This window comes from Macrobrachium nipponense, chromosome 10, assembly GCF_015104395.2.
Source record: "Macrobrachium nipponense isolate FS-2020 chromosome 10, ASM1510439v2, whole genome shotgun sequence".
NCBI lineage: Eukaryota > Metazoa > Arthropoda > Malacostraca > Decapoda > Palaemonidae > Macrobrachium > Macrobrachium nipponense.
This window is the reverse complement of record NC_087204.1, coordinates 104527576-104671754: the sequence shown is the minus strand read 5'-3', so window position 1 is coordinate 104671754 and position 144179 is coordinate 104527576. Positions and strand designations below refer to the sequence as shown.

At 40.5% G+C, this 144179-nt stretch overlaps 1 protein-coding gene and 4 pseudogenes across 1 annotated transcript; 3 read left to right on the top strand and 2 right to left on the bottom strand.

Annotated features, from left to right (window-relative positions):
- The first annotated feature begins 43959 nt into the window (after positions 1 to 43959).
- Positions 43960 to 47242, top strand: LOC135224073 (protein LSM14 homolog A-like; annotated as a pseudogene).
- A 4192-nt stretch (positions 47243 to 51434) lies between these two features.
- Positions 51435 to 64472, bottom strand: LOC135223863 (alpha-mannosidase 2C1-like; annotated as a pseudogene).
- Positions 64473 to 66903: 2431 nt separating this feature from the next.
- On the top strand, positions 66904 to 75262 carry LOC135224072 (cytochrome P450 3A31-like; annotated as a pseudogene).
- An 11699-nt stretch (positions 75263 to 86961) lies between these two features.
- On the top strand, positions 86962 to 93601 carry LOC135224071 (uncharacterized). Its single transcript, XM_064262984.1, has 4 exons — positions 86962 to 87061; positions 88151 to 88257; positions 92964 to 93174; positions 93566 to 93601. The coding sequence occupies exons 1-4, from the start codon at positions 87029 to 87031 to the stop codon at positions 93599 to 93601; spliced, it is 387 nt and encodes a 128-aa protein (XP_064119054.1). The 5' UTR covers positions 86962 to 87028.
- Positions 93602 to 111596: 17995 nt separating this feature from the next.
- LOC135224070 (NADH dehydrogenase [ubiquinone] flavoprotein 2, mitochondrial-like) lies at positions 111597 to 135885 on the bottom strand (annotated as a pseudogene).
- Between the last annotated feature and the right edge of the window lie 8294 nt (positions 135886 to 144179).

Sequence of the window (144179 nt, the reverse complement as noted above, 5' to 3'; positions counted from 1 at the left end):
GCGCCCAAAATGTCTTTGATTGCCATATTCTTGTGAAAAGCCCCCGAAGTAGCAATAGCCCTCAACTTGTGGGCCCTTTCACTTTTAGAAGCTTCATATCACTTTCACTACACTTTTCATGAGCTTCCTTAACCGTACTTCTTAAGAAGAACGCCAGTGCGTTCTTTGACATCGGAAGATCCGGTTTTTTTTTTCACCGAGCACCACAAGTTCTCAGAAGAGCCTCTGCTGCTCTGGTTTTCTGCAAATATAATTTGAGAGCCCTGACAGGACACAGGACACTCTCAGGTTCAGGTCCCACTAGTTTCCGACAACCCTTTGATCTCAAACGTCCTCGGCCAAGGGTTGGAAGGGTTCTCGTTCTTTGCTAAGAACGTAGGACTTAGGGAACAAACCGCACTATGATCCTTGAACCCAATGTGCTTGCTTATAACCTGGATTTTGCTAACCCTCTTCGCCGTCGCCAGAGCAGTTAGGAAAATGGTCTTCTTGGTCAGATTCCTAAGCGAAGCTGAATGGAGCGGTTCAATTGACTCGACATGAAAGAAACTTAAGTACCACGTCTAAATTCCACGATGGTACTTTCGGTTGGAGAGCTTTCGTAGTCTCAAAGGATCTAATGAGATCATGAAGGTCTCTGTCATTTGCTAAGTCGAGTCCTCTATGTCTGAAGACTACAGAAAGCACGCTTCTGTAGCCTTAATCGGGGGAACGGCTAATTTTGCTTCTTTCCTGAGATGAAGAAGGAAATCTGCTATCTGGCTCACAGAGGTTGAGGTGGAGGAAATGCCCTTCTTTCTGCACCAGGCTCTGAAGACAGCCCACTTCGATTGGTATACTGCGATGAAGAGGGCCTCCTTGCGGTGGCAATCGCCTTAGCCACAGGTCTTGAGAGCGGGAGGTTTTTGTGGTACCTCTTGAAGTGGGGCTGTCTTGAGTAGATCTTTCCTTGGGGGCAGAGTCCTCGGAAAGTCTAACCAGAAGGACATCACCTCCGTGAACCAGTTGGCCGCTGGCCAGAAGGGGGCGATGAGGGTCATCCTCGCTCCCTCTGATGCCGCGAACTTCCTCATTACTTCCCCAAGGATCTTGAATGGGGTAAAGGGGAAAAGGCGTAAATGTCTAGTCCCGACCAATTCCAAAGTAGGGCGTCTACTGCGACTGCTCCCTGGTCCAGAACTGGGGAGCAATACAACGGAAAGTCTCTTCGTCCAAGGAAAGTTGCGGGAAAACAAGTCCACATGGAGGACTCCCCACAGCTTCCATAACGACTGGCATACCTCCTGATGAAGGGTCCATTCCATCGGCAGAAGCTGTCCTTGCCAACTGAGAAGGTCCGCTAGCACGTTCTCCACACCTGACACGAATCTTGTCAGGATCGTGACGTCTTGCAACTTCGCCCATATTAGGACATCCTTCGCTATGGCGAACAGAGAAGGAGAATGAGTTTCCCCCTTGTTTCCTGAGGTAGCCAGGGCTGTGGTGTTGTCTGAATTGATCTGACCACTTTGTTGAAGACTTCCTCTGAAAGAACTTAAGCGCAAGGTAAATCGCTGAAAGTTCTTTGAGATTTATGTGCCAGGACAAAAAAAAAAAACCTGTTTCCCCTCTCCAGGTGCCTGACAACTACTTCTCTCCCTCCTAGTGTTGCTCCCCAACCCGTGGAAGACGCGTCGGAGAACAACACTAGGTCGGGGTTCCGAAGCTTGAGCGAAAGACCTTCCGCAAGCTACTTTGAATCCGACCACCATTTTAGGTGTTCTTTCACTTCTTCTGTCAACAACAAGATTGCTTCTAGATCTTGTTTGCGCGTACAATTGCTGGAGAGGAAGAACTGAAGTGGTCAAAGGTGCAACCTTCCCAGAGAAACAAACTTCTCCAGTGAGGAAATGGTCCCCAGCAGGACTCATCCATTCCCTCACCGAGCATGTTTCCTTCCCTAGAAAGGCTGACACTTGTCTAGGCATTGAAGTTGTCGCCCCTGGGACGGAAAAGCCCGAAAAGCCACTGAGTCCCATCTGAATCCCCAGATAGGGACTAAAGGAGGATTGAGAAGGGGAGGTCAGATGCGACTTTTTTCGAGGTTCACCAGAAGTCCCAGGGACCTCGCTAACGACAAAGTCGTGTGAAGGTCCTCCAGACACCGGTCTTGCGATGAGGCTCGAATAAGCCAGTCGTCTAGGTAGAGAGAGATCCTTATCTTCGCAAGATGGAGCCACCTCGCAACGTTCTTCATAAGAACAGTGAACACCATCAGCGCCGTGCTTAGACCGAAGCAGAGTGCCCTGAAACTGGAATACTTTCCCTTTCAGGACAAAACGCAGGATATTTCCTTGATCGGGGATGGATCGGGGACGTGAAAGCCCATATGCGTCCTGAAGGTCTAGTGAGACCATCCAATCCCCCGGTCTTAAGGCTGCTAGCACAGATTGAGGTGTCTCCATCTTGAACTTCTGCGGTTGGTAACGAAGCGGTTTAGGCTGCCGACATCCAGACGGGACGACCACCCCCCTTGACTGCTTCGGCACTAGGAACAGACGGTTGGTAAAAACCTGGAGAACTCAGGTCGAAGACCTGTTCTACGCCTGCTTCTCGATCATTTGATCTAGTAGACGTGAAGCACTTTCCGTTTTTCTCCCTGATATGAAGGAGACAAATCCTTTGGTGTCGAAGACAGAGGGGGGGGGGTAACTTCAGGAATGGAATTCTGTACCCCTTTTTCACGATGTCCAGAGACCAAAGCGTCGGCACCTCTCTCTTCCACCAGGCTCTCGCGAAATGAAGAAGTCTGGCTCCTACCGGTGGCTGAAGGACTTCCATCTCACTTCTTGTTCTTTGAAGGAGCGGGGGTCTTGCCTCTAAAAGAGCCTCTTCCTCGAGGGGCTGGCTTCGAGGATGATCCAGATCGAAAGGGCTTCGATTTGTTCTTACAGCGAGGTCCCAGAAGACGATGTAGCTGTTGGTTTCCCTTGATGACTGAGCCAGAAGGTCTTGGGTTGCTTTCTCCTGGAGACTGGTGGCTATGTCCTTTACCATAGCTGGGGGAAGAGATGGTCTGAGAAAGGAGCGAAAAGCAGATCCGCCTTTTGTGCTGGCGAGACCAATTTAGCGGTAAAATTACAAAAAGAGTGCTCTCTTCTTAAGCATCCCATGCTGAAATGAGCAGCCAACTCCTCAGAACCATCTCTGACGGCCTTGTCCATGCAAGACAATACACTGGACAGCTCCCCAGACTAATAGAATCAGGACTTCTGGACCTGGCATCCAAAACTCCTAGGCACCAGTCAAGAAAATTAAAGACCTCTAGAGTCCTGAAGAGGCCATTTAAGGTGGAAAATCTAGCGCACTATGTGTCCAAGATACTTGACGAAGGACGACAGAAAAGATCTCTGGCGGCATCCACCATATCTTCGAAAATCTCCTTGGAGCCGAGGCTGGAAGTTTTTAACTCAGACGTTTTCCCCGTCTCGTACCCATACACGCTTTGCCACAGTCTTGAAGGTGGTTAGAGGCAAAAGAAGTCTTGCCCTGAAGCTTTCCTCCTTTCCATCCAATCAAGGACCTTGCAAAATCTTGCATCATAGAGAAAGCGGACTTCTCATTTTCACAAAGCCCGAGATCTTAGAAGCTTTGGATGACGAAAAACTGAGAGGGAGGAGTTCGCGGAGCTTCAGGCTGAAAAGTGTCTGCAAACACTGATTGGAGAAGGACGAGTTAAAACCTTGTAGTCCGTCGAGACGTGAGGCCAACTGCTGTTCCTTCGCCACACTTCGACAGAAACGCGACTAACCTTCCTCTTCAGATACTTGGAGACAGAAGTCGGAGGAAGTAAAGAAGAATCCCAAGCTTTCTCAAACGAGAAAGAGCGGCGAACAGGAAGCGTTCGCTTCCACCTGCGCTTGCTCGGTGGTGGGAAACTGGCGTCCATAGGTGCGTGCTTGAGCGGTCCGATGCCGCTCTTTGGCGTACGGTGGAGCGTGCTCGACAGCCCACAGGTCACACCTGGAGTCCATTGGCAGCGCGCTGAGAGTCACTGGTGGCGCTTAACTTGTACGAACGCTCGCTCGGCGTCCACTGACGCGCGCGTGGACTTTCACCTGAAAACGCACTCAGCGTCTAAAGAAACGCGCTTCTATCAACAGGTTTCGTACTAGCAGATACAAACGACTTCTCGAGAGCGAGAAGAGGTTCTCACCTCCTCTAGAGTAGCGCTGGGTGAGCAGAACGGAAACTCTAGAGGGAGGACTACAAACGGAGGAGAGAGACGGAAGAGAGGAGAAGGAGAGGAGAACGCCTCGACCTCTTCACAGGAAGACTGTCATCCTTCCTACGGCGACGTGGGAAAGTCTCTCTAGAAGAAATCACATCTTGAAGTGCTGATGCAGGCGAATGGAGAAATCTTGCTTGTAGGTGAAGCCTCTTTTCTGGGGAGGGGTCTGATCCGATGAGGAGGCGAGTGGGAGGGGACGGCCTTCTTCCTACTCCCGGAACCCGCCCCACTTCAACACCACCTTAGAGCGACTGACAGGCGCTCGAAGTCATATAGTAAAGGACTCCACATCCGAAGAATCCTTACGCTTTTCTGCGGTGGAAAAGCAGCAAACGCACTATCGGCGAAGAGCAAAGTTCTGGGAGAACAACTTGACGTGAAGCGTCCCGCAACACGAGCCGTCCTTTTCAGCGGACGTGATGCAGCATGAGAGCTCAAACCCCTTTGCGCGGGGAGGAAGATTATGAAGAGAAAAGCACTCCTTGAGGAGACGTGCAAGTGAACGCTCCTTGGCAGTCTTGGGTAGGTTCATCAGAAGCTGCCAAGGCACGTCACGATCGGTGGGGTTCCCCGTAACCCTCCTGCGGCTTTTCGACATCCGCTATCACCGTAACCTGGGAGTCAAGCAGAGGTCTAGGCCTAGCCACCAGAGGCGGAATGAGCCGATCTGAGCACCCTTCCACTACACAAGGGGCATTGCACTGCACTTTAATAACTTCACTGTTGCTCTCCAGAGCCATCACTTTCGATATCCAAGTTACGGAATCGGACCTAAAGAATTTAAAGATTAAAAGTATGACCTTTACAGACACGCTTTTCCGGGCCGGAGGCAACACTACAGGGTAGGTAGCATAAAACTACAGAAGGAGGGGTAGCAGCGGAGAATCATTAAAAGCTTGCCTACCCGAAACATCCTGGAGTAAGACCTCCTTAACCTATCTCGCTCCAGTTTCGTAAGATAGGTTTCAGACGCCTTCCACTCAGAATCTGTAAGCCTTTCAACTCCTTACAACTGGCTTCAAACGCACTATTCATGCCCCCTGCAAACCTTACATACAGTATGTGGGGTCTATGAAGCTTTCAGTAGCTACCTCTAAAATTCAGACTTAGAACAAAATCTAGCGCTAGGTGAACTAGAACCCTGAATCTTGATCAAAGAAAAGTCAAACCAAAATCAAAACAATCCACAATCAACGTTGTGCCTAGCCACCGATCACAATTAGATACCCAAAAAAACCAAAATGGATACGTTCAAGCAGCCATAAGTTTTCCAAAATTGGACGGATGGTTGCTGCAAACGGATGTTCAACACCTGGCGACAGAAAAATATGAATAGAAAATGGAATGCAGTTCCTGAATACCCGCCTCCAGCGGAGGGAATGGGGTACTAACCACCTGATCCCAATGCTTGTGTCATAGTTTTAAAAATGATATTGTTAGAATACAATAAAGTTTTGCACATACTTCACCCGGCAGATATTATACTTTAGTTATGTCTCGACGTCCGACAGAAATTCGACATTTCGCGGCACACGCGCAGGTAGGTCAGGTGATTACCCCCCCTGCCGCTGGGTGGCAGGAATAGCGAACCATTCCCGTTCTAGAACCAGATTTTCTTCTTCCACCTGTTCTCCTGAGGGGAGGCTGGGTGGGCCATTCATGTATATATCTTGCCGGGTAAGTATGAATACAAAACCTTTGTATTAACAATATCATTTTTGTACATGCACCTTCCCCGGCAGAATAGTATACTAGCTGATTGACACCTTTGGTGGTTGGGGAAGAGACAACTATTTACTGAATAGGACAGGGAAACAACTACGTTGTATGGTATAAATAAATCAAACCTTGTTCCACTTGTTCAGGCAGAAGATTCCATGGCTAATGCCTAGGAATCTGCTTGCCTCAAGGAGCATCAGCGACGGAAGGAGGACCTATGGCTAAAGTTCTTGCTGGGTCTGTCGATGGGGTCCTTACTATCCCCACTTTACTTCGACAGAGCCTCTACATGGACAATTGCCTATGCCTAGTGCAAATTAAGAGCACAACACCGATCCCGATCACCTTGATTCCTAACACGAGGGTTAGTGATTAAGTGAAAAGAAGTTATCCCCAAAATCCTTTCAAAAAACCCAAAGAAAAAAAAAAGACGTTAAATAACATTTAACTCACTAGTTAAGGATCAGTCTCGGCTCCCTATCACAGCAATGTATCCGCAGACACGTATCAACCCAGAGAGAAGGATCTCTCGTAGGTTTAATTGAATCCTTCGGATATGGGAAGTCAACACAGAGTTGGCATCTCCGTATGTGACAGCTATATGTCCTTAGACAATTGTTAAGGAAAGAACAAGAATTCGGAAAAGCTCGCACGTAATGCGCTTTTATATTCCCAGCTGTGTAAGGAAATAATCAATTGCACTTGTCCCAGTGCTTAGGAGATCACATTTCTCAAAGAAGGCCAGGGGAATTCTTGATATAGATCTCTCTGGGTGAAGCCTGGAGCCTGGCTAGCGTCGTGCTTGGCGGCGCCTAGCGCCTGGCTGGAGCCTTGCGCCGAATGGGCCTAGAGCCTGGCTGTTCACATTTCATTACAAGGATTATCAAAGGTACAGTTCCCTTCCCATCTACACTTCAAAAACCATACTGTGTGAGGGTCTACCGCAGCTTCAGTAGCCTCACCTTACACTCAGTCATACTTAAACATAGCAGTTTTCTTAGTATTCAACATCAGACATCATGAAATCCAAAGAAAATCCAAAGAAAAGGTCAAAAAACGGTCCACAAATCGCGAAATGCAAGGGCAAAAGATCGGTACTTCAACCAAAAGTCCGTAGAAACAATCCAGGGCGAGGAAAACGAAGAAAAGAATACAACTGTCAAGAGGTACCGACAATAGGTGTGGTCGAAACGACGACAGAAAAAATCTGGCAAGAAAGGTACGTGGTTCTTTAACACCAGATTCCCCAGCGGCGGGTAAGGTAGTCACCTGAACTACCTGTCGCGTTTGCCTGCGAGTTTTGAATTCTGTTGTGACGTCAGAGACGTAAGTAAGATATGTCTGAAGGAAAGTTTCAGGTACAATAATTAGATATACGTATATGTAATGTTTATTAATCTTACTCAAGATTGCGGTTATAATCAGCACAATAAAACAACATTTTGTGGCCTAATTAGTGAAAAGTATGAAACCTTCTATTCCAGGGGTCATCGGTTGAACTGAAATTCAGTTTTTACCTTTTAATGGTGGTTTGTATCCTTTAATGCCATCCCAACAAAACTCCACAGTCTTACTTGATTGTAATTATACACACCCAAATGTTTTTTTGGTCTAATTCACTCCAAATTGCATTGGAACTACGTTGATTTCCTGGTCATGAGCGCTCACTCCAAAACAGTTGTAGCAGCACATGACTACACTGTTTATGAGGTAACAAAGCTTTATTCCCTTAAATTGTTTCGAACTGCATATTGGTAGGCAGCTGTACCCTGATCGCGGAAGATATTGGTTATGGCAGTAAGTGAATTGGCATGCGCGAACCCTGTTACAGCCTAAGCATATCAGTGACAGCAAGAAAAATGTGACGGAAAACAACATGAACAGGGGAATAATACATTAGTTTTCGCCAAAAAAACATGTTTTAAGGCTTTAACGAAACGATAACCTTGAATTTTGGTTTTTTTTGTTTTTGTGATTTTTTTTGTTTTTTTTTTGTTTCTTGTTTTTTTTGTTTTATTTTTTCAATGTTTTGAAAAAAAAGCCATAGACATCTATGAAGACTCAAACACTTTCAAAATTGTATACTATATGTAGATCACGAAACGATCGAATCGGCCCTGAAAAGAAACTTCACTCTTCCGACAGAGGAGATTCAAGAGGATATATTATAAAAATATATACACTACAATCGTTACCTTGGGGACTTTTCGGCACTTTATCTACCCCGACATCGGCAGTTTGCAAAGGGCCACCTTTATACACTTTAAAATATTCTTTTAATTCACTTCATTGGGTAGTGCAGCTGTTGGAGAAGACAATAGAAATTTACCAGATAGTGAAATGGCAAAATTAAACAACATTTCGCACTATTTCATTAACATTGGGATACGGTACTTAGTTTTGTTTTTGCAGCACAAAAAAGCAGGACAAAAATTCCACAAAAAGCAAACAAAGAGGGGGGGGGGGGGGGGGGGGACATTTTGCTAACTAAAAATGGGGGACAAGATGTTCAAAAAAACGGAGACGGTCCTGCCTAAAAGCCGAAATATGGTCACATAAATGTATAGTATGATAGCAAACTGGTAAACGGATACAGCTAACTGCCGTACCTACAGCAAGTCGTGAGCGCAATTACGGCACCACTGACAGAATTGCCGTACTCCCACCACACTATGTTCTTTGTACGGCAAGAAGTCTAAATTGACGAAAGTGCAATTCACTTGCTGTACAATATTTACCGCGATCGGGATGACCGGGCTGCCGTACAATATCCTGTGCCAAATGTTACCTTACTCATTATTTCGTTTAAACATACTTTGTTACTTCAAATGTTATACTTTTAATTCATGTTATATCCCTCTTTTGCAAGCAAACACTAACCCAGAAAAACTACAGACCATTTCTAAAGTAGATACGAGCAGGGACGACAGCAAAATTTCACATTGCCAAATTTAGTGGAGCCTCACACATACGCCAAGCATTTACAAAAATTTTCCATGAATTCCTAGTCGTTGTCATAGTAATGCAATAATGATTATATGCTCTAATACAAATATATAATACAAAATAGATACACTAAAGTCACTATTTTCACTTGGTTTGTGTAAGTCGTATACCCAGTTGGTAGGTAAGCCCACCAATTGGCAAACTGATAAACAATTACAAGAGCCACGAACAACGCCGTAGGTACTGTTGATATTTCAGTCTGGAAAGTTAGTTACTTTTTCAAACAAACAATTTTCTCCCAGCTGGTTCCATTTTTATATGGGGTTGCCGTTTTATATGAGCCGTTTCCATCTTATTTCTATCCTGCGATTCTGCATCATCAATCCTTCTCATGTAGTACTCCTCTCACACAGCCTTCCATCTCTTTCTTGGTGCTCCATCTTCTCTTCTTCTTGACCTCCATCCCCAGAGTGATGTCTCCCAGCGTGGTCCCAATCTCTCCTCAATGGTGTCCCTACCAATTCCGCCTCCTCCTGCACTTTCTTTGATACTTCCCCAACATGGTTCGGACCCCCTTATGTAGTCATTTCTGATCCAGTCCTCTATTGTCACACCCAGACATCTCCACCTACGCATTGTCATTCGCCACATTCCATCTTCTGCCTCTGTTTTTCTCATGCTGCTGTTCAACAAAGGAATATTTTCCAATTTAATAATCATGAATATATTAAAGAAGTATGCAATCATGACCTTATACTGCGGGTCATATTTATTTAATAATTATTAGTGTCACACTTTCTTCTTCTTTATACCAACTATGTAGTTTCCTTGGATATGGCCAGGGGGGTTGGGTCATAGTCATGATTGCCTGTGAAAGGAAAGTGCCCCAGTGTCTCTGGGTTAAAAGTGGTGATGTGGATTTAGCACATGGAAATGGAATAAGGTTATGGGACAAGCAATCGCAAACATTGTGATGGCGTCAATCGTCTACATTTTTGGTGTTTTAAGTAAAAAATTGAAAGAGTATGGAGGTATCTTTGCACTGTGCCATGGCTAGACATTCATGAACCTCTGTTTAATCTTAAAATATGACCTTAATTTCTAAACTTCGAGAAAAATACGTACCATAGAAAGGCAAGAAGGTCCCTTGAGCATGTTGATTTCACCAGATGACTCGTGACTAGGGTGAAATAGGAATATCACGGACAGGCCAACCATCATTCACGGTGGACGGGTCTTATCAACTCGATAGTTAACTGTAAACATGAATACAAATGCAACTCTAAGCATACCATTTAAAAAGACGGAAAGTTTGGTCAACATAATGTGATATATGACAAGCCCCATACGAACTAAATAAGCATGTGAGCTCTTCGTTTAAATGATATTATGATCTAACAAAGTTTCAGGTATATACTTACCTGGCAGGTATATAATAGCTATATTCTCTGTCGCATGCAGAATTTTCAAAAATCGGCGGCAACCGCTAGATCACTGGTAGTTCAGGTGATCGCCCACCCCGTTCCGTGGCGCTGGTGCTCGGAATCATTCCCATTTTCGTCAGATTTTTTCTCTGAACCCTGTCTCCTGAGGGGGGTGGCGTGGGAATTTAATTATATCATCCTACATGACCAGGTAAGTATACATGAAACTTTGTTATATTCCATAATAACATGCAATTTCAGTACTGACACTACCTGGCAGGTATATATAAGCTGATTGACACATTGGAGGTGGGTCAAAGACAGCAACATTGTAAGAGTTTTAAAATTTAAAATAAATCCCAAATACTCTTAGATCCTTACCTTAAGGTGCCTGACTTCATAAATCCTGCTCTTAGCCGTAAACCTTAGTAGTTAGCTCCAATAGGACAGACCTAATAGTGATGAAGCTAAATACAAGGGTCTGACAACTGGGGACGGGACCAATTCGTTGAAAGGCAACCCTAGCCCTATACCAGGGCTTCTGCTAGCGATAAGTGAGACCACCCTGAAACCACACACAAAGCTAAAAATTAACACACACACTTCACCAGACTGAAGAGGACAATAACCCTTCAGACAACCATAAAAACAACACCAACTTAATTAAAATTACATAGCATGGTAGTAAGTTATGGGTTTGTGGAAAAAAACTCCCTGCCCAATATGCTCCTGAGATCATAAGGCCCAACGTTGACAGTTGTCAAATGTTGTTTTGACACTTCTAAGGTAATGACACGGCAACACTGAAAATCTAGTCCTCCCAAAACGTCGTTTCAATGATATTTTCGAGGGCCATATTTCCTTTTAAATGCAAGGACGTAGCTATGCTCTCACTTCGGCGGCCTTCTTAACCTTAAGGATGCCAAAATTTTCTCTTGGAATATAACAATGTGATTCTTTAATCAGTTCCTGAGGACAAAGGCAATAGCATTTTTGGTCATGGCTCTGCTAGGTCCTCACAGAGCACCACAGTGATTCCTGAAGTTCCTCTAATATTATTTGTTGTCTCTAATAATAGGCAAAAGCCCTTACGGGACAGAGAACTCTCTCTTGTTCCCTGTTTCCTACCAATCTTGAAAGACCCATAATCTCAAAAGACCTGGCCAGGGAGAGCTGGTTCTCGTTTCTTGGGCCAAGAAAAACCTCCGAAACGACGCAAACTGCCTTGTCATCTTCCAGCCACCATGGTTTGCTAATTGCTTGCAGCTCACTAACCCTTTTAGCTGTGGCCAAGGCCACCAAAAAGATGGTTGATCTTTTTCGAGATATCTCTAAACGAAGCTGATCCATCGGTTCGAACTATTTAGTCCTAAGAAAATTTCAGGACCACAGCGAGATCCCAGGAAGGTGTTCTATACGGTGTTCACTGCCTTGTTCCACAAGGACCTTATGACGGTCTCTCAGATCGAGGTTATTGGTAATATTCTAAACCTCCCTTCCTTGTTCCAAGGACCTTAGAGGTCTCCAGATCGGATCATTGGTAATATCTAAACCTGTGTCTTAAATACTGAGGCCAACATACTACGAAATCCCTTTAATTGTCCTGAGTTGACACAAACCAGACCACTTCCTTCTTAAATATAAAAGGAATTCGGCACAATTTGCGGTCACAGAGGTATGGATGAAGAAAAACAAAAAATCTTCCGACTCTGCACCACTTACGAACGGATTCCCACTTCGCCTGTACACCTTAATAGTAGAGCTCTTCGTCCCAGGCCACAGCATCTGGCCGCCTCTCTACGCAAAACCCCCTCGCATCTGACAAGTCTTCGAATAGTCTGAAAGCAGTCAGTACCCAGAGCGAGGGATGTTCTTGTGTAGGTACCTGTTGAAATGAGGCTGTTTGAGTAGATCTACTCTGCTGGAAGGGTCTTGGTACATCCTTACTGTGCATTCCAGTACCTCTGCTGAACCAATCTCGGGCCGGGGCCAGTAGGGAGCTAAGAGAGTCATTCTCGTCCTTGACTCCCCTGAATTTCTTCAAAACCTTTCCTAATATCTTGAAACGGGGGAAAGGCCCGGTAAACGTCTAGCCCCGTCCAATCTAGAAGAAAAGCGTCTACTTGACTGCGTGACGGTCTGGGGACTGGAGAGCAATACGTAGTCAATCTCTTTGTCAATTTGCGGTCGCAAACAAGTCCACCACTGGGACGACCCCATAATTTCCACAGAGACTCTGGCATACTTCATGATGAAGAGTCCATTCTGTGACAGAAGGCTTGACCCTTCCCCTGCTCAAAATTGCAGGGTCCGCTCTCCACATTCTTATCCACTTGAATGTGAACCTGGTGAGAAGGTACGTTTTATTCTCTGCCATAGAAGGAATCTCCTCGCCAAACTTGCAAAGAGAGACTGAATGCGTTCCCCCTTGCTTGCGGATGTACGGCCAGAGCTGTGGTATTGTCCGCGTTGACCTGCACCGGCCTGGTTGCGGCTCACCGAGTTGAACTCTTTTCAAAGCCAAGAAATCGCCATCAGTTCCTTCCTGTTTATATAGCCAAGACGTGCGTCCTCCTTTTTTCTCCAGCGACCTGACATTCTTGAGGCCAGAGTCGACTCCCCAGCCTGACTGCGACGATCTGAAAACAATACAAGGTCTGGGTTATTCTGCTGGAGCGGACGCTCCCTCCGCCTAACTTCCCCGGAGATTAGCCACCAAAGTAATTCCCTCTTTGATCTTGCGAGGGAATTAGAAACAGGAAGGAATCGGTTGCGATTTTTCGTGCCAGACTTTGTTAAAAATATTTGCAAGGGTCTCATGTGAAGCCTTCCTAGAGAAACGAAACCGTTCCAGTGACGAGAAGAGTCCCCAGTAGGCTCATCCACTCTCATGCAGAACATCGTGTCTTTCTCTAAAAGGCTTGACTTCCGGATCACTGAGCTTGCCTGTCGGGCGGAGATGGAAAAGCCCGAAAAGTTCGCTGATGGGAAATCAGAATCCCCAAAAAACTGCTCTGATTGGGGATCAGAGTCGAGACTGTTATCAAGTTCACCATCAGCCCTAATTCGTTCGTAAATGCCAACGTCATTCTAAGTCCTCCAACATTGTCTCTGATTGGGCTCTTATGAGCCCAATCGTCTAGGTATAGAGACACTCTTATCCCTAAATATGTAGCCACTTCGCCACGTTTGACATCACTCTTGTAAAACTTGTGGCGGGCTGTGACAGTCCGAAGCAGAGGGCTTTGAACTGAAAAAGACCCTTTCTGGATCACCAAATATTAAGTATTCCTGGATCCTGATGAATTGGGATATGAAAATATGCGTTCTGAGGTCCAGGGGAACCATCCAGTACCTGGACGTACCGCTGCCAGTACTGAATCGGTGTTCCATAGTTAAAAATTTTGTCTTCTCCACAAATAAGTTGAGTTGGACTTGCGTTCAGTAGGTCTCCATACCCCACGAGGATTTTGCTACTAAGAAAAGCCGGGATTGTAAAATTCACGGGGATAAAGTGATCCAGAACAGGTCTATTGGCTCCATTTCCTGAGCAATAAGAAGGTACTTGCTCTTGTAGTGCTTCTTGTTCCAGGGATAGCAGTAGTGAGCTCCAAAGCTCTCTTGGCGATGTCGAAGAGGTGGTTTCACTCAGAAAAGGGATCTTGTAACCTTCCTTGTACCGTGGACGACCCACGGATCTGCCCCTTTTTTGCAATCTCCCATAAAACATCTGGAGTCTGGGCCCAACTGATGTCTGAAGGACTGATCTTCACTGTTTATTACTGGGTTTCGAACCCCGTCTTGGAAGGAGCTCCTCTACCTCTGAAGAGGCCGAGGAAAAAGGACTTGCTCGAAAGGCTGACTAGCCATGTCCTTGACTCCTTAAGGCGTCTCCTTAACCACTTTGTGGGGGTAAAAATTTCCTTACCGAAGACGTTAAAAGGTCCTGCGTTCGCCTTCTGAGTCAGGAAAAAGGGAAATAATCCTTGATAAGATCGAAGAATAGTGAATGATTCCGAGAGGGGGAAAAATTAAAACCAATTCGGATTTCTCGAGCGTTAGAAAGCCCTTGCAGCAAAAGAGCACAGGAGTGACCTCGATCTGTAAAAACTCTGCGGTCGAAAAGCCGAAGTAAATCATTAGCCCCATCCCTTAGGGCTTGATCATGCATGGACCATAACACTGCTGGGAAGTGCGAAGCAGTTGATTCCTTATCTTCAACGGTTCGTCCAGAGCCCCCAAGGACCAATCAAGAAAATTGAAAACCTCGAATGTACCGGAAATACCTTTAAAGAGATGATCTAACTCTGATGACGTCCACCAAACTTAGCCGAATTTCAAAGCCATTGTCTGCGGGAACTGTCAACAATGTTGGAAAAATCCCCCTGGGGGAGGCAGGAACTCCAGGCAGAGGACTTTCCCCCGTAGCATACCAGATCCGGACTTCGATGCCAATTTTGGGGCGAGGGAAGGAGAAAGAAGTTCTTGCCCGCTTCCCTCTTTTGCTTTCAACCCAAGATCGATCCTTTGAAGAGCCTGCTTAGCTGTAATTGAAAGCTTCATATTCAAAAACGATGGACTTCTTCGGTGTTTTATTCTTGGAGAAATTGCGGGAAAGGGGGGTATGACATCGGAGATGAGGCTGAAAATTCACCTTCAAAAAAACTGACAGAAAGGCAATCGTTAACTTCTTTTTAGCCTGAAGAAGGTGCTTCACCATCTTTCTCTTCTCAGAAGCTAAGTCTCCAAATCTCCTCTTCTGCCGAAGAAAACATCTTGTAAATCCAAGGTGCTTGTGCTGAACATTCTTCTCTAACCTCTCGGGAAGAAGAAGGCTCCCTGCCGCCTGAAGTCCTTCTGAGATACGTCTTTGACCCCCAAAAAAAAACGTGAATCCCGTCAGAGATTTTCGTACTGCGTTCCTGCTCCCCGTAACTTGCGTCCGACACGAGAAATCCGAAGTGCGATGAGGAGGAGGCAAACACAAATCATGCGTTCACTGTGGAGGCTTGACGGGGAGAGGACGGCGTCTTACCATCTCGTAGGCATGGAATGTTTCGTTGCTTCCCACGATTAACATAGATCGGCTAAACCTTCCCTTGCATCTCTTTAAGAAAGTCCTTAGTCTTCTGTTTCCTGACGTGACTCGTGCAGCCACCGGCAGGGAACGAAGACGGAAGCTCCGAACTGAGGTTACGAGAAGGAGAAGATACAGGAGAAACGCCCAGGATGCAGGAAGGAGGGCTCCTTCTCAGGGCGAACCGCCGTCTAAATGAGTCTTGCGTCCTGCCTTGGAAGAAAAGTTCTCCTCCTTTTCGGCGGAACAACGTCTTATCGTCACTGGATGAGAAAATCTCAGGGCTTACTACCCGCTTCTTGAGCGTCAAGTTCATTCCGAGACGACGTAGTCTATGCGTCCTCTTCAAGCGGACGCGATTCTTCCGCATACGTGCGATACCTGCCTGACGGCAGAAACTACGGTTAGTAGAAGAAAACACTTCCCAGTGTCCCTCTTTTCTATGGCGCACTGCTGCAGCCTGGGACGCAAACAGGGTACTGCCTGAAGGGACGAATGATCGGAAGGGAAACCCCCCTCTCGCCTCCCTTCGACTGTCGACATGCCTTTCCCTTGCGTCTGGGGAGTCTTGGCAGGGCCCTAGGGTCTAGGAGCACGAGGAGAGACGAATCAGCCGCCCCCTCCACTACACGACACTCTCAAAAGTATCCCACTTTGTCTGTAAGACGCTGAATCTGAGTCGCCCATTGACGCAAGGCGGCAAAACATTTATCATAATTAGGATCCTCAGAAAAACAGCAGCCGACGCAGGAGAAATCCTGATGAGAAGGATCTTGACAACGTCGACTTGGGGAAGAAAGGGGGAGAATATACAGAAGATTCAAGGCCTTACTAGAAGAGCCGACTCCACTCGAGATACCGATCCTCCGTCCGGTCGTACGCTATCCTGTCTAGTCTCTCAACATATTAGTGAAAGCTTCCATTCCTTCTCATTTAAACTGTCACACGTCATTACACCTATTATCCCAAGTACACCACACCCTCTTACACTTCTCAACATTACTGTGTGAGGGTCTCTACCGAGGCTTCGGCAGTCTCACCTTGCACCCTCTTTCACAACACCACTCTAAATACTAAACCAGAATAGACATATAAGAAATTCCAAACGCGATTGCCCAATCCAACTTTCCAAATACGATACCAATAATCCATCAAAGTACAGCGAAAGTCAGCTAACGAGTTCGAAATTTCTAGCAGGGAACCCACAACGATGTTGCCGGTTCGGCTGGCAGAAAAATATGACGAAAATGGGAATGATTACGAGCACCAGCGCCACGGGAAAGAAACGGGGTGGGCGATCACCTAACTACCAGTGATCTAGCGGTGCCGGCGTTTGAAAATTCTGCCAGTGCGAACAGAGAATATAGCATATATATAACCTGCCAGGTAAGTGTCATACATGAAAATATGTTTTCAAGGCAGTTTTGAAATCAATAATATGGCGGCTACGTTTTGCATGGACGGTTCTTCATCAGTGACGGCCACCATCTTCCCCAGCCTTCCCAGCATCATTTGACAATGTTAGCGATACGTATGTAAAGTGTATGATCTTACTCAAGAGTGCAGTGTAATCAGCACAATAAAATGATATTGTCATGTTACAATAAAGTTTTATACATACCTACCTGACAGAGATATACAGCTATAGGACTCGGTCTCCGACAGAATTTCAAATTTCGCGGCACACGCTACAGGTAGGTCAGGTGATTCTAACGTCCTGCCCTGGGTGGGCAGGAATAGGAACATCCCAGTCTTTCTAATCAGAATTCTTCTCTGCAAATCTGTCTCCTGCGGGGGAGGCGGGTGGGCCATTAATTCGTATTATCTGTCAGGTATAAGTATGTATAAAACTTTATTGTAACATGACAATATCATTTTTATACACTTCAACTTCCCGCCAGTATATACTAGCGATTAGCACCCATTGTTGGTGGGTAAGAGACAGCTAACAAACTGAAATAGACAGGGTAAACAACATACTGTTGTAGGTCTTATAAACTTGGTCTACCTTATTAGGCTGAAGACTTCGCGGGCATACTGCCTGGAGTCTGCTTAGCCAAGAGCCTAGCGAGTATTGATATATGGCTAAGAGTTCTTGTGGGATCTGCCAAAGGGGGTCTTATCCAATTACTCGGCCAGAGCCTAAAGGGCCTTTGTCATTGGGTGCTATTCCACTAACATGACCAAATACACCTTGTTCAAGGCGCACAAAAACCGATCCCGATCAACCTGATACTAACATCCATGTTAGTTCTAAGATTGTAAACTTTCTTTTTAGTATCCCCGAAACTCCTTACAAACAACCAAAAACTCGAAACATAATTACACTTTCATTACAAAAAGATACAAAAAAAATTTTGTACTCCCCTACTAGTCATACATTACCCTTGATCCCCTACCAGCAATGACACTCCGCTCCCGTGCGACAGTAGTGAGCTTGCTAATAGAAAACCAAGCAAATATATGGGACAGAGGGTTTAGTACGATAAAAAAACCCAAAATTAAGGATCAGGCTTTGCTCCAAGAACCAGTAATGTATCTGTGATACAAAAGGACCTAGCGAGAAGCACTTCTCTCAGTCACTCTCAAATCCTTAGATAATGAGATGCAAAACACTGAATTGCACCCTCAATATATGTAGCTCAATGATATTCTTTAGAGACATATTTCTTTTGGAAACGACAAAGACGGTTGCTACTGCCCTCACTTCATGAGGTCTTGACCTTAGAAGACCGAAGAAGGATCTCCTCCGAGCAGTTTGTGAGCGTCCGTAATAACGCTTCTCACAAAGAAAGCCAGGCGTCTTGGAATGAGTCTTTTGGGGTTTCACCGCACACCAAAGACCTTGTTGACAAAGCCCCATCTGGTCTCGTCCTCTCTAAATAATATTTAAGAGTCTCACTGGACAGAGAGATCTCTCTACCCTCTGCCTACAAGGTTAGATAGGCCTTTTACCTCAAACTCTGGGCCCGGTTTTGAGGGGTTTCGTTCTTTGCCAGAAACAGTGTTGGAAAGAAAGGATGCAGCATCTCCTTGAACCCCACCGTGGAATCCAGAGCGTTGTAATTCGCCGTCCTCTGGATTTAGCGAGATCCACCAGGAACAAGCATTTCCTAGTGACGTCGCGGAAGGACGCCAGATGTTAAAGGCTCGATTTATCCGATGAAAGGAAATTTCAGGGACCACATCTAGATTCCAACTAGGTGTTCTAGGGAGATAGCTCTTTCGAAGTCTAAAAAGATCTAATTAGATCGTGTAGATCTTTGTTGGTTAGCAATGCCCAGGGCCTCTATTCCTGACTACTGAAGACAGCAGCTTCTGTATCCTTTTTTTATGTCGAGACAGATAGTGTGATCCTCTCTCAGAAAAGAGGAGGAAACGGCAAATATTCCACTATAAGGTCCTGGAGGCGGCAGCTTCTGACCCTTACAAAACCTCCTAAAGACTTCCCACTTGGAATTCTGGTATACTCTTCTATTCGAAGCTCTGAGGGCTCTAGCAATAGATCCCGCAGCCCTTACGAGAAAAGCCTCTCGCTCTGACAGTCTTTCGTAGTCGAAGGCAGGGTCAGAGCGAGACATTGGGAGGTTGTGAAGAAACCTCTCGAAGTGGGGCTGTCTGAGTAGATCGTGTCTGTTGGAATCGATCTGGGGGAAGTCCACTATCACTCCAGTACCTCCGTGAACCATTCCGGGCTGGCCCAAAATGGGGTCATGTAGTGTCAACTTCGTGGCTCGAAGCTACGAACTTCCTGTAAGAACCATCCCCAGGATTTGAACGGGGAGGAAAGGCGTATGCGTCCACACCCGACCAATCATGAGAAACGCGTCTATGCAAAGGCTCTCGAATCTTACACTAGGAGAGCAAAAGATCTCTAGTCTTTTGGAGTAGGAACGTCGCCAAACAGGTCTATGTGAGGCTCTCCCACCACAGGGACCAAAGGACTCGACACATTTTCTTCGTTGTGTGTAGAGTCCATTCTGTGGGAAGGGACCCCTAATTTCTTCCTGCTCAGTCTGTCCGCTCTCTCACATTCTTATCCTTGAACAAACCTTTGTGAGGGAGAGTTAGGCATCTTCTACGTCCAGGTTAACAGGTGGTCTTGTTAACTGATATGAGGGAGAAAGAGGGTGCGTGCCTCCTTGCTTGCGTATGTAAGCACGAGCCGTGGTGCTTGTCCGAGGGGTTTTTAGCGTTATCACCCCGTCTCTGACTATCTCTTCGAAGAACTTTAAGGCTAGGGTGTATGGCCACAAGTTCCTTGCAATTGAGGGCCAGGGAACACCTGTCCTTTGCCAGGGTGCCTGACACCTCCCTTGCTCATAGGCGTCGCTCCCATCCCGACTCCGAAGCGGTCTTTTGTAAAATAACACTGGGTCCTGGGTTCTGCAGAGCAAGCGATACGGCCTCGTTCTTTTGAAGCGGGTAGGGATCCACCATCATTTCAGAGATTCTCTTACTTCTGCGGAAGTGGAAAGAGTCCCGAGAGTTGACCCTTCTTCCAAAATCCACCACGCCTCTTTGAGGGAAATAAAACTGAAGGAGGCGAGAAGGTTGAAGTCTCCTAGCAGAAGAACTTTTTCAGTGAGGACAGTGGTCCCTAAAAGGGCTCAGGTAATCCTCGCTGAGCTGTTCTTTCTCTCTATAGAAAGCCGGATTACTTGACAAACCTCGAGCGATTCTTTCTCGCGAAGGATATACCGAAAAACCCCGAGAATCCATCTGAATCCCCAGATAGACCAATTTCTGGCTGGGGATCAGTTGTGACTTCTCGAGGGTTGACGAGGCACCCAGAGAATCTATCAGTCCTTTTACTTCTAAGTCTTCCCAAGCAATGAAATCTTAGGACTTGCCAGATCAGCCAGTCGACCAAGTAGAGGGAGATGTTTATCCCCCTCTAGGTGATAAAGCTATCTTGCTACATTCGCCATCGGTTGGTGAATACTTGTGGAGCTGTAGACAGACCGAAGCACAGAGGCCCCATGAAACTGAAAGAATCTTGTCTCCTATTACACAAGCGAAGATATTCTTTGAAAAATGGTTGCATATAGGGAACTCGCGAAATAGCGTCTTGCAGGTCAAGAGAGACCATCCAAATTCCTGGACGAAGAGAGCCGACATTACAGAGGCGGACTGTTTCCATGCGAAAATGATTATTGGTCATGTTACAATAAAGTTTATAAAATACTTACCTGACAAGATATATACTTAAGCTATAGACTCCGTCGTCTCCGACAGAATTTCCAAAATTTCGCGGCACACGCTACAGGTAGGTCAGGTTGATCTACCGCCTGCCCTGGGTGGCAGGGGACTAGGAACATCCCCGTTTCTAATCAGAATTCTTCTCTTCACCTGTCTCCTGCGGGGAGGCTGGTGGGCCATTAACGTATATATCTGTCAGGTAAGTATGTATAAAACTTTATTGTAACATACCAATATCATTTTTATACATTCAAACTTCCCTGCCAGATATATACTTAGGCTGATTAGCACCCATTTGTGGTTGGGAGAGGACAGCTAACAAACTGAAATAGACAGGTAAAAAAAGAAAACATATGTTGTAGGTATTTAATAAACCTTGGTTCATACCTCATATAGGCTGAAGACTACGCGGCTCGCTTGGAGTCTGCTTAGCCTCAGAGCCCAGCGAGATATTGACTCTAGGGCTAAGAGTTCTTGTGGGTCTGCCAATGGGGTCTTATCCACGTACTCGGCAGAGCTAAAGGGCCGTTGTCATTGGGTGCTATTCACTAAACATGACAATAAACCTTTGTGCAAGGAAGCACAAAAAAACGATCACGATCACTGATCAACATCCAGTTAGTCTAAGAGTGTAAGGAGTTATCCCGAACTCCTTTACAAACAACCAAAAACTCGAAACATAAGAACACGTTTCATTACAAAATATACAAAAAAAAATTTTTGTACTCCTACTAGTCAACATACCCTTGATCCTACCAGCAATGGGACCACTATGCTCCGTGGGACAAGTACGTGACGCTTGCTAATAGAAAACCAAGCACATATCTGACACAAAGAGGGTTTATGTACGATATCTAATAAACACAAAATGAAGGACAGTCTTTGCTCCACGACCCAAGTACTGTATCTGCTGATACAAAAAGGAACCTAGCGAAGAAGCACTTCTATAGGTCACTCTCACCATCCTGAGTTAATGAGATGCAAACACTGAATTGCACCTCAAATATGTAGTCTCAATGATATTCTTTAGAGACATACTCTTTTGGACACCGCCAAAGACGTTGCTACTGCACTCACTCATTGAGTCTTGCCTTTAGAAGACCGAAGGGATTCCTCCGAGCAGTTCTTAGTGAGCTCCGTAATAACGCTTCCTCACAACAGAAAGCCAAGGCGTTCCGTTCTTGGAAGATGAAGTTTTTTGGGGTTCTTCAACGAACACCAAAGACCCTTGATTGACAAGCTACCCATCTGTCTCTTCCTCTCTAAATAGTATTACGAGCTCTCACTGACAGATGGATCTCTCTATCTCTCTGCTACAAGGTTTTAGATAGGCCTTTTACCTCAAAACTTCTGGGCCACGGTTTTTTTTGACGGCGTATTCGTTCTTTGCCAGGAAACATTGGTCTGGAAAGAACAGATGGCACATCTCACTTTGAACCCCCACCGTGGGAATCAGAGCGTTGTATTCGCTCTTCTCTTGGCTGTAGCTGAGAGCCACCAGGAACAAGCATTTTCCTAGTGACGTCGCTGTAAGGACGCCAGATGTAAAGGCCGAAATATATCGATGAAAAAGGAATCAGGACCAAGTCTAGATCCAACTAGGTGTTCTAGGAGAGCTGCTTTCGAAAGTCTCAAAAGGAATGTAATTAGATGTTGTAGATCTTTGTTGTTAGCAATGGTCCAGGCCTCGATTTCCTGAATACTGAAGATAGAATATCTCATGAAAGAGGAGGAAATCGGCAATATTCACTATAGAGGTATGGAGGAGGACAGCTTCTGACCCTTACACCACCTCCTAAAAGAATTCCCACTATTGAGGTATACTATTCTCGTCGGAAGCTCTGCGGGATCTAGCGGATAGAGCCCGCAGCCTTGCCGAGAAAAGCCTCTCGCTCTGACAAGTCTTTCGATAGTCGAAAGGCGTCAGAGCGGAGACATGGGCGGTTTGTGATGAAACCTTCCGAAGTGGGTTGTTGAGTAGATGTGTCTGTTTGGAAGTATCTGGGAAGTCCACTATCCAACTCAAGAGTATCCTCCGTGAAACCATTCCTGGGTGGCAAAAAAATGGGGCCATGAGTGTCAACTTCGTGCTCTTCGAAGCTACGAACTTCCTGAGCACTTCCCCCAGGATTTGAACGGGCGGAACGGCGTTATGACGTCCACACCCGACCAATCATGAGAAACGCGTACCCCATATATGCGAAAGGACGAATTTCCTTCCGCAGCGACTCTATCCCCACCTCAGACCCGCACGCACAAATTAACCCTCGAGGTCCTTATTATTCCTTTGGAGAGGAATCCACCCCAGGTGTCCCACGCAAACAGTGCATACCTAGTAGTTGTAAGAATTGCCACCGAGTTCTCCCCCCACAGACCAAAGATCTTCGAACACACTTCTTCGTCGTAGAGTTCCATTCTGTGGGGAAGGACTGATTCTCTGCCAGTTCTGTCCGCTCTCAACATTGTCTTGGAATCCCTTGACAAACCTTATGTGAGGAGAGTTATCCTCTTCGTCCGTCAAGGTTAACAGGGTCTTGTTAACTGATAGAGGGGAGAAAGAAGAAAGAGTGCGCGCCTCCTTGCTTGCGTATGTAAGCCAGAGCCGTGGGTTGTTGTCGAGTTTATCTGTATCACCCCGTCCTAGATATCGCGTCGAAGAACTTTAAGGATAGGGTTTATTGGCCACAAGTTCCTTGCAAATTGATGTGCAGGACACCTGTTCCTTTGTACAGGTGGCCCCTGAACCTCCATTGATCCTAGCGTCGCGCCCCATCCGACTCCGAAGCGTCGGAAATAACACTTGGTGCTGGGTTGCAGAGCAAGCGATACGCCCTCGTTCTTTGAAGCGGAGGGATCATCCACTTCAGATGATCTTGTACTTCTTGTGGAAGTTTGGAAGATGGTCGAGAAGTTGAACCGTCTTCCAACGCACACCTCTTGAGGAAAAAACTGAATGAGGGCGAAGGTGAAGTATCCCCTCAGCGAGAAGAACTTTTCCTCAGTGAGTACAGGGTCCCTAAAAGGGTCAGGTAATCCCTCGCTGAAGCTGTTCTTTCTCCTAAGAAGCTCGAGATTCCGACAAACCTCGAGCGCATTCTTTCTCGCGAAGGATATAACCCGAAAACCCGGAGAATCCATCTGAATCCCCAGATAGACCAAGTTCATGGCTGGGGGATCAGTTGTGACTCTCGAGGTTGACGAAGCAACCTAGCGAAATCTATCATGTTCCTTGTTTACTTCTAAGTACGCCAAGCACTGAATATCTGCGGACTTGGCCCTGATCAGGCCAGTGTCGTCCAAGTAGAGGGAGATGTTTATCCCCTCTAGGTGAAGCCATCTTGCTACATTCGCCATCAGGTTGGTGAATACTTGTGGGGCTGTAGACAGACCGAAGCCACACGTCCTCACAACCATACCAGAGTCAGACATTATTAAAGAAAATTCCAAAATCAAGTCCACAAAACAGTCCACAAAAGCGTATGCCAATCCAACAATCCAGATACGTCACCCCAAATCGGTCAAGAAGATCAATTGCCGGTGAAAAAGAAAAAACCAATCGAGAGGAAACAACAACAATGTTGATGGTCCGGGCGACAGAAGAATTCTGATTAGAAAACGGGGATGGTTCCTAGTCCTGCCACCCAGGGCAGGGCGGTAGATCACCTGACCTACCTGTAGCGTGTGCCGCGAAATTTGAAATTCTGTCGGAGACGACGGAGTCTATAGCTAAGTATATATCTGGCAGGGAAGTTGAATGTATAAAACTTCTTTTTCTGTACGAAGCGATCAGAGCGCTTACGTCCAGAACTGGCCTCCACCCCCCCGCCCCCCATGCCTTTGGTACTAGAAAAAGGCGATTGTAAAATCCCGGGGAGTGTGGATCCTGCACAAGTTCGATGGCCTCTTTTCCCACATTTGCTCCACCATTTGAAGGAGTCTCTTTCTCATTAACGGGTCTCTGTACCTCGCTGACAGTTCCCGAGGCGTAGATGTTAGGGGAGGGACTGTCGTCGAAGGGGATTACATATCCCTTCTTCAGGATCCGACACTGACCAAGGGTCGGCTCCCTTTTTTGCCCATACTCCTGCAAAGTTCAGGAGTCTGGCGCCCACTGGTGCTTGGAGGAGCAACAAGTCACTTTGATTTCTTGAAGGGCCTAAACATGAAGACCTTCCTCTCTTTTCAGAGCTCTTCTTTCTGGCAGGGGGACGAGCCGCTGCACCTCTACGAAAGGGCTGCTGAGGAGGACGAGAGTCCTTCTTAACCGTCGACCCTACAGGGCGTCCTTTCTTGGACGTTTGCGTTAGTAGGTCTTGTGTCGCCTTCTCAGTTAGCGAGCGAGATATATCCTTCACTAACTGAGAAGGAAACAGATGATCCGATAGAGGGGCGAACAGTAAGGCAGTCCTCTGGCTCGGAGAAAACCCCACTTTCGATAATAGGGATCCATAAAACTGATCTCTTTTCAGGAGACCAGCACCAAAAAAGGGAAAAAGGGAAGCCACTTCACCCAGAACCGTCCTGTACTGCCTTGTCCATCAGGACAGGACGCTATGGAGAATTTCTGGGTTTTTCAGAAACTCCGGATCCTTAGATTTGTTGGCCAGAACTCCGAGTGACCAATCCAGAAAATTGAACACCTCTAAAGTGACAAAAAGTCCCTTAGAAAGTGGTTCACTCTGAAGTGCTCCACGTCGCTCTGACCGATCCTAAGGAGTAGGGACGTTCTATAGGGCCTCCACTAAATTGGAAAAGTTCGGCATCTGCAGGAGGCAGGTTAGAGAAAGACCATAGTCTCCCTCGTCCTACCAAATACCTCTCTTTCCGTGCAATCTGGAAGGAGGCATGCAAGAATAACCGTCTTTCCTAACTCCTTCTTCTTGTCATCCAAGAATCTAAAGAATGGAGTGCACCTTCTTCATAGATATCGCAGGCTTCATTTTTAAAAACGGCCGAAAGATTTTGCCGTTAGCCGAGCTCGAAAAGAGCGAACGAGGAGAAGGAGGAGCCGCCGGACTAAGAGAATCTCCAAACTCTTGAAGTAATAATGAGGCTAAGACTTTATAACTAGAAAGTCCCTCATTAGCAGGAGTTCGTCATCAGACAACTCGTCTAACCCACTCGATCAGACGAAGGTAGAAAGTTCACGTTTGGAGGGAGAGTCCTTCCAAGACCTCCTATGTTCTGAAGGAGAGGAGCTCCTATTTGGAGAAGAGTCATAACCTCCAGGAACGAGTCCCCGACTCTGCCTCCTGGCTCTTGACTCTTGCCTCCTGGACTCCTGCCTCCTGGCTCCTGACTCCTGACTCCTGACTCCTGCCTCCTGACGTCCTACTCCTGACTCCTGCCTCCGGACTCCGGGACTCCGGACTCCGGACTCCATGGCTCCTGGCTCCTGCCTCCTGACTCCTGCCTCTTGGCTCCTGGCTCCTGCCTCTTGGCTCCTGCCTCTTGCCTCCTGGCTCTTGCCTCCTGGCTCCTGCCTCTTGCCTGGATGCCTCTACACTCCTGGCTCTGGGCTCCTGCCTCCTGGTTGACTCCTCACTCCTGGCTCTTGGCTCCTGCCTCCTGGGTGACTCCTCACTCCTGGCCGGTGCCAGACGTCTGATCGGTTCATCCAGGTTCGTACCGGAAACCTCACCTCGAGTAGGAGTATCGATCCCTGGCAGCATACCTCCATACGTCTGGAGGATCTTTTAATAGGAAGGGAAGTGTCTTTCCTTCTAGGAGGCTCCTTTGACAGGACTCCTACAAACGACGAAATCTGTTCCTGCATCGCCATCATGAACCTGTAGCCTCCTCTTTATCCTCTTCGAGAGGAGGGGAAGGAGGAGGGGAGGAGTCCATAGCCTCCACCTCCTGCCTCCTTCTCACTCTGGTTGAAAAGAATGGCTCTTCTTGCCTTCTTCACTCCCGATGGAGACTCCTCAGGGAAGTTTTCAGGCTCGAGTCAATATTCGGAGCCTTCCAAACCTCCTCTTGAGAGGCCGAGATCGATCTGAATCTCCTCCAATCACGTCTCGGTGATGAAGATCCCGACGACGAAAAACACTCACGTAGGACGCTTTTACAATAGCGGTCCTTGGCAGTCTGGGGTGTCACAGAAACCGCCGAAGGGACACCTGATCGGTGGGGATTCTCCACAACCTCCTTTCGGCTTTCGACATTCCTTCTCCTCTGGGCATGTGAGCTTGGAAGAGGTCTAGACCTAGGAGCGTTGCTGAGCCGACCAGCCATGCCCCCTCCACTACACTGGGGACACTCCATATCATGTCCACTGGAAAAATCACTAGCCTTACCTTGTATGGCAGCCCATTTTGTTTTCCATCAACTTGAAGGCTGCTTTTAGATCCGCAAGTTCTTTTGCTGGATCTACAGGTTCTGCAATAGGAGAAGGGGCTGCAATGGAAGGAGAAGTAGCAATACTTACCCTTGGGGAAGATCCCAAGCTTGGAATTAGTTCAGATCTAGAACTACTTAAACTTCTATGAGAAGCCTTCCTCACTCTTTCTCTTTCTAACTTTTTTAAATAATTAGTTAGATTCTTCCATTCGTTCTCACTCAAGTTCTCACATTCCTTACAAGTATTAGTAAAAGAACATTTCAATACTCCTGCACCTCTTGCATACCGTGTGAGGGTCTACCGAAGCTTTCGGCAACCTCACCTTACAGCCTACATTCACACAACGTCTCACAACCATACCAGAGTCAGATTATTAAAGAAAAATCCAAAATCAAGTCCACAAAACAGTCCACAAAAGCGTATGCCAATCCAACAATCCAGATACGTCACCAAAAGTCGGTCAAGAAGATCAATTGCCGGTGAAAAAAGAAAAACCAATCGAGAGGAACCAACAACAATGTTGATGGTCCGGGCGACAGAAGAATTCTGATTAGAAAACGGGGATGGTTCCTAGTCCTGCCACCCAGGGCAGGGCGGTAGATCACCTGACCTACCTGTAGCGTGTGCCGCGAAATTTGAAATTCTGTCGGAGACGACGGAGTCTATAGCTAAGTATATATCTGGCAGGGAAGTTGAATGTATAAAACTTCTTTTTCTGTACGAAGCGATTCAGAGCGCTTACGTCCAGAACTGGCCTCCACCCCCCCGATGCCTTTGGTACTAGAAAAAGGCGATTGTAAAATCCCGGGGAGTGTGGATCCTGCACAAGTTCGATGGCCTCTTTTTCCCACATTTGCTCCACCATTTGAAGGAGAGTCTTTCTCATTAACGGGTCTCTGTACCTCGCTGACAGTTCCCGAGGCGTAGATGTTAGGGGAGGGCTGTCGTCGAAGGGGATTACATATCCCTTCTTCAGGACCGACACTGACCAAAGGTCGGCTCCCCTTTTTGCCCATATTCCTGCAAAAGTTCAGGAGTCTGCGCCCACTGGTGCTTGGAGGAGCAACAAGTCACTTTGATTTCTTGAAGGACCTAAATGAAGACCTTCCTCTCTTTTCAGCCATCTCTTCTTTCTGGCAGGGGGACGAGCCGCTGCACCTCTACGAAAGGGCTGCTGAGGAGGACGATAGTCCCTTCTTAAACCGTCGACCACTACAAGGGCGTCCTTTCCTTTGGACGTTTGCGTTAGTAGGTCTTGTGTCGCCTTCTCAGTAGCGAGCGAGATATATCCTTCACTAACTGAGAAGGAAACAGATGATCCGATAGAGGGGCGAACAGTAAGGCAGTCCTCTGGCTCGGAGAAACCCCTTTCGATAATAGGGATCCATAAACTGATCCTCTTTTTCAGACCAGCACCAAAAGGGTAAGCCACTTCACCCGAAACCGTCCCTGTACTGCCTTGTCCATGCAGGACAGGACCTTTATGGGGGAGGGGGGGAAAAATTTTTTTTTTTCTGGGTTTTTCAGGAAAACTCCGGATCCTTAGATTTGTTGGCCAGAACTCCGAGTGACCAATCCAGAAAATTGAACACCTCTAAAGTGACAAAAAGTCCCTTTAGAAAGTGGTTCAAACTCTGAAGTGCTCCACGTCGCTCTGACCGATCCTAAGGAGTGACGTCTAGAGGCCTCCACTAAATTGGAAAAGTCGGCATCTGCAGAGGCAGGTAGAGAAAGACCCATAGTCTCTCCTGTCCCATACCAAATACCTCTCTTTCCGTGCAATCTGGAAGGAGCAAGCAGAATACCGTTCTTTCCTAACTCCTCCTCCTTGTCCAATCCAAGGAATCTAAAGAATGGAGTGGCCTTCTTCATAGATATCGCAGGCTTCATTTTTAAAAAGGCCGAAGATTTTGCCGTAGCCGAGCTCGAAAGAGCGAACGAGGAGAAGGAGGAGCCGCCGGACTAAGAGAATCTCCAAATTCTTGAAGTAATAATGAGGCTAAGACTTTATAACTAGAAAGTCCCTCATTAGCAGGAGGTTCGTCATCAGACAACTCGTCTAACCCTCGATCAGACGAAGGAGAAAGTTCACGTTTGGAGGGAGAGTCCTTCCAAGACCATCCTATGTTCTGAAGGAGAGGAGCTCCTATTTGGAGAAGAGTCATAACTCCAGGAACGAGTCCCCGACTCTTTGCCTCCTGCCTCCGGCCTCCGGCCTCCGGCCTCCGGCCGGTCCGGACTCCGGACTCCGGACTCCGGACTCCGGACTCCGGACTCCGGACTCCGGACTCCGGACTCCGGACTCCTGCCTCCTGACTCCTGCCTCTTGGCTCCTGGCTCCTGCCTCTTGGCTCCTGCCTCCTGCCTCTTGCCTCCTGGCTCCTGCCTCTTGCCTGGATGCCTCTACACTCCTGGCTCTGGGCTCCTGCCTCCTGGTTGACTCCTCACTCCTGGCTCTTGGCTCCTGCCTCCTGGGTGACTCCTCACTCCTGGCCGGTGCCAGACGTCTGATCGGTTCATCCAGGTTCGTACCGAAACCTCACCTCGAGTAGGAGTATCGATCCTGGAGGCAGATACCTCCATACGTCTGGAGGATCTTTTATAGGAAGGGAAGTGTCTTTCCTTCTAGGAGGCTCCTTTGACAGGACTCCTACAAACGACGAAATCTGTTCCTGCATCGCCATCATGAACCTCTTTGTAGCCTCCTCTTTATCCTCTTCGGGAGGAGGGGAAGGAGGAGGGGAGGAGTCCATAGCCTCCACCTCCTGCCTCCTTCTCACTCTGGTTGAAAGAATGGCTCTTCTTGCCTTCTTCACTCCCGATGGAGACTCCTCAGGGAAGTTTTCAGGGCTCGAGTCAATATTCGGAGCCTTCCAACTCTCTTTGAGAGGCCGAGATCGATCTGAATCTCTCCAATCACGTTCTCGGTGATGAAGATCCCGACGACGAAAAACACTCACGTAGGACGCTTTTTACAATAGCGGTCCTTGGCAGTTCTGGGGTGTCACAGAAACCGCCGAAGGGACTGATCAGTGGGGATTCTCCACAACCTCCTTTCGGCTTTCGACATTCCTTCTCCTCTGGGCATGTGAGCTTGGAAGAGGTCTAGACCTAGGAGCGTTGCTGAGACCCCGACCAGATGCCCCCTCCACTTACACTGGGGACACTCATATCACTGTCCACTGAAAAAATCACTAGCCTTACCTTTGTATGGCAGCCATTTTGTTTTTCCATCAACTTGAAGGCTGCTTTTAGATCCGCAAGTCTTTTGCTGGATCTACAGGTTCTGCAATAGGAGAAGGGGCTGCAATGGAAGGAGAAGTAGCAATACTTTACCCTTGGGAAGATCCCAAGCTTGGAATTAGTTCAGATCTAGAACTACTTAAACTTCTATGAGAAGCCTTCCTCACTCTTTCTCTTCTAACTTTTTTAAATAATTAGTTAGATTCTTCCATTCGTTCTCACTCAAGTTCTCACATTCCTACAAGTACTAGTAAAAAAGAACAGTTCATACCCCTCCCTGACCTCTGCATACCGTGTGAGGGTCTACCGAAGCTTTTTCGGCAACCTTACCTTACAGCCTACATTCACACAAGTCTCACAACCATACCAGAGTCCAGAGCATTATTTAAAGAAAATTCCAAATCAAGTCCACAAAACAGTCCACAAAAAGCGTATGCCAATCCAACAATCCAGATACGTCACCAAAAGTCGGTCAAGAAGATCAATTGCCGGTGAAAAAAGAAACCAATCGAGAGGCCCAACAACAATGTTGATGGTCCGGGCGACAGAAGAATTCTGATTAGAAAACGGGGATGGTTTCCTAGCCTGCCACCCAGGGCAGGGCGGTAGATCACCTGACCTACCTGTAGCGTGTGCCGCGAAATTTGAAATTCTGTCGGAGACGACGGAGTCTATAGCTAAGTATATATCTGGCAGGGAAGTTGAATGTATAAAAACAACATTTTGTTGCCTATATTAGTGAAAGTATGAAACTTGTTATTCCCGGGGTTATGGTTGGAACTGAATTCATTCTTACCTTGTAATCAGTGGTATTATCCTTACTGCCATCACAACTGAAACTCCACAGCGCTTATTTGATTGTTAATTATACACATTTTGGTCTTAATTCACTCCACAGTGCACTCGAACCACATTGCTGTTCGTGTTTCCTAAGCACTCACTCCGTAAACAAAGTTACGAGCAGCAGACGACAACACTGATTATGAGATGCAAAGCTTTATTCCTTAATTGTTTACTTTACTCAATATTTAGTTTAACTCTACTTCAAAATGTTTATTTAATTCATGTCCATTATCCCTTTTTTGCAACCAAATTAACCCCAAAAATTACAAATGTTTCGGATGTATACTTACGAGCAGACGACGTGAGGAAAAAATGGCTCATCGTTGCCAATCTAGTGGAGCGTCACATACGCCGATGCATTTACAAACTGTTTCGATGAATTCTAGTTGTCATAGTAATGCAGTATGATAAAATTGCTCAATATGTATATATACTACAAATAGATACGATAATTTCAACTATTTCCCCGGTTTTGTGTAAGTCTTATACCTAGTTTGAGGGTAAACACATACCAATTGACAACACTGATAAACAATTGAAGAGCGCAAAACGCCGCAAAGAATGCCGTAGTCCCCTTGAATAAGTACGAATAAGTGCTGGTAAGAGGTGGGTTTACGATTGTTGTGATGAAAGTGCCCCAGCGTCTATGGGTACAAGTGGTGTGCAGATTTAGCACATGAAATGGGAAGTTTGTTGACAACAAAAAAAAAAAAAAAAAGCGACTCCGTAAACATCAAGATAGCGTCAATCTTCGAAAACATTTTTAGTTGTAAGTAAAATTTCTAAAGCGTTTGGTGAGATTTCCACTGCCGTAGCACCCAGTTTTCAGTAACCCTCTGTTTAAATCTTAAAATTTCGGCCTTAATTTCTAACTTTGGAGAAAATACTTACTTCGAAAGGAGAGTAGAGGTCTTTAGCTCCGTTTTTACACACAACAAAGAAGTCGCGACTGATGCCCATCTCCCGGTGTCAGGACGAGTTATAATGTACTTTTTCGGAGGGTGGCTAGCGTTGATTGTAGGTGGCCTGCTGTGATATTTTACCCTAGTGCCCATCTCCGGTGTCAGGAACGTGTCAAAGTACTTTTTAGGAGGTGGATCCACACGCGGCCAAAACTGGATCAAGCTAGTCCAGTCAGTTGATTCCCCAACTAAAATACTGTATGCTTCAAATATAGCTATATCTTCAAGCACTTTAAGTTGTCCTCAATAAAGTTGTACAGAAAGCCAGGCCAGTTGTCCAACAGAAACCTCTTAGCTGTGATGAAATGTAGAACACTGGACCCAAAGTCTTATAAATCAAACGCTATATATCTACTAGGGTAGAATACCACGGCAGGCCAACCTCATCACGGTGGACGGGTCTTATTCACTCGATATTTAATTGGTGTGGAAACAAGAATACAATTGCAACTCTAAGCATACCATTTAAAAGACTGAAGTTTCGTCAACATGTGATATATGAAAGCCCCATACGAACTAAAATAAGCATGTGAGCTCTTCGTAAAATATGTTTTCAAGGCAGTTTTGAAATCCAATATGGCGGCTACGTTTTGCATGGACGGTTCTCATCAGTGACGGCCACCATCTTTCCCCAGCCTTCCCAGCACTCATTTGAACAATGTTAGCGTATATGTAACGTTTATTGATCTTACTCAAGATTGCAGTTGTAATCAGCACAATAAAACAACATTTTGTTGCCTATATTAGTGAAAGTATGAAACTTGTTATTCCCGGGGTTTATGGTTGGAACTGAAATTCATTCTTACCTTGTAATCGGTGGTTTTATCCTTACTGCCATCACAACTGAAACTCCACAGTGCTTATTTGATTGTAATTATACACATTTTGGTCTTAATTCACTCCACAGTGCACTTGAACCACGCTGTGGTTTCCTGGTTCCTAAGCACTCACTCCGCAAACACAGTACGAGCAGCAGACGACAACACTTGATTATGAGATGCAAAGCTTTATTCCCTTAATTGTTTACTTTACTCAATATTTAGTTTAACTTTACTTCAAAATGTTTATTTAATTCATGTCTATTATCCCTTTTTTGCAACCAAATTAACCCCCCAAAATTACAAATGTTTTCTTCGGATGATACTTTACGAGCAGACGACGTGAGGAAAAATGACTCATCGTTGCCAATCTAGTGGAGCGTCACACATACGCCGATGCATTTACAAACCGTTTCGATAAATTCTAGTTGTCTGTAATGCAGTAATGATAAAATTGCTGTAATATGTACGTATATATAATACAAATAGATACGCTAATTTCACTTATTTCCCCGGTTTTGTGTAAGTCTTATACCTAGTTTGGAGGGTGTAAACACACCAATTGACAACACTGATAAACAATTGAAGAGCGCAAAATGCCGCAAAGAATGCCGTAGTCCCCTTGAATAAGTGCTGGTAAGAGGGTTGGTTTACGATTGTTGTGATGAAAGTGCCCAGCGTCTATGGGTACAAGTGGTGTGCAGATTTAGCACAGGAAATGGGAAGTTTGTTGGACACAAGCGACTCCGTAAACATCAAGATGGCGTCAATCTTCGAAACATTTTCAGTTGTAAGTATAATTTCTAAGCGTTTTGGTGAGATTTCCACTTGCCGTAGCCACCCTTTTCACTACCCTCTGTTTAAATCTTAAAATTTGGCCTTAATTTCTAACTTTGGAGAAAATACTACTTCAATTAAAAGGAGAGTAGAGGTCTTTAGCTCCGTTTCTCACCAACAAGTCGCGACTGATGCCCATCTCCGGTGTCAGGACGCGTTATAATGTACTTTTTCAGAGGGTGGCAAGCGTTGATTGTAGGTGGCCTGTTTGGCCTGCTGTGATGTTTTACCCTATGTTAGTAGAAAAGTTAGGGTTTGGTAGGGAATGCATAGGTTAGAAGTTTAGGTTGCAACTAAGCTCAAGTCCGAATATTCAAATGGGTACTTGGGTACTAGGTAGTACTCATCGACCTACATTCACCTCACATAAGGACAAGGTCCAAAATACTATTTCTCATGTGGTTTTAAATGCACCCACAAAATAACTACTAGGTAATGAAAAGGTACATTAGGTAGCACAGTTACATTTTCAAGAACTTTTCGCAGACCCAAATCCTGTCGCAACGTCCTCCAGATATCCTAGCTACCCCAAACATCCCTCCTCAACTGTCATTTTATTCTTTTGCTAAAGGTACGCAATGACAGGTACTTACCAAAATTCTTAAGACAGCATAGTGGCACAAAAAAAAAAAAAAAAAAAAAAAAAAAGTAAAATTCTTGTGTAGAGGGGGTTATGACCTATGGTAGGTTGAACAACCCTTCCAAGTTCTAAGAAGATGACACCTCAGTCTCTGATTGTGAATATGACAGACATCAAGTAAATTAGAGCTGCATTCCCATCTTTATCCATATAACTCGAGCACCATTTCTTAAACCCTTAACCCGGTCTGGAGTACTATGTTAACCAATGGTAAGGTGGTAGCCTAATTACGAAAGTTAACAGTAAAAAAATATAATTCTAACTTGCCTGATGACCCGTTTCATAATTAAATGAAGCTCTTGTCTTAATATATAAGCAATGACGAAGACTTTTTAACTTATATAGGTAAATAAATTAGGTTACTGCAGTATTACGTACCCTATGCAATTAGGCTAGGTAGGTAGCCTGCAACCGAAGTTAGGTAACCAGTCACCTAAAGGAGTTTGTAACCTTAATAAACGCCTGGTATAAATTGGCTTATATAAACACAAAATACGTTACAAGTATAATTAATTCCTAAGCTGCCTTAGCCCCATTTTAGTATAAAAATGACTTAGAAAATAATAAAGTATTATCGAGTCCAACCCAAAACTACCTGATAGGACTGTACCTTAGCGGCCGGGTTAACGAAACCGTCTCTTTTTCCTTCCCCTTCGCACCAAAACTTCCCCAAAGATTTTAACGCACGGAGCGGACAAACCACAAATCAGCACAAAATCGACCGAATTACTCACCTGGACATTAATCCCAGAGGCTGGAAGCTTTAAAAGTCCAGATCGAGCTATTCGGGTTGCCGTCGCTGCCATCCCTCTCAATGAGCAATACGCAATCGTCGTAGGGCAAAAGTAATCGTCCCCGTCAGTTATGGAGATGATTGCCAGTGCACAAAGTACTCATATTTCATGACGTACGACGCCCATGGACTTGATGTTTTTAAACTATGAACACCCTCGTGTTCTGCATGGTATTTTCCAAGGGAATAAATGGACCTCTGGCGTTAAATATACGCTGAAAATGGGTGAAAGTATAATTTTTTCGATTACTCTTGTCATGTGTATCGAGAAAAATGTCAGCTGTTTCGTTGAAAATCTTAAGAAGGATTTCTTCAGATGACATGAAGCAGTTTATTTTCGTATATATATAATTCCATAACAACTAAATTATTTGAAAATTCATTCCGATGTATCTTAAAAAGTGTTTGTTGCTTACAATGGAAATTTTGTCAAGAAAGTTAATTAGAAATTAGTAATCCTTCCTATTATCGTCATGAATTTTATCGAGTGAATACTGTATATTTTCCTGACAACAGAAATGGAAAAATTATACGAAAATATTTCACATATTCATCAACTTTCTAAAAAAGAGGAAAAATATTGGAACTTCAGGGATGACTGTGGTGGATGTTGAAGTGCATAGAAGACTTTGCAAAGCACGCGGCGGTGCAATTCCTTCATTTCCGTTGCTGGAGAAGCGAATTAGATCTTAAATACGTGAAATATATTTTGACTGAGTTAAATTTTCGCGGTCAAAATCGAAAATATCGTCAAAATATTCCGCTCCTCCGGTGCTTGACCCGTGACGTCACAGACCGGTAACCTTCGTCGGTACACAATGACTGGAGATCTGTTCAAATCGTAGCAAATATCGTTGAGACATCGACGCTTGTTTGTGCTATCCGAGTGCCGCCACCATGAGTGGGCGGGATCCCGTTCTGGGCAGTAAAACAAAAAATTTAGCCTCATCTCGAAAATCGGAAAAAAATCCCGTATGAAGGGATTTTATACACGATCGACGCTCAAGAGTCGATTATCGCTTTGGCCAAGGGTGAGTTTTGTTTGTTTACAAGACGCTGCTTGGGCTTAGCCAGCCAAGTGTCAAAGGGTCGGGCGAAAAGCCAAAGCCTTTCCTTCCTACTCCTGCCTCCCCCTCCTTGCAATTTTATGATTTTATTTTCGATTTTATGGATGACCGCTTCCTTAATTATTCCTATTTTTTTAATCGTTTTCGTCGCTCGTTTTTATTTTTGGGCTTTTTGCTGATGTAGGAGGTAGCCTCTCACACTCACTCCCTCTCCGTCCCCCTCTTTCTCTCTCTCGGTTTTTCCGAATGACGTCGAAAACATCGTCGAAATTCGTCAGACGTAGATTATTCACGTCCCTCCCTCTTTCCTGCATTTTTCAGTCGAAGACCGCCATTTAATAACGAAGAGAAATTGGAATTAAACGCTAATTTTTCTATTTTCTTTGTCATTCCGATAGGCATACGCTACGCTAAACCCGCTTAGCGGAGATAGGCCTAACTGAAGTCTTTGGACCATTCTACCAGTAAAAAAACTATGGCCGACCGTAATTTATATTAAATTCGATCAAGGATATTTGTTTTACGCAATCATAAAGCCAGGCTATAAAAATTTTATTTTATCAGGTCTAAGTTTAGGCCTACTACTACCTATTCGGGAAATGGACCTAGGCCTTGTTACGCCCCCCTCCCTAGCCTTAGGCCAACTGTCAAGTTTTATTATTATAGGCCTAGGCTTTGATTTTTGGGGGAGTAGGGGATACAAAGTAATTATCAACAGAGGTCATTGGGTCCTGACCCTGACCATGGGCTTTCCTCTTAAGCAGTTTTTTAGCAAAGTCCTAATAAAAAGCATAGGCCTACTTTGAAGTTAATTTGAGTAATTCGCAGTAATGCAGGGCGTCGACACCAGTTCCTGCCTGTCCTGCATGATTTTTAATGCCCCGAATAATTGTTTGTCATTTCCTTAGTCTTCTAGTTATTTTTGTTACCCTAAGGCTAATCAGTGTACAAATCAATGGGCCTAGCTACCAATTTTGTTTTATAGATGTGGTTTGGAAGTCGCGTAAAGCCACTGGTCCCGTTGCTGAATAACCACTGCATATCGTGCCAACAAAAACCAATTTTATAGTCTTGAGACGATCTAGCCTAGTCGTAACGAGTATTTGTAATGGTTACATTGAGCATATACTCTACATATTGTGATACATTATTCACTTATAGTGATCATTTAGTTTAATTAGGGTATTATATTCAAGAACAGTAAGGTATTAGCATTTACCGCATTGGCTTATGGTACCTTTTTAGAGAACAGTTATAATAAGCTTAAATTTACTTATGGTACCATTTTGCAAGAACAGCTAGGTATAAAGGCCTGTCAAGTTTACTTTAGGTGCCATATTTATTCATTTGTGATGAGCATAAGTTTACTTACGCCATGGTACCGTATTTAAAAAGAACATTTATTAGTATTTACTTTATGGTAAACATAATTCAGGAACAGTTATAATAAGAACAAGTTTATTTATGGTATACTATATATTCAAGAATAATTAGTAGCATCTACTTACCATATTGTTATATAGGCTGTGACTATGAATATATAATTAGTATTTTACTTTTGGTAATATCCTAGTATTGTTCTAATAAGCACAAGTTACTTAAAGGTAATGTATAAAAACTTTGCATTAGCATCTACTTATGGTACAGTATTCAAGAACGATTGTTAGTGACTTATGGTACCGTACTCGGGAACAATTATTAGCTTCTATTTATGGTACTATATTTCATGAAACAGATAAGCTACCTTATGGTAGCATATTTGGGAGGGAATGTACCATAGGGCAAGTTGATAGACTAAGTGAGGGCCAAAGCCATGAGTGTCTGAGCAGAAAACTAGTAATGGAAGATTTTCTGAATTTTAAATAAAAACTGGTTAAACAGTCCCCATCATCTAACGTTTATATAAAAACACTGGTTAAACTGCCATCATCAGAGTTAAATTTTCTGCTGTAGTCTAGGCTAACGTGATGCTTGTGGGAAGATGCTTGTGACACCACAACCCCCCGCATATAGTTAAAATCGCAAATATATGACGCCCCTAAAAATGTTTATAGAAGCCTATTTTGATTGTTAAAACCCCAAAAATTCCTCTAAAAATGCTTGTACTTGACTAATTTAATAGTTTTATTGTGTAATGTTTATTAACTTGTGAAAATACAGAAAATGTTGATTATTTTCTTGATGAAAATTCTATGAATACTGTGGATATATATTCAAAGTAAAAATCTGCGAATAGGTGAAGTCGCAAATTCAGAACCGCATATAGGCATGGGTCAACTAGACGTTATGCAGTATGGAGATGATACTGAGAGATCTATAGTCCCATGTTCATTCAAGGGGCTGGTAGTAGGCTATATATATATGGCAAAGCAATTTGGGGTATGCACCTTGTTTAGTGCCAACCCCTCAGGAAAGGGGGGGGGTTTTGGGGGGGGGGGATTAAGTTTCCTGTTATCTCTGTTAATTTATCTAATCTTATCTGTCTGAAAAATATCAATAAACTGTCTTTTGCATTTTTATCAGCACAGCAACATGCTCTGGCTAAGTTTAACTGAACGAATAAAATATATTAGTGACCTACAAAGAAGTTAAACTCAACACTTATCATAATTAAAAATTAATGCCAGGTACCACAGGAGATCATTATGGAGGTAGTAGTCTAGGTAAAGGGTTGGGAGATTGAAGTTTTCCAAGTCCTATTTGGCATAAATGTTTCATCTGCAGAAACCCCTAGGGTTTTAAGTAATCTCATGCTAGGTTTTCTATGGGCTTTATTACTAATATAGTCCATCTTTGGTTAGGCTATTAGGTCTAGGCATAGTTTCAGGCGATGTATTACCCAGCTGTGTGTCGAGGATACTAAAGTAATAATTTAGTTAGCCTACGTGTAGTTGGTGGCAGTAGGCATTTAAATTCTATGCAAAATATAATGTATGCAAATATTGTAACGTAAATCGGTTGCTTAACTTTTTCTTCTGGGGAATGTTCCCACAAAAGACCATCAGAGTCTTTGGATGTGTGAAATGCCTGCAATAGTTTAAAATGTTGAATTAAAACTTCTTGCAAGAACAACTATCATTCCATTGGGTGTTCTGAGCTCCTCCAAAGGTGACAGATCTTGTTTAATTTTTTTTTCTTTTTTACACCACAGAAAATTGTGTATATATATGGAAAATTTATGTACTGCTTAAAATTGCACCACCCTGTTGCAAGATTGTTTGTAGGTATAGTTCTAGTAAAATATATTGCCCTATTGCACCACCCTGTTACAATAATGGTTGAGGAATAGTTGTAGTACTAAAATATGGAAGTACCCTATTATGTCTTGTAAATGGATAGTCATTTACATATGCTGGATAGTTATTTACATATGCTGGTGCTAGAAGGGACTGATATCCAGTGTTAGGTAAATGTACAGTGATGTACAGTTTAATATTAGAGTACAGGACTATATAGGTAGATTGCATGGATGTTAAGTCGCTCGTAAAGTGTGTAGGTTTCCCTATCAGAAAGAGAATTCCTCATTTATGAATGTAATCCATTACAGTATACTGGTGTGAAGTTGTTGGTTACTTAAGTCTGAATGTGTTCAAAATGGTTAAAAGATATACTTTTGTAATAAACTGCAACACGACATAGAGCTTGGTTTTTCTCTTGGTCAAGTTAAATTAACATTTATGGTATGAGGATATAGGGATGTAATCATACAATACACATGCCCTGAAACTTCCTGAACTGTTTTCATATAACTGACCTTTGTTTAAGACTTGGAACTGATGGCGAATTAAATTACATACTGCATTAAATAAGTTCTTGCATATTTGAGAGTAAATCCAGGTGAATGTGGTTTAAGCCCATAAATTAAACTTGGCGGGTTAGCTAAGTCATAGGCACAGTTACCCAACCAGGTGTTACGATACTTGCCTGAGCATAGGAATTGATGTCTTGGAGAATTATCCTTTAAACAATAAAAAGCTACAGGAGATTTTGCCATTATTGAACCAATGAATTGTCAAATAGTTTACAGCTAATTCATTTACGTACATTTAGTTCTTGAATAAATGAGACTTACGGTTAGGATTGAAAAAGCAATTAAGCTTGCGCGTATGCCTCAATGAAGCTGGCTTGTCCCAGACTGCAGAAATAATCTATAACTAATGTATAACTTTTCTTGACGTTTTGTATTTTTAGGTTTACTCTTCTAAGTTTTGCCATTAATAATTCCTAAATTGACTTTTTTATTTTATTCTTTATTAGATATACTATTATCACAAAAAGTTGACTTCATCCTTAGATTGTAACATTATCCGAGATGCTATTTTCAGACTAATACTGTACAATATATATAAATTTTATTCTTTAGTCCCCTTTAGATGATGTGCTGTATTGCAATACCTTTTGCTTAGTTATTCATCTCTCCAGAGACCCCCAGTATGCAACCCAAATTGTGCTATTACTGTAACTGTACTGTCTTTCTGATATAATTATTTAATTTTATAATGAATGTAAAAATAAGAGAAAAACTTTACTCTTGCTTTTCATTTTGTATCTGCCCAGGAGCATTATTTTAGTATATTTTTGATAGGTTTCCTTCAATAATGCCTTTTGAAAGTAAGTGTTTTTAACCAGATACTTCAAATACATTTTTTAACATTCTAGGTTTTCAATTTTTTCAGGTACTAAAGAACATTACTTTTTTTTTTTCCATTTTCAGTCCGATCGTTTGGTACGGAGGATCGGCCAACAGAGATGCCAGTCCCAGCTCGGGAGAAGTCTATGAATACATTATCTTCAGAGGGGGGGGGGGGTACAGACATAAAAAAGATTGAAGTATGTGATACTCCAAAGCAGCCAACACTTCCAGGTGGCCTACACAATGATCCAGCAATTGTTCAAGTAAGAGGGACAAGTGAACAAGAATTAATGTTAACAAATTTAGCTTCTAAGTAATGGGATTTGGTAATTTTTTAATTGTTTAATATATAAATGTCTTGTAGGTTCTTGAAAGTTCTTGTTTATTTATATATAATTCCACATGGTTTTTCTCATTCAATAGCACTGTAAAGCTAGATATTGTTAATTTCTTTCTAAAAAAAAAATTCATTTACCACATTATTGATGTAAGAAATGTTTTTAAAGATTAAGGATAAGTAGAGTTCTGTATATTCCAGCACTCTGCTCCAAACCGTTTCCATCGTCCCTTCCAAGCAGCTTCTTCCCTCCCGTCAGTCTCTTGGGGGGGGGCCCCATTGGAGGTTGGGGTTGGGGTGGGGGCATTTTCATACGGGTGCCTACGGACAGTCAATGACCCAGCCAGGATTACCTGGAACGGTGGGGTTTTTCCAGATGGGGCCTCTTACATCACAGCCCAGTGAGTTAAATAACTGGTCTGGTGGTAGTGGGGTGGGTAACCTCGATCAGCAGTCTAACACAGCCCCAGGGGGGGCCAGTGCCTGCTCCAATAGGTGCCCCACCCCCAGTCAGGTACTACTGCACTCCAGTCTGGTACTCCTGCACGCCATCAGGGCAGGTAGGCAACAAGTGCCATTTATGCATTCAAGCTTAGCTCTGACGAGGGGCTGCTGCTGTACTGGCTGCTTTTGATAGTTGCATCATGCCAGCTTAAAATATGAACTCAACGTGTGCGACCTCATTTGGCATTTGTTCCTAGTAGTTCACTAGGTGACCAGTAGTAACGTTATGGTTAATAGTCAACACAATCCACATTGAGCCTGTTAAGACAGGCTGCTGGTGATTACTCCAGTTTTTAAAGGGAGCGACGGTTTATTTTGGTAGAAAATACTAGTAATATTAGCTACTAGTAGTACAAGATAGTGGCATGCATAGTAATTTTGAAAATAGTTCAGGATTTTACTGACGTAGTTTTGAGTAGAGCAGTAATTTGATTTGTACATCTTGAGATTTTGTGTAGTGATTTTTGCATAGCAGAAAAACTAACTATTTAGCATTCAGGTTACCCCAAATATTTTAGCATAGTATGATTAGTTATTAAACTCTAATTTCTCAAGATTAGAATATGGTAAGTTAGATCAATTTTTGAGTTTAAATTTTCCATTTCCAAGGAAATTATTGGTATCGCATGAAGTAGTACATATCTATTTGGGGGAAAAATCCGTAATCCTTTTGAAGGTCCAAAGTTGTTTAAAATACGTTACAGTATTTTGCATACAGTTTTATTTTCATGAGTTAGGTGAAGGCATTGTTGATAGTGCTGTCATTTTACAGGTTACTGTACTCTCCTTGAAAGTGATCACCTTTAAGGTTCAAGGCATTGTGGTGTTAAGATACTGTGAAGACCATTTGCTTGGGTTTTGACAGTGGGAAAGACATTAATTAATTTGAAGAAGAAAAAACCAAAATTCAATTTTTGTAGATCAGTCCACCAACTTACAGGTGAAAGCTGCTGCCATCTGGTCAGTCTTTGTTAAGCTTAAGGGCTGATGCAAAGCAGACTCTTAACCTCAGTCATGGTGAAACTTGGTCCTGTCCACAACCTTGGTAAATTATAAGAATGGAATCATTTGTTTTGGTGATAGAAATATGTACGTAGTTTGATGTGCTGACAGTCTGATATTCTTAAGAGTTTGGGGAACCAACATTAGTTAACATGTCAATGCCTCGTATAGTCTTTTGATAGAGCTTCGTAATAATGCGTGGCCACCCACATCAGCAATTCCCTGATTTCAAAGTCATTGAAATCTATATCTATGCGGTGTGTAGTTTATTTGAACTTCCCACGGCAATTTGTCTATGTGATTTTTTAAAAATAATTATAGTTTGTATACATTCCTGATTTTCAGTCTTTGAAGAGTCTATACTTGGCCTCTCGACTCGCTGCCAACGTTTATTCTATTTCTGAAGGACCTCATGGTTGCTGATAATTTCTATCTAGGAGGACATGACCTGCAAGTCATGTTGGCTTGCTATCTTTAATGAGAGTAGATTTATTGCCTTGAACGTTTTATTTATTCTGCGTTTGGAATGGGACTCTTATTAATCTTGGAAGATCTCGAGCCACGATTTTTTCTTATGGCTAAGTTAATGTAATATGATGTTTGTTGTTGTTGTGAGGGTTTTAATTTTTCTGTTCCATAAAACCATTTTACAATAAACTTATTCTTTTTTTTAAGGAAATGTGTTCTTAAAAATTTGTCTGGTCTCCTCCTCAACCATAGCCTGATAGTTTTATCGAAACAGAAATATTGAACTACTTTTTTTTTTTCTCTTTCTTTTTTTTCTTTCTTTAAAGACTTACAGCCTAATTATTCTTATTTTCTTTATGAAACATAACCTAATCAGAATGTCAATTGAAATGTCGCTCTCTGTTTCAGCCTAAGTATCTTATTTTCTTTTGAAAACGCACCTAATCAGAATGTCGATTGAATGTAGCTCTCTAGTCCGAGTTTTATCTTTTATATAGCTAAATAGGTTTTGAAGATGCAAAAGGGTAAATAATGTTTAGGTTCTATAACTTGCGTAGTATAGCTCCCAAAAAATCGTTGTTAGCTCCCAAAAAGATTTTTAGACTTTTTGCTACAGCTTATATTTGTGTATCGGTCTTTGATCATAACTTCGTAACTTCAAAAAAAAAATGGGTTCAATTAAGCTTTTGTTGTGAACAAAATATTTTTTTGCAAATTTTAACCGGTTGTACTGTAGAAAGATAATAACTAGTATAGCAATTTATTTCAACACTTTTACTAATTTTCACACTTCTAATCATCTCGGACAAATTAATTATATTCACCAAAAGTATGCGGAGGAAGTTAGGTTTTGGTGGAATGGTAAAGGCTGAAAGAAGTGATTCTGGGGGAATGTAGGGTTGTAGAAAGTGCCATAACTGAAATAACTAGTTCCTAGTTGTGGTAATAAATGAAGGGGCAATGGAGTGTGTTAGACTATTATTACATATATTGTAGAAGTAATGTCAAAAATCAAGGCTCAGGCTTATTGAAAGTGTGTTTTTTCATGATCAAAATAAATGAGAGAGCTAAGTTATAGATAACTAGGGTGGGGGAGGGGGTGGGGGAAGAGACCAGAAAAACGGCAGCACGGCTGATATGTACCTGAAAAAGTGGAATCCTACAGTGCAACGCAAGACACTTACCACCTACAGTGTGTGCTGCACAAGTCACAGTATGCAAGTTAAATGGTTGTGATCCCACTTGATGTTCTTTAAATGGTGAAGTATTGTAATCTTAGGGGCTTACTGATGAAATGGAAAGCCCATGGATGAATCTGTAATTTATGTAAAATGGGTGGAAGCTGACGATATTGCTTAAATCTGTTTGTAAAACTGAATTCCTACATTTTGTGTATACATATTAGTTGAAGTTCGAAATTGTTAGAAATCCAGAACCACTCAACGTTATCTATAAGTAGTTTGGTTTGGCCTTTTATTACATAAATCTTAATGTAGCTAGTTGTGTAAGGCAGTATTTAGTGTTTGAATGTAGATAAATAGATCACAAAAGATAGTGAAAGACCAGCCAATGTAGGGGACCATAGTAGTTACTGCTAAAGGTTGAAAAGTGTCATTTAATGTTTTTAAATTTCAGAAAATTATTGTTGGGTCACGTTCTTCTACCCCCAACTGCCCGAAAGTCTCCTGTATCTGATGCGGGTGTCCAGGCCCAGGGTTTCTCCGCCTCCAAGAGATGACAAAAAGAAATCGCCACAAGGGCAAAGACCAATGCAGCAGGAAGGGTGGGTTTGGACAGTGGACTAGTTGATTGAAAGTACTATTTAGCAGCTTTAAACAGAATGTATTTGGTGCCAGGCTTCTTGGTAGTTTCTAAACATTAGTATTTTCTAAGATGTGTTAATTATGAAAAATATTAAATTTTAATAACATTGTTTGGACATGTTGGAATCTGTTGAAAACATTTTACTGCAAATAAACTTAGTGGTTCTTTTCAGTATTTATGGTAATAATTATACATAACATATGGTTATAAAATTTTTATTATGGAAAATAGCCTAAAAATCAATTGTACACTTTTAAATTAGGAAACTCCCAAAAGTAGTTCTGTTTGTTCTTCATGAGGAGACATTTGGTTGAGGGTATTTTAACTTGAGCACTGAGCTGAGTTGATGAAATGCAAACAAAAAAGAAGTTATTGTTGCAGTTACATCCTGTAAATGCTTATATAATTTTAATTTTTTTTGTAGTGGTCAGAGAAGCAGCAACCAGGTAGGATCCAACAGAAAGAATAGCCAGCCCCACCAACAACAGTCGCAGCCAGTGCAGCATAATGCCAGCCAAAATCAGTATCACACCATTATCCGTATCAGCATCATCCCATGCAGTACCAAGGCAGAGGTGGTGGGATGGGTCGTGGTCGTGGGACAAGAAGACCAACAGGTGCTAGAGGAAGGGTCAAGGTTTCAACCAAGCAAACAGACAGAGACAGTTCCAGGATCAGCAGATCTTTGAACAAGAATATGATTTTGAAACAGGCCAATGAGGAGTTTGAAGAATGAGGAATCAGTTGTCCAAGACCAAGATAGTTGAGAATGGGGAGAAGAAAGATGATTCTGGCCATGAAACTGGCACTGGAGATGAATCCACTGAAGATCATGCAACTTTTTATGACAAGAGCAAATCTTTCTTTGACAGCATCTCCTGTGAAGCTATTGAACGAAGTAAAGGGTAAGTCATTGGGTTTTTTTTTTTGTTTTATGGGAACTTTTATGGGTTAGTATTCATTGGGATGTGCTTGAGGGTTCAGTATGTGATACTTACAATCTCGTAAATTAGTTAATAGCCCTTGGAGTCTGCATGAGGCTACAAAGTATGAAATTTTTGAAGTTGGATATTTTCAGTTTTAATTTGGATTGTCAGGATGTATGTTCAGGGACAGACAAGATGCTTTTAGAGGGAAAAAATGTTTTGCCCTGTTTTTACTTGTACATTCAGGGCCATCATTGTTTTCTCACATATCCCTTTAGAATTAAAATTAAATTAATGTTGATTTAAGCATGAAGAGAAAGAATGGGTTATTTGGTTATTAGTTATTTTCTTGAGCTGTTAATACAATAAACTGGTTAATCTGAGTAGTCCCAAGTTCAAATACCACCCAAGTATCTATCCAGTATCTTTGTGGAACTTTGACCACAATATACATAGGTGGTTTAATTTGGGCCAGGATGGACCTAAGTTCATGGTTGATTGCAGGAAAAGTCAACGTCCAGATTGGAGGCTCGAAAGAAAGATTAATGTAGAGACATTTGGTGTGAGCTCGGCAAGAAGAGGCTACTTTCCAAGAGGAAGAGGGGGCTATTATCGTGGTGGATATCGTAATTATAACTACAACCAAGGATATTACAGGTTAGTCATTTGTCAGAAATAAATATTTTTTTTTTTTTTTTTAGAATTTCCTTTTGAAGTGTAATGGTAAAGAGGTTGTTTGATAGTGTTTTTTTTTTTTTGTGTGGGAAGTGGCAGTTTTATGCAATAGTTTTAATATTTAATGTTTATTTTAGGGGGGGTGGTGGAGGCAGTGGCAGTACTGGTTACCGTGGAGGAAGAGGTGCATCCAGAGGAGGTGTAAATGGAGTGTCACAACGAGGAGGGGTAGTCAGGAATTCGACCCCAACGAAGTAGTTGTAAATAGAAAGCTGCACCAAAACTTAATCTAAATTAATTTTTTATTTTTAGTTTTTAAGGATTCATTGAAAGAAAAGATTAATTTGCTTCTTTAAAAGGATCTAATCAAAGCTTCAATGATAATAGCAATTGGACATTTCTTAAGGGAATTTGTGGTAACTACTTAGTACATTTAATGCAGCAGTGGTAACAGGTGCAGTATTATTGATGAGGTCAAAAGTTCTAAACTGTTAGAATTATGCAAGTAAGCTCTTTCTGTTGTAAAGGAACCTCTATAATTTTTTTTTATTTTCTTTGGAAGAGAAAATACAAATTGAGATTTTATTTATGGATGTTGTGTAACAAGATGTGGATATGGTATCTGGAGTCAGATATTGTACAGTTTGATCAAAGAATTTAAATGGAAACTTGTCCTCGTTTCAATTTGGAAAAAGAATAGTGACTGTAATGGAGGGTTAGGATTGATAATGGAAACGGAATATGTTGGCATATAACAAGGGGTGTGGACCAGATAGAGGTTGGAAATGGGAAAGAGATATGTATATATTGGAGGCAGTGAACAGGAATGTTTCAATTTTTTTTTTTTAATAGAGCAATGAGCACTTTCAATTATATATTATTGAGGTACAAGAACCTTCATCAGTCCATCCAAGGGCTGTGGAGAGTAGAGGAAGCCCATCAGATTACATTGTTTTCCTTTTTATTTTTTTTGTATGGAATATGGTTTGTAAAAACATAAAATGTACAAATACTTGTAACCTGGTGTATGGAAAACTGATAGTGCTTCATGAAAGCTCTGCAGCTGCCACCAAGTTAATGGAATGTTGTAAACAGTATTTATGTCAGGGGGTGGGAAGATTAACAGTATTTTATTCATGCTACACTTTGATAAAAATGACTGCAGGGCGTTTTAACAATAAACCCCTTCTTTTGATATGGGCAGGCAGCGATTGCTCCAGGATGAGATGAAATTGAATTATTCGTTATGTGGTTAAGAATTGAGTGTAGCTAATTTCAAGGCTTTAAATTCATTGTGGTTTGCAGTTTCTGTGAACAGTTACTGTCCCTGGTTTTCATTGGTCAAGCATCCGGCAGCATTGGATTAATTACACAGGGGAATAGATAATGGACATCCCACCTAAGTCAAAGGTTTTGTGGTTATCACCTTCCACAGAAAAAGAAGTGCTTTGAACATCTATTTTTACAATAAACAGGAAAGCACCAGACCTGGGTTTTTTTGCCTCTAAGGTATGAAGAAACTTTACTTGTATTAAAGGAGTGTTGGTTGGTATAGTAGCACAAAAAATATTGCTATAAAAGTTAAAGGTACCTGTCACAAGATTACGTAGTTGGATAATATGGCAGAAAAAAATGCTGATTTTATTGTATCTGATTAAAACCATTGAATTTAAACCCTTATTTTTGAAGAGTAGCCCATAAAATTTTTACAAAAGTTGAAAATCTCAAGTGCTGGGCTGAACAATTTAGTAAGGCTTATATCCTTACTTCGAAAAAGTTCGAGTGTCAGACCCGTTTATAGGTCTTCATCAGTGAGAAATTTTAAATTAATAAGCTATGTCAATTGAAAGTGCCCATGATTAATGCAGAACATGTTGGAGTGTTAGGCCTGTCAATTCTAGCAAGCACTCTGTTCCATAACCCATTCCAAAATATACTGACCAACAAGCTTTGAACCAGAATGGTGCAATTGTCTGGTAAAACTGCTTCAGAAGCAAGAGAAATACATCTAAAAGTGTCCGCTAGTGTGGACAGGACTGGTTTAGAGAGTGAATTTGTTATAAGTTGCCATTAAGGAAAGTTATGCCACCATTTGTTCTCTTGAAGTTTTGGAATGGGAAAAAAGATTCTAGATGAACGAAGGGTTAGGTAAGTAACAAATGAATTGCAAGATTTACAAAGCTTGCTCGATAATGCATTGAGGGAAAATGAGTTGTAAATGTAAGGAAAAACAGACTAGGCAAAGTATGTGTATCTGTGTATGGTGTAGAACAAGTAAATGAGTTCTTATATTAATTGAGTGGGAGATTAGAATGTGCTTGGCAAATGTTCAGACCACTCAGGGTAATGTGATAGGAAGAACATGCAGCTGGTTGGTGCCTTGTGAGTGGATGACTGACCTATTTTGATGAGAACTAGGACACTGAAGAATCGTGAAAGTAAGCTCCGGTAAGATGGCGCCAAAACTTCAGAGACCCTCCATTGTGCCAGCATAAGTGATTCAAAAGTACCGTATGTTGGCGGATAAAAGGCATTGTAAAAATAGCTCTTTTGGTATACTTTTGTTGTGATCTTTCTTCACATGTAATTTTGGGGTTAGTTTGAAATGTAATGAATTTGAAATCTAGGCTAGTTTTGAGCAGGTCACTAATGGTGTCTGGTTGGTTGTCACATCTTGCAGCCTCATAACTGATCCAGCTGGATCTACCCAGCCTCAAGTATGGACACTCGTTGGCACTGTGAATTGCAGATCGGCATGAATCAGCTATTTCTTCTCTTTTGGGAGGCGCCTTACTGGGTGGAGCTCATGTTCCTGTTGGCTCGAAAATGGGAGTGGTGCTGTCGGTGCACTTACGTGGTGAATTGTAGCCTTTACCAAATGTTTGCAGCAGCATTTGTTGACCCTTAACTTTGCACGCTTTATAACTTAATGGTTTGGCCATGGAAAGCTGGGGTGGTAACATCCAAAGTTTTGTCCTTTGTCACAACCCTTCATTGATTCAATGCTTGAACCTTAGTGTCGGACAAAAGGTTGTATTTCCAATTTCCCATTGGTTGCTCTGGCTGGATGGTGGAGGAGTTCTAAACGGTAAAAACTAATTGGGTCAACCTCATTGTATGTACACTAAGTTCCTTAGTCAGAGTTAAGCATTGAGAGGGAAAATTGGGCTATTAACATTCCAGTTTTACAGCCATTCCCCAAGATGAAGGCATTTGTTAGGATAATGAGGTGGTCACTTGAGGTGATCAAGGATGTACTTGACTGACTGCAGTTGCATGATAAAGAATGAAAATTTTTTCAGAAGGCCAGGATTCCCCAAAATTTTTATTGAAGTTTCTTGGCTTCCTTGTACAATTTGAGGATGCATTAAAAATTGCCTATAGTTTGATATTGACATTTTCAGGAGGGGCTAATATATGGAGGAATATGACCCTTGGGAGAAAATTTTATCTTGCCACCTCGCATCTGCATCCCTACAATGACTTGCCCTCAACATTGTTAAGAGTTGCTCAAGTCTATGGACGTCGGCGCTGCTGCTGCTGCTTTCTCGTTCTACTTGCGTTTCACCCAACAGACTAATAGCTTTCATCCAACTCCCAAGGTGCTGGAAACGTGATTAAAATGAATAGCCACATCACATACCGAGTAGGCAAATTGTATACAAGAGAGATTTGACAGATTTTTGGTGAATATAGTAAACGGTATACATACTATTCTGCTTGCGGGAATATCCCAATTTGTTACAGACAGTGTTGATTAACCTCGTTGGTCCCAGTACATGACCTTTTACCTAAACTTCGTCCATTCCCTGACTTAGGGTTTGCCTCATTATCAGTTTATGATTGCCTTATCTGACCACTTGTTCATGACACATACTCGCCCTTCCCTTCTTATTTGAATGTGTTCTAGTCGTTAGTCCTTCCATCCGTCATTCCCACATTTGCTGCACCTAATTTGGGTGAATCTCCATGCAAACAGGTTGTGCTGCTTGGTAAGTGTATAAGGTATTTTGTCGCTTGCTTTTTAATTGCAGCTGACCTTAAAAAATTTAGAGTACATTTTCCTTATATGATCTCAAGTTTTCTTGGCCAGTGGAGCTTGTCCTCGAGCTTCTCTTTTCCAGCAAACCCAGACATGTATAGGAGAGCAAGTGTGTGTGTAAGCTTGTGTATTGATTTTACAAATTTAAAGAACTACTACTGTATTAGACACGTTACAACATAAAATTCATGTGTCTTGGTTACTGATGTTCATTGTACACTCCAAGACAAATAAGGACCAGCTAAATAATTTAGAATTCTGAAATTTTTATTATTGGGTTTTACCAGAAGTTGTAATAATTTTTCATGAAATTTATAGTAAACATTCAACAGCTAATGGACATCTACCAAATATGTAAGAAGTAATTTGTTAATTACCAGTGATGTTATGAGAGAGAAACCAACTCTGGTCTATACATACTCTATTTTTCAGACCATAATTACATACTACTTGGTTGTCCCAAGCATCTTTAATCCTATTTTAAACTAAACTGCTTCCATAAATTTTCAATAAAATTATGACTCATTAGCAGGAGTTTCAAAAACAGTGGTTGGAGATTTTGCTGATACATTGTTTAATAAACTAATGCAGAAAAAAGGTGAAAGGTACTCGCTCCACAGTACGTAAAGTCTGGAACTGGAGAAACATATCTAGTATGTATGGGTACATATTTTTTTAAGATTCTACAGAGCTTTCAAGAATTTGTCAATTCCCCTTTTCAATTGAACAGATTCCCAAAAGCGCTCTTAGGAATTTATCTTGAAAATATAACTGTGGATAGTATTAGTAGATCTTCATTTTCACTGAAGCACACTGGTAGCTGTGCCAGGTGCTAACCTCAGGGCTTTAATGGAAAATGGTGTAAAGCTAAGAGGAATAAGCGTTATCCCTCCTTCTTCAGAGAAAGGAACATCAACTCCTGAAGCTTCCATTCCATTGCTTTCTTTGACAGAGGCTAGTGCAATTGACAGCTTCACACTGAAATTGATTCACATTTTAATTAGAAGAACAGGCTAATAATTTCAAAAATTATTTTTAATAGAAGCAAGAAAGGTTGCTTATTGAAAGGAAAAGCCTACAAAAATAACAAATCACTATCCAAATTCATATACGTTATAATCTGGTACTGTATGAAGATTCAAAGCAAATGCAAACTAGTAAAATAAAATAAAATAAATGCTGTGCCATTTTACTATTAAAGGGTTTAAACCGGACAACTATTGCAAATTCTTCAGTCTCTTGCTTTTACGAAATAGTTTTTGCAGGTATATTTAAAGACAACTTACGTTATTTTTGATTTACAGCCATGGCTCTCAAACATGCGAATGATGATGTCTCCTGAGCCATCATCAGCAGGTTTGATTGTATGGAGGACTGCCCATCTCCCTCTACACTCACCCAGGAATCTTCAAAAGTCCTATAATAATAAAGAATAATAATCAACCATTTAACATTAATTGAAGAACATACAAAATATCTACAGTGGTGTAAATTACCTAAAATTCTTAGATCCAACACTCCAGTTGTACTATACTATTTCTAAAACTAATAAACCTTCACAAAGGTGCATCTCGAATAGCTTGCCCTATTTATGAATGAAAACTTAAGAGGTGCTCCTTTGCTATTTTCTTACAGAAGTAAAAGGCTTAAGATATTTTGATGATTAACAGGCTTCTTTTTCAGAAAAACTTAGAAATTAAAAATCTGAACCTGACAGTTGCAACCATTCAGGTTTTAAGCTTCTGATGAAAGGAACTTATAGTCATGGGTGCCCACACCAAGGGCCCTTGCCTTTCACTAAAATCCTGCCAAAAATTTATTTACTATATAGCTTTATTCATTAGAGAGATGTAGGCACTGATTTACTGTTTATGGAATTAACCTGTTAGTTCAAGGGGATCAAAAGTGTTTGTCGCTTGATATCGGAAACTATCCATGTTTGAATTAAGATTTGCCTGCCCCTTTGGAAAAATTGCTGCAGGTGCCCCTGCTTACAGTAATTGTAGCACAGTATGTACTCACACATCCAATGGCAAATCAAATTTCAAGAGAGGATTGTTGAACTCGTACGCCCGTCGCACTACTTGTGCTTCCTGTAGGGTACCTGAAAGTAATAGGAGTAAGACCTTTGATCCATAAGTGTAATTCTAGCATAAGAGAAAGACCTTTGATCCACAAGTGTAATTCTAGCAAATACATTAATCTGCAAAATGAACTCAAGACGTGGTTCGGAAGTCACGTAAAGCCGTTTGTCCCGTTGCTGAATAACCACTGGTTCCATGCAACTTAAAAACACCATACAAACAAACAAAATCTCGCCATAAAAAAAATAAAATAAAATCTAGGGACGGACAGCATTTTGCCACAAAAGAAAATCTTAAGTTCTAGCCCCTAATATTAGGAAGAGTGCTGTTTCCCCTACAACCAATGCTTGCTTATTCAGGAGGGCAAGCCCCTCTGCAAACGTCCATTTCCATAGGCAACATGTAAAAATCTCTTGGTGAAAGGAAGACTGGCACATCCTTCATGACCTTTGTTACAAAGGAGGGGTGATGGGCCTGGGAACACCATCCTTGAATCTTTTGCAACACTTATTTCCAGGTCAGGCAAATTAAAACTTATGAGACTTCACTAGACAGACAGCTATAACTCTTGCCCTCCCCTTGCTGTGCTGTGGCAGAAAGTAATCTCAGGTAAACATGGAAAGATGAGGTAAATCAAGAAATAGACAATGTAAGGTTAGGCAGACATTCATAACAGGAGAAGAGAGAGCTTGTTTTACATCTCATTCCTATAAAGTGAAAAGCTGACATTACCTTCACGGTGATGCATGGAAAGTTCTTGGGTTAATAGCCTTGTTGGGGTCTTCAGCTAACGACTTAATTAAAGAAAAGAAAGACCCAACTAGAAAACGCAACATTTCCAATGAAATAAAAGACTCACTTCTTGTACCCCAAAAATGTAAATTTATACTTTTAATACCATTAATAACACTTGCTAGAACTTGTCATCACTCTTATGAGGAGAGTTATGTATTAGAAAAATTATAATGAAGCATCAGAAAAAAAAATTTATTTGAAAATTTCACATGCTCAGAAAGATTGTCATATCTAACAAAGTAAACACTGTATAACTTATCCCCTTGAATTGGTACATGGAGGTAAAAGATAAAACGATAAAAATACAGAAGTATAAAACAGCACACTGAAATTAAACTAGAAAGAAATGAAGGAATACAGAGTATAGTTTTAAGTCGAGCATATTCAAAACATGTTTTTTAGGAAGTGGTGGGATTAATCCAGCTTTATGATGCTTCAACAAACTGGAAGATGGCACTAAACTCTGTTTTTTTTCCATCTGCCCGTGGTGTTTTTGTATGGTACATTTGCGTCCCGGGCTTTAAATAGTTACGGTATGTGTAAGTTTTAGGTAAATAAAAGGATATCTGGGTGTACATTTGCTACTGAAAAGTGTTTTAATAATTTATTGTATGCGAAGTACACTGTTAATATTCGAAATAGGATATTATTATTGTTGAATGTGAGCTGAATGTAACTATCTAAAGCCCGGGACGCAGTGTTACCATACGGAAACACCACAGGCAGATGGACAGATGAAAAAAAACTGAGTATAGTTGCTCATTATTCATTCATGTTAAAGGTATGATGCCTTTACACACTTCTAATTGGAAATACAATATGTACTTACATTAAACCCTGCAAAACTTGTGCCTCTATTTACAGATTACAGAACATGATGACTAATACATGAACATTATTACAGAAATGAAAGAATAAGGAATTAATGGTCCCCCAAATCAAGAACAGAAAACTTACCCTTGTGAGGCATAACAGCATACTTGAAGGAATGATCTTTCATGTCTGCTGTGTAATCAGGTGCTTTCGGAGATCGTAAGAGAGAGAGAGAGAGAGTTGATGACCACGGGCCATCCAGCCATATTTGCTTTCATTCAGAATGGCAAAACCCCAGTCTGGTTCAGATATATCAGCCCACCTAATCAAGAAAAACATTGTTACTACATGATCCCAGCTGAAATGTCGAAATAGTCATACAACCCAAACAATTAATGTTATTTTAGCCAATTACTTTTTATCAAGCCTGTAATACATTTATGAAAACCAAAAGCATTTTGCTGGTATCCTCTGTTTTCCTAGTATAAACCAATTTGCAGATTTTCCCAGCTACACTATCAACTTGTTTAGGTGACAAATTCTGTGTCCACACAAGTATTTTAATAGAAGACATGAATTATGGTTGTATTTTAAGCAGCTTTACATTGGGTGACTGTATGCACAATACTTACTTGTGGCCACAAACTTCATATCTGGCAGTATCCCAAGAGGTATTCATATGAGTTGGCCTTTGCAGATGACCAAACTGAATATCAAAATTTGCCTTGTTAGTCTGAATACCTGTATCAAACACAGTTTTGAGGATTTTGTGGTCCTCATGCCAGGAGACTGATGTGCTGAAGGAGAGGTAGTGAGAAGCAGCAGCAAGTTCTATTTCTTGGGTAAAGGAAGAAGACTTGCTTAATTCGACTCCCCATCGGAGCTTTACCAAGAGTGGCCCACTTTCAACAATGGTTACTGGTGTAATGGAGTATGTGCTCTGTAAAGAAAGTAACAATTTCTTTTTTATCTTGTTCAGTACAATAAATTTTTATAAATATACACAAAAGCACCTTCCTGCTGAAAAGCCATATGAATGTTTTGAAAATAAAGTTCAGTAATTTGTTGTCTATCCTCAATTTACAAACTTTATTTGCTTATGCTGGTTAATTAGATACTATACCCCAGAAAACATAATTTTCTTGAACAGAGGCTTTGGTAAAATAATATCTGCTGTTAATTAATGACTAATGCATAGTGCTGACATTATATGGAGTTGTATCCACTAAATAATGTATAAAATTTACCGTGGCAAAGATAGGCCGTGTAAATAAACTTACATCTTTAGCATTCACAACTTCTGGAGTTTCAAGGTGGTAGTCCATGACGTCCCATGCATCCAGTTACAAAGGCTCATCATCAAAGATTGTTACCTGGTTCCCAAATAACTGGGTACCATCCGTGTGACGGAAAACATCACGGTCATCTGCAGCCACTTTTAGACTGATAAGCTGTCCAGTGGAGGTAATTTCAGCTTGCACGATACCATTGTCCAATACAAATACATTATCCACTTCATCTGCAACGACAAATAAATGTGAAAACTTAAAAACTAAATTCATACCAGACAACATAATTCATTTAAGTCTGAGTATATCATCATTTCTTTCAAATCTCTATCATCATTATTCATTTGTTCTCAATAACAGTGATATGTAATCTCAAGATAAAGCAAAACATAGAAGCAGCACTTACTTGTTACTTTCTGCAACCATTAAAGCACAGACTTCAATCATGTACAATTATTTGTAGTAGTACAATATTTCTCTATTTTAAAATTAAATTATTTTAATTTAAAATTGCCTTTACCTGGCATGTTTGAATCAAGCCACACGACTGTTCCAGAGTAAATCAGTTTACTCTAGCAACCACACCTGGTAATTTCCAAACTTTTCCCTGGACGTGATGCATTCTAGCTTCCTTGATGGAGTAGAATGAAAGAAGAAATTTGTTGTCTCATGTATACTTACTGACAGTGACAGGGAAGGGAGGTGTTCCTGCTTCAACCAAGGAATATCCCATAGATGGAGCAGAGACAAGGACATACTCTTCAGCACCATCTTGTATCTTTGTGTGACAGCCCTGGTTTCACGGTTCCAACTGGGAGCTTCAACACTTCATCCCTTGACCACTGTAAACTATTAACCACCACGTGTGACGTTGTCACGGTATCTCCTAAAGTAAAACAAATGTTAAACTAAGGGGTACTCCACACAATATATTGTTAATGCACTTGTGGTTTGCCATCTCCTCAAGGTTGATAATAATGTTCTACATTAAATGGTGCTAAATGTGTAAAGTAAGGTAAGTAACATCCACTTTATCATACAGGTAACCAAGTAACGGCTTATCAAAAGGAAAATGCAAACATACCCAATAAATGATACAAAAACACTTACATACTGATTCAAATTTTTCTTACTTCTTTAATATTGTATAACCACATTGAAAAAATAAGAAAAAAAAAACTAGCTTTTTTTTTTTTTTTTTTTTTTTTTTTTTTTTTTTTTTTTTTTTTTTTTTTTTTTGTTTTACCAAATATTGCCTTAATGGCCTCATCTCTAACAGAGGTAGCTGTTAACAGGGCCTCATTGTATAATTCCTCAGCTTGAGGATATACAATTTCAATTGAAGAGCCTGGAATCACATCATGGAACTGGTTGAGAAGCACTTTCTTCCAGCTTATTTCCAGGTCTGCCAGCGATCTGGAAAGGTAACCATATGAAACAAATTATTGTTTGAATGCCATATTATGATTACATATTTTTCCATAAGATGCTGTAACATCAAGTTAATACCAATACATAACTGAATATTTGGGAAACACAAGTTAACAAATGTACCATCAAATACTTACTGTTGAAGGAGTGGTGAAGTAACTGATATTCCTAGCAAACCAACGGCCATCGACAAATAAAATTCTGCATCTCTCAGGGCAAATTCTACTTTCCTGACAAAGTCTCTTCATGGCAGCCTGGGTTGTGTAAGTCCCATTGTGAAGTTCAAGGAATAGCTCGCCAACCCATCGACAGAAGTTGTGCTTCTCTGATTCTAAGCGCTCAAACATCTGGTCAGGGGTCATCATTTCCATCCTGGTTGACAACAAACGCTGCATTAGATAGCTACTACGTTACCCCTAACCTACATGGCATAAACTAACATTAAAAATGATCAGAACTGTTCTTATCTTCCAATAAGAAGATAACGCACCACTGCATTGAATATATACTGATACCAAGATTTTAGTGAGTGTCATATGAATAATTAACTGACCCAATAAGTGGGCAATCATCAATAAGCCTATTGGTACTAAAAAAAAAAAAAAAAAAGCCAGGCATTATACAAAAGGAGAAAAGCAAAGTAAAATGAAACTAGGGCAATATAATCTCTATGCAAAAATGGACAGTATATGTATGAGCTATGGATGACTGTAGTAAACATATTTTTCTCCCAGACTTGTGGCTATATATTTAACCAATCAAGAATAAATGATGGTGTAGCTTTCCAGGAAAGAATCTCATATTTACTTTGGGCAGCCATCAGTAAATCGGGCTAATCTCCTGGGCGTCTTTCCATCATGTCCTGTGTTGGGCCTCCACCTCCGTCACCAAAACCAAAAAGGAAAGCAGAAATTCCTGCTCTGCCCTTGTCCTGCAAGTTCTTCTCAGTCCATAAGGCCTCCTCTACCCTGCAGAACATCCAGTTAATATTTGCTTTAAAAGTGAATTTGCAAACATCACACTGGTAGTATATACAATCTCAATATTTAGTATGTAAATATATTCAGACTTCTAAGAAATACATTAATTACATACTTGCAACATTAAACTAGGTGCCCGATGATATACGTATAAGCAAAAGCAATACATTTATTTTTAATATCCCCTGCAACTTATGAGAAATAGATACCAAAATAACTGGACTCACCAATCACATACAGTACCAATTGCACTCACAAAAACAATACGATACTTAAACTTACGTTAGATTCATATGGTATGAATCTCCTGGAGGAAAATGAGCTAAAACAGTACTGCCATCTATTCCTTCCCAAATAAAGTTGTGATGGGGAAATTTATTAACCAGGCTCCAACTCATCTTCTGGGTCAAAAACCGTTCTAATCCAACATGCTTTAAAAGATGAATACATATCCTATTAAGATTTAGTTTATAAGTACAGAAAAAGGAGTGTTTTAATTAATCATTTAGCAACCATGGGTGGAACAATAAGTCAAACATTTTTTTACTAGGCATCAAATGCCTCAGGGTCTCCACTGTTTTCATACTATATTACTAGTACCACCATCTCAATTTACTTTCATAGTTGACACATTCCGCAGACTAACCTAGTCTTTATTTCTAATTTTATTCTCTTCTTCAAATGCACAGGCTGATGAGATACGCTACTTGAGGCCATTATCTAGCTCAAACCCAATGGAAAGACATCAAACAGAAGGAAATGTAAAATAGTATGTAATATAGGCAGTTTACGTAACTCTCAATGAAGTGATAAAAACCACTCAGGTATTGAGGCCCACAGGAGTCGGAAAAATGGAAGCATGGAACTATTTCCAAACCAAAAGTTTGGCTTTAGCCAGAAAAGCTTAAGTAACCAAAATGATCTGGAAAAAACTCTCACCTTCAGCTCTACCAGGACAATGGACCATAGGCTCTATTGATAAGGGTGCCAAGTATCTATGTACTGATAAGAATGTAAAGTCGCCTTTTGGAAGAGACACTGACAAGACACACGGCCTTCAATTCAATACTAATACTGTTACAGAAAGGAAAAGAAGGAAGTACTTGAATTTATTGGCAATGTTCCAAACGTTTATGGACAGAGGCTTTACAAAGTTTTATTAACAAAGCTAATAAGTATGTACTGTACTGTACTGTACTGTACGTACAATATTTAAATTTCAATTAGAAAACTTAGCTTAATGGCAAAAGAAACCCAAAGTGGAGCAGCAATAGCTTATAACTGTGGAAAGGTTGTTGTTCTTCACCCTCCACTAATTGTTCAAGTTAGCTCTCCCCTCCTGGGCCCAGGAGGTGAGAGCTAACTTGAACAATTATGCATGCATAGAAACGAACAAGAATATCACAAATAAACAAATAAGACTACAAAGGAACAACTCATTCCAAGTTATTTCCTAACAGTTTTCATGAGGAAAATTTCATGAGGAAAACTATCGTCCACTTTGCTGCCAAGCGCAAGGAAGTATGTATGTATTTCAAATGCTGTTTTTTTGCAATTCAATGATATCTAAATACTGCACTGGAGTCTGGTAAGAACATACAGAATGCTAGCTATTAAATATCTACTATGTTATTACAGTGTATGAACAAGGTGGGTGAACTTACAAAAGAAAGTACAAAAAGCACTGAACACAATAAAACCGGAGGCATCTTATATGGTTTAGTGAAGGTCATAGAAAAAGTAACCTCAGTCAGTATACCATGAAAAGAGAGCCCTAACAAAGATATGTAGTTAAACAAAAATCTCGTTAAACACTTGAGCCTAAAAACAACATACGTACTGGTGAATAAAGTACTACTACTCACAAGGAACAGAGACGAGACTACAACATGAACAAATAATGCTAATGTTGATATCTGTTACATTAAATGTATACAAAGGGCTACTAAGATTCCAAGAAAGTACGTATGTATTGTATAGAGACCAAAATGCTGTTGATGGTGTATGTATTATTTTCAGATACGTATACAGTGCGTATGCAGTATTCTGTAACAAAAAGTAATTCTTAAACACTGGTTCTGGATTTGGTGTTTTGTACCACAAAGAAGTTGGCTAATCAGATACCAACAAGGGTCTCTTATATGGGTGCACATCCCTTCAGAGGATTGTGCTGTATATAATCGACAAATTTTCAACAAAATTTTCCATACAATTTACAATTAAATATATCTGAATACTTTCTCATTCAAACACAAAATAATCCTTTTTAACACGAGGCTGTTCATCAATGTACAGTACTACTTAAATAAACTTTTTAACTAAAATTAAATAAGCTTTATAATATTCTAACCTTCATAAGACCCGGGATTTGTGCTGAGTAACCAAAGGTATCAGGAAGCCAGAACTCCTTGCAGGTCATGCCCAATTCTTGTTGGTAAAATTTTTGCCCAAAGAAAAGAAACTGTCTGATGAACGATTCCCCGCTGGGAATATTCCCATCCATTTCAATCCACGTTGATCCCACTGGTAAAAATTTCCCTGCTGCAACTTGTTCTTTCACCCTCTCATACAATTCTGGGCAGTACTCTTTACACCAAGCCCACTGTTGTGCCTATTCAGTGAGATTGAAAAAAATCAGTAACCACGTATTCATCTAATTTACACTATCAGTTTAAACCAACACTACTATAGATAATCTTCCTTGAATATACTAAAATGCTATCATAAGGTTTACCTATACGTATTTTGTTTTCTGAAAATTAAGATAGTAGAGACACCAATGTATACTCATAGCTATTCATTAGAACTGAAAGCTTTATAATAATAGAAACAATTTACAGATGCAGGGAACAGATTTAAACTGGCAATAAAGATCAATAAAAGTGAACGATAAAAACATAAAATTCCTTATTTTTTTTTTTTTTCTTAAATACAGGTCTCAGTTTCTGAGGACAACCTCTCCAGTATGATAGTAAACAGAATTTATTCTCAATTTTCACATCAAGGAACTAACCCGCGCATGAATTTAGCACTAAACAAGAATTTGTCCTTTTTTTTTGTTCTTTTATAGATACAAAGTTCTGCTTGATGGTTGGTTCGATAGTGGACAAACTGAATGGGAAATCACTGATTAAATAAGTAAAGCAGTTGTTAGAAGATATAAAACCAGACCCTTAATTTAATAAACTGTGAGAACACCTTGTCCCAGACATAACACACATAAGAAATTCATTAAGAACACAAACTAAATCCATCAACGACAGTTTATAGTCAGAAAGTAACAATGAATTAAAATCCGACTCCTTCTCATTACAAACATTCACCATATTAAATTTACACGACCTTTTATTCTTACCATACTTAGACCATTCTCCCCCATACAACTATAAAATAAAAAATGTTAAAAGTAGGGGCAAGCTTACCTGTGATGCTACAAAGATATGCTCAGGGTAATTTTCCATGATCTTCAATTGAGAAGCAAAGCTTCGAGCTACTTTTCTCTTGGTTTCAGAATATGGCCACAGCCATGCTGTGTCTAAGTGGCAGTTCCCTATGGCTGCTAGTGTGTGACAACGAGCTCCATTTCCTTTGGCAAAATACTGCTCAGCCAGGGCTATGGCACCACTGAAACCATAAGTATAGCAAAATTAAAAATAATTTCTGCATACTGAACATAATTTTACCAACTGTCACACAGTTAGAGTAATCCCAAATTGTTAGATGAGAAGCAGTGGTTAGAAGGCCAGTCTAATTTTCCCAAAAGCTCTTGCATTTCCAGTCTTTTTTGGAAACTGACATTGTCAACTGGACGGGTATGAACAAAAGTGGGAGGTATACTTGACGAAAATATTAAAATACTATCTAAACCTTTTTTTTATACCTTCATCCTACAGCCTAACATTATTATCATTCAGAAGATGACTCCTATTCATTTCGGATAAGGGGCCATTGTCTTGAAATTCAAGTTTCCATAGAATATGGTGTTCATCTGAAAGTAGTTACAGAAGATACAGTTATAAGAAATACAGAAAGATGAGATCACGTAGTATTATAAAAGAGAAAAAGATAAATTAATACAATAAAAATACCGTATAAATAAATTAGTAAAATATAAGGTGAATTGTTGCAGGGTAGTAGTGCATTACATTATACATATTTGCTTGAACTTTGATGTTCTAATTGCACTAGCTCCTCAGGGAGACTGATCCACTGTCCAAAGGTGTGAGGCCTATAAATGGCATCTGGAACCGAAAAGTTCGACAGCACATCAGCACGATTGATGACCTCTTCTGTTGCTAATTTCAACCAAAACTAAGCTTACCTGTCATCACCAGCTATGCTGTATTCACCATTGGTTCTGCAGTGTACATGGCTTGGTATCCTCTCTTGGTCTGGAATTCAACTCATTTGCTAGTTGATATAAGACTTCTAGGTCATGGGTTAACTGATACACCGTCGAGTCCAGCATGGCAATCTCAGCTAGACTTAGAGTAAACATCAAGTTTGGGTCAGGAGGATCTGAAAATACAAGAGGAATACTGAGGTCACAGTGGTATTCCTATACAGGTACTGATACATTACCACAGTAAAATAACACAAAAAAGCTTATCATACGAACTTTAAAATGTCGTAGCTAGACGAGAAATACTATGGCATATATGTGTGCATCCAAAGACATGCCACAGAGCGTCAAAACAAGAATTTGGATGCCTCATTCAGCTGGAGACATGACATATGTAACAATATTTAGAATTATGTTCACCAAATGTATCTGAGATAGGTACTATATCTCAGCTGGTTTCTATTAAGAATCAATAAGGTATACGTATTATTGACAAACTTCACCTGATGTTCAGCAACAAATAACTCACCAATCTGATCACCAGAGGAGCACCAAGAAGTTTATTGGCTGCCATTTCAATATAAAAGACCTGAGGACCAGCTTGCCCTTCATAGCTCCTTGTTATTGGGTAGTCGGGTCTCTTAGCATCAGGATCTCCGGTAGACAATCCCTGTAAATAAATCAAACGTTTGAATATTAGGTCATAGGTCACTTGCAAAAGCTTGCTGCACCCTCTCTCTGTATGCATATACATGCCCACACACATGCAGGAAGTGAGAGAGAACACGCACACATACAGGAAGTAAGAGAGAACATGCGCGCATACATGAAGTGAAAGAGTGCACACACACTTACAGGAAGTGAGAGAGAGAAAACGCACATACCGAAAGAGCAAGAGAACCCTCACACATACAGGAAGCGAGAGATAGCACACACATGCAGGAAGTGAAAAAGAACACGCACACAAACGGAAAGTGAAGGATGAAATATACATACATACATACATATATATTATATATATATATATATATCTATATATATATATATAGATATATATATATATATATATATATATATATATATTATATGGCGATTCAACACGTTACTGACGAACCTGCTAAGTAGACAAAGCATGTAATACTTCATCAGTTTTAGCAGTCACGAAAGGAAAAAAAAAAAAAATAAATAAAACTCGCCTGTAGAACATGACCATCATGACTCCAAACAGTTGCTTCGGAATTTGTCCCCCACCGAATTCTAACTTCCTTCCCAATCCATTCCTCTGGGATCTCGAACTCGAGCTTGAACCAGTGCGTGGTCCAAGTGGGTCCGAAGGAATCTCCTATTTTCACCGGCGTGAACTCCTGTTTGATGACGTCATCGAAAACCCAGTCTTGCCACGCCCCCTCCCCTCCCGGCAATGCCCAGTGGGACAAGGCTGTTGGCACAATAATTGTTTTGATTTAATTCATATGTTTGGACCAAATGTGTTCCATATACGCATACACACACAGAAGATAGCTGTAAAACACGATAAAAATCTAAAATTAGGTTCATTTTTTCTGGAAAATGATTAATACTATGCAAAAACCATGAAAGCATTAGCCTGAAATAGAAATAAAGAATTATAAAATCCTTGAGACTTCATTCAGCTAGCCTATTACTTTGACCAAAATCCACTTATAAAGGGCGTTTTCTAACATTATCTAACATTCGATGGTCAAAGGATAATAAACAAAACATGAATTTCTAAAGCGATTATTTTATAATACATACTTTTTGTACCCGGTATAGAGGCCCAACCATACTTTGTATTCAATGACCAATTGTAATTCAGTATAACGAAGTTTAAAATTACCTAAAAATACATAATTACACAAAAATTAACATTAAATATTAGGATTATTTCACCTAAAACACACGTATGTCGTTGAACTACTCACAAATGGGTCTAGAATCCGGATAGAGCCTGCCCACTAAATTCACCTCCCGGAAGCGATTGGAGCTGATGAAATTGCTGATCCTCGGCAGCGTCGTCTTGAGGTTCTTGTGGATGCTCGCCTGGACTCCAGGGTCAGCCATGTTGAGTGGGAAAGGAGAGGGACAGAGACAGAGAGAGCAATTTGCTCGACGACTCCGTGACGGAATACTGTCGAATCCGGCTTCCTTGCTTTATAAAAGTGGTGTTATCGCCCTTTGTAAAGACGCATGTCGTACCTTTGTTGTCCAGAGGGAAATATTGCGGTGTTTGGGCCGTGATAACGTAATCGCCAGTTACAATGGATGATAAATGGCATTGTCAGCCTAGGACATTTTAATTAACGGCTCCGGTGTCTCTATGCGTGTGTGTGTGTGTGTGTGTGTGTGTGTGTGAGTGTGTGTGTTTGCTTGCTTGTTTGTTTGAAAGGAAGGGGAAGCTTGGACGTCCAGACTTGTGAATTTTAACTATATCATCGTTGCTTCTTGGTACCTCATCGACTCCATTCCTAGATTAGTGAAAATAAAAAATAGTAACTTTAATACTTAACTTTTATATATTTCACTTTACTTTTTGTCATTGCTTATTTAATTTTGACTCATCTTCCTGTACTACATGTATTAGTACGATTATAACTACTACTGTTACTGAAAAGCTCCATATAATGCATTAATTTTTTTTCGTTCCTTTAAAAAACTTCAGTAGGCCTACATTAACCTCTAAAGACTCTTTGGTTTGTACTATCAACCCCTGAGTCAACATCGACTATATTTAGACCCATGCTGTAGGGGGGAGGGGGGTGGCGGTGTTTGCATTATATAGTAATGGTAAGTGTAGCCCATCCTAAAGCATCAATAAATAGCAATGCAGAACCAAGAGATTAACTCGTATCAGTAAGATAAACGGATACGTGATCTGATAGTACTACCAACTCCCAACACAACATATCGTCAAAGGAGTTATGAGAAAATATATCTAATCAACAGTTTTCGTATCGTCACTTTAAACAATACTACCACATAAAAATAACCGCTAGTGATGGCATCAACAATTTCGGTTTTTGAAAACAATAGGGTCTTTGTTTCTACGTCAATCGGGAGGTATATACTTTTGCAAATGCAAGAGATAAGATTACTCGTGCTCTTCCTGTTGGTAGCACTCCATATCAAAGTCTGTATGAATAAAAAAGTACTCCATTTATTCATTATCAAACACGAATGGAAACTTCAGAAGCTCGAACGAGGAATAAAGATTTTCCATAAATGTTTAAGGAAATTGTTGCTTTGCTATATTTTAGTTCTGTCAAGCGAGGAATAAAGGTCAATGTTGACAAATCAACTTGATAATCTTGTTACAAACTTCCACTTGAAATCAGGAATATTTGCTACAGTTATGCTTACGTCTGTCATATATAGAGTTGTATATATGTAGAATCCCGTGTGGACAACTTTCACAAACCCACTACATCCTTCACAACACAGAGAGCTCATTAGCAGTACATCAAATCCCGTATACAAAGTTCACTATCCATCCCTACTTACAATCAATCTTGTGCATCCTAGAATTAAAATCCCTTCCTTTCTGAAATCGCTTTAAATTCCTCTCCATCCTTTCATCTGCTCTAACCTTTTTCCAATAATAAATAAAAATCCATACAAGAGCTTCAACCTTTCGTCTTTTATTACACTCAACAACTACACTTAATTCATATGAGAGAGAGAGAGAGAGAGAGAGAGAGAGAGAGAGAGAGAGACCGAGAGAGAGAGAGAGAGAGTTAGTACCTTCCTATACAATCCCTCATCAATACGCTGCAACCTTGGGTTTCCCGTCCGGGCCTTTTGTTAAGCCAGTGCTCCTCTATGGAAGCGAAGTTTGATTCTTGAATGTGAATGAAAATAACGTTAAAGTTGTCGAGACGAACTGCAGTATATGCCTATTCAGAGTAAGAAAACATGATAGGGTAAAAAATGTGGGATTATGTTAGTGGTGAAAAATGTTACGTTAGGCAAAAGGATAATTACATAAATAATGTTTTGAGATGGTTTAGTCATGTGGGAAGACCGGACAGAAGATGACAAAAATCCTCTATTCAAAAGACACAGAAAGGGTTGGATATATGGCTTGAAAGTGTTACTGGAAAAAGATGAATATCAGTACCTGAATGGTGCAGCGTGCGTTGGGAGTTTAACCTGGTACTAATGAGCCTTTGTGCAAGTAAATGAAATGGGTAAAGTTCTGAAGCTTTACTTTGGGAAACAGCCTAATATATATATATATATATATATATATATATATATATATATACATATATATATATATATATATATATATATATATATATGCTCTTTTGAATTTAAAGATTTTATCCTCAGTCCAGATACCGAGAGAGAGAGAGAAGCGAAGAGAGAAGAGAGGAGAGAAGAGAGAGATAGAGCGAGAGAGAAGAGAGGAGAGAATCCCTCAACAAAATAAACATGGCACCACTTGTGCTTTCCTGATAATCATGTGCGTTAGTCACTCCTCCTCCTCCTCCTCCTCCTCCTCCTCCTCCTCCTTCTCCTCCTCCTCCTCCTCCTCTTCCTCCGTTGCCTGTCAAGTGCTGCACTTATAAAGTCACAACAAGTACTAGAGAGAGGATAAACATAAAACTTCCAGTTCTCGTCTCTCTACCGACACCACCAGACATTTCGTTCGTAAAAGCGCAAGTTTTTTGTTTTCCAAGATGTGGATCGTGTGTCTGTTTTTGTTTGTGTCTGCGTTCTCGAGTCTGTGGTTCTACTCCCGGCGGAGGCATAGCTACTGGTCGTCGCCGAAGGGCGTGCCTTGTCCACCGCCACTCCCGCTCCTGGGGCACGTCCATAAGATGTACAGCAAGAAGAAGGGCAGGTGGATCTTTGAAAATGAGGTGAATGTCCTATATTTCTTTTTTTATTTACGTTTTGCATCTATTTTCGTAAACTATATATAAAACTGTTAGTACTAGGTGTTGAAAGTGTAAGTATACATTAATTTGTACATAGGATAAAAGATATACTCGTGATTTTACATTAAAAAGAATAAAACGGGCATAAAGCCACTGCCCAAACTGACCACGCCACTGGGAACACGATGTGACGCAAAGTTTTAGGACTGCCCTTAAAGAAAGGAGCACTATATACAGGTTCGACAACAATGGATTCAAAGTTCATTATTATATCCGTCCGCTCTAGCGAGCGGCATTCGAACGTGCGCTAAATTTGGGTTCCTTTCAACAGCAATGCCACAAACACGAAGAGATAAGTTCGTGATGAGTCATCTTCCAAGTCAAATGGAAAGTTTCGCAGGAAACCAATATTTCGTGATTAATGGAGGGGTTCCTGTAACATGACAGGATGGAAAAAAAGCTTGATTTTAGGTGCGGTAGTACTGAAGTACATTAGTCCTACTTGGGGAGGGAAAGATGTGCTTTTGGCACCTGAATTGCTATTACCCGAACGGATATTACTGCTCACGGAGTGCGCGCGCATCTTATACTGCCTGACACACTTTCTCTGATCCTGTCTTTGAATTTAGTTCTCCAATAATGCCTTTCTAACTCTTTATGTCGACTTACCTAATTTTCATTTAACAGCGGCAACAGTTGATATCTCACTGAATAAATTTAGCATAAAGCATGAATACTATATATTGTATAGGCCTACAATAACATAAAAAAAACATCCATGCACTTATTTACAGTGGCAAATTACTTCTTCATCCAAAACTAATGACCACCGCTACTCAGCTATGACAGGAACTGAAAGCATAATTTGGCTGGAATCATACTTTCAGTTTAATTTAGCAAGAGATACGATTCGAAATGAATAACTTAATGAAAGCTTCAAAATGGAATGAAGCTAAGACCACTACTGCAAACTTCTTAAATCTATTTGCTCACTATGTCACAAAAACTTGATCAGATCTGACGTCGACCAACTACCATGGTTATAAAAGACCTCGGAATTTACGGAAGATTAAATTAATTTATTTTGGTCCTTATTTGATTTAGGCATTGGTTAAAGAAAAACTACAATTCTCATTATCGGACACCATGAAAACACACGATGGAGAAGTGTTTCGTACACAAGTAATTGTCAATTATACTTGGAGAACTACTCACCATACGTTTGGCTCCTAATTTATATTTTGTCAAATATACACGTATCACTGCATGCAATACACGTGCAATATACATTCATACAAGATTATTAAGGATTAAAAAATTAAAGCACTGGCAATTACGACCGTTAGACACACTCTTACATACGTGATGGGAATAAGCAGCCCTCATTAGTACTCTAATAATTCTGTTGACACGGTTTAAGTGGTAAGACAGCAGTACTTCTGGTAAATACTAGAATCTGTACAAAGAACCTTACCTACTGGGGAAACTAACATAATAAAAGTTCCTAGTAATTTAGACTAAAAGACGGCTTACGGGACAAGTCGGTTTTAATTACTACATTCTTTTTGTTATCTGCAATGGGTTAAATGTCACAGAGCCGGTTCCTTCAGATTATGAACGCCCAACACCCTTCTGGAAATTGACTGAAAACATAGGACTAAGACGTAGTACAAATGGTTATCATGTTTCGCCCACTATTACTCGCTCTCTCTCTCTCTCTCTCTCTCTCTCTCTCTCTCTCTCTCACACACACACACCTCACCATTATCATCAAAAAGCAGTATATAAGCACCTGATCGAACAGTCACTAAAAAAATGACAGATACGAAACGAATCTTATCACCCTGATAAAGATGTGTAGATACACTTGATGGGAAAAATTATCATGTCTACGCAACGTCTTAATTTAGCGTCTTGTTTTAGATACTTATTTACCGAAATTCTTAAAATCTCTGAAAAGGCAATTTTTGAGTGGCTCGAAGCATTCCTGTTGAGCATGAGGCAAAAGTATTTTATAAAAGTTATCTGCTGAATAGTTAATCTTTTTTTTATTCCGCTGTTAAAGGTGAATGCGCCACGTGAACCGGCTTATTGTTAGACCTATGTTTCTGTAGGTATCATATTAATTCAATATCATTAAAATTTACTGCTGCTTCTTGACGTCCATTACATATCGATTATCGAACTTCATGTTACAGAGGGCAAGTAAATCATGTTTTAAAAACGGCGGGGATTATTTAACCGGCTACCGTCATCAGAGAAGAAATTCGTGCACTGCTGGTACGGATGTCCATAGACGTAAGAACCAACATGCCTGTATAAGGAATATTGATTCTACTGCATATAAACATAGACGGGAAAACAAAAATCTGCCCTAGAAGTTAACGAGCGAGTCATTTGAATCAAATTCCTTCCCGTCAGGCATAATGATACACTGTATCAACGGATTAGCCTAACTACCTATGCCAAGATCCAGGAAAAAATAAACATAGGATTTAAGAACTGGAACAATGTTAGTTTTGAGAATCCGGTGGAATATCTAGAGGTTCTAATTCCTAGATAATCCATGATACTGATAATTCATTGGGGTCTCTTTCAGCACTTTGAACAAGATTGCTAATGTGGACAACACAGAAGTATAACATGTGGAAAAAAATCAAAGATACTTTTATATAAACGAGTAAATATTACGCATTTTAATATTCTTAGCCTATCCTGTGGGAAGGTCCTCTGGTCGCTTTCTTTCCAAGGGCAGGACTGAATGGCCGAAAGTGTCCACGTGTTTGGGCCTTATCAAATTTTCATGAATCAGTCAATTAAACCCGGGTCCATTAAGTTACACAGCATCGGAAATGAAAAAGAGATGACAAAATTGTAAGGATACGACAACGTAGCACACATGCTAACCTAAACAGTGAACTTGGACCACTATTTTACTAAACTATAGCATTTTAAACTAACCTTACCCTTCATCAATTGGAACAGGCTTATTCGGACCTTGGCTGATTCGGACCATATCCAGGCTTATTCGGACCTTCATTTGATTGGCGATTTTTCTATGCCAGTTTTACCTCCTGAACAAGAATTTTAAGTAATATTTTATCCGGACGACTATTAATTAAACCCCCCAAGGGGTGGGCTCGTACTAAACACGGCGAAATACATTTGACGCCCCAGTTCCTGGTGGCTTTCGTATTCGTGAGGACGAACGATACGGAATGCTTACATAGAAATACCCATTGCTATAATATAAATTTATTAGTATGGGTCCGAATCAGCCAAGATTAAGGTTCGAATCTGGTCCGAATCAGCCACGGTCCGAATAAACCCTGCATCCCATCAATTATGCCAGACTTTCACTTCTCAGAAGTATTTAATTATTAGAACGGTGTTTATACACACTGCCAACCTCCGCCAATCGCCATGATGTTGACTCTTAAAAGTTTCTTTTTTTTGTTTTGTTTTGTGACTTAGGGAATAGGGCGATGCTAATAACCATCGTAGATTAGCGGCTGATGAAACTTTTATGGGACATTAAATTATTTGGGTTATATTCACTTGCCCTACACTACGCTGTCAAAAGAATTTTACCGACTGATTTGGTTTAGCCTTATAAAAGTAAGCGATCTGACTTCGAATAAAAGTTAGTGAACAAAAATAAAAGGGGATTCATAGCCGAACATGATTCTTTGTTTTAGTATGATATTCGAGAGAGTTTCATTCGTCACGTGAGGAAATGACAACAGAAGGTGGCTGAAAGATATCCTAAATTTAGTTGGACTCATGCCAGCACAGGGTCTTGCACCTGGGGGTAACCAGTATAGACCGACTACACCAAAACCTACAGCGTATGCAAAAGGCATTAATTCCACAATTTCTGTTGTGATTAATTCAAACATTGGTCAACCTTGTTTTCATTTTTCCTTCCTATATATCTATAACATCAAGGCGCCGATCGAGGCTTTCCAACCCACAACCGCATCCCCCTCCCCACAACTCCTAAGACCTCTCTAGAGGCAGCCTAGGCTAGCCTAGTCAAGGTTACGGAACTACAGTATTATAATTACGGTCTAATGTTGAAGAAAGAGCCCGTGCTGGCAAAAAGCGAGCTTAAACCTAAACATCATACGGAGCTCTCCACCATCCGGTATTTAACGAGAAAAATTAATAAGTTATTTTAGGTTTCTTTTGTGATTCAATACACACAAACACACACACACACACACACACACACACACACATATATATATGTATATATAATTATATATATATATATATATATATATATATATATAATATATATATATATATGTGTGTGTGTGTGTGTGTGTGGGTTGTGTGTGTGAAATAGATGCCATACTTTCCCCCAATAAGGCACCTGAAATATAACACAAAATTCCCATTGCAACAGAAATTGAAGTTACAGAGACCTTTCATATTGTGCAAATACTTTATTTCTATTCTTTATTTTATTCTATTTTATTTATTTTATTTTATTTATTTTAGTTTTTAATTTTATTTTATTTTTTTGCAATTTCAAGACGCTAAAACTTTATTTTTCTCAGTGTAACAATGGCACTAATCCTTTCAGCTGACATAACGACCCTCATTCTCAGGTATACAGAAGGTACGGAGGATCGACCTACGCCGGAGTGTACGAATTCCACAACCCGATACTGGTGGTGGGTGACCCGTACCTCATGAAGTGCATTCTGGTCAGGGACTTCAGCCATTTCACCGACCGCCGCATCCAGACGGTCATGACCACCGAGAGGGACAGTGTCATGAACCACATGCTGACGTCTAAAAGGGGCGAGGAGTGGAAATCTCTGCGTTCGGTGATCTCTCCCGCCTTCTCCTCCGGCAAGATGAAGTCGATGTTCCACCTCGTCTGCCTGAAGGCGGACGCCCTAGTCTCTTCTGCTTGGCGGAAGCCCGCCAAGAAACCCCTCCGTCGATATGAAGTATAACTTCGGCCGCTACACGATCGATACCCTGGCCTCCTGCGCCTTCGGCATCGAGTGCGACTCTCTAGTTAATGAAGAGGCCGAGTTTCCTAAGAAAGTGTCGGAGTTTTTCACGGTGCCGAGGTCGAGACTACTCAAATTCCTGCTGTACCGCCTCGCCCCAAAGGTTCCTTCTCGATGTTTGCAAATCAGGGCTAAACCCTCCTGAACTCGACTTCTTCAAGGAGGTCGTGACGCAGACCATTTCGGAGAGAAAGAGGCGTGGGGGGAAACGAGGAGACTTCCTAGACCTACTCCTCGATTGTAGGGCCCTCAGGAGGAGGCTGACATAGACCTAACCGAGCAAAAGATGGGTTTGCATCGAGAGGACAAAGAATCTCTCGTTAAGGGCGTGGCCGAGGTTCTACGGAAACAGAGTAAGCGATTACCTTTAGACTAAGCGGTTATAATGCACCTTTTTTCCATTCGTTTCTTATATGATAAATGCCTTAAGAGCTGTAATAGGATAAATCAAAGCCGATAACCTCCTTAATAATACAGAGAATAAGGACATGAAACTAAAATATAAATTCTACAACTTGAAAGGAATCTCTCATTTCACACCAGGCTTAGACGACGACACAATCGTAGCCCAGTGCCTGCTCTTCTTGGTAGCTGGCTACGACACGACCGCTTCGACGCTGGCCTTCGCTACGTTCCTCCTCGCCAAGTACCCGAAGGAACAGGAGAGACTTCGAAGTGAAATGAGGCAGATTGCGAAGGACAACGAGGGAGACCTTCCTACAGCGCCCTCATGGAAGCGAAATTTCTCGACGCGTGTTTGATGGGTAAAAGACAGACACCGTTGATAGTTAGAGGGACTTAAGTTTAGCAGATGGGTCTAAACATTCTTTATACTTACTGTGTGGAATTTTCTTGCGTTTTATTTATGCTTAATTCTTGTTTTTAAAAATAGAAAACTTTTTAAATGAGTCTTCTTAAAAGCTCTGGCTTGTTTTCAGAAACCCTGCGATTATACCCACCAGGTCCACGCTTACAGCGCATGTGCACCAAGGACGTATAAGTAAGTTTGCTGAAACAGTTCTGATTCTTCCAGCTGCAAGCACTTTCAGGAGACCTAATCCTGTTCTGGTTGTTGATACATATTCATGTATAAAACGCACATATATGTACAGCACAGTTTTGATGCGTGATATATTTGGCTGATGATCCCATTCCCGTCTCTACCTACAGACTTTAGAGATAATGGCGTCCCGTGCCGCATTTTCCATTACCACACTGAAACAGACATCAAAAACTTTTTTGTTTTGACTTCTCAGTTTCCCGTTCTTGATCTTGCAACATATGGGATTAGGCTGTTCATTCCACTTATCCCCTGTATACAAAAAATGGTAAATCATTGATACTGATGCTGGTGAATTAAATGAATAGACTCGACATACTAAAAAAATAAATCTCCCAAATTGATGACAGGTAAGGTTACCAGGAACCGACTTGATCATCCCAGAGGGATCCGTAGTCCAGTGTCTGGTCTGGAGCGTCCACAGGGATCCCCGGTACTGGCCAGAACCTGAGGCGTTTCTGCCAGATCGATTCATGCCCGAAAATAGGGCCAATGTCAAGAGTTTTACCCACATACCCTTCGGGATGGGCCCCAGAAACTGTATAGGTAAGGAAAAAGTTACAAGGCAGGGCTATAGTAGATTCACATCAACCGTGCATCTGATGTCTAGGCCAGTTCCTTACGACACCCTGATTGGCTGTTGATAAGCCAATTCACAGGGCTGGAAACTCTCAGTCTCTCGAGAGAGTTTCACATAGGCAGGATGTATATGTTCCACCTCTCCTGAAAGACGTATCCCTAAGGAGAGGTGGAACATAGATCCTATCCATGTGAATTCTCGAAAGAGACTGAGAGTTTCCAGGCATTACTTAAGGTTCTTTGCAGCGTGGCTTCGGCCCCTAGCTGCAACCAATTTCGTTCCTTTTACTGTATTTCCTTTCATATTCTCTTTCTTCATCAATACTTTCCGCCCTCTCCTAACACTTGATTCAACTGTTTCCTAATGCAACTGCTTTGAGGTTTTCCTCCTGTTACACTTTTCAAACCTTTTACTGTCAATTTCCATTTCAGCGCTGAATGACCTCATAGGCCCACATTGCTTGGCCTTTGGCCTAAATTCTGTATTCAACTCGACTCAACTCAAGAAACTGTACAAGTAATTTCTGAAAGTATACAATGACTAAATATCAGAAAATATGCAACCATAACTGTAAAAAAAAATTCTTAAAATATACACGCATAAAAAAATAATTTATGAAAATATCTCATTATAAAAAAAATATTTATGAAAATATACTCATAAAAAATAATTTATGAAAATATACTCATTATAAAAAATAATTTTATGAAAATATGCACTCATTACAAAATTAATTTCTAAAAATATACACTCATTATGAAAAACTTATTTCTGAAAATATACACTTATAAACAATTTCTGAAAAATATACACTCATTATAAAAATAATTTATGGAAATATACACTCATTATAAAAATCAATTTCTGAAAATATACTCATTATAAAAATAATTTCTGAAAATATACTGTAAAATATAATTTCTGAAAATACACTCTCATACAAAAAATATCTGAAAATATACTCATTATAAAAATAATTCTGAAAATATACACTTATTATAAAACTAATGTCTGAAAACACTCATTTATTATGAAAAAATAATTTCTGAAAATAACACCCCAAACTAATAAAAAAACAAAATATTAAAAAAAACACCCAAAATTGAAAAAAATTATCTCTGAAAACCAAAACTCATCCGCTCTTCTCTCTCCCTGCCAAGGGATGAGGTTCGCCCTCATGGAAGCCAAAGCCGCCCTCGCCAAGTTGGTCCTCAGAGCGGACTTGAAGCTGGCTCCGGGATGCGACGAGGTCGTCCTCGAAGGGGGGAACACTGCAGTTCTGAGGCCCAAGAAATGAATAGACATAATCTTGACACCTCTCGAAGGTGAATGAAGACGTGATATTAGATTTGAGTTTTTGTAATAAAGATAATATATGCGTAAAGGTATCGTTTCAATAACCTCACGCTAGTCTTTCCACGTAGGAGGAAGGAAGGCCGTCAGTGCACCTCACGTGGAGCACTGCAGGCATTAATAAAAAGGGTCATTGCAGCTTCCCTTTGACCCTAGCTGCCTGCAACCAATCTCGTTCCTTTTACTGTACCTCCCCTTTCTTCCAACCTTATATATATATATATATATATATATATATATATATATATATATATATATATATATATAGCGTATAAAAGTTAAAAGCGTGGCCATGATATAAAAAAGTTTGGCTAATATAACCTCTCTTTCTCCACAAATCAATAACGCATCTCCCTAGTACGAACGGACACGAACGGCAATTCTCGAAACAAACATTCCTTTAAAGCTTTAACATTAACAAAAACTCTGGCTTAGGATAAGACCAGAAAAAGAATTATTCTAGGAGACTTCGACATCGTTGTGCGCTTGAATTATGCAAAGAGCATCAGTCCTTTTCATAATCGGATTCGTTCGAATTTATCAGCGAAATTCTTGTTCTTTTCGTCTTATTTTGTTCGTCTTACCGTCTGGGCAATTGTCCATGTATGTATATACACTACACACACACACACACACATATATATATATATATTATATATATATATATATATATATATATATATATATATATCACAGTTATTAACACAACTACTGTAAATGAGGTTTCAGTCAGCTTCATATATTACTATCAAATAAAATTCTAACCTGAGAAAAAATCAAAAGTGCTTTTTCAACACAAAGAGAATTTCGAGTTAATCATCTTGAGAAAACTAGCTAAAATCATATTTTGTTTTAAAGCCATCAATAATGGAGGACGAGTTAGCCTAAACCTTTAGGGATATTATGCATTTTCTTTCACGGGTGAAATCGTTCATTATTGATTTAAACCAGCCACCTGCCTGTTATCAATTCACAGAAAAATATATTTCTGCCGGCATTTTGAAAATATAAACTAACCCGAATCATATCTTTAACAAAAGTAACGTTCCATATGCACAAATACGTAAATCAAATATAATTATATATATATATATATATATAGATATATATATATATATATAGAAAAAATGGCGATGGCAACTTTTAATATTTTACATTATGAATATAAATAAGGCATAATCGACCTCAGCTTACTCGGGCCACGTGCTGTAAATTCTACAGTCAAGCAGCGCGTTATGCCACCAACGAAAATTTGAATAAATAAATACGCTATATTTTATTAGAGATAATTGCCATGTATGTTTTAACATGCACGTTATTTATTGTTCACGCTTGTATTTCAATAAATAAATAAAAAACATCCTACCCTAAAATTCCTATATATTTAACTCAACACGAAACGCCTTTCTCAGACCGTTTTAGGCTCTTCCATAGTGCTTTCCTAACTTTATATGCCTACTCTCGAGTAAGCGTAAATTACATCAGGCTCTTAGTCAAATTTTTATACTAAGAACAATCTACAGCAACGGCACAATATAAGCTTCTACAACTACAGCCAACTACCATAATTGCTACTGCTATTGCAACGAATAATTATCAGCAATAATGTCAGTGAAGACTGTAAACTAAAGAGAATAAAATGCACGCATGCGCACTCCATTAAGGACGTGTTACTGTGTATTGCTTGGCTGACTGACATGATGCAGCTGCTAAATCGCTCTCAGTCAGTCACACAGACCGTCACCGACAGCATCTCTGAAAGGTTCAAGGAACCAGTCGTCATCTCTTGGGTAAATGTCTCTCCTCTCTCTCTCTCTCTCTCTCTTTATATATATATATATTATATATATATATATATTATATATATATAATTAAGAAAACTCTTCATTAACATCTCTCCAATTAAGCACCTTTAAATCCTGTTCCCGAGCTATTAATATCGATAAATATATTATTTCTAATCAACTTATTACCTCTTAGCAAAACCCCGTATACTGGATTTCATTTATTAACATTATATTTCTGTCTTTCTTTAAAGAACATTTTCGCCCAGGAGCTATAGGACCAGATCGTGCCTAATTCGGCTGCAGGAGTACGTCAGCTCTTCCGACGCCCACCCACCATGGCGTTTAATTCGTCACGGTGTTTGGTTCTGTCTGCCATACCTGTGAGTATGTTCATTATCCTGTGTTTAATATTAATTCTTTCTTATTTGGCTAGCTGGATTTTAGTATTAAATAGCCTTTATATATTTGCTTGAAGATGTTTTTTAAGGTATAAGGACAACACTGCAAGCGGCCTCGGTTAAACTTAAAACCTCCGTTCCAATCTTCTCCATGAATACCCGCTTTTGTTTTACTGGCGTTTCACACAACTTCCCGAAAGTATTTTCAAATCAAAATCATTTTCATAAATTGATGATGAAATGACTACAATGATGTCGGAACAGAATAGAATTTAGGCCCAAATGCCAAGCACTATGAGGTCATTCAGGGAAAAGAAGGTCTGAAAGGTGTAACAGAGGAAAACGGAACTTGCATTTAAATCAATTGCCAGGGAGTGGGTGGAAGACAATATGGGAGAAAGCGATAATAAACTACATTTCTTCTCCCTCTTCCACAATGTTCGGCATGAAATGGTGCCCCTGCCTGTCTGTCCTGTCTGCCTACCAGTACATGCCATTCCTCATGCTGTCGGACGATCCCCAGACCGCCAAAATTACTGGCGGGACGATGCTGGAAGTGTTTCAAGCTGCTTTCGGAATACATGGGCTTTTGGTGAGTGGACAGATATATATATATATATATATATATATATATATATATATATATCTATATATATATATATATATATATATATGATATAATATATATATATATATATATATGTATATATATATATATATATAATATGTATATAATATATATCTCAACAACTCGATTTAGTCGTCTTATTCAAAATGGAGAACTCTCAAACTCCAACACTCTCTCTCTCTCTATCTCAGTGAAAAGACTGAACATGATTAATTTTGACCACACATTTCCTCTTCTTTGTAGTTACGAAAATAATCAGCTTTTATTTTATTTTTTTTATCCTCCAAAGTTACAGGTATTGGAAATTTCGAGCGGGACTACGCCGGAGGTCTGAAGCTGCCCAACGGCTCGTGGACTGGGGTCGTTGGCAAATTCTAACGGGGGTTAGTACTAATTAATGCCCTATAGACCGAGGGCTAGAGAATACTCTCTAGACCTAGGCCTACATACTTGACCAACGTAATTGATTTAAACGTCTGCGTACACCTAGACCGAGGTCAGAGATATGATCTAGGCTTATACTAGACCGACGTGAATGATTTAAGCCTCGTCTGCGTAAATATACATATGTGTGTCATTCTTTCTTGACTTTCATTTTCCAGGAGGCAGATATGTCAGCTATAGGCCTAGGCATAACGGAGCCTAGGGCCAAGCTGTGGACTACTCGGAGTTCCTGTACCAAGACGAATGGACGGCCACTTATGCTCGACCCTCCCTCGAATCAGACATCGCTGGCTTCGTGAAGCCTTACACTCTCCATGTGAATATAGATACTATAGACTATTCGTTTTGCACTGTAGTGTTACATCAGAGCTTGAGTGCATATTATATATATATATATATATATATATATATATATATATATATGTGTGTGTGTGTGTGTGTGTGTGTGTGTGTGTGTGTGTGTGTGTGCGTGTGCGTGCGTGCGCGCTGATTATATTTCTGCCGGGCATTTCAAAATAATGCATTCTAAAGGTGAATACAGTACCAATTACACTTAAATAGAATTATGATGTGAAAATACCCCACCTAAACCGGACATCTATTGATAGTGCACCACACTTTATGTTGAAAAAGTCCTGCTTAATATCATGGAATTGAACTGAATATAGAATTAAGGTCAAAAAAGCCAAGCACTGGGACCTACGGGGGTCAATCAGCGCTGAATTGGAAATTGACAGTAAAAATAAAATTTGAAAGGTGTAACAGGAGGGGAAAACCTCAAAGCAGTTGCGCTATGAACAATTGTTGGGGAGAGGGTGGAAAGTAAGATGGAAGAGAATATGGAAGGAGGAGCAGTAGAAGGGAACGAAATGGGTTGCAGCTATAGGGGCTGAAGAGACGCTGCAAAACAAGAACCTTAAGTAATGGCGCCTACGTGCACCGCATGAGGTGCGCTGACGGCACGAAACCCCTACGGATATTTAATTTCATGGAAGAACACGTATAAAGGTCTGTTTTTATGAATTTAGCTATAAAATTAACATCAACATATGGCGAGTGCGTTAATTTTATAGCTAATTCCACGTGACTTTTTTTTTATACTACAAAATTTCAAATATTATGAACTGATCCTTCGTGGGTGTAAGTTACTACCTATGTAATGCGGATTTTATATATATAAATATTTATATATAATCAATGTTATATATATATATATATATATATATATATATATATATATATCTATATTTTCTATAATTTTTTTCTTTCTTCAGATGTGGCTAATGATACTGGCGACGGTAGCGCTATCAGTAGGCGCCCATCTTTTTCACGAGAGCGGCTACGACCGCTTACAACAGAGAGGTGTAAGAAAATGAACTCTTTATGTTTTACTGTTAGAGAGAGAGAAAAAAAATCGCATCTGACGCCATGCATCAAGAGAAGGGAGTTATGTAGTTGGTAGCTATATAGAACCATTCTATATACCTTGGTTGGTAGTACTACTTTTAAAGAATTCGGTACGATTTCCGTAAACAGAAGCATTAACGGTAAACAGCGTTAATGTTTTCACTAATCCCCTCTGAAGGCTTGGAAATCATGACCACAGGAATTCAACGGTATAGCTACCTTTACCCATCAGTTTAATTATATAAAGAGAAAGCAATTGGCCAAAATTGTATGTATATATATATATATATATATATAGATATATATATATATATATATATATATCATATATTTTACTATATATAAGACATTGTGCCAAAGGTCTCTCTCTATAATGTCTATATATATCATCAAATTTCTGAACTAAAGGTACCAGTAAAATCTGATCATATATATATATATATATATATATATATATATATATATATATATATATATGGATACGAAATCAGACTGTGTAGTCTACTAAACTCAGTATCCACACACACACCTCTTTCCGGAACCGTTATGTAATCTTTGTAATCCACGTACCGAAAAAAAGAGTGTATAGTAGACTAAGAGAAAAATCATCAGTCCCACTTAATGAGAGAGACGATAAACATTTTTTACGATATTCTAATCAATCCATCAAACCTGACTATAACCTCGCCTTATCCAAGATCACGACCTTTACTTGACCGGAGATCCCAAGGAAGACAACGAATTTAAATATACTGAAGTATACTGAGAGTATTTGAAATAAAAGCCAAACAGCCTTCAATGGACGCCTCCTGCCCTTAGGAATATTTTTAATGTGCGGTTCAAGGTAAACACATTCATCGTCATGAATATGAACTAGGCTGGGATGGGGTTAGGCCTAGTTTAACTTAAAGGTACCATTGGTTTGACTCGTTCAAATTTTTTTTCATTTTCCGGAGAAAGATTCTAATCAGGGTGGATAAGGGTAAGAAAGGTTAATGAATGTTTCGCAGCACCAGTGGTTTTAAGATATTGATGACAACATTTTTTGTGTGATAACATTTTTCGATATCTTCTGTGAAATTCCAGAGTTAACTCAATGAAAGGAAAGAAGTATGTATGTATGTATGTATGTATATAATTAATATATGTTATATATATATGTAATGTATGTATATATATATATATGTATGTATATATATATATATTATATATTATATATATATATATATATATATATATATACCAGGGATCAGGAGCAGGAACAAACATGGCGAAGTATTTTACACTTATTCCGACGCGTTTCGCATTCAGCAGAATGCATCTTCAGGGTCTGTATACTAAATAAAATGACTACTATAAATTAAATTGACTTGAAAATAGTTTTTAAAAATATTTACAAACTAGTTAAAATGAAAACCGACACTTAAACACACATAGATAAGAATAGACCAACAATTGATAAAACAACACGAGAAATTAAAAGCACATACGTGAGTTAAAATTTCAGTAGAAAGTTAAAACAAAAAACTAAGAAAATAAATTAGTAAAACATACAAAGTTAAAAATATTTGAGGGTCGACCTACCATGGTAAGAGATAAATAAAAACAAAAAAGAAGGTACACAGAAACAATTATTCAAACATAGGCTTAAGAAAGATACAACGGGTGAGGGAGGTGGTCTCCTGGTTGTTTAACTGCGTACAAGTTGTTTAATGAAAAGGCTCTCCAGGATCATAGTTCATTTGGGCTGGAGGTTTGACCAACAATAATACAATCTTCATATTTAACATAGCAAAAAACTGCTAAAGCTGATATTAAATATGAGGATTGGTATTATTGTTGGTCAAACCTCCAGCCCAAATGAACTATTGATCCTCGAGAGCCTTTTCATTAAACAACTTGTTCCGCTGTTAAGCAACCAAGAAGACCACCTCCACTCGTTGTATCTTTCTTAATTAAGCCTATGTTTCTGTGTACCTTCTTTTAGTTTTTTTTTTATTTATCTCTTACCATGGTAGTCGACCCTCAAATATTTTTTAACTTTGTATTTTACTAATTTATTTTCTTAGTTTTTTGTTTTCAACTTTCTATCTGAAATTTTAACTCACGTATGTGCTTTTAATCTCGTGTTGTTTTATCAATTGTTGGTCTATTCTTATCTATGTGTGAAGTTTCGGTTTTCATTTTAACTAGTTTGTAAAATAATTTCTAGACAATTTTGCAAATCAATTTAATTTATATTAGTCATTATTTATCATACAGACCCTGAAGATGCATTCTGCTGAATGCGAAACGCGTCGGAATAAAGTGTAAAATACTTCGCCATGTTTGTTCCTGCTCCTGCTTCTGTGCATTTTATCACTCTGGCTGACTCGCCTGTATTCCCCGTTCATTTATATATATATATATATATATATATATATATATATATATATATATTAATATATATATATATATATATATATAAGTAGTATGGAGACAGGAGCAATCACTCAGGGATAGACATATTGGAGTAGGGAGACGCGTTCTGTCTTTCATCCATTTATTTGCGCCGACGTTTCGTATCAGCTTGATACATTTTTTCCAGGCTGAAACGATTACACATCAATTGCGTATAAGTAAAAAGATACACACAATGTTTACCAACACCAAAATTAAAAAACCTTTTAATAATTAAGAATAAAAACAGAGTAAAAACAGAAACACAGAATAACAGTGAAAGGGCTAGGAGCGAATACAGAGAAACAAATTAGTTAAATAATAATAATAACAATAATAATAATAGAAAAATATATATAATAATAATAATAATAATAGAACGACAAGACGCCTACCCACAGCGGTAGCGGAAGGAGAACTGACACGAAAATTGTTATGGAAGGGAGTGTAAACAAAACAACAGGTAATTAGGCAATAAACAGTTGGGTGGAAGACGATTGGTGTTAAGAAGAAGGTACAGTTAGCTTGATATTATTGATTCAAGGGTGGTTAGTTCGTCTATATGTCGGGTTCTTCCTACAATATTAAAATGACTGGCATCTATGTGTGTTTTGCAACTTTTACTGTGATTTCTTATGTTAGATTGTTCTGGATTTGATATTCGACAACCCCGTTTCTATGGCTATTCCTTGATGAGAGGAAATTCGGACTTTTAGCAGCCTCCTGGTGCAACCGATGTAAGTGCCGAGAATCACATCTGGGACAATTATACCTTTATAAACGACACCGGAGGCAAACAGGGGGCTGATCTTATCCTTGACTTGGAAGAGTGAGCCGATAGTTTCGGGGGTTTGTGGAATAGTTTTCAAATTAAGGGCAGGCAATTTGCTCATTGAATAGGGTGATGCATTTTTTCCTAAACATTTATTATAGGAGAAAGGGAAATCTAGCAAACATACGGAGCTTGGGGACACTATGGACTATTTGGAGGTGGATTGAATTTCAGATTAAGTAGCCTATTAAGGGATCTATGAAAAACTTGCTGGAGGGAAATAATTATCCTTAAAGTAATCAGCAAGGAAAGTCACTTCAGTATGAAAGGTAGACCAGCTTGATGTCAGATTAATGGCTCTGGATGGAGGAGAGTTGACACGGAATTCATTTTAAAGTTAAAAAACATGAACTATAAAAATTGGTCCCCAGGCCAGTAAAGGTGCTCTTTCTATAAATACCAGTATGAAAGCCAGACTCGTCCTTGGATATCCTCACATCAAGGAACGGAAGTGAATTCTGTGTTTCTGTTTCAACCGTAATCTAATGTTATGGTGTTGGTTGTTTAAATACTCAAGAAAGGTATCAGCATGGTAATTACATCTGAACAAGGCCGAAAGTGTCATCTATGTAGCGTCTATAAAAGAGTGGGCGGAAATTAGGTGGGCATTGCATCTAGAGCACATAAATATGTTAGCAAAAGTAGGACCCAGAGGGCTCCCATGGCCATCCCCTCAGTCCTGCTTAAAAAAAACCGTATTATTAAAAACAAAGGGCGTATCCAGCACGGCTAATTCTAAAGCAACTTGAATTGAGTTCTATTAAAATTGTTGAACAAGCAATCGTCAGTGGAAATAGCCTGTCTAAAATGATGTTGATAGTCTCAACAACGGGAACATTTGTAAACCAGAGATTCCACGTCAAAGCTCGCCATGTACAGATCTGAGTCCTGTTTGCTAGATTTCCCTTTCTCCATAATAATAAATTTAGGAAAAAATGCATCACCCTATTCAATGAGCAATTGCCTGCCCATTAATTTGAAACTAATTCCACAAACCCCCGAACTATCGGCTCACTCTTCCAAGTCAAGGATAAGATCAGCCCCCTGTTTGCCTCCGGTGTCGTTTATAAGTATAATTGTCCCAGATGTGATCTCGGCACTTACATCGGTTGCACCAGGAGGCTGCTAAAGTCCGAATTTCCTCTCATCAAGGAATTAGCCATAGAACGGGTTGTCGACTATCAAATCCAGAACAATCTAACATAAGAAATCACAGTAAAAGTTGCAAACACACATGATGCCAGTCATTTTTAATATTGTAGGAAGAACCCGACATATAGACGAACTAACCACCCTTGAATCAATAATAATCAAGCTAACTGTACCTTCTCTTAACCACCAATCGTCTTCCACCCAACTGTTTATTGCCTAATTACCTGTTGTTTTGTTTACACTCCCTTCCATAACAATTTTTCGTGTCAGTTCTCCTTCCGCTACCGCTGTGGGTAGGCGTCTTGTTCGTTTTCTATTATTATTATTATTATTATATATTTTTCTATTATTATTATTATTATATTATTTAACTAATTTGTTTCTCTGTATTCGCTCTTTCACTGTTATTCTGTGTTTCTGTTTTTTACTCTGTTTTTATTCTTAATTTATTAAAAGGTTTTTAATTTTGGTGTTGGTAAACATTGTGTGTATCGTTTTTACTTATACGCAATTGATGTGTAATCGTTTCAGCCTGGAAACTGTATCAAGCTGATACGAAACGTCGGCGCAAATAAATGGATGAAAGACAGAACGCGTCTCCCTACTCCAATATGTATATCTATGTATATATATTCTATATATATATATATATATATATATATATATCATATATATATATTTGTAAGTATATGCATATACATTAACATATATATATATATATATATATATATATATATATATATATATATATATATATATGTATATATATATGGTATATATATATAATATATATATATTATATATATTATATATATATATATAATATATATTACATACATACTTCATACACTTTTATTGAGTTAAATATGGAATTTCAGAAGTAATCCAAAAATCCTGTCCACAAAAAAGTTGATATCAATATTCTATATACATACATACATCATACATACATACATACACACACACACACACACACACACACACACACACACACACTATATATATATATATATACACTTATATATATATTTATATATATATATATATTATATATATATATATATATATATATATATTCTCTACTCTTCTACTCTCAGGGCAATGGAATTACTGAAGAGGTCAGCACCACTTCAGGAACGTCAGGCGTAGGTGAGGCCTGCATGTGGACTTTGGCAACTCTTCTTTCACAGTGTAAGTAAAAATTTAAATATCCATCATAGAACAAAGATAGGAGGACGACTATATAACATGAAACAGCACTGAAGAATCATGTAAAATAACGATATATATATATATATATATATATATATATATATATATTATATATATATATATATATATATATATATATATATATAGATATATACATCCATGTGACTGTAAGTCGAATCAAATTGAATATAGAATTGAAGCCAAAGGCCATACACTGGGACCTATTGAAGTCATTCAGCGCAGAGACTTACCTTGACAGTACATAAAAGGTTTAAAAGGTGTAACTGTAGGAAAACCTTAGAGTAGTTGCACTACGAATCAATTGTTAGGAGAGGGTGGAAAGTCTGATTGAAGAAAGAATATATGAAAGGGGGTACAGGAAGAGGATGAAAGGAGTTGCAGCTATGGCCCGAAGGGACGCCTGAAAGAACTTTGGGTAATGCCTACAATGCACTGCATAAGGTGCACTGATAGCACAACCCCTCAACAGTTTATAGTCCCAAGCTAACTGCGAATATCAACAGTGCACAGTAAGCATTCATTTATTGTCTTTCAGCATCCCCTCAGCGCCTAGCTGCAACCTCTTCCATTCCTATTACTGTACCTCTGTTCCTATTCTCTTTCTTCCATCTATTCCACCTCCTCTTTAACATAGTTTCAAAGTGCAACTGCTTTGAGGTTTTTCCTTCTGTTACACTTTTGAAACCTTCTTCACTCTCAGTTTCTCTTTCGGTGCTGACTGACCTCATAAATCCCAGCACTTGCATTTGCATAAAGTTTTATATTCCAATTTCCAACAGCAAATATGACCTTTTTTTTTGTTTACCCTGCTGCACACAGCCATGCCCTGGAAAGTGGATGGTTTACCTGTGAAACTGATTACATGCTTTTGGCTACTGGTGTCTTTCATCCTTGGCAACGTTTACCGCTCGAACCTCATGCTATGCCTCATCCTGCCCTAAAGTAACCCTGCCCTTCACTAATCTAGATGAATTGGTGAAATCTGGCCTCCCTGTGTGGGTGCCTGTCTATTCTGTGCTCCATCTGAGTGCCATGGTAAGTAAGGTCATCGATAATGTCAGACTTTAGCTTCCAACAATGTGATATCTACATATATTGTATTTCAAATTCTCTTCAAATGCTTCAAGTTGTGCACCGTTTGTGAATGCAAAATATTGTTAAATACTATTTCAGATATAGAGAGCTAAAAAAAAATGCATAAAAACTGTCCAGAAGGACAGCATAAGTTCCCCAAAATACTGAGCTCTAATTCATACCTCAACTAAAGGCTGAAAGAAATAATCTCTAAATTTATCAGAGGATCCTGTGATTTTACCCTTGACAGAATTCTCCGAGGAATACATCGCTTGGTCGCCTCTACAATCAGTTGTGAAGCCTGATGAACTTTGTCGATATTGCAAAGGCACTGAGGGGAGTACACGCCAAACAGTTTGTCATTACTGGACCTCGACAGCTATGGAGCAAATCACGGATCAGTACTTCTCCAAGGTAATGTCTGTGTTTATTTTTTTTTTAACTTGTTTTTTTAATTACAGCCTGCCTACTTTTATAAACAACAGTTATCAAACTGTGTGTAACATACCTTGGTAAAAGAATTTAAAAATGAAAACACCTAAATATGATGTTTCCATAATCCAAGGAAGCATTGCTGTACAAAACAATTGTGCAACCTTCACTTTTAATTATTATGGTGGGGAGAGCAAGACAAGTAAAACTACCCTACACTAGCATGACTCCACAGTAAAAGTTTGTGTTGCTGGGCTTCAGCCTCTGAAAGAAGTCAAACTTTCCTCTTGAAGAGAAGAAATTTAAATAACCCTTTGTTTACCCTCCAACCAGGTTACCTGTATTGAGATTCCACTATAAGGATGTTGTCAAATCTCATTCTGACGCTAATAGGAGAGGCCTACCTCCGACAATGAGGGATTTGCTCCAAAAGCTTTTAAAGAATGGGTGGCCTTCTGCTTAGCACAAAACATAATTCCTATCAAGAAGTCACACTTTATGACTACCTATCTGAGGCTTACTTCCTTAATACAGAAATTTATCACACCAATGGTGACAATACCTATTGATGTCAGTTAAGGATAAAGCGAAAAGCACCACAGATATTGTTCAAATATTATAGGCCCTAAAATATAGCTATAGCTAGCAGATTCAAAGAAATGTCCTTTGGTTTACTCTGTGGTTACCTGCTCAGCTATGGTTTTACATATTTTCAAGGAATAAGCGAGATGCCATTTTCTCCCATGTATCAGCTAGGGAGCACATTTTTTCTAGTGTTCAACATAGGGTACCCACCAGTAAACTGCATGGTAAATTATTTATAAAAGCAATCATCATTAGTTAACACCTTCAGCAAAAAAATAAATACAAGCCGTATATTATTTGTCTAAACCAAGCGCAAATACACATGATCTTATAGAAAGAAGAATATACGTACATGATACTATACGAAGATTACGCAGTATTAATGTCATTGCTAAATGAAGCATTTGGCCATGCAATAGATGATAATACAAAGCAACATAGATTTTAATGTGATTTTCTCACAAAATGACTCCTTTTGTTTTTCAGTTAGGTTACTGCTCCCTGTACGTGATGCCAGAGGGTATGATGACACTAATAAACCTAAGCCTGCTCTTCAGGAAAGGCTCCCCGTTGAAAGCAAAGTTTGACCCAGTGTAAGTTACCATAACTCCCTCTTTATTAGTTTCCTCAATTTAAAGAAAGGATTACGTACTTAGTTTAACCTTGATATTTGACTAATGAAGGCGAAAATTATAGAAGCAATATTAGCAAGGATGAATGATTGGATAACTGATCCCTTAAGGCATTAATTAACTGTTGAGGACACTTATTGTCAAATCTGTTTCCTGTGGCATGGGTGTTAACTTGAAGCAAATGACCAGGTACACCTGTTGTGTCACCAAGTGAGTGCTACTAAATTTATTTACGAAATGGAAAAAGTGAGTATTAAGCAGCGGGGGAAATTTGTACCACTGTGGAAATATCAATTAGCCACCTCCTTCTAAGATGCAATTTGCTAATGGCTTATCAGTGGACCACTTTAACTGTAGTATTTTAACTTCTCGTGGCATTTTAAAATACTGATAAGTTAGCTATTGATCCATATATACCTCTAGGAAGGTCCTCCACTTCTAAAAGCAGACTGAAAATTTTGTGTTTTTAAAGATATACGTACTTACTCTGCTTTATAATCAGTTATATTATATATATATATATATATATATATATATATATATATATATATAATAACTGATTATAAAGCAGAGTAAGTATGTATATCTTTAATATACGTATATATATATATATATATATATATATATATATATATTATATATATATATATATATATATATATATATATATATCATATATACATATACTATATATATATATATATATATTATATATATATATATATATATACTATATAATATTATAACTATATATATAGTATATATATATATTATATATATATATATATATATATATATATATATATATAACCGATTATAAAGCAGAGTAAGTACGTATATCTTAAAAACACAAAATTTTCAGTCTGCTTTTCGAAGTGGAGGACCTTCTAGAGGTATATATGGATCAATAGCTAACTTACCGTTACGTATTCTAAAATACCATGAGAATTTGAAATATTAGAGTTATAGCGGTCCACTGATAAGCCATTAGCAAATTGCATCTTGGAAGAAGGTGGCTAATTAATATTTACACAGTGGTACAAATTTCCCAACTGCTTAATACTAACCTCTTCCATTCCGTAAATAAATGTAAACTCAGTTTTTTTCATCTGTCCATCCGCCTGTGGTGTGTATGGTAACACTGCGTCCCGGGGAGTTAGATAGTTACGCTATTTATAAGTTTTAGGTAAATAAAAGGATATCTGGGTGTACATTTGCTACTGAAAAGTGTTTTTAATAATTTACTGTATGCGAAGTACACTGTTAATATTCGAAATAAGATATTATTATAATCGTTGAATGTAAGCTGAATGTAACTATCTAAAGCCCGGGACGCAGTGTTACCATACAAAAAACACCACAGGCGGATGGACAGATGAAAAAAAAAAAAAAACAGAGTATAGTAGTACTCACTTGGTGACACAACAGGTGTACCTGGTCATTTGCTTCAAGTTAACACCCATACTACAGTCAACAGATTTGACAATAAGTGTCCTCAACAGTTAATTAATGCCTTAAGGGATCAGTTATCCGATCATTCATCCTTGCTAATATTGCTTCCATAATTTTCACTTATGCTTCTTATGGAGCCTTGGGAAGACCATGAAGTGTAACTCCTTTGAAGACAAACCTTGGCTACCAAAAGTAGGTTTTCCCTATATCAAAACCTGTTTAATCATTTTTATTTTTAACTTCTTTACTAATATGTAAATCACTATGCTTGTTTTTACAATGTTTATCACTGTCGTGTAAGCTTACTCAACAAATTTATAGCCTATTTGATTTGTTTCCATGGGAAGGTGTCGCAACATTTTGAATAATAATTAATATAAACAGAGGCCAAAGGGTGGATGATTTTACCCTTTAGTAATCACTTTTATGTATTATTATTATTCCAAGTGTTTATGCTCTGCCATGGAACAGATAAAAAAGGCTATAAACTTGTTGAGAGCATACACAAAAAGATAAACATTGCTAAAAGAAGCATGGTGATTTATTGGTAGTACATATAGCAAATAAAGATAAAAAATAATCACAAAGCATATACGTATAAACTGACCATAAAGCAGCTAAGCCTATTCATAAATATACAAAAGATTCAATAAGATGGAGAACTTTCGAGAGACTGGTGGATCAGCATGGCTAACGTATTCTAAAACACCATGACGGATTAAAATATCCCTGAGCAGCCATTAGTAAACTGCATCTTGGAAATATGAGACATGAAAAAAAGAATCCAGAGAAAATAAAACATGATTGGAATAGATCATCTATATCTACAATGGATGTAAAATTAAAAAAATAGGTGTGACAGCATTGCTGGTTGAAAATTTACACAATACTTTAGTGGCAAAATATTCCAATACTACACCATACGGGACAATTGTGCTAAACTAAGATAATAAAAGTTTGCGTTCACATTGGCTGAAAACTTTATGTACAACAGTCGACCCCAGGATTCGCAGTGGATGTTTAACCACAAGTGGGCCCCTCCCTCCCGGCCCCAAATTGCTAAAATCTGTGAATACTCGACACCCCTCTAAAAACGCTTATAGTACATAAACTGCATATTTTGATAGATCAATATCTACCTATTTTGACAGTTCAAATACCAAAAAAAAAAAAAAAAAAAAAAAAAAACACACTGTATATACCTGAGTATTTCAATTGTTTTATATCATAAAAAAATTAATCTCAAAAGTAATGAGAAAATCAAAAAGCAGTAATTCGTGAATACAGTGCTCCCCCCGTATTTGCAAGGAATGTGTACCAGACCGCGCGCGCGAATATGTAGAATCCGCGAATGGTTGAAACCCCTATAAAAATGCTTAAACTGCTCATTTTGTATGAACTCAATTTTATATAAAAATCTCATTTTTGTTAAGGGATTCACAGTCTCATGAAGAACAAATTATTAAAAAAACATCCACCAATTATATATTAGAATATATTTCTATGTAAAAAACAAAAGACTTTTGAACACCTGAATTGTGTTCCTCATCAGTGTAACGTTATGTCGATGTATACATTTTATCGTATGCACTGATGAGGAACACCGTTCAGGTGTTCGAAAGTCTTTGTTTTTTACATGAAGTATATTTTAATATATAATTGTGAATTTTTAAGAATATCATTTTTGTTGTTACAACTCAAGAAAAACCCACTAAAAATTGGTTCTTTTAATAGTTTTATCACAAAAGTGCATTTTAATGATGAAACTGATAAAACTAAACAGGAATCTATGGACATTTATCATAGAAAATTACCCGCATAAGGCAACTTTTCCATGAATAAGGAAAATATAAATTCCAGAGAGAAATCCATGAATGTGAGAGTCTGCAAATCTGGAGTGCGCGAATATGGGGTGGGGGTGGGGGGTGGGGGACTGTATTTCTCTATGAAAAAATTCCACCAAATATGTAGGCGAAATTCCACGAATAATGGGATATATGTTCCACAAAAAAAAATCCGCGAGTAGGTGAAGCCACGAATCCAGAAACGCGAATAGGCAGGGGTCCTCTGTATAGGATAGCTCCCACTTTCCATTTTAAACTAAAATATAATGTATAATTTAAAAGCTGAAGTAGATACTTGGGGCCTTAATGTTTCTCAACATCCCAGTCAAATGTGGCATATTTTTTAAGTTGGGCTTTCTTGCTTGAAAAAAAGAGGGGGTCCCTTATCAGAACAGTAGATCCTCGACTTACAATGGGGGATCTGTTCCAGCGCAGCGCCACAAGTCTATTCTTATCGTTAGCACAGTCAACGTTGCTTACATCTGAGTAACTTGATGCAACACAGTTGCAGTGCTATAAAACACTGTTAACAACGGTGGAAAAGCCGCCATAAAATCAAATAAGCTGTAAGTTGCTGATGTACTACCAACTCTCTGGATAAAAACTATTTTTACCCCATAAGACAGGAATCATGTACGTCAAGTGTGTAAATTCCTTGAATGAGAGTAAAATTTCTGTAGATTCCATAGACCTATGAAGCTTAGCCTATAGGTCAATATGAAAGATATTGTACATGCAAATGTTGCATAAAAAATGTTCCACTTTGACAAATAAATAAATCTGGCATGGTAACCATATCATACCAAACAGTCTTGGACGACCCTAAATTCTGAATACGAGCGAGAACAAAACTTTATAAAACATGGCATATGGTCTGTTTACAGCACAGCATGTAGGTACGAGATTCCACAAATTTGTTCAGTACTCACTAATTTATGAATGTTTCATGCCTCGAACTCATAAGGCATTAATAACACTTGCAAATCAGTAGAACCTGTCAAGATTATTGTTTATGGCTCATGACTTGGTCTTTTGAACAAAGCAATGACGATATGTGAACAGTAGAGTTTGGAATCTAAATTTCTAACCTATCATCATATTTAATTTGAACTTTGAATAAAAACAACAGCAAATCAAGCTGCCTTACCCACTTTATCTTATTCAGGAATCAGAATCCTAGTCTATTATCCTACAGATGACAGAGGATTGCATATAAAAAAACATACAAACAAAATAGTTTCCTTTTAAAAACTAATTAAGCTAGAGCCTTTATTTCTTAAAATCAGGATTTCAAGCCTAATTCTCCGACAAAAATCAGGAATTTGAGATGGGTAAGTTATCTCAACTACAGCATTTCATTATCTTTTGCAGAATCATGCGCCTAAAGGAAACTGGTATTCTTCAACATTTATACAAGAAAGCAGTAGCAAATGCAACTGAATGCCTGAAGCCAATTACCATAAGTCCTGGATCATCATCACTACGACCACTGGATCTTAAAGATTTCTTTGGAGTCTTCATGATTTTTGGCGGAGGTAACATTATTGCCATTCAGTACACCAGTATTATTTGCATTGGAAAGGTAAAGGTAATATTATCTCAAGAAATTAGAAAACTTTTACAATATGTACTGACTTTTGAAGATACATCAGTTCATTTAATTTCAGTGTACAGTACAGTACTTTTATCAACATTAGCATTTTACATTTGTGCTCAAATTTCATCACTGATATATTTCCTTAGGTTCCTTTATTTCAATCATTGAAAGATAACTGTCCATAATTATTTTTGCCTTCTTGTTATGTACTTCTATGGCAATCATACAATATTTTTAACTGCTGTAACTGGCCAGGTAATGCATAGTCTAACATTAGTGAATGATGTTCCTTTCATATTTTTTCTGAAAAGGTTTTGGCAATAAAATTTGCTTGTCTATTAAAAAGTTAACAAGATTTGAAACTGTGTCCCAACAGTTCATGGTGTGTAAAACTATTAGGGGGGTGGCATAACAAATTAGTTTTATACATTCTTTCAGGTTCTTTTTATTGGTCTTCTGGCATTCCTCATTGGAATTCGGTGATGGGGCATAAAAGGTAAAAAATATTTGCCTCAGTTGAAGATGACGACAGCCAAATTACATGGCAAATATGGATTTCTTGACCCCAGTTACGGTATATCTACTGAATATCGTTAAACAATAATGTAATTTCCTCATTTACCATGTACCATGTAAATCTCAATATGGTATTTATTTTATTTTCCAATAAACTTCATTGCATGTAATCTTTCTTATTTCACCCTTGTCAGTGTTTTATGAACCAGTGTTTATCCTTATAGGTGGTTCACATATTGAATGAGTTTCCCTCACTCTCTTCCAACTTGAACATCTTACATTTTCATCAGGTCCAGTTCTTTCAACTGTCTTTCCCCGTGATTTTCTGGCCCTTGTCCTGTTACTTCTACATACCCCCCCCCTCTAACACCTCTCACTTACATTTGAGATCCCAAGATTTTTTTTTCTCTGGATACCATATCTCTGTAACATCTTTTGAAAATTAAATCTTCCCTACTTGCAGTTAAAAACCATGAACTGCTTTAAAATCTCATCCAATTTTGTCTCGTACATCGAGACAGAAAAGTTAATCTTTAAACAGAAACTATTTTAGAGCCTGACATGAAATATGTTTCAGTAGTTTCGTTAGATTATAATTACATATAAGTGCAGAGTAGTACAGGCTTTATTCAAAGCATTAGAAATTTGGTTTTGGCTTTTATGAATGATCATCCTCTATTTACCAGCAGTCTAATGACCATCGTTTCATTGAATCCATACATACTAAAGCTACTCATTTTCTTTACTGCCTTCCCAACACTGGCTTAGCAGTCCAGTATATTCTGTAGGGTCTCCCCTTTCTCTATTACATGGTACTACTCCTTACCTCTCTCTTTCATTTACTCTTCCTATGATTTCGAGCATTAAAAATCCAGTCTCTATAACTTGCAGTCCTCACCAAGTCATGGGGCCTCATTTGATACATAGGACTGAATTTGGTAGTATACTGTACATCTCTCCAGCAGCGTCTTCACTTCACTTTCTAGACTAATTTGTCTTTTGTTACTCTCTCTCTCTCTCTCTCTCTTCACCTTGAGGTCATTTGAAATCCACTGCTTCATAGATGGGTAACAATGACTTGTCTATCTGGGGTCATTCAGATCTGAGAGAAAAATTTATCCTTGTCTTGAAAAAGTAGTTATGAAAGAGGTGTCATTGGTGAACCTCTGACCTCTTCCTTGGAGATTTTCTTGAATCAAATCTGTCCTCCTCACCATATAAAAAACTTTTTAATACTTAACAAAATGCACATATAAAAGTGTGAGAGAAAAGAGAAAAAGAGACAGTAACTGTTATGAATAACTGAAACAACTATGTTTTTCATAATAAGCACAATGAAAATGTTTAAATAAAATTTATTCATCTATATACGGAGAACAGTTTCAGTAAGACAATATACTTTCTCTTGCCGACTCCACAGACACCCCCTACGACTCTGTCTACTATAACACCAAATTACAAATCATCACGTACCTGTAAAAAAAATAAAAAAAATAAGGCACTTGGTTAGGAAGATGAAAGTTAAAATTACTAAAAAAAAAAAATCAGGAAATTTAGCCTTGCTATCACTCTCACCAACATATTTAAAATGACAAATTTTAACTAATTTGTATTTTTCATAACTAGCTAACCTGAGGTCTTAACATTAGGATTTACTAGCGCCAAGCTGGAAACCGGTAGAATTAAAATTAAAATTTGAGAGATCCAGGGACTATTGGCATCTATACCAGGTCCACGGGGTATGTATACCCAGAATGCCCTTGGTGTCCTGTGACCCACCATTTATATTTCTAAGCCAGTTTAGACTGCTAGAGGGGTGGTTAGAGGTGGGCCTTTACCTGTTAAGACCTCAGGTTTAGTTATGAAAAATACAAATTAGTTAAAAATTTGTCATTTGTTCATATACGGAACAAACCAAATTCGGTCTTAACATTAGGATAGACTTACTTATTGGAGGGATGGTAAGTCTCTATAACTGACTGGGAGTTTGCCACCTTTATCCATTTCCGAATATTAGGGGAATTCCAAGAGAATGGACTATGAACCTAGAACCAAAGATATAAGCAAATCTATTGGTTTCCTCATCATGGGTGCTGATACAATTCTATGGTTTATACATTATGGGAGAACAGAGAACCTTCCCTTCTCATAAATCACTCATGTCCCTTACATCTGGATCCACCTCACCCCTCTCTTCCCTATTACAGAGAGGAGTGTGTTGCTACTGAAAAGTATATATATATCCTAAGATAACTTTACAGTATGGCTGACCACCTCCCTGCATCTAGTCCATTCCAGCATATGATTGTACTCTCCTTCATACTGCCCGTAGGTAAAGGAGTAGAAAGAAAGTAGTAAAGAAATAAAACCAGTCATCCCATTCATTCTACTTTCATACCTTCATCTTAGACTAGACACAAACTGACCTGCCAGGGGTACTGGATGAGCTATATCACTTGTTGGTCCGCCACCACTGGACCCAAGGAAAAAGTGTCCAAGGATCTATGGGCAACGTCTTTTAAATAAAATGAAGAGAAAGTTGTTTGGTGTTTCCAAACACCAGCTTTCAGAATTCTCTCCAAAGACATATTCTTAAATGCCAAAGAAGCACTCAAGCCACTGATGTCATGAGCTCTAGCCCTCTCCTGGCTATTTGACCACCATGTCTTCTGTCATGTAGGCATTCCTGATCGTCTTCCTTATCCAAAAACGTTATTGGTATTCCTGGAACTACTTCCGTTCTTGTTCCGTCCTGTACTTACGAACGAAACAAGCCCCGGCCACCCCCCGGCCTGAAGTGCCCTCGTCCTTCCTTAAGTACTCTCTTATTACCCAGACAGGGCACAGAAGCATCTCATCTTTGTCATTGTCTACAAGTCTACCAAGGAAGGTATAAAGGGAAAGGAGTCGAATCTGCCATCCATTATTGCTGGGTTTTGAGTCTTGGCCACGAATTCTGGAACAAACTCGAATACCATTGACTTCCGACCTCTCGAGTGCTTATGATATATTACCATTGACTTCCGACCTCTCGAGTGCTTTTATGATATATGACAGGCCATGTAGCTCCCCCACCCTTTTGGTTGAAGCTAGAGCCAATAAGAAGACTGTCTTCAGGGTCAGGCTCCTATCTGTGGACTGCCTTAGTGGTTCGAAGGGGGTTTTGTCAGACTGCTCAGTACCATGGTCAGATCCCAATCTGGGGCTTTTAGTTCCTTTGGCGAACATGACTGTTAAAAGCTCTTCATCAGCATGGCCAACCCCCATGAAGACGAAAATGTCCACACCTTTCATTCGTAAGACTAAGGCTAGAGCAGCCCTGTACCCCTTCACTGCTGATACAGACATATGCCTTTCTGTCCTGAGATATACCAGTAAGTCTGCTAGCAGCTGAATAGTGGTACGAGTGGATACAAGTTCCCTCTACGACACCATTCACAGTATGCCGACCACTTTCCTTGGTATACTGCTGCAGATGACTTCCTATTTCCTGCCATCTGAGTTGCTGCTTTTTGCGAAAACCCTCTCGCTCGGAGATACTTGACAGTCTCCACCCGTGAAGCGATAGGGACTTCACCGACTGGTGGTACCTCTCCCTGTGCGGCTCACATAGTAGGTTGCTCCATGGGGGGCAACTCTCTCGGCACATCTATTAGGAGTTCCAGCAGGTCTGGAAACCAAAGGAGCTACCAGTCATTTTGAGGTTCTGAGACCGCATTACCCTGTTCAGAACCTGATGGATTAGACAAAATGGAGGAAATGCGTACACGTCCAGATTGTCCCAGGGGTGTTGTAGCGCATCTTCTGCTAATGCCTCTACGTCAGGGGCTACCAAACATATACTTCCAAACTTTTTGTTGTACCTGGTTGCAAATAGCTCTATGATCGGCCTTTCCCACAACATGAGCATCCTGTCCACTACCTGCTGGTGCAAGGACCGTTCCGTTCCCAGTATCTGATCCCTGCGGCTCAACTTGTCGGCCACTGTGTTTCTTTTTCCTGGAATAATATCTGGCCCTGATGTCTACTAGGTTCTCTACAGCCCATTGATGAAGTTGAACTGTCATCACATGTAACTGCCGAGAAACTAGGCCTCCTTGCTTGTTTTTATATAAGCTACTATTGTGGTGTTGTCTTGACATCAATACCACTGAATGTCCCTTCACTCTCTCCCTGAATTCCTGTAGAGCTAGAAATGCTGCTTTCAACTCCAGCACGTTTATATGGAGTTTTCTGTCCTTACAACTCCATTTTGCTGACACCATCAACTCCTCCATATGGGCTCCCCAACCTTCTAGTGAAGCATCCGAGAACAGCAAGAGATCCGGGAAGGTTGTTGAAGGGGGACACCTACTGTCAGATTGTTGTCGTTCACCCACCACAGCAAGTCTTTCCTCACTTCTGCTGACAAGGGAATTTGCTCGTACGGGTCGGGGATCTACTATTGTGACCAAAACTCCTTCATCCTCCATTGTAGAGATCAAAGGTGTAAGGCCTCCCTTGTGTTACTACCTTCTCCAAGGAAGTTAGGATTCCAGTACCACCTGCCACTGCCTTTGCTGGCTGTGTTTGTTTTCCCAGAAAGGTATTCACCACTTGTTTTGCATTTCTCTATTCTCTGGTCTGTCGGGAATACTTTGGCTTTTTATTGTGTCTATAACCATTCCCAGATACTCCAAATGTTGACTTGGATCCAACTGCGACTTCTCTGATTATCACAATACCTAGACTGTGACAAAACTGCAGGAGGGTCGCCCTGTCCCTGAGTAATTTCTCTCTGGACTTTGCCTATTACCAGCCAATCGTCTGGATATCTTATTAGCCTGATCCCCTGAGCATGCGCCCATGTCGATACGAGAGTGAACACTCTTGTAAAAACTTGAGGAGACGTTGTCAATCCAAAGCAAAGGACTTTGAACTCGAAACCTTTCTCTGCAAGACTGAAACGGGGAAATTTCCTTGAAGACTGATGGACTGGTATCTGAAAGTATGCGTCCTTCAGATCGATTGTCAGCATAAAGTCCTTGATCCTGACTGCTTGTAGAAACAGTTTTTGGAGTGTCCATTTTGAATCTGGTTTTCTTATAAACAGATTCAATGCTGACAGGTCTATTACTGTCCTCCGCTCCCTGATGCTTTGGGTACCCAGGAAAATCCTGCTGTAAAAGCCCTTTGATGGAATGGATACTTGTTCCACAGCCCCTGTTTTTCCATCATCTTCAATTCCTCTTGCAGAATATGGCCTACTGAGATTCCTGAGCATAAGCGAGGTGATGTAATGGCTGTTCTGTTAGAGGTGGGGTTACCTCGAACGGAATCACGACCCTGAGAACATCCACCACCCACTGCTCTGCTCCCAGTTCCTGCCACACCTTCCAGTGATTTTTTGCCAGGCAAACCCCCCACTGGTGTGGCCGAGTGATGAGAGGCGCCCATCCTATCGTCTTGAGCCTCTCCCTCTTCCCCTAATCCCCCTTCCTCTGTTGTTTCTATTGTGAAAGGGCCGATGAACTAACCTCTTTGGGGAAGAGGGTCTTGTTGCTCTATTAGGGATGTTATGTCTCACTGTCTTCTTCCGAGGTATTTGCTGCTGCCTTACTCCATAGAGGTAGCTTGACTGTTAGACGTTTTTCTAAAGTGTCCATCCTTCTTCTGTCTATAGCCTCTTTTCCAGTATGACCATTGGCAACAGCAAAATTGCGACTCTAAAGATATACCCATTCCTCATCCAAAATCAACAGTGTGGCTTAGTCTAGCCAACGCTGCATCTCTCCTCATTAACAGGATATTTGCCCAAACATTGGCACTTAAATTTGTCAAGTACGCAATCGCTTTGGAACCTGATTGTAGTAATCTAATGAACAATGATTCATCCACTACCTTTCTTGTCACTTCTGAGGATGCAATCTTCGCCACTGCTGTTGACCAAAGATCTAACCAAGATGCAGTCTAAAACACAGAAGAAGCTGTTCCTTCTAACGTAGCAGCCTCTTGGTAAGTCATTGAAGGGCACTCCATTTTAACCTGATCTAAGGTTAATCCAGGCCTTAACCTTAACACATTGGGGTTCACTTGCCTAGACAGCAAAGGGACCGTCGGTGTCGTATAATATTTCCTTTGTTTCATCATTTGAGGAGGAATAAATTTAAATGATCTATTAGATCTTAAGACGACACCTTGGCATAATTTTTCAATCCAAATACCATGTCAATCCCCGGAGGAAGCATACTGGCAGGTGTTTCTGTTTTCTCCGAAAGGTTATGAATTGACGAATCATATCAATCACCTCCGCATACGAGGCCAGAAACTCTTGGTTTTCTTCTTCCTCTTGGCTCTAACTACTGTGCTCCGCCACAGGGGATGTTATCTCACTCCTATCCTCTGACAAACGGCCGGGAATTTCGTGGCCGTCTGCCCCTACGGCTGCGGCCTCTTTGATCTCTGATGACCGCCACCGTTCAATCCCGAATAGTCAGCAGGAGAACGAGAACGCCTCACTCTTTCTCTGCTCACAGATCTAGAGCGAGAATCTCGTCTAGACCTCCAAGACGAAGGCTCCCTTGAAACTGAGCTAACTTCCTCCCTATTAGGATTGCTATCGTTTCCAATGACCGTCGGAGAATTCGGTCTCAATCTTTCATCCAGGCAGACAACGCTTTCCACCAACGTATCAGATGAAGTTGCCAACTCTCTATTATTCGTTCTTTTTTAATAGGAACCTTATTATCCTTTTGTCCGTATTTTAAACGGCCTTACGGGCGAAAACTGGAACCTGGAACCTGCGTTCTATTCTTTGCTGCACTTTTCTCCCCCGTTGATTTTGCCAGCGGCATCGTAGTCTTGCTTACACTCTTTGTAATCGGTACTGGCAACTCCGCGTCGGCCGCTAGTCCATCGCCCGTCGCCCTCTCTCGCTCGTTCGGACTCTTGCAAAAGGCTTCGTCCGCTAGCGTTGTGCTTACCAGCCACTGACTTCTCGACTTTCTTGCTGACTGTGATAAGACAGTCCTGGTCTGAAGATGAAGAGAATTCACTCTTCTCCTCGTTAGCCCGGAGGATCAAGTCATGAAATCCCGAATCCTCCAACGCCTTGACTACTGGCCGCCACACCAACGTGACATCATCGAACTTAGCGATGACGCCGAGCTAGAGGAAGAAGACAAGAAGAAGACGAATCATGCCTTTTCTTTTTGTCTTTCTTAGCCATTCTATTTTCAATAACCTGTAATTTCTTCATTACAGTGTGTACTGCCGAGTCAGAAAGCGTATTTGGATCCAGATGCAGCGAAGTAGACCGAGAGAAAACTACCCCCAAACGTTCTGCATCGCCGTAAACATAGAATTTGGATGGCGTAGCCACGGCATTATTTCCATAAATTGCAAGCTAGGGGGATGAGGAACATTCAGCGCTGCCAGACTCTGCTGAAATCGTGACGTCATATATGCGACAGCAAACCCTCCAAGGTTGGTATGTCTGGTAGGCCTAGCGCCGCCCACATACCTTCCATCCTATGCACTTCGGGAGCCGGCACCTGGAACAAAGATGGCGATGCTCCCCCCCTCCCTGCTTTGAACAAAGGAGCGTACATATTATGCATAAAATTACCCGAAACCCTCTTGAAGTTTCCGATAACGAATCGCTAGGAGAAACCGAAGGGGTATGGGACAAATCAAAAGCAGGTGGCAAAACATATGGAGCAGTCTGGTTTATTCGCCGATACAAAAGAAGCCAGCCAATGGCTTGGTCACCCAAAGAGCGTCACCTCCTTCCTTTGTAGTGGCCTTTCCTCATAAAACTTTTTCCACTGTTCCACCGACCAACCCTGACAAACAGAACACGGATTAGTAATTGTACATACATTTTCCCTGCATCTACTACACGTTGGATGAGGATCTGTCGACACCAAAGTTAGGAATCTAGAACACGGAAAGCCACTGATTCCGGGGGCATTTCCTTTGTCTCCTCTTTGAAATGGCAGAAGATCCCGATGGTGAAGTGAAAATTTCCATCTTACCCTTATACACTCTTACCGATCACACTCAGAGAAAGAAAAAGTAATAAGAAAAAAAAAACTGAAAATGAAATGGATAAAAACGGGCAAACTGAAAACCGGCTTTAAATCAGATCGACAGTAAACACGTCCTATCTTAAAGGCGGTAGGAAAATAACTGGTGGGTCACAGGACAACCAAGGGCATTCTGGGTATACATGCCCCATGACCTGGTATAGATGCCAATAGTCCCTGGATCTCACAAGTTTAATTTTAATTCTACCGGTTTCCAGCTTGGCACTAGTAAATCCTAATGTTAAGACCGAAGGTTTGTTAAATTTTTGTTTTTAAGCCATGCAAGCACAAATTAGACCCTAATTACACAAATGTTGTGATAATGATCTCAGAACATTATTTATACTGAACAGAGATAACACTTGAAAGTTACAAAAGTCAAAGAATACTTAAGAATTAATGAATTTAAAGAAAATTTAATTTTCATACCCCAACTTTAACTTGACAATCAATTCATGGGTAATAAGGCTCAATTTTATCAATAAAATAACATATAAAGTAAAAAGACCTAATAACATGTACGAGTGGGGATGATGAATGGCTCCCAGATAGACTACTTCCTGTATAAAAAGGATAAAGCTGGTGGATGTCAAGAACTGCAAAGTTATTCCAGGCGACCATGTAGCCCCCCAACACAGACTAACTTTTTGTATGGATTTGAAGTTAAAAAGGGAAAGAAAACCAAAGCTAAAGGGATAAGGAAAATTAAATGGTACAAATTACAGAAGGAAGGTGAAAAGATGAGAGAGTTTAAGAGGAGGGTTTTGGAGGATATTGATATTAAGAAGTGAAGATGTTCAAGAATGGTGGCACGAAATGCAGCAGCAATAAGAAGGCATGGAAAGGAGCTGCTAGGAGAGACATCTGGTGGTGGGATGAAGATATTGAGAAAGTAGTAAAAGATAGGCAAAGAAAAGGTGGGAAGAGTCACAGTCAATGGAGGACAGAGATAGGTTCAGAGAGAAAAACAAGGTGGTGAAAAGGGTGGTAGCCCAAGCTAAAGCAAAGTTGTATGATGATGTGTATAATGAGCTGGGGACAAAGGAAGGATTAAACAAGATTGATCAAGCTATCAAAAGCTAGAAATAAGAAACACCAAAGAGTATTACACATATCAAACAAATAAAAGATCAAGATGGTGTAGTAGTACTTAGAAAGGAGGAAGACATTGTGAAGAGATGGAAAGAATATTTCGAACAGTTGTTACATGAAGAAAATAATAGACTAATAAGAGAGGATGAGCAAGTGAACATTGGCATGGTAATGAGGTTTTCTAGACAAGAGGTACTAAATGAACTGAAGAAGATGAAGAATGGGAAGGCAACCGGACCAGACATGATTCCTGTGGAGGCATGGAAAGCATTATGAGATGAAGGAGTGGATCTACGTATGATCTTATGACAAAAGATCCTTGAGCAGGAAAAGATACCAAATGAGTGGCATGGGAGTATATTGATCCCAATTTTTAAAGGGAAAGATTATGTCCAAGAGTGTGGTAATTATAGAGCTATTAAATTGATGTCCCACATTTGAAGATACTGGAAAGGATGATAGTGCTAGACTGAGAGAAGAAGTACAATAGGTAAAGAGCAGATGGGATTTATGAAGGGAAGGGAACAACAGATGGTATATATTGTCTGAGGCAACTAATGGAGAAATTTGGGGAAAAGCAAAGGGACCTACCATAATGGTTATTCATTGACCTTGAAAAGTCTTATGACCGAGTCCTGAGACAAGAGGTATGGAGGAGTCTGAGGGAGAAGATGGTGCCAGAGAAGTATGTGCGATTGATACAAGAGATGTACCAGAGTGTATTTACCAGAGTGAGGAGCAGTGTTGGGGAGACAGAGGGTTTGAGGGTGAGAGTAGGATTACACCAGGGGTCCGCTCCGAACCCATTTATCTTTAACATAGTGATGGACGTTATAATAGAGGAAGTAAGGGAGACAGTACCATGGAACATATTGTATGCGGATGATATTGTTCTGTGCGCAAAGAGCAGGAAAGATCTGGAAATGAAATTGGAAAGATGGAGACAAGTACTGGAGGACAGAGGAATGAGAATAAGTAGATCTAAGGCAGGATATATGTGTACCACCAATGAGGGGGATGATAGAGAAAGTATTCAGCTTGGTGGAGAACAAATAAAGAGAGTTGAGAAGTTTAAGTATTTGGGATCCTATGTTAACGCTGGAGGAAGTGTGGAAGAAGTAAAACATCAGGTACAGGCAGGCTGGAACAACTGGAGAGCAGCCTCTGGAGTTCTTTGAGACAAAAGAGTACCGCTGAGGTTAAAAGGAAAATGTCACAAGACGGCGGTAAGAACAGCAATGCTGTATGGTACAGAAAAGAGCAAGCTTGAGAAAAACAGAGAAGAAGATGGATGTGGCAGAAATGAGAATGCTTATGTGGATGTCTGGGGTGACATGAGAGGATAGGATCAGAAATGACTACTAAGGGGGTCAACTAAGGTGGTGGAAGTATCAAAGAAAGTGCAGGAGGAGAGGCTGAGATGGTATGGACACCTGTTGAGAGATATGGACCACACTGAGAGACATACTATGGGGATGGAGGTTCAAGGAAGAAGAAGAAGAGGGAGACCCAAGAAAGAGATGGAAGGACTGCATGAGAGGAGACTTACATTTGAAGGGAATTGATGAGGTAGAGCGCAGGATAGAAATAGATGGAAAACGTCTCATCCAAATGGCAACCCCCATATAAAAATGGAACCAGCTGAGAATAATAATATAATAGTAAAAACGTTATGCTAATTACTAACCATGAAGCCAGGGCCTGGGGGTTGGACCGGTTAATGATGTAGTCCATTCTTTGGTTCTGAAGCATAACGACCATTGTAAGGACCAGCTTTAGGTTCTGTCCAGCTGCTAAGGCTTCTAGGATACCAACTGTGTCTGCAACTTCCAAATCCTCCTGCAAAGGAAAACATATATAAATAAATATATTATTAATCAGTCAATGAGTTCCCAAGTTTATTTTGCTACAAACAGTAATTATGCAGACTTAAATATACCTATAATACTTGGCTATAGATAATTTGATAAAAATTACAAAAGCTGAATTTGGAAATTACTGAACTAAAGAACAGCCTTTCTGTGAAACAATAAACAACAAAGTGTCAAATCTTTCTTTCTTTCCAGGTAATGTTAGATACAGCACAAAATCATATAAAAATAATCCAACTTGAAATTCTCAATTGTAATTTGTGGAATTGAAAACTTAATTGCTAAAGCCTCAATCAAGGTGTAAAAAATATGTAAATAAATCATAAAACTGAAACATGCACGTAGAAGTTCTAAAATTAATACGATGCAATACAGATTAATATTTGTGCAATGTATGTATAACTGCTATTCTATCACATACATATTTGACATTTGCAATGTGTTCTGCAGTACTTACATAATAGTTATCGTTAATCTGTACCATAGGAGCATGACACATGCTCCCAAACACTCGACTTCTGAAAGGGTGAAAAGTCCATCTGCAGTTGTCTCGCCAACTTTAATCCAAGCTTATCTTGGATTGCTTTCATAACGTCATCTGATCCTCGAAGCCAACAAGGGGTTGTGGTGCACACCTGGATGTGATATTTCCCAACAGATTCCTGTAATGTAGACAGTATGGTACAGTATTCCACGATTGTTTGGAAGCAGATAAAAATTAAGCTTCTCAATATCTAATTAAATAAATTAAACACAAAACTCAACAACTTCATTTGACAATCAGACTCCTTGAAATAGAAACACTGGAAGTCTGCAGCAATATCAACATTATTTTAAATAATCTATCCAATTATTATGCCAAAAATGATATTGTTTATAATACAATAAAGTTTCATACATACTTACCTGGCAGATATATACATAGCTAAGACTCCGTCGTCCCCGACAGAAATTCAAATTTCGCGGCACACGCTGCGGTAGGTCAGTGATCTACCGTCCTGCCCGGGTGGCAGGATTAGGAACCATTCCCGTTTTCTATTCATATTTTTTCTCTTCCACCTGTCTCCGGTGCGGGAAGGCTGGGTGGGCCATTAATCGTATATATCTGCCAGGTAAGTATGTATGAAACTTTATTGTATTATAACAATATCATTTTCATACAATCAACTTACCTGCAGATATATACATAGCTGATTGACACCTTGGTGGAGGGTAAGAGACAGCTAACATGGAATAGACAGGTAAACAACATGTTTTGTAGGTATAAATAAACCTTGGTTCCTATCTGATAGGTGGTAGACTTCGTGGCTGTTGCCCGGTATCTGCATCACCTCAAGACTTTAGCGAGATATGTGATCTATGGCTAAGAGTTCTTGTGGGTCTGCCGATGGGGTATGAACTGCTTATCGGCAGAGCCTGAAAGGACTTTGTCAAGGGCGTACTGGACCACTTCTATGACAATACACCTTATGAAGGAGCGCAACACCGATCCCGATCACCTGATCCAAACACGAGGGTTCGGCGCTCAAATTGAAAAGAGTTATCCCCACACTCCTTTCAAAAACCCCAATAATTTCACTAAGTTTAAAAAACTTTAACTCAAAGTTAAGGATCAGTGTCGGCTCCTATCCTCCCAGTAACGTATCCGCAGAAACGTATAAACCAAAAGAGAAGGATCTCTCGTAGGTTAACTTGACATCCTTTGTGTAATGAGAAGTCACACAGAGTTGCCTCTACCGTACAACACAGCTAATATGTCTTATATGACATATTGTTATGTAAAGAACAAGAATTTGCAAAAGCGCGCACTTCCTGCGCTTTTAATTCTCAGCTGTTTGAAGGAATCAAGTCACTTATGAAGTAATTAGGAGATCTCCATTTCAAAGAAGACCAGGGCTTTCTTGAAATGGATCTCTCCCATCTGTCTGAAGCCTGAAGCCTGGCAGGAACCTCGCGCCTGGCTGGTGCTTCGCTCTTGGTTGGAGCCTATCGCTTTGTCTGGTACCTTTCGCTTGACTGGAGCTTCGCATCTGGTTGACGCCTCGCGCCTTAGCTGGAGATTTGCGCCTAGAGCCATGGCTGAGCCTGGATGGGGGCCTCGCGCCTGGCTGGCGTCTCGCGCCAGGTTGGCACTTTGTGCCTGCCTGGAGCTTCGCGGCTGGCTGGTACCTCGCGCCCTCGCTCCTTCGCTCCTTCCTGCCTCGCTCCTGCCTGGCGCCTCGCGCCTGACCTGGCGCCTCGCTCCCTGCTGGCGCCACCCTCGCGCCGGGTTGGCTCCTCCCCACTTGCCGGAGCTTCGAGCTTGGTAGAGTCTCGAGGATGTCTGGCAATGTCCACATCGACACTCTTATCCGTCCTATATATTGCATCTAGCGCAACTGTGTCAGGTTGTAGGCCGATCTTTCTCCTCATCAGACAATGACAGTGTTCTTGGGGCTGTCTGCCTCTGGCGTTTTTTATGCCTGTTTTAGCATAAGGCTCCTGGTTGGCACTACATTGTCCGAAAGTCCTGAACATCCACAATAGTAAATCACAAGACTGGAGAAGGGTGGAAGAAATTCTTCCACTTTGAGCTTTGGCCTCTCCCGGCAAGGGGAGGTGATTGTAGTCAGCTACATCCAGTATACGATAGGATATCTAACAGTAGAGAGATAAGAGTCTTCCTCGAGGAGGATCCTTCTTGAGTACTTCCTTGCTCACGAGATCTCTTCTTACCTGTTGAAGGGCCTTCTCGTTGCAGAATCTTCCCTATCCTTGTCCGAAGGAAGGGAAGAAGCTTGGAAGTCGAGGAGACTCCGAGCTGAAATTGGGAGTACTCCTGATTTCTAGCTCTTTATTGTATCCCTCTGAACACCTTCTGGGAAAGCATTTCGAGCCGTCATCGCATTCCAAAGACTCTGTAGGCAAAACGTTTTAACAATTCTACTGTAGATGAAAACGTAAGTACCCTGCCTGGACAACGAAACCTCTATCTGAAAACATTGAATCAGGAATAGGGGGTTTTTTAGTTATTTTTTCAGACATACTATGCTGGCAAGAACCAATTGCCTAATCTCCATAGAATCTGATGCGAGATTCCAATACTCAAAAAATTCACTTGTCTTCTTGATCGTTTGATCCATGACTATTGTCATTTACCTTGAAAAATCCTCTCATTCAAGTCCACTTCTGGTCAGTCTGCACGCAGACAGACTCAGAGTGGAGAGGTTGTTAAGGTCCATTTATAATAGATGCTGATAGAATATTCAGACTGTCTTGGAAAGACTTCCAAACATGCTGTGAGAAGAAACGTGACCTCTGTGAATCCAACCTCTCTAAGGCCAAATGAGGCATAAAGTATTATCTCTCTTTCTTTTGACGCCCTTTATCTTAAATTCTGAAATAATATATATTTAGGGGAAAAAAGACTAAAGTTTATAAAAAGATGGTGTATATTGCTACCTCTCTTGGTTCGAGGAAAAGGAAGCAGTCTATAGGAAGCCTGTTCGTCTTCTACCTTACTAAGAGATCTATGAAGAAGACTTTCCGCAGGTTCTCACAACTCTTTCCAATAAAAGTTAAAACATGTTAACAGTTATAATCGTCGATCGAGAAGTTCTCTTTGTTAACGCGAACAGGAGCGAAAAAGAGATTCTCGATGCTTTTTGCGATATGAGAGAGTCGTGGAATTGGCCTAAGTGATTAAATGGGTAACGAAATCAGGAAGAATCTTGCCGTTACCGAGCCTGGTGTCCGAGAGGCTACTGACTCTTAGGTTAATAACTCGCTAAAACGAAAAAATCTTGGATGGTGCTCTTGGCTCACTGCGCCAGGCTGGCGCTTCTGGCGCTTGCGCCAGGTTGGCGCTTCTAGCGCTATGCGGCCAGGCTGGCGCTTCCTTCTAATTCTTTTTAGGTTATGTGCCAGAACACCTGTGCCTTTATGGTACCCGACATCCTTTCACATGTTAATTCCGTTCTTAGTAGGAAAAAAGAAAAAACTTTATATACGTAGTATAGTCCATTCAGGAAACAAGTTTGTCACAGAGAATGTTTCCCATCCGACTCATCCATCTTCTGAGCAGGTACTCTAATAAGCTATGCTTTCGTAAGCGTGAGAGCATTATATAATATAATGTTCTGCTGCGATAGAATCCTTTAATAATGTTACCAACGTAAACAGCATTGAAAGGTTGTAACATCTCCCTTATTGAAAGCTTCTTAGCAAAAGGCATACAATATTTTAATTTATGTTAGCTTAACTATCCCCTCAATCGAGGTTAAGACCGCGATTGTAGGGGTGAGAGATACGGATAGTTATTCCATCCCCCGCACAGGAGAGAGAGATAAACCCGACCGTTCAAGATTGACAACCTACGTGGTACTGCGTTGGTCTCAGGCTCTCACCGAAAGCAGTCTCCGTTAGCCGTCTGGCCTACTCTTCCAGAGTTGCCAGCTACTCCCTTTAATAAAGGAATCTTATAAATTTATTATCGAACTTCAGGAATTTCTATTAAAGCATATTTAAGCGAAACAAGACTTCGATAAATCTAGAAGCTAAGTAGGTGTTGTCTTACCAATCCCTTTAAGCGTAGTCCTTCCTAGGAAAGTCGTAGAAGGATACTGGTAATTGAGTTACACAGCAAAGAAGTAACTACGGTATGTGTTTATGATTTGACCGTATCGTATTCTCATCCAGCATATACTCTACTACCTTCTACTATCTTCGTTCTTTTTCGTTAATAGAACGATAGAAAGAGTATATATATATCCTTAAGGAAGGAAGTTAATCCAGGAACTCTTTAAATCTTCGTGATTTCCTCATAAATCGCGGAAGAGACAGAATTCCTGTTCATCACTAGGGTTTACGGAAGGAAGTAGATATTTCCTATCCGCCATCATACCCAAACGTCGATGAGATTCTTATTAAGAAAAACTCCCAAAGCTCTTGCCTCCTCAAAACGAGGGAAGAGCATGGATGAAGGAGAGAGTCCGCATTGAGAGGAACTGCCTAAACACAGAGTCTTCTGAATAATGAAAAGGGGCTTCTCTTAGTATCAGAATCCTTCTGACAAAAGCAACGCCGCCTGTGCGACATTTTGCACATTTGCCAGGGGAAAGTTGCTCATGTTAAAAAACTCAAAGAGGAGTCTCGCGACTGACCTCTCTCTCAAATGAAGATTTTGGAATATTCTGACGCCTGGCATCTGGATCCTTGCGCCTAGCGCCTGGCGTCTGGATAGTTCCGCGCGCCTGGAATGTTCCGCACGCTAGAAAGGAGACTCGCTCCTGGAACGTTCCGCTTGCGTGGAAGGTCTCGTGCGCCCTGATAGATCCGAGCGCCTCTAGTCTTGTTATACGAGCTCTTGCCAGTAAAATGTTCAATGGAAGCATCCTTCTGATTGCCACTCTACTATAAGGCTCCTCAGTCTAGCCGTCTGTTTTTTCTCTTTGAAGGCGCCTTGCGCCAAGAAAAAAGTTCTGGAACGCTCAGTTGCTGGAAAGCGGCTCGCGTTTATCTGTATGAACGAGGCTCGCGCTATCTGTTGGAACGCTGGCTCGCGCTAGACTGTTGGAGCACGGCGCTGCTGGCTGTTGGAACGTGGCTCGCGCTAGCTTGCTGGCTGGCTCTCAGCCTCTCGCTCAGTGTTCTCTTAGTTTTTCAGAGAACGAGCCAGATCGTCCGAACTCCAAACATGTAACATTCTTCGTCTTTTCGGATGTAAGATGAAGAAACGGAAGAGAGACGCACTTTTTAAAGGATGCCTTTCCAATGGCTATCCCTGCAGTCCTGGGACATTTTACAGATCCTGCCAGAGGGAACGCCCGATCGGTGGGGATTCTCCATAACCTCCGTAAGGCTTTCGACTTTCCTTCTCCTCTGGCTTGTGAGCTTGGAAGAGGTCCTAGGCCTGAGAGCGGAGACAGCCGATCGGACGCACCCTCTACTAATTAGGACGCCTTTCCAATGGCGAACTTGGCAGTCTGGGACGTTTTAGATCCTGCCGAGGGGACGCCTGATCGGTGGGGATTCTCCATAAACCTCCGTAAGGCTTTCGACTTTTCCTTCTCCTCTGGGTATGTGAGCTTGGAAGAGTCTAGGCCTGGGAGCGAAACAGAGCCGATCAGAACGCCACCCTCCACTGCACTAACACTAAAATCACTTCTTACCTTTCAATAGCTCGTATTTTGGAGCTACATTCTTGTCTTCAAATTGCAATATGAATTTGAAGATTCTGTGAAGTAAGAAGGAGATGAGGATACAACACTACTAGTATTGTTAATGCTCTAACTGCTCGTTAGTAAGAGAGCTATAAAAACTTCTAAAGGAAGCGTAACTAATTCTATTTCTGACTTCCTCAAGAAGGAAGTTAGCTCAATCAATTCTAACATTTACTACACGTTATTATGAATAAATATTAAAATTTTCCTTCTTGCAAACTATGTGAGTGTCTACCGAAAAGTTCGGTAGTTACACTAAACAATTCTTCGAAATTTTCGAAGCCAAAGTTTATTAAAACAAATTAATATGCTATGCCGAACCAAAGATCCAGTACTTCCCTGCAAAAGATAGCCCAGAAGATCGATGGCGATGAAATCCAAAAAATCAAGTCAGGAGGAACTGCAAACGTTGTTTACATTCCAAGCGACAGAAAAAATAGGAATAGAAAACGGGAATGGTTCCTAATCCTGCCACCCATGGCAGGACGGTAGATCACCTGACTACCTGCAGCGTGTGCCGCGAAATTTGAATTTCTGTCGGGGACGACGGAGTCTTAGCTATGTATATATCTGACAGGTAAGTTGATAGTATGAAAATTTAAAACCTTAACCCAACATTAACAAATTTAAAACTTTACTCCATAAATAACAGCACAGCTATCTCACCTCATAAACATTGTATAGAATGTTGCAACTTCATAAACTCTCATCCTGGGCATATTAAGTAACTTTGCAACAGCATGCATGGCACTGATGGGCAACCAGTTGCCAACCTGACGCTGAGCAAGATCTAGCAGTGGAATGACGGCTGCTTTTTTTATGGCCATCTGGGTAGATGGACATGATGGCATGAGCACTCTGAAATACACATATGAGAAGATTTCAGAGATCTAGAGGTGAACTATAATGCTTTTGCATTCTGCAAAAATTCCTTCCTAAGAAAACTGAAGAAATATTATCTCCTACCAGACATAATAGTGTTAACTTTACAGTTTACCTTCTGTTAAATGAAATGTAAAAAATGTACAATAAGGGGATTTACTGGTGTCATTATTTTGTAGGGGATAACAGAAGATAATATATCAAAGAATGTTTAAACAAATAATGTCTATAAAAGCTTGACAAAATTTTTTCAGTAACAACATACCTATAGAAAGAACAAAATCTTGAAGTACAAGTAGTACTTTAATAAGACCTATAGCACAGTAACTTCAATATCCTTTCCTATCAATTCTGACTGTGAAATTCACTTTGTAAAAGTCCTTATAAGTCCATATTCCTCTTGATTTAATTGAGCTTAACCTTAATGGACGTTTCATAGGGAATATTTGGAGCTTTTGAAGAATAGCGGTCCCATACAAACCTGGGACCTTTATTCTTCAAAAGGATAAAACTGGGGTCCGTATTGTTAAAAAGGTATTTAGTGGAGAACAACTGCCGAGGAAAACAAGTAACATGATTGGTTTGTCAGCGGTGAACAACCCTAAAGATAAGCAAACAACTTATTGTTTGATTGTCAGTACCAAAGAGGCCTTAAAAAATCTGTATTTTTTCTCTTCACACTCTATTATCAAGTATTTCAGTAATGAGCAAACCTTAAGCAGACATGGATCGCAGCTTTTTTGAACGTCAAATTAAACCATTAGTAATCGAAGACACAATTCCAGTGATTACATGGATGAAGAATAAAGAACTTATTTCTCATGAAATGAGATGCGGCTGCTGCAACTTTGTAATGAACTGGACGAAATGGTGCTTCAAAACTTGATAGACATACTTGGAAGTGCCAAATAAGGACTGTGCAAAGTACAAACATAAGATATCAATCAGAAAAAAATAATTCTTTTTTTTAATTCTAAATTGACGCTTCAAAATGGGTTGAAGACATTTTTTAATGGTGTGATGAAATTGGAGAAATGAGTGCATCTCGGTTATTAAACATCTCACTGAAAGCTATGATTGATTTATATAGTTTCTTTCATGAAGTATGCACTAAGCATTTTGAAACTAACCCAGTTCAACTAGGTGGGCCAGGTATTACAGTGCAAGTGGACGAGTCTTGCTTCTCACATAAACCCAAACATCACAGAGGAAGAACTCCCCATTCACAAATTTGGGTTTTTGGAATTGTAGACACATCAACAACACCACGCCATAGGATATATGGAAATAGTTGAGCGACGTGATGCTGGTACTCTCTTTTGCCAACAATTGAAGAAGTATTTAGGCAAGGATCGACTGTTCACTCAGACGAATGAAAAGCATATCAGAAAATCAGCAACATAGGATACCAACATGAAACTGTGAACCATTCCTTAAATTTTGTTGATAAAAAGCAGGTGTTCACACGCAGCACGTAGAATCCTATTGAAACAAGCAGAAAGGTAAAATAAAAAAGATGAATGGATGCGGAAAAAGGAATTCTTACACTCCTATTTACAGGAATTTATGTTTCGTGAACGTTATAAGGAAACTTTATTTGATTCTTTTTGTCTGAAATTTCAAACAATACTATGTGTGCAATTAATTTGACATACTTTTGTAATTTTTATACTTACAAAATAAAGTACTTTATAATAGTTTATTAATTTTCAATGTTATATTCAGAGGGTCCAACTCGGGACCCCTATTCTTCAAAAGGCCCAAACCCCTATTCTTCAAAAGGCCCAAGGACCCCTATTCTTCAAAAGGCCCAAACCCCTATTCTTCAAAGGCAAGGACCCTATTCTTCAAAAGGGTTGTATGGGACCGCTATTCTTCAAAAGCTCTGAACATTTTTCCAACTTTAACGAATAAAAGGCAGTTTTGTTTTGGTTATAGTAATTTTTTTTCAACTGAAAAATGAAGTATTTATGATAAAACAAAGTTTTATGAATACTTACCTGGCAGTTATATATACAGTAACCTCCCCGTTAACACGAGTTCTGTTAACACAATTTCGATCTTACACGAGTTCAAAATCATACAGAAAAATTCTGCTAACACGTAATATTCGATGTTACACGATTTGAATTTTCCGCTGAGAGCAAGAGCGCGGGAGATGTGGCGAGAGTCTGACTCACCCATCTTTCACGCGCTCTCTCTCGCCTGCTGGCTCAGTGTGAATCCAGCCCTCGCAGTGAAAAGAGCTAATATCTAGCATTGATTAACATAATAGTGCGTACTTTACTATGGCACCCAAGCGTCTTTTGCCTCAAAGGAGAGTGAGGAGAGTGAATCAAAGAGGAGAAGGAAAGTTGTGACCATAGAAAAGAAGTTAGAAGTATTGAATCGCTTTGATCGTGGTGAAAAAAACTTCAGTTATAGTTCACGCTACAGGTCTTAACGAGAGCACATTGAGGACCATAAGGGCGAATGCTGACAAAATCAGAGCTGTGCTGTCGCTGGTACATCAGCTTCCTCCTTCCTCACAATGTTCCAGGGCAAGATCTTTAGAGATGGAGAGGATGGAGAAGTTACTGGCACAATGGATTCAACACCAGAACAGGAGAATGTCCCTCTCAGCATGGCTATTATACAGGCTAAAGCCTTGAGCATTCACAATGATCTGGTAGATGAGGAGGAGAAAGACAAGTCAAGAACTTTAATGCAAGTGCTGGATGGTTCGCCAGGTTAAAAAACGATATGGCTTCACAATCTCAAGATGACTGGGGAAGCAGCCTCTGCCGATGTAGAAGCAGCCAGACTTATCCAGATACCCTCAAGATGATCATCGAGGAAGGTGGCTACACATCTAAGCAGATTTTTAATGTAGACGAAACTGGTCTATATTGGAAGAAAACTGCTCCTAACCGGACTTACATCTTGGTTGAAGAGACGACAGCACCTGGATTCAAGGCCTCCAAGGATCGACTCACTCTATTGTTTGGTGCCAATGCAGAGGGAGACTGTAAGCTGAAGCCTGCCCTCATCTATCACTCGGAAAATCCACGAGCATTGAAGGTAAGGTACGTCAATTATTAGCCACAAAAGTGAAGAGAAAAAGTTTCAATCTTTACACGTGTTTTTATTTATCATCGGATTTTTAATAAGTCATACGATCAAATGAATTAAAACTTGTATTTTCATACAATAAATCACCCTGATACGCTGGGGCTTTCAGATTTTGGATGCGTGTAATATGTGAAGAGAAAATGAAGAATATGTCTTATTATGTTGCAGTCGAAGCTGCAACATCTATATCGCTAATTGGCAACTCAAATCTCTTATATCGCTAATTGGCAACTCAAATCAGAGGCCGCCAAACAAACGGCTCGTAGGCGCAAGAATCTACCTTAACCCTATCTATCCCCTATCCCCTATCTATCCAACTGACGTAGCGGTACGTAAAATTTACCAAATTTTTCGTACGTGTGGTAGGGCATTTCCATAGGCTAGATCATACCTTGGTACCGTGTATCTCAGGTATCAATACACCAGCAAAGTAGTTTCTTTACTGCGCATACTCAAATCCCTGGCGTAGTAAAATTCTCACAATGAAATCAGCTGATCGCACCTACACTTCCCTCTCAGTGAAATGAAACTTGTTACCGTATCCAAATGAAACTGTTACCGTATCCAAACCCATTTTTCTTGACTTATTCGTTTTCCATTGATTTATATGTCGATATTTAGGGGAATTTTATTGACTTTCTCATAAAAAAATAATTTAATTCGCCTGACTTTCATAGTTTTTGGGTTAGGAACAAAAATATAAAAAAAAGTAAATATTTTTTTGTTTTTTTTTTTGTTAACTAACTCACATTTTTTTGCATTTAGAGTTAAATGAATCGACTATAATTCTGTTTGTTCTTGTGTCTTCGCAGGGCTATGTCAAGACCTTCCTACCCTGCTATTGGTATTCGAACAAAAAAGGATGGATGACGGGAAGCATTTTTAAGGATTACGTTGGAAAATTGGAAAAAGAATTAGAGCTTTACTGTGAGAAGGAAGAGATTCCATTCAAGATTCTGCTCATCTTGGATAATGCGCCCAGCCATCCTCCGTCAATAGAAATTTATCCAGCAACATCCAGTTCGCTTTCTTGCCACCAAACACCACTTCATTGCTTCAGCCATGTGACCAAGGAATTATCAAAACTTTCAAGTCTATTATCTACGTCGACCCTGACTGACGGGATGGTTCGACCCTGAATGGACAGGTTGCGAGGACACAAAACAGATAAGATGACTGTGAAGGAATATTGGAAGCAGTTTACCATCAAAGATGCTCTCCGTGTTTTATTAAAGAATCTTGGGAGAAAGTGCCAAGGAAATGCCTGAAGGGGTGGGTTTGGAAACAGCTGTGTCCTCAATTGGTGTATGATTTCGTCGGCTTTGACATCAGTGAAAATATTCACAAAGCTAGCAAGGAATGTCTTGTCAAGGCAAAGGAAGCTGGGTTCGATGAACTTGAAGAAAAAGATATTGAAGAACTGCTTGAATCACACAGAGAGGAATTGACAAACGAAGAACTCTTGGAGATGAGAAGCTACAAAATGCAGAGTTGGAGGCAGTTGCATCACGGCCTACAGCACCCACCCCAGAGCCTGAGCGAATTCTAACAAAAAGTGATCTTGAGGAAGCGCTGTCATCCATACGAGGAGCATTAGACATCCTAGAAGCCAAGGATCCCAACATCAACAGGAGTGCTACAATAGCTAGAAAGGTGATGTCAGAACTAAACTGCTACACAGTAATGCTAGAACAAAAGAAGAAGAAAACAACACAAACAAAACTCAGCCAGTTTTTTATAAAAAAAAACAGTTCTGGTTGAGGGAAGAGAGAAGGGTGAGGAGAGAGAGACCGAGGAAGGACAGTGGAGTGAGGAGGGAGAGGGGGGTGGGGAGGGAGACGGGGGTGAGAAGAGAGTGCAGTCCGAGGAATGGACAGTCGAGTGAGGAGGGAGAGGGGGGTGAGCGTGGGGAACTGGTGGAGTGATGCGTCATAGTGTTTATACTAAGTTTACGTGCGTTTACAACTACGTATGTACTGAACAGTATTTTCTTAAATAAAAAAAAAAAAAAAATAAACTAGGGTAAGAATGTGTGTTTTTTATTGTTTTCTGTGACTTTAAATATAAAAACAAATAAAGTGTTTTTTTTCTGGCAAATCCCCAAAATAGATTAAGTTTCCATTGCCCTGAACGTTAACCCCCTTATTTCCCTTATTCTTATGAGAAATACTTCCCTGTTAACACGGAATTCGGCTAACACGACATCTCCAGGAACGTAACCCTCGTGTTAACGGGGAGGTTACTGTAGCTATAGTCTCTATCGGTCCGCAGATTTTTCAAAACTCGCGGCAACCGCCGAGTGGTAGGTGTCCGGTTAGTGGTTAACAACCTTACGGGGTGGGGTGGTACTTGGAACCATTCCCATTTTCTATTCCTCAGATCATCTCTTGCCCGACCTGTCTCCTGAGGGGAGGGGTGGGTTTGGGCCTAAAAATATATATATAAACTGCCAGGTAAGTATTCATAAAAACTTTGTTTTATCATAAAATACTTTCATTTTTATGAATGAACTTACCCCTGGCAGTTATATATATATAGCTGATTCACACATTAGGAGGTGGGTGAAAGAGAGCCAACATCGTTGGGAAAACAACTAAAAGTTGTAGGTTATAACCTTGATTCTTACCTGCTAAGGAGCTGACTTCAAAATTTCCTGCCTCTTGAGTTGCTTTCCCTTAGGAGCGCCAGCCAGGATGAGACCTGCTATGCTGAAACCACTCAACAGAGTCTGTCAAACGGGGCGAAGACCAACAACGTGACTAGACTTCTGCACTACCTATCCCCTTTTAATTAACTGCAACCCTACTCAACCTAACACCTAACCTTGCAGACTAGATATTTTATCTATCTAGCTAGACTGAGGGTGCCATCTCGACCAGACCACTCCTCAGACAACCATAAAAACACAAACCCCAATAAAGGTATGTCAAACTAAAGTTAAGATTGAGGGGAGGTAGTAACTCCTTCGTCCAATAACGAAGACGTAGCTACGTATGGGCCCAAGAGTAACACTTCTCGTAGTTTACTCTTACCTCTCTGAGATAATGAGAAGCGAATACAGTCTCGCTCCTCCAAAATGTCGAGTCCATTATTTGTCTAACTGACATGTTCTTCTGGTATGCCAAAGACGTAGAAATAGCCCTCACCTCATGGGCCTTCACTTTTAAGAGACCGCAAGTTCTCCTCCTCACATAAGAGTGAGCTTCTCTAATTGTTTCCCTCAAGAAGAATGACAATGCATTCTTCGAGAGGGGCCTTTGAGGATCTTAACGGAACACCATAAAGCACTGGAAGGTCTTCTTAAATTCTTGGTCCGTGACAAATATGTCCTGAGAGCTCTAACTGGGCAGAGGAGTCTCTCCTCCTCTTGACCCACCAAGTTTGTGAGGTTAGGAACCTCAAACGTCCTCGGCCAGGGTTTGGATGGGTTCTCATTCTTAGCGAGGAAGTCGAGCCTTAAGGAACATACAGCTCCGTCTTGACTGAAGCCTACCTGCTTCTCCATCGCCTGAATCTCGCTGACCCTTTTTGCTGTGGCGAGAGCCATCAGAAATAACGTCTTCTTAGTCAAATCTCTAAGGGTCGATTGCGAGATGGGTTCGGACTTCCTACGCATAAGAACTTCAAAACCACATCCAAATTCCAAGCCGGGGGTCTTACTGTGTGTAGTCGTTTCAAAACGACTTCAAGAGATCCTTCAAATCCGTATTTAGTGATAGGTCGATGCCTCTATGCTTAAAGACTGTTGAAAGCATACTTTTGTATCCTTTTATCGTGGATACGGCCAGCTTAGATTCCTGTCTGAGGAACAGAAGAAAATCAGCAATCTGACTCACAGAGGTAGTGGTTGAGGACACTTTTGTGTCGTTTACACCAAGATCTCAAAAACTTCCCACTTTGATTGGTATTCTCTCTGCGAAGATATCCTCCTCGCTCTTGCGATAGCTCTAGCCGCTTGCTCAGAAAAGCCTTTCACTCTGACAAGCTTCTCGATAGTCTGAATGCAGTCAGCTGTTAGAGCGTTTTGGGTTTATGATACTTCTCGAAGTGGGGCTGTTTGAGAAGCTTTGGACTTGGAGGAAGGCTTCTTGGAAAGTCCACTAGCATCTCCACTACCTCTGTGAACCATCTCTTGCTGGCCAAAAAGGTGCTATCAGGGTCATTCTCCCTGTTTCGAGAAGGGCGAACTTCTTGATGACCAGATTGATGATCTTGAACGGGGGGAAACGCATAAGTATCCATCCCTGTCCAGTCCATCAAGAAGGCGTCCACTGACTATTGCTTCCTTGTCCGTACCAGGGAGCAGTAGTTGGGGATTCTCTTGTTCTTGCTGGAGGCGAAGAGATCTATCGATGGCTTCCCCCATAACTTCCCACAGTTCCTGGCAAACTTGAAGATCGAGGGTCCACTCTATTGGAAGAACTTGCCCTTTTCTGCTGAGCATGTCTGCCCTCACATTCTTCTGTCTCTGTACAAATCTCGTTAACAGATTTATTCCATTCTCCTTCGTCCATAGAAGGAGTTCCCTTGCTGCTTCGTATAGGGACAGAGAATGAGTTCCTCCTTGCTTTCTTATGTACGCAGGGCTGTGGTGTTGTCCGAGTTGACCTCTACTACCTTCCCCGAGACTACTTCTTTGAAGGCTTGTAAACCTAATAGGATGACCATCAATTCTTTCTTGTTGATGTGCCATCCTTTCTGTTGCACTTCCCAAGAGCCCGATGCTTCCTTGTTCCCCAGTGTTGCTCCCCAACCTGACTCCGAAGCATCTGAGAACACTAGGTCTGGGTTCTTCTTGTATAGGGATATTCCTTCCCTCAATTTTGCGGGATCCAGCCACCAACTCAACTGTCTTTTGAGTCTGCTGGAATGGGAAAGAAAGGAGATCCTCCTGATTTCTCCTGTCCCATACTCTTGAAAGGAAGTGTTGCAGAGGTCTGAGGTGCAACCTTCCCAGGGAGACAAACTGCTCGAGCGAGGAGAGGGTGCCCAGCAAACTCATCCACTCCTTCGCCAGCACTTCTCTCTCTCCCATAGGAATTGCTGCACTTTCTCGAGGCACTTGTTCTGCCTCTCTTGAGAGGGAAAGCCCGAAAATTAGCTGAGTCCAGAACTATCCCCAAATAGAGAATTGTCTGACTCGGTTCGTCTGGGACTTCTCCTTGTTGATGATGAGTCCCAGTTCCTGGGTCATCAGAAACGTATTCTTAAGTCCTCCAGACACTTGTTCTTCGATTGTGACCCTATCAGCCAGTCGTCTAGGTATAGGGATACCCTTATCCCTTCTTGATGAAGCCAAGCCGCTACGTTCGACATTACCCTGGTGAAGACTTGAGGGCTGTACTGAGGCCGAAAACAAAGGGCTCTGAACTGGAAACACCTGTTCTGAACCACGAATCTTCGGAATTTCCTTGAAGTCGGGTGGATGGGGATATGAAAATAGGCGTCTTGCAAATCCAGGGACACCATCCAGTCCCCTGGACGAACTGCTGCAAGCACAGACTGAGTCGTTTCCATAGTAAATTTTGTCTTCTCTACAAAGACGTTCAGTGCGCTGACATCTAGAACGGGTCTCCATCCCCCCGAGTTCTTGGGTACTAGAAACAGGCGATTGTAAAAAGCCTGGTAATTCTAGTTCCAGTACAGGTTCTATGGCTCCCTTTCCTAGCATCTGTCTACTAGATCTAGGAGAGCCTCTTGTTTCGTAGCGTCCGAGTATTGAGCCACTAAGGCTCTTGGTGTTCTCGAAAGAGGTGGCTTTTTCAAGAAAGGGATCTTGTAACCTTCCCTGACGACTGAGAGGACCCCCACCAGGTTCCAGCCCCCTCCTTTTCCAAGTCTGCCAAAAAACTTGACAGTCTTGTTCCTACTGCTGACTGGAGGACTTGTAACTCATATCCTAGCACGGGATCTAAACGATCTCTGCTTGCTCGTACCGCCTGTCTCCTGTCTTCTTCCTCTGAAATCCGTCCTGGTCGAAGCCCTACCTCGAAAGGGCTGCAAAAATGATATTGTTATTTTACAATAAAGTTTTGTACATACTTACCTGGCAGACATATACTTAGCTTACGTCTCTGACGTCACGACAGAATTCAAAACTCGCGGCTAACGCACAGGTAGGTCAGGTGATCTACCTTACCCACCGCTGGGAAGAAGCGGTGTAAGAACCAACATACCTTTCTTGCCAGATTTTTTCTCTCTTATACCTGTCTACTGAGGGGAGGCTGGGCGGGCCATCAATCGTATATGTCTGCCAGGTAAGTATGTACAAAACTTTATTGTAAATAACTATCATTTTTTGTACATGAACTTTCCTGTCAGACATATACTTAGCTGATGACACCCTTGGTGGAGGGTACAAGACAGAAAATAACAAAGAAAGGTAAACAACACCTGTTGTAGGATAAAAAAATAACCTTGGTTCTTACCTGTTTAGGCTGAAGACTTCATAGATACTGTCTATTAGTCTGCATAGCCATAAGAGCTACAGCGAGGGCGTGACCTACAGCTGAAAAGACTCTTTGGGTCTACTAAAGGGACTTGATATCCGCTTACTTAGTAGAATCCAAGTCGGATCATGTCAGGGGGTGGGGGTTCGCCCCTCTTTTATGACAGAACCTGTCCACTACCACGCAGGGAGCTTCAAACCAAATCCGATCACCTAACCAAACTAAAGTTATTAGTATTACGAAACGAAAAAAGATGCCTACCTGCATATTTTTCATACAACCAATATGAACTCATTAACAAAAAAACAAGGGAGGAAAAAACTACTAAGGATATGTTCCAGCTCCCTGCCCCAGCACCGAATCCGCCGATACGTACGGGCCTAACGCGAAGCACTCGTCATACGTAATACTGACGTCTTTTAGGTAGTGGTTGGCGAATACTGAATTCTACATCTCCAGAATGTAGTTTTCATCAGATTCTGAAGAGACATATCTTCTTAAAGCCAAGGAAGTGGCAATTGCTCTCACTTCATGAGCTTGACTTTTAGGAGCTTGAAATGTTCTTCATTACAAAGATCTATGCTTCTTTCACAACACTTCTAATGAAGAAAGACGCGCATTTTTCGACAATGGTCTGCTGGGGTCCTTTACAGAGCACCATAGTCTGTCCTCAATGCCCTTAAGGGTTTTCTTCTTCTGAAGGTAGTATTTTAAACTCCTAACAGGGCAAAGAGTTCTTTCAGGTTCTTCCCCTACTAGGGCAGATAACCGCGAACCTCAAAGTTTCCTTGGCCACGGATTTGAGGGGTTCTCATTTTTTGCTAAAAACGAAGGAAGGAAGGAACAAACACGGAATCTCCTTTGAAACCTACCCTCCTTCTAGGGCATGAATCTCACTAACCCTTTTAGCGGATGCTAAAGCCATGAGAAAGAGAGCTTTCCTCGTGAGATCTTTGAAGGAGGCTAAATGTGGTGTTCAAACCTAGCGGACCTCAGGAAACGAAGAACCACATCCAGATTCCAACTTGGAACCTCGTTCGAAGTTTTTGCTTGGCAAGATTCAAAAGATCTTAATAGATCATGAAGATCTTTGTTATTCGAAAGATCTAAATTCCTATGTCTGAACACCGCAGCCAGCATGCTTCGGTATCCTTTGATAGTATACTGCCAAACCGCATTTTTTCTCTGAGGAAAACTAGGAAATCTGCTATCTGAGTCACAGAGGTACTGAAGAGGAAAACTTCTGGTTCCTGCACCAACGGCGAAAGAACCGTCCACTTCGACTGGGAGACTTTAAGGGTCGAAGGTCTTCTAGCTGAGGCGATAGCCTTAGCAGCTTTTGTCGAAAACCCCTTCGCTCTGACAAGACTTTTGACAGTCGAAAGCAGTCAGATTGAGAGCGGGAGGTTTCTGTGATACCTGTCGAAGTGGGGTTGTTTTGAGCAAATCTGTCTTTGTGGAAGTGCTCTTGGAAAGTCCACCAACCATTCCAGTACCTCTGTGAACCAATCTTGGGCGGGCCAGAACGGAGCTACTAGCGTCATTCTTGTCCTCTCCGAGATAGCAAATTTCTTGAGGGTTTGTCCCAGTACTTTGAAGGGGGAAAGGCGTAGACGTCTAGCCCTGTCCAATCTAGGAGAAACGCATCCACTGATACTGCTCCTGGTCTGAGATCGGGGAGCAGTAAAGTTCGATTCTTGCGTTCTTTGCTGTTGCAAAGAGATCGATGTGAGGTCTGCCCCATCTTCTCCACAGTCTTGGCATACCTCTGAGTGGAGGCCACTCGGAAGGCAGGAGTTGATTCTTCCTGCTCAGAGATCGGCCCCGACGTTCTTTTCTCCCTGTACGAATCTGGTGAGAAGACTGATCTTCCTTGTTTGAGACCACAGCAGAAGATCCCTTGCTGTTTCGTACAGGGAGAAGGAGTGCGTCCCCCCCTGTTTTTTGATGTACGCCAAGGCTGTTGTTGTGTTGTCCGAATTGACCTGCACTACTGCATTTCGGACTTGGGGTTCGAAGGCTTTCAATGCCATCCAGACTGCCATCAACTCTTCTTGTTGATGTGCCAGGACACCTGATCCCCCTTCCAGGAGCCTGACACTTCTCTTGTCCCGAGCGTCGCTCCCCAACCTGCCTCCGATGCGTCGGAAAACAACACATGGCTGGGGTTCGGCATGTAAAGAGACATTCTTCCCACAAATCGAAGTGGGTTGTTCCACCACCGAAGGTCTCTCTTGATTTCCTTGAGATCTTGAAGGAGAACTCCAGATCTAGGGAGAGACGCCTCCAGTTCTGGTATAGAAGAACTGTAGAGGCCTGAGATGCAACCTTCCCTAGAGAAACGAATTGCTCCAGCGAGGAGAGTGTCCCCCAGCAGACTCATCCACTCCCTCGCTGTGCATGCATCTTTCTCTAGAAGGTCGTTATTTTCTCGTAGCAACGAGCTATCCTCTCTGGCGACGGAAAAGCCCGAAAAGCCAGAGAAGCTATCCGAATCCCCAGATATATCCTCTCTTGACTGGGGATTAATTGAGACTTCTGGAAGTTCACCAGAAGTCCCAGAGAACTTGCCAATGTAAGGGTCTTTTGAAGGTCCTCCAGGACATCTTTCTTGAGACTCTGCTCTGATTAGCCAGTCGTCGAGATAAAGCGACACCCTCACTCCCTCCAAATGTAGCCACTGCGCCACGTTTTTCATTAACCCGTGAAAACTTGGGTGCAGTTGATAGGCCGAAGCACAAGGCCTTTGAATTGGAAGATGTTTCCTCCCATCATGAATCGTAGATACTTCGTGAAGAAGGATGGATCGGCACATGAAAGTAAGCGTCCTGAAGGTCTAGAGACACCATCCAGTCCCCTGGACGAAGAGCCGCTAACACTGAGGAAGTTGTCTCCATGGCGAACTTCCTCTTTTCCACAAAGACGTTCAGGGCGCTTACATCCAACACCGGTCTCCATCCTCCTGAGTTCTTCGGAACTAGGAATAGCTGTTGTAAAAGCCCGCAGAGCGGGGATCTTTCACTAGTTCTATAGCCTCCTTCTCTAGCATGAGATCTACTGCTAGAGAAAGGGCTTGATTCATGATGGGGTCCTTGTACTTGGCTACCAACTCCCTCGGAGTTGTCGTCAATGGTGGTCTTGACGAGAAGGGAATGAGGTATCCTTTGCTGACAATCGATAGGGACCAATTGTCTGCCCCTTTGTGGCCCGCCAGACGTCGGCAAATTTCAGTAGTCTGGCACCCACTGATGTCTGGAGTCCTTGATCGCTATTTCTTCCCTCTGACTGACTTAGAGAAGGTTTTACCTCTCTTAAAAGGTCTAGTCCCTCTGGTTGCAGAACCTCTGACAGCGGGTCCTCCTCGAAAGGGCTCCTGTCTCAGAGGAGTCTCTTTCCTTGGCCTTGGGTTGGAAGACAGAGCGAGGTTTCCTGGCCGCCTGGGCTAACATGTCCTGAGTAGCCTTAGCTGAAAGGGCACTCGAGACATCTTGAATAATTTCTTGGGGAACAGAAGAGGAGAGAGTTGAGCATACATAGCGAGGCCCTTTGCGCATGTGACACTGCCTTCGTGAGAAACGAACAGTAGACCGACCGTTTCTTAATCACTCCAGCTCCAAACAGTGAGGAGACTTCACTCGATCCGTCTCTCACTGCTTTATCCATGCAAGTGAGGACACAGTTAAGATCTTCAGGAGACAGAGCATCTGGGGTCTGGGTCTTATTAGCCAGAACACCTAAAGACCAATCCAGGAAGTTGAAAACTTCCAGGACTCGGAACATTCCCTTCAGTAGGTGGTCAAGTTCGTTCATTCCCCACGTAGTCTTGGCGGACAAGAGGGCGGAACGACGAGCAGAATCCACCAATGAAGAGAAGTCCGAGTCCCGCAGACGAAGGGAGAGCGAGGCCTAAAGGTTCTCCCGATTCGTACCAGAATCCCAATCTGCCAGTCAGTTTAGACGGAGGGAAAGAAAAAACCATCTTCCCTTTCTCTACTTAGAAAGGAGCCTTCCCAAAAACCAAAACCTCTCAGCGCCTTCTTCATGGAAACAGTAGGTTTCATCCTTACACAAGACGAAACCTTCGACGTCTTCGAAGTGGAGAATAACGAAAGAGGAGAAGGGGGGAGCCACGGGAGAAAGGATATCTCCAAACTCTTGCAGGAGTAACTCTGTCAGCCTCTTTATAGGAGGAAACAGAGGAGTCTTTTGGTCCTTCTTCTTCTGAGGGGTCCTGTTCTTCTTGAGCTGAAGAGCCCTCATGATCCTTAGAGGCGCGACTATTCTTAAAGAGTCTCTAGAGGAAGTAAGACGTATACTTCTTGGAGACAATGCTTCAGGAAAGTGTCTACTTGCAACATCCTTCTTGTCTGGAGGAGAGCGTTTCCTAGATTCTTGGAGCCTAACAGGAGTAAGAGGATGTCAGCGCGTAGCGCCTGTTAGAGAAGAACTTCTATCAGGCTCTTGCGCCTATCCAAAGGAGAGCGGCTACCAGGCGAACCAGCGCTGCCATACGAGAAGCGCCTACCAGGCTCTTGGCGCCTATCCAAAGGAGAGCGGCTACCAGAACAGCGCCTCCATAGAGAAGCGCCTACCAGGCTCTTGGCAACCGAGGCGAGAGGATCTCTGGCGACGAGCGCCTACTAGGTGAGCGCCTGCTAGGCTCTCGCGCCTGACTCGAGGCGAGTGAAAGTCGGGAGAAGAGCGCCTGCCAGGCGAACGCGCCTAACAAGCTCTTGATGCCTGTCCAGCGAAGGGCGCCTGTCCGATTTAGGGCGCTTGTCAACCGGAGAGTGAGGCGAGACGAGGAGCGGCTACGAGGCGAGTAGCGCCTACTAGGCTCTTGGCGCCTGTCAAGGGGAGCGATCCTGTCTCGAGAAGAGCGTCTGTAGGGTGAAGATCTCCTACGCGCAGTTTGCTCCTTGTCCGAAGGAGAAACCTGTCTGTCAGGCGAATGTCGCTTAGACGCAGATGTGATCTTGTCCGAAGCAGAAAAGCCTCCTGCGAGAATCCGAACGCACAGGTAGAGCGCGCCGCTTCCGTCGAATAGCGAGAGTCAGGAGAGGGGAGCCTGGGACTTCTTTACAGGAAGCGAGACGGTCCTTCCTACGACGAGAAGGACACCAAAGAGAGCCAGCCAGAGCCGAAATCTGCGCCTGAAGGTTAGCCACACCCTTGCAGGAGAATTCACAAACTCGTGAACAGGTGACGAGGCTCGATCTCCGCTCGGAACGATACTCCTGAGATCTCTTACGCTTCTTCGCTTCCACCTCAGGCTCTTCCGAAAAAACTTCAGGGCTGGAAGGGCGGGCGCAGGGAGCGTTCCAGGCTCTCTTCGAAGGGCGCGAGGCTTCCGAAGAGCTCCATCCTCGTTTAGGAGAAGGCGAAGACGAGAAGCATTGGCGCAAAATTTCTCTCTTGGAGCGATCCAAGGTAGCCTGGGAACGATCAACAGGAGCTACCGAGGGGACGCCTGACCGTTGGGGATGCTCCCTAACCTTCCTGCGGCTTTCGACTTTTCCTCCTCCACTGGGACTGGGAGTCTGGAAGAGGTCTAGGCCTGGAAGCATTAGGGAGCCGATCAGCGCACCCTCCCACTGCACTGGGTTTCACTGCACAAATCACTATTGGAATCACTTACCTTCTAATTGTTTGATTTTCCTCTCCATACTGCGAATGGTGGCTTTCATGGAGGCCACTTCCGAAGGCGCATCTTCGGCTTCGGTGCAGGGAGCAGGAGCTGAAACTGACAAAGGAGCTACTTCTAAAATAGGATTATCTACATCCAACTCGCTAATACGAGATCTACTACTGCTCCTGGAAGAAGCTTTCCTAACTTTATCCTTTTCAAGCTTCCTCAAGTAGGAAGACAAAGACTTCCATTCATCCTCATTCAGCTTTTCACATTCATTACAAGGTTATTAAAGGTGCATTCATTCCCTCTACACTTCAAACATACCGTGTGAGGGTCTACCGCAGCTTTCGGTAGCCTCACCTTACACTCCAGTCATACAACAAACTCTAAAACATAGCAGTTTTCTTAGTATCAACATCAGACATCATGAATCCAAGAAAAATCCAAAGAAAAGTAAAACCAATAACTGTCCACAAATCGCGAATGCCAGGCCAACAGATCGGGTACTTCACCAAAAGTCCGTAGAACAATCCAGGGCGAAAACGAGAAAAGAATCCAACTGTCAAGAGGTACCGACAACAGGTGTGGTCAACACCGACGACAGAAAAAATCTGGCAAGAAAGGTATGTTGGTTCTTACACCCGCTTCCCAGCGGCGGGTAAGGTAGATCACCTGACCTACCTGTCGCGTTAGCCGCGAGTTTTGAATTCTGTCGTGACGTCAGAGACGTAAGCTAAGTATATGTCTGACAGGAAAGTTCATGTACAAAACTTCTTTTCTTCTTTCTTTGTTGATGCCTGACCGCCCGGAAGACCCTTTCTTACGGAGCGAATTAGAAGATCTTGAGTGCCTTCTGAGTTAGAGAAAGAGTAATACCCTAACCAGAGCTTGCGGAAAAAGATGTTCCGAGAAAGGGGCATAAAGGAGTTCCGCCTTCTGCGCGATCGTAACTCCTTTGGTGGCGAAGGAGCATAACAGCGCTCTTTTCTTCAAATCCCCGCCGTAAACAGGGAAGCCATCTCGTCGCTCCATCCCTCAGTGCCTTATCCATACAGGCCATAATGCTAGTTAACTCCTCCATTTCTGTGGCCTGTATGTGTTCTGCTTTCCTGGCCAGCACTCCCAGGGCCCAGTCCAAGAAGCTGAATACTTCAAATGATCGAAATATACCTTTAACGAAGTGGTCTAACTCCGTCATGGACCACATCACTTTCGCTGAATTGAGGGCATGTCTCCTTGAGGAATCTACAATACCGGAGAAGTTTCCCCTGGGAGGAGGCAGGTACTCCCAGGCCAAGAGCTTCTCCAGTCTCGTACCACATTCCCGCCTTAGACGCCAGCTTAGCCGGAGGAAACGGAAAAAGGGTGGTTTTCACTGCTTGTCTTCGTTCCTTCAACCAGTCTCCTATTCTTGCCATCGTCTTCTTCGCGAAATAGACTACTCATCTGATGAAGGCTGACTGTTTTTGCGACTTCCTTCTAACGAACTGTGACTGAGGGAGAACGGGGGAGCCGCTGGTTTAAGTTCCTCTCCAAATAGCTCAAGGAGGGAGCGAGAAAGCACTTTATAGCTGCAGCCGCGTAGAAGGGTTTATCCTAATCCTCTGAAATTTCTTCTAATTCCAGACTTCCTTCTATCTCTTTATCCTTATGGGTAGAAGGAACAAAGTCGGAAGGTCCTTGTTGATCGAGCTGTCATGTGCACCTTCATCAAATTCTTGCTGATGAACACCTGTGTCAGGCGAAAATTCCTGAACGTCAGATGCGTCCTTGTGTCGTGAACTGGAAGCGTCCTGACGTCGAGAGTCCAAAGTGTCTTGGTGCCGAACGGCTGGTACATCCTGAGGCCGATCCCTTGCTGCATCTTTGCCTCGAGCGCTATATGTTTCCCGACATCGGGAGCTGGATACGTTCTTTGCTAGCGCACTGTGAGAGTCCTTTCGTCGCGAGATGCATGGGTCCTGGCGCCGAGGGCTGGCTGCGTCCTGGCGTCAAGAGCTGGTTGTGTCCTGATGATGAGTGCTGGATGCGTCCTGAAGACGAGTACTGGATGCGTCCTGACGTACAACAGCGGATGCGTCCTGTCCGCGAGCGCTGTATGCGTCCTGTTCGCGAGCGTTGCATGCGTCCTGCCGACCCACTTTGGATTCGTGCTGTTGAGCGAACAGACTGTCGGGAACGAGCGCTGCTTTCTCCTGCGAGGAGACCTGAAGGTGTCGTCGTGCCGAGCTACCAAGTCCGTATCTCGGCGTCTAGGTAAGGAGAGGAGAGGTGACGAGAGCTAGATTTAACGTGGCGTAGAGAATCGAGGGAAGGTTTAGCAGAAGAGTATCGTAACCTCCTGACATCACGAGGACGGAGTTGTTCAAAGTCTTGAAACGGAAACGGCGCTTCCTCCCTTGATCCTTCGTCACTGGCAGCCTGTCATCCTTACCTCTGCCCGACTGGAAGGAGCGGGCAATTAAAAGCTTCTACTGAGTCGAAGTCAACTGCTCTTGCATGACCGCCATGAACGATCTCGCTACCGTTGCTGGGTCCTGCGGTTCCGAAGGAGACGGGCGTCGAGGTATGCTGGAGGAAGGAGAAGGTTCTCTAGAGAATTCCCTGTAACTGAAGGAAAAGGAGATCTCTCATGTCTCCATGCGTCCTGCGGAGAATCATCCTCTCAAGTTCTCGTCCTTTCGCAGGCGATGCGTCCAAGCCATCATCAGAAGGAAACGGTTCCGGGCTACTCCATCTACTCGAATGGGGCGAACGAAACCACGTCGAGATCAGGACGCTGCTTCCAACTCCTCTTGAGCGGTCTCGACTCCTCATACGCCATCTGCGTCGAGGAGAGGGGCTCGGAGAAGACGCTACCACTTCCGACACGCCTTTTCTGTGGCGGTCATAAGCAGCCTGGGAAACGCAACAGGACTGCTTGAGGCGACGGCTGACCGAGGATCAGTTCCTCCTCTCAACCCCCTTACGGTCATCGACATACCTTCTCCCCTGGTCCTGGGAGCTTGGTAGAGGTTCTAGGACCTAGGGGCATGACAGGATCGATCAGTCGCCACCTCCACTGCACTTTCACAAGCACTATCACTTATTGCACCTTCACTCTTACCTTGTTTTAAGGCTGCAAGTTGCTCCTTAAGAATTTGTCATCATCAGCCGCCATCATTGACGTACTGAGGGTCATCCAAAGTAGTTCTACAGGTCCTACTACAGGAGAAGGAGCTACTACCTCAGGAGCAGGTTCTAATAATACAGGGGTTAAGGGAATGGAAAGGTCTATAAACTAGCTTCACTTCCAGACCTAGATTTAGATTTAGAAGCCCTCCTGACTTTATCTAATTCCAATCTACGCACATAGCGTTTCATATCCAACATGTTTCTCATCCAAAACCTCGCATTCTTTACATCTTTTATCCAAGGCACATTCAAAACCCCTACACCCCAAACAAACAGTGTGAGGATCCACCGAAGCCTTCGGCAATCTCACCTTACACTACAATCCTCATTCACACACTCGAAACTGTTTCTGAGACATCTCAAATCAAAGAATCATCCAAAGAATAAACAAAATAAAGCCAAAAGCGATTGCCAATCCACAGAATACTGTCACCAATTCAGTAGAAATACAGCGACACAGGGATGCGAGCGAACAACCCGACGGCAGACTAACAACGATGTTGACAGTCCAAACCGGCAGAGATGATCTGAGGAATAGAAAATGGGAATGGTTCCAAGTACCACCCTGTAAGGGTTGTTAACCACCTAACCGGACACCTACCACTCGGCGGTTGCCGCGAGTTTTGAAAAATCTGCCAGACCGATAGAGACTATAGCTATATATATATAACTGCCAGGTAAGTTCTATTCATAAAAATATAAAAACTATGCTAATCACCTTCTGGATTATGAGTTTCCTTCCTTTACTGAAATATCTCAGCTACAAGCATCTTCCTAGGTACCCAACACAAATAAAGAGATCTGTGCACTTTACAAGCAGCTAGAATAAGATATTAAACAACTCTTCTCATAAGTAAAGGGAAAAATTGTATGAAATGTTGCTTCTTACCTTTAGATTTTCTGCAGTAAATTCGAAGGGAGTGTCAACATTGTTTTTCTGGTGAATCTCTATGCTGAAAGACAAAATTATTTCCATAAATATGTGAAAACAGGCATATTAAAAATAACCAATAAAAATTATATTCAACAAAGGAAATAGAGAGTATTTTCAGTCATTTAGATGTAAGCTCTAGCTAGTAAAAGAGGGCATTATATTTCAAAATTAGAATACAGTACAGAATCTCTGCAAACATATACATATATCCAAAATCTTTTCTTCCCATCCAAATGTAGATTAATTTGAAGAAATTAAAGTAAGGAAAAGTGTATTTATTTTAAAGTTGCAACTTTTTTGGCTATTAAAATTTACAGATTTTATTAACACGGTATTCATAGGTGTTATCTGTACGTATTTGAATCCAAAAAATACTGGGGAAACTGATGTTCCATAATACACACCAATGCCTAATTAGAAGCAGTACACTGGTACTCAAAGGTTAGACAAAGCCATATCAGCAACAAAGACAAGAAGCGATATTGTTGTTTATGCTGTAATTCAGTTTTAATACAATAATCTGATAAAAATACAGTAATACTCTTCCGATCCATTTTGGAAAAGTGGGAAATTGGTAGAAAACTTAAAGAGAGCAAGAGAAAATGCTACAAGGTACATTTACAAAACACAAAATAGGTACATTTACAAAACACAAAACTGAATATAAAAAACAAAGGCAACATTTACGTATTTAGAATGAATAATTTCTAAAAGCACCAATTATAAGAAATAAAATGTAAAATATTATGTAAACAGTGGCAATTTTACTTACCACAAAAAGGCTGTCACTGCACACGGCAGGACTCCCGTGTAGATTGCGGACACCCCTTACCTGCAACATAAAACAACAATTGATTGCACATAATATAATGCAGCTACAAGGTATTTGCAGAAAACAGCAATCTGACCCAAATATTTGTGCTCCCATACTTATTAATCATCCATTATTCCATGTTTTTCAACTGTAATCCAAGATACAAATTACTGCTTTGAATTATAAAGGGTTTACAGGCAGTCCCCGCCTTACGACGGGTTCAGCTTACGACATTCGACGTACGACAATTTTCAATTCTATTCGTCAGAAATTATTTCCAGGTTTAAGACACATGTTCCAGGGCTATGTCATTTACGACGCTGGTCTGGTAGAAGAAATAGTGACTCCAAAAATGCAATCAATATTTGAAGTTTTTTTTTTTATGAAAAATGCAATAATAATGCAGCTTACAGAGTTAATACACAAAAAGCATTATAAGTAAGGTTTTCTTAGGATTTTTTATGATTTTCCGGCTTAAGACGATTTTCAGCTTATGATGCGTCTCAAGAACGGAACTTTGTCTTAAGCCGGGGACTGCCTGTATACTGCTAGTTATACTGTATACATATACATAATACAGATAATGTACATCTTGTACTGACTTGCACTTTTTCAGAAAACTGCATCATATCATTATAGCAGCTAATGTTGACTTGTCACATAGGCCTGGGGCTAGTTCAACATTGTGTTCGTTGTATAGAATGTACTACAATGAAAAAATCCTCTGCATTTTTCATTACCTGATCCGTTAATTATTGCTAGCAACACTAGCCCAGCTCTTGCTGAAACAAGGTGTACCGATTCAAATTACTCAGTTTGCCAGGAGTTTTATCTTGGCTACAACTAAAATGTTCAATAGTTTGCCTAGTGCAAATGTTTCTACAAACGAAACAAACTCATTCCTGCTTTCTATAGGCATCTCCTGAATTCAGGCGTTTCTGTCTTATTATCTATTCCCTCGTATACCTCTATTTAGTATCACCTTTTCCTATAATTTGAATTTTTCACTGCGGGGGTCTATTTCCTTTTGAGCCCTCTTAGGTTTAGAGTCTGCGGACTTTGTCCATAGTAGATTTCTGCTGAAGTTTTTAAGAAAGAAAGAATGTAAGGTCAAAAAACTCGCTAGTGGGATAACCCAAGTCAGGTAGGGCACAACGCCTTATATTAAGCCTGGTTATGTTAGAATTGATTCAATTCACAATGTACTGCATTGATTACGGAAAAAAAAAAAAATCAAGTTACCTTTAGGCAAGACAGTAAAAAAATAACAGGTTCAAGTCCAGATCCTTTACATGTTATGTCGTATCACCTTTGAAAGCAGGTAGGAACAGAAAGGGTTTTTTTTTTAGTAACCCATATGGCAGGAGAGACAGGTACACTAGGCTGGTAGTTCACGTGGATACGTAAATTTACTTGAAAAATTCATAGCTGACATGGGCTAATCGTGAAATACACCAACCTTATGTTGGCACTAAGTTTGAGTGGTGTGGGGAGCGGGTAAAACCAGGCCTGATGGGTATTTGTAAAATTTATCAATATAACAATTGCATAGCAACTATATTTTTCCTGACTGGTTATCTTGTGCTTTGGCTCCTCTCAATCACTATTGTTGGAGCACAACTATCATGTTTCCAGTATACATAAGGCTTGGCTATAACATTGAAGGGGGATCCTTAAGGGGGATCGATGGAACACGGAAGTTTTTTGTACCGTTAATGATTTTTCTGGTCATTACTTTTAATAACTCCATAATCAAACCAGTCTAATAGGGTTAAAGTACAAAATAGTTACACACGCTGCTACAAACAAATCACACTGCCTGAGCCAAGCTAGGGCTACAGCTAAACCTATTTGTAAAACTGAAGACTAATGGTTCCCACCAATCGAGCGAACATAATATTTACCACCTTGCACTTATGCTTTTAGTTTATACTTTATGCCTTTTGTTTGTGTATGTGATAGTATTTAGTTTTTTTTTTGTTATCGTTCATCCTCAAGGGCTATCACTGAAAATGGTGTCCATTGTGCATGTGAACTGATAGTTACCGATCCAGTGTGGCACAGTAGTAGTCTTCAGTTTTACAACTTAGGTAGGCCTTTTGGGTAGCCCCACATCAGGTCATGGTGCCTCAGCCTCTGGCACTCAAGGTTAGGTTAGGATGTATCCCAGTGGGGCAAATAAGTTTGTTTCTGGTCCAAACCCTCAATGCCCAAGAAGAGACCTACCTGGTAATTCTGGGCAATAACTCCGCACGGACTGCAAGGAACGTTCCCGTGAATACGACTGCCCCTAGGAATTGGTTTTGGGCATCAAATGTATTTTGCCGTGTTTATTACTAGCCCCTGAGGGTTAATTACAGTCGACCCCAAAAAAATAACAGTAAATTTTTATTTTTAACAAGAACCTAAATACTATAGGAACCTATAATTTCCAAAGAAATACCCAACACGGAGTTATTATCTAGATCTATCGAGATACCTAGTAGGTAGATGTGCTAAACCAACAGTGCAACTGTGATTCATTTACAATGTTTAACCATATTTAGTATTAACCCCTGGAGAATCAAATGTCCTTAAGTGCATTTTACAAAATTAAAACTTAGAAAAAATCCTCAAATATTTAAAATAGTACCATAGATATTTTGGTAGATCTATAGTACTACCTATTCCGCAGCGCCTAGACTATGACAGTTGCGGTTTTCTATGGATTTTTACCTCCTGAACAAGAATTTTAAGTAATATTTATTCGGACAAACTGTAATTAACCCCCAGGGGCCAGTACTAAACGCGGCGAAATACATTGGATGCCCCAAATCCCAACCCCTAGTGGATGTCGTATCCACGGTTACATTCCTTGCAGTCCGTGCGGAACTACTATTCTTTAGAAATTACAGATATTTTATTTTCTATTGTGATAAATAGTACCTTAGCCTACCTAGTCTGCGAGAATTCCTCAGTACTAGGGATGTAGGCTATACTAGTACTTATTTCATTTAATATGAAGATTCTAAAGACATATAGTACTAATAAAAAATACAGTAGGGATGTCCGTAACCTCAAAAGAAACTGAGCATTAGCTAGGCATCCGAAATGTGCGCAATTCTGCAGTTTTGGGCCTATACTAGGCCTAAGTAGGTAGTCCCATTGAATATCAAAGGAGACTATTTTATCTTTTTCAACACAATCTATACTTAACCTACAACTTCGCCAGCAAAAGCTCCAATTTATCGACAGATAAACATAAGGCCTATTATGCTACTCGTACTTAGGCCTAAGATCGCTAGGTCAGTAGTAGCCTAGGTATGACTATGATTACCTAGTACCTTATGTCTAGGCTAGGTATGCGATCATTAAGGACAAATTTGGACTGTTACCTAAGCCAGGACTTCCATAATACGGATTTACTATGTTAAATTACTAAATTAACGTTAAAATGATTATATTAAAGCCTAAGTAGCTAGCTATCGTTAAGCCTGTGAATTGGAAGCTCCGTAAGCCTTGGTACCCTAGGTAGGTCTAGGTCTACTACTTAGTAGGCTAGGTCGAATCGACGCAAAAACTCAACTTAAAATTAATATCATGAATATTAAAAAGTTAACTTACTAAAATAACATTAAAATCATTATATTAAAGCCTAAACTAGCTATCGTAAAGTCTAAGAATTGGAAGCTTCGTAACCATAAGATGTCTAGGTAGATCTACTAGGCCGAGACTAGGTACTACCTAGGTACTACATAAAACCCGGCTTAAAATTAATATTTAACAAAATTAGTTATTACAAGACAGCCAAAAGGCATACCGAAGTCGCCCTAAGGCACCTGGCCATAGATGAGAGCATCCTCCGGCAGTGTCGTCGGCTTCAGGTTGCAATTGCCAAAAAACACAACGGCAAAGATCAGCTGGTTTTCCTTTAGGGTCTCTTGTCTTACGTAGTCGTGAGCAATGTTGCCAACGACGAGGTCGTCTTCTTAACCAACGGCGATTCAGTAGCCGGCATATCGGTGTTTCTCTGTTTATTTATAATTGGAGATATTGTTTTTTCGATTAAATTTTTTCTAAATTTTTTTTCAACTTAGGGCTACAGTAGAAAAGGATGAGTGGATATAATACAGCACAGATGAGAAGACGTGAGAAATTTTAGGATTTTATGTGAGGGGTTGGTACTAAACTGAGGATAAATTTCTCTCGGATATCGGCATTTACTGTTTTTATTTCTAAATGGAGATATTGTTTGTCAATTAGATTTTGTTATTGAACTAGATAGAAATGGATGAGTGGATATAATACAGGACAGATGAGAAAGCGTGGGAAAATTTTATAGCACCTTATATGAGGGTTGGTACAGTAAGTTCCAGAAGTGAAGCGACAAATCTCAGAATTGATCGTACTTACTTCTTTAGAAACTCGTGGGGTTGCCAGTTAGTATATTTTATTCCAATTATCGTCATCCTATTATCTGATAATACGTATCAGTGATAACTGTATAAGCGCACAAAGTATTTCCCAGTGAATGATCAATGTTAGTTCAATAATTGTTTATTAAAAGAAAAAAAAAAATTCCCCAAAGAAACATCTGCGGCTCTCAAAGGGTGATATCAAGTGCTCACCATAGAGTGCAGCAGGAACCGAGTACATAAGCATTGCCCTAATATTTGTAAATTAACTTTCTACTTTTATATCGTTATATCGAAAGTTATTATGATTTCTTTTGATAAAGCACAGAGAAGTTTAGCATCTGATTTAAATGAAAGTAAAAATAAATAAGACAAGTTGGTGTAAAAAAAAAAAAAAAAAAAAAAAAAATCCAAGTTATGAGCGCGTTTAGCGTTGGTTACATGGTTAGCCTATTTCAAGAATCAAGGAATATATTTTCCAGCTTGTTAGTTTATAATTTCATGGAATTTCTCGATTGTGCAAATTTTTGCATGCGGAATTGCGTTCAGGGTCGAACCAAACAAGTATTTTCGTAGGTTTCCACCTTTTTTTTTTTCAGTGCATAAGTGAGGACTATTCTTGTCCATACAATCCGGAGTGTGAATATGCTTGGCGAGCATTATTTCAATTCGAGTATCCCCTGTTATGCTCTCTCTCTCTCTCTCTCTCTCTCTCTCTCTCTCTCTCTCTCTCTCTCTCTCTCTCTCTCAGGACGTTTTTTATCTATCAGGAATAACCAGAGGTCTGTTTTAGAATCGAGCACTAGGCCTATTGGTCATGCTCGGGTGCTTTTATATATATATATATATATATATATATATATCCATAATTATTATATATAATAAATATATATAACCATAATATTATATATAGATATATTATGATATATAATACACTAATATATATAATATATATATACATACATATAGATATATATATATATATATATTATATATAAAATATATTCTATATCCCCAAAAAAACCTCATAAATTTCTGTTATGCAAAATAAACTTTGACTGGATCGAACTGATTACTGGTTGTCAGTGGAAATATGAATTTGGGTGATATCACTCCCTTATGATACGCCCACTTACGCAAATTCAGTCTTAAATTTCACGGTTGGGATATGATTCGAAGATTTGAGGTAATAGGTTGAAGTGAAAAAGGTGGAGTTAGTATTGTGGGTAGAGGTAGAGGTAGAGGGGGGAAGGGGCGGTTGGGGTCTGTCGTCTCCCTACTTGACCAGATGGTGTTTTATGCTCGGTCCTAGAAGCTAGAATCAGAATTACCAACCACCCCTAACTTCTCCATTGAATCTAGGTGCATTCATGGTTGATTATGTTTAATGTCGCAGAGATTTTCCCTTCACATTCGATCGATACTTGCATGGTTTTATGCATCTTCGCTAAAATAATTGATAATACACTATAATATTAAATATTTGTTTCCACATTGCTCGAAATATACATTGGTAATGTTGGTTATCCTGTGTTGAACGAGAATTTCAAATTGTTTCGTTTCTATAGTTTGAAGAAATTGCTATACTTTGAAATAATTACTATTACCGTAATTTTTTCTTATGATTGTTATAAATATCATAGATTTGATATTTGTGCATCATATGTTAGCTTTATTTTGCTTGATAGAGCTTTCACTGTAGAAAAAAAATATATTTTTCAGCTACGAGTTGTAGTTGCCAGTTAGTGAATTTCGAATGAAATTCTCTGACATTTGTCGCTTCAGTTTTGGAACTTACTGTACTAGACCTAGGCGTTCTGAGGAAGGTTTCTCTCGGTATATCGGTGTTTTAGTGTATTTTAATTTGATTAAATGAAATGTTTGTCAATTAAATTTTGTTCATTGGGCTGCATAGAAACGGATGAGTGGATATAATACAGAATAAATGAGAAAACGTTATAAATTTAGCATTTTATATCAGGGACTAGTACTAGACATGGCGTTAGATATCGGCGTTTACTCTGTTTTATTATCAATGGAGATGTTGCTGTCAATTAAATTTGTTTATTGGGCTACGTAGAAAAGGATGAGTGGATATAATGCAGCAATGATAAGAAAACGGTGTTTTAAATCAGGTATTTTAAATCAGGGCTGGTACTAGACATGGCGTTATATATCGGAGTTTCTTACTTTGTTTTATTAGAAAGTGAGGTATTGTTTATCAATGAAATTTTGTTTATTGAATTACATATTAAAGGATAAGCGATAATACAGAACAGCTGAGAAAACGTGATAAATTTTAGCATTTTTACATGAGGGGCTGGTATTCTGTTTTTATTATAATTGGAGATATTGTTTATCGATTAAATTTTGTTTATTGAGCTACATAGAAACAATGGATGAGTAGATATAATACAGCAATGATGAGAAAACGTGAGAAATTTTAGCGCTTTACATGAATGGGTAGTACTGAACATGGCGCTCTGAAGAGCATTTCTCCGTAGAAAAAATAAAAATAAAGGCGGAAAATTCATTTAATTATTTCAGTTTTATAATGATCTCGACTGTACTGTATCTTCTACAATATTAGGATTGAATGTATGCAATACAGATGAGAAAACGTGAGAAATATTTAGATTTTTACATGAGGCGTTGGTACTAGACATGGCTTTCCCGAGGAGCTTTTCCTTTCATAAAAAAAAACATCAAATAAAGGCGGTAAAATTGATCTCATTATTCAATATTTCATAATTATCTCACCTGTATTGCATCCTCCTATAAGTCAAGAATGAATGTAATGCAATACAGAGAAAAGGAGAAATTTAGCATCTTTTGTCTACGAGGAGTTATAGTACTAAACATTTGGCGTTCCGAGGTGCTTTCACTCTAAAAACATAACTAAAATCCGGTAGATTTATCTTGTTATTTCAATTTTATAATTATTTCACTTCTACTGCATGTCTGCATCATCTACACCCTTTACTCTATCTTTTTCAAGCAAAAAAAGAGCAAAAACTCATTAATAGTCAATATCTCTATGCAGAGCTCTTCCTTATAATTTTGAAATTGAATTGTTTTTGTATAAATAATTGCGACTTTCATGAAGCAGTTTTACGTTTCAAAATTAAAGGAAAAGAAAGATGCAAATAGAGCAACCTTTATAATAAAGTTATATAAACGTTTTGCTAAAATAGTGTCAAGAGTGAAAAAGAAGAGAAGAGGCACGCAGTACGCACTCACAATACCACATCTTAATTCTACTACTATGGGCCTATATTTCATGAATATTACACCTGTATACTCACCATTTGAGAATTTGGAAGTTGAGGATGATGACACATTAATCTTAGAACCGATCGAGGAAGAAAGTTACAATCTTAGAGGAGGTTAGTGTGTGTGCTGTTTATAGCCTAGTCTGCCTGGTTCAAGAGGTCACTATGCATTCTAGAACTCATGAAATCGTGTTTTTCGTAAACAACTTTTAAACCGACGTATGGATTTCCGTGCTACTGAAGCTCTGAGAGTTTTGTAACATTTTCCTAATATATGGTCTTACACTTTAATTAAGTCGTTTACGCTTAGGAAAAAATTAAAAAAAGACCAACTTCTGGCTTTTCCATAGACCGTTTCGAACAAGTGGTGCTTTCTGTGAGTAGGTTACCACTTGTGCTTGACTTCCAGTAGAATAGCCTACTTCGAGCACAATAAAATGGCAAAACGTTGCAGTAAAGGCTTAAATTTACTTTAGGATACATAGTTATTGTAATAGAAAAGCTACATCAAGAGGAAAGGTACAATAGGGCCATTGTTTGTTACTATTGCTGGTAGGTATACCTAGTATGTTTTTATACCATGGCGTAACTGCTATTCATAGAAAATGTTTGGTTCAGCGAGAGTTGGCTTAGCTATCGTATTTCATGAAGCCATCGCTATACGGTTTTGTAAAAAAAAAAAAAAAAAACAAAAAAAAAAAATTATGTTGACTATATGTCCTACTAGGTAGAAAGTTTAATAGTAGAATTTGAATTCCCCGAGGGAAGGCGAAGTTGAGAGTTTAATAAAAAAAAAAAAAAAAAAAAAATTATAGCTACAAGGGCAACAGGGAATGCAGATGAATAATTGGGAACAACCTGTGATACCTAACTCCTGATAATACGAAAGTTGCTGGATAATCATACTACCCGTGAGGAGGCTAGGAAAAAATGTGATGCAGAAACCGTATATGTTAGCAAAATTAGAACTCGTTAAGAGGGACATCAAAGAGCAATGAAACTATGAAACTAACTACAGAATTATAGGCTAACCACCCAAAGATCTTTATATGCTGGTAAAAAGTAGTATAAACAGACAAAGGTATTAAATTAGCTTATGATAATCAGAGATATTAAACGAGATGTGCTTTATTAAGAAATAAACTGAGTGATCATCTTAATTCAAAGATTATTATATATATAATTTATTGTAAGAGAATATTATAATTTATTTGACACGTTTATAGAGCCCCTGAATCCACAAAAGAGAAAAAAAGTCTGTGTGACAAAATTGGGTTAAGCGGTGATCGCCAGATAACGACTTTAAGGTATATTGTATCCCGCATCCAGGGAAATAAACAGGAAGACAAATGATGCCTCAAAGTTTATTTAGGCTTTTAACCCGAGAACTTTTGAAAGCAAAAAAAAAAAAAAAAAAAAAAAAAAAAAAAGCTCTTAGCAGCCGTAAGGGAAAATCCGAGGGGTTGGCTTGTGTGCGAGTGAGATGTCCCAGAAATAGATGTAAATACTTTTGTCATTTGGAATACTGTTTAGACCGCTCGTGTAGTATAGACAGTCCTAAGTTGGTAACCTTATTTTTAGAAGGTTTAGGCTGGAGTTAGTAAAAAGTAGAGGGGAACATGGCTAATGTTCGTACTAGAATAATAAGAATGATTATGAAGCCAGGCATGAAAGCCTAGTTTCATGACTGCCGGTAAAAGCAGCCCAAGATTTAAATATATTTGAAAACCTGAATGGTTTTGAAAACCTCCCAACCAAGTTTTTAAAAATGTGTAAGTTCTGGTCATAATCAAAAACTTATGAAAACCCTACCAAATCTCGGAGACGGGAGCGAACGCCCGCGGAAAACTTTCCCATTTCGTAAACGGTCGGTCGGACAGTGTTTGCCAAAATCTCTGCGTAAAAGATAACTAATCTTGTATTTATATAGAGTAATGCTACCACAGAGATGGGGATAAGGGGGATTCGATAATGTCCACTCGGGGGGTAGTAAAAAAAATGATCCACCAAGACTTATGACCGTCCCAAGTGGTGATGAATATTACTTTTTATGACCATTCGATGAATTGCTTCGCTGATGGTATTTGCAATGAACTATTACTTACTTATATTTACATTTATACAAGTAAGCGATACACTCAAACATTGTATGTACAAATACACCGTATATATATATATATATATATATATATATAATATATATATATAATATATATATATATTATATATATATATATCTATATATATATTAATATATTTTTTTTTTATATATATATTTAATATATATTATATATTGGAAGTTGCAAAGTTATTCCGTTTGTTTTAAAATAATTTAGAAGTCTTACGCGAAACATGAATTATTCAAGAATTTAATAATCTTAATGACACAATTATGCTTATTTTACGAACGGTTGATTGATAGCACTTATAGCTTATACCTGGTGTTTTATGCTTCGCTTGCAATAAGTGCTCTCTCTCTCTCTCTCTCTCTCTCTCTCTCTCTCTCTCTCTCTCTCTCTCTCTCTCAACAGTGAAATGGGCTGTGGCATTAAAACGTAGTAACCTATCAGTGAAATTACTTTTACTCATAAATCATCATTTAAACGATTAAATTGTCATAGTGTTCTCTTATGTAAACAACTGTAGCCTGTTATGAGTTTATGTAGTTACGTAATTCGTCATTGTCGTTATGATAATTTTTATTGTTTAACATGAAGGAATATTCAAAGTTCATTGACTGAGGATACTTTTATTACAGAAAGGATCGCTCGTTGTGGGGGAGGAGAAGAACGAAAGGAACAAAGAAAGATAAAAATATAGAACAGAGAAGTGGAGTGTACTGATAGAAATAATGATAATGAAAAGACAAATACGTAGTACGCGGCACTAACCCTCATACGGTGAGTGTATCTTGTGTAAGACCAAGAAGGGAAAGAACTTTGTCCAGGACATTCCTACAAACAGAAGGAGTTTGGAAACGTTGAAAAGCAAGGACAACGGTGGACGGTGAGATAGAGGTGAGCGGTGCAGTGTTTTACTGGGGAGTCACAGCTATAATAGTTAGGCCTGCTGGTGAACTTCAATTGTGGGTACAGAATGAGCACTTTTTTATTCGACAGTTATAACATTAACTTGGAATTTACACTTGTTGAAGTTGCCTTTAATAGGAGAAAGACTTCTTGGTATGATGTTATGTATGTAGGTAGTATGATATGTATTATGTATGTATGTATATGACTGGTAAAAAAATGTTCTGTTACGACAGAATTCCATCTAATAAAAGGAGCCCATAAAAACGCCAAAACTATAGAAAGTTATTACTATATTTCAGAGACTGCTCTCTCTCTCTCTCTCTCTCGTCTCTCTCTCTCTCTCTCATCTCTCTCTCTCTCTCTATATATATATATATATATATATCTATATATATATATATATTCCTTCTTTTAAAAATCAACAAAGCTGTGTATTCGACATTGATTTAGCTTAACACATCATTTGAAATTTAGATTTATTTGAAAGGATGTAGTAACCTCCAGAGATCACCCACTTATGTCTCGAATACGTATATACTTATATACACGTGCATTTACTTGTAGTATATATGCAGATAGATATGTGATGGTGGAATTCTTGCTTATTAATACTTCTCAATGAATTTTAGAAAACCAGAAATGAAGAACAGTGATACAAAGGAGTAACAGATAAATGAATAAATAAATTGATTAATAAATACAATGGTTTTTAGGATAATTTAGGTATAGAACCCAAGAGACTAATAAGTGGATTGAGCTGAAGAGTTTCTGAGCAAGGAATATATTAGGTTTTCAGAAAGGCGAGTCAGGTCATGACTCGGACGGGTGACCACCAGACAGCGCAAAAGGCCGTGAGTGAATTATTTTTTTCATAGGCCTTCTTGCTTGATCTCAATGCCCAGTCCCGTAGGGAGATTACTGTCGTCAGTGCACCTCACGCGGTTCGCTGTAGACGAGTTTTATGTTCTTCGTATGATCAAGGCCACAGTAAACAGAGCTATCTTTCGGTGGTTTCGGTATAATGCTGTATGAGCAGCGGCCCGCGAAACTTCAATCATGGCCCAGTGGTGGCCTGGCCTATATCGTTGCCAGACGCATGATTAGGGCCAAATTTAACCTTAAATAATGTAAAAATGACTGAGGTTATACGGCTGCAATTTGGTATGTTTGGTGATTGGAGGGTGGATGATCAACATAGCAATGTGCAGCCCTCTAGGCTCAGTAATTTTAAAGATCTGATGACTGACAGAATAAAAGGCGGACTGACAGACAAAGCCGACACAATAGTAGTTTCCTTTTCAGAAAACTAATAAGGAGAATACAATCTGCTCCATCTTCTTCGTTACTTCCATTTAAACTCGGAAAGTTCAACGGGTACAAGATGGGCTAATTCACTCAGTACAAGATGGGCTAATTCACTCATTCGCAAGTTCAACGAGTACGAGATTGGGCTGATTTCACTCATTCGCAAGTACGAATACCAGAGACCACATTTGCTTTCGTGAATTCACTAGTGGCTCAATTCCCGTTTCATGATTGATAAGACGGGGA

Excerpts from the sequence above, each read along its gene's own strand:
- LOC135224071 (XM_064262984.1), top strand. The coding sequence starts at position 87,029 with ATGGAGCAAATCACGGATCAGTACTTCTCCAAG. Across the intron at positions 87,062-88,150 it reads CGGATCAGTACTTCTCCAAG|TTAGGTTACTGCTCCCTGTA; the intron begins GTAATGTCTGTG and ends TTTGTTTTTCAG. Across the intron at positions 93,175-93,565 it reads GTATTATTTGCATTGGAAAG|TTCATGGTGTGTAAAACTAT; the intron begins GTAAAGGTAATA and ends GTGTCCCAACAG.